General features: G+C 45.5%; 4 protein-coding genes across 10 annotated transcripts; 2 read left to right on the forward strand and 2 right to left on the reverse strand.

Annotated features, from left to right (window-relative positions):
- The first annotated feature begins 1,067 nt into the window (after positions 1-1,067).
- On the forward strand, positions 1,068-13,536 carry GNPDA1 (glucosamine-6-phosphate deaminase 1). Of its 2 annotated transcripts, none has more exons than XM_008014782.3 (7): positions 1,068-1,152; positions 2,116-2,245; positions 6,257-6,358; positions 7,812-7,994; positions 9,006-9,190; positions 10,882-11,056; positions 12,055-13,536. In XM_008014782.3, exons 2-7 carry the CDS (start codon positions 2,122-2,124, stop codon positions 12,153-12,155), a joined length of 870 nt encoding a protein of 289 aa, XP_008012973.1. In that variant the 5' UTR covers positions 1,068-1,152; positions 2,116-2,121; the 3' UTR covers positions 12,156-13,536. The 2 variants fall into 2 exon arrangements, with proteins under 2 accessions (XP_008012973.1, XP_037862594.1); XM_038006666.2 differs by lacking the exon at positions 1,068-1,152 and adding an exon at positions 1,761-1,867.
- An 11,541-nt stretch (positions 13,537-25,077) lies between these two features.
- RNF14 (ring finger protein 14) lies at positions 25,078-46,354 on the reverse strand. Of its 5 annotated transcripts, XM_073010608.1 has the most exons (10): positions 45,694-46,343; positions 45,299-45,587; positions 43,587-43,760; positions 40,877-41,046; positions 39,679-39,830; positions 35,798-36,325; positions 34,300-34,528; positions 31,118-31,290; positions 29,727-29,857; positions 26,217-26,532 (listed from the first exon to the last, which is right to left on the reverse strand). In XM_073010608.1, exons 4-10 carry the CDS (start codon positions 41,028-41,030, stop codon positions 26,475-26,477), a joined length of 1,425 nt encoding a protein of 474 aa, XP_072866709.1. In that variant the 5' UTR covers positions 41,031-41,046; positions 43,587-43,760; positions 45,299-45,587; positions 45,694-46,343; the 3' UTR covers positions 26,217-26,474. The 5 variants fall into 5 exon arrangements, with proteins under 5 accessions (XP_072866711.1, XP_072866710.1, XP_072866709.1 ...); XM_008014776.3 differs by having other exon boundaries at positions 45,299-46,342; XM_073010610.1 differs by lacking the exons at positions 39,679-39,830; positions 45,299-45,587; positions 45,694-46,343 and adding an exon at positions 44,848-45,240 and having other exon boundaries at positions 25,078-26,532.
- Positions 46,355-58,016: 11,662 nt separating this feature from the next.
- On the forward strand, positions 58,017-72,590 carry PCDH12 (protocadherin 12). Its single transcript, XM_008014774.3, has 4 exons — positions 58,017-61,251; positions 64,613-64,710; positions 66,646-66,797; positions 70,680-72,590. The coding sequence occupies exons 1-4, from the start codon at positions 58,372-58,374 to the stop codon at positions 71,102-71,104; spliced, it is 3,555 nt and encodes a 1,184-aa protein (XP_008012965.1). The 5' UTR covers positions 58,017-58,371; the 3' UTR covers positions 71,105-72,590.
- Positions 72,591-76,373: 3,783 nt separating this feature from the next.
- DELE1 (DAP3 binding cell death enhancer 1) lies at positions 76,374-93,529 on the reverse strand. 2 transcript variants are annotated; one of them, XM_008014772.3, is made up of 13 exons: positions 93,366-93,529; positions 92,646-92,760; positions 91,837-91,954; positions 89,076-89,223; positions 87,638-87,796; positions 87,305-87,390; positions 87,106-87,202; positions 83,958-84,100; positions 82,956-83,114; positions 82,768-82,860; positions 79,456-79,615; positions 77,757-77,996; positions 76,374-76,966 (listed from the first exon to the last, which is right to left on the reverse strand). In XM_008014772.3, the coding sequence occupies exons 1-12, from the start codon at positions 93,394-93,396 to the stop codon at positions 77,758-77,760; spliced, it is 1,548 nt and encodes a 515-aa protein (XP_008012963.3). In that variant the 5' UTR covers positions 93,397-93,529; the 3' UTR covers positions 76,374-76,966; position 77,757. The 2 variants fall into 2 exon arrangements, with proteins under 2 accessions (XP_008012963.3, XP_008012961.3); XM_008014770.3 differs by having other exon boundaries at positions 87,305-87,411.
- Positions 93,530-138,250: the final 44,721 nt, after the last annotated feature.

Consider the following 138,250-nt stretch of genomic DNA (forward strand, 5'->3'; position numbering starts at 1 on the left):
GGGCAGGATTCTATGAAATAATGGGCACAAAGCTCTTGCAAAACCCTATGTAATGGAAGATGTTACTGATGACCAGCACTCAAGTCCTTCCTCCAGCCTCTGCATGGAAAGTTCCCAAGTGTCCCTAGAAGCCTCCAACACTCTAATGTTGACTGGAAAGAATACGATGGATCTCTTGTTCTGATATAGAAGCGTCCCAAATTCAGTCATACCAGCTGGGAGGCAGTGCCCGCTAGCGGTAAAAAGCATGGATTTGGGATTTGGACAGATTCCCCTGAATTGAAGTCTTAGGCAAACCACTGGTGCCTCTGGCCAAGTTAACTTTTCTCTCCAAGCGTCAGTTTCTCCACTTGTTAAAAAGTAATGGCAAACCTACTACTGGAGCTTAATAAGGATTAAGTGAAATAATGCAGGTCAAATATCTGACCCTTGATAGATATAAGCCTCATGTGTATGTGTTCCCATTTATGTAAAATAACAGTGTAAGCATATTCATAGAAAGCAATTCAGAATGTACTCTAAGCAATGGTTATCTTGGTGTGGGGAGTTGGGGAAACCAGGGGCCTGCCTTTTTCTCTATTATATAATGCTGCAAAGTTTGATCTTTAAAAAAGGACATTAAAAAGTCCAATTGTATTTTAAACAACAAAAGTTTTAATACCTGGGTAAATAAATGGCATCTAAACAAATAAAGAAACTGAAGACAGGGCCAGGCCCAACCCTAGGAGACTGAGGAAGCGATTCTGCTTTGCCTGCCCCCAGCTCAACCCCTGCACTAAAAACCCCGGCTCCAGCCCCAAGTTCTAGAGGGCTGTATTCCTGGGGGCGACCCGGCACCCCTCAAGTCTCCCTCCTCTTGCACAAAAAACAAACAAACAAAAAAACCAAAAAAAAACCCCAGGCTCGAATCCCCGCCTCTCAAGGGAAAGTGTGTTTTTTACGGTCTGTTCCAGGGTCTGCCGGAGCCATGGGCCGAGGTGGGACTGTGAGTGGTCGGAATCCCTCCGCCGGGAGAGTCAGTCCCAGTAGCTGCGGCCCCGCTGAGTCAGCCCAGCGAGCGGCGCACGGTGCGCCGCGTGACCCGCAGCCACGTGACCCGCGCGGGGCCTGGCCGCCGGCGCAGTAGCTGCAGCCGCCGCGGGAGGCGTCCGCGTAAGTGGGGAGAAGGGCTGGCGGGGACCTTCCTCGCGGGCCGGAGCGCGGAGCGCTGCCTCAGCCCTACGGCACCCGGGGTCGGGACCCGGGGAGCCGCTCTCGCACATTTTCCAGCCGGGATCGGAGGGTCGATGGGGTGGTAATCGGGGTGGGGGACACGCTGTACCCCACCGACGACCGCGCGGGCCACCTTCGCCTCTTGCTTTCCCACTCCCACTAACCGCAGTGCTGGGGGAGCAAAACGTCCTCCTTCCGGAGCGATTACCTTTTACCTTTTGTGCCTTGGGGGAAACTGAGGACCCAGAGGGGTTCGCAAAGCAAGGCGGGCCAGTAGGAACACCCCTCCACTAGTCCCTCAGCAAGCCCCTCAGCACACAGCTCCCCAGGCAGAGCTCATTGCGCCACCTGCTCTAGTGGCCCAGCATGATCCTATGACCTCTCTACTTCTTGAGGAAGAGTCATGGGGTAGAGGGCGGGGAGCGTGGAGAGTATCCCGCTCCCGTGGGGGCAGGGATGAGGGAGGCGGGGCTGAGCAGGGCATCTATCCGGATGGTAACAGCCAACATAGTAAATACTAAGTGGTTTACACGCATTCTCTCATTTCATATTACCCGTCGTGAAGTCTGTGAAGTAGGTACGATTGTCCCAATTTTTACAAAGGAGGAAACGGCTCAGAGAGAACTTAGGTCCTTTGACCGAGGTCCTTTAGTTGGTAAGTGAAGGAGCTGAGATTAGAACCCAGATCTGCCCCCAGTAGCGCCTCCTAGTGGACTGTGGGTGGTGGAGGCGACTGGCCCAACCTCTTAGCTCCTCTGTGAATAGAAAGGCCTTTTTCCTGGCTCAGACAGCTTGGGAAGGGGGGATTTTTGCTGGGTAAGAGAGGCCTCTCCCACCACCTCCATCTCTTTCTCTGCCCCTTACCATTGATTCCTTTCTGTCATCCCTTCTCCCCCACTGCAGGACAAGATGAAACTCATCATCCTGGACCACTATTCTCAGGCCAGCGAGTGGGCGGCTAAATACATCAGGAACCGCATCATCCAGTTTAACCCAGGGCCAGAGAAGTACTTCACCCTGGGGCTCCCCACTGGTGCGTTCTTGTATGGAGAGGGTGCCGTGGGTAGGAGTGGAGAGAGTAGGCAACAGGGGCCAGGTACACGGGCTCACTCAGCCAAGGGACTTCCCGGGGGCTCTGGGGTACTGGTGCTGAGAGAGCACCTTCCTGCCCCTTCCACATACAAAGGACCCAGCTTCCCTTATGGGTTGGTTTAGTGCTGCCTGTTCCTGCAGAATCCTGGAGCAGAAGGGATCTTGGTTAGGCAGAAAGAACTTGATTTTTAGGCTACATCCTAAGTCAGCCTTGTCCACCAGGGTTTCTTAACAGAATTAAGTCCTGATACTCTAAGGCATTCATTTTATGTAATGAATTAATTTCTCTTCTCTGTATCTAGAGGGGTACTAGCTAAGTACCATCCTTGGGAGAATTGAGAAGATAGTCACTTAGGTAATTTTCTGTAAGGCTTAATTAAACACAGGACCTAAGTAAAAAACAGTCCTAATTTCTTTTGGAAAAAATCAAAATGTTGCTTTTTCAGAAAGATATTTTGACCCCAGCTCCTCAAGACAAATGTCCTGATTATTTCTTTCAGAGATGGGTGGGTTTGCCCTAGTGGCCGTTCCTGACCCATCCATTAGAGTGTGTATGTGTATGTGTGTGTGTGTGTGTGTGTGTGTGTGTCGGGGGGGTTCCTCAAACTTTTTCTTTTTCTTTTTTGTCTTCCTTGCAGTCCAGACTTTTTCTGTAAAAGGCCAGTAGTAAATATTTTAGACTTCACTAGCCATATAGTCTCTGTTGCAACAACCTCACCCTTCTGTTGTTTGAAAGCAGCTATTATTAGCCTGGCACGGTGGCGCTCACCTGTAGTCCCAGCTACTTGGGAGGCTGAGGTAGGTGGATCGCTTGAGCTGGTAGATTGAGGCTGCAGTGAGCCAAGATTGTGTCACTGTACTCCAGCCTGGGTGACAGAGTGAGACCCTGTCTCAAAAAAAGAGAAGACAATATGTAAGTGAATGAGTATGGTTGTAGGCCAATAAAACTTTATGGACACTGAAGTTTGAACTTATATAATTTTCACATGTCGCAAAATGTTATTATTCTTTAATTTTAAAAAACTATTTAAAAATGTAAAAACCAGTCCAGGCACAGTGGCTCACATTTGTAATTTCAGCACTTTGGGAGGCTGAGGTGGGCAGATTGCTGGAGCCCAGGAGTTTGAGATTCGTCTGGGGAACATGGCAAAACCCCATCTCTACAAAAAAATACAAAAATTAGCTAGGCATGGTGGCACATGCCTATAGTCCCAGCTGAGGCTGCGGTGTGAGGTGTGAGGATTGCTTGGGCCTGGTCGAGGCTGCAGTGAACCACGATTGTGCAATTGCACTCCAGCCTAGGCGACAGCAAGATTCTGTCTCAGAAAAGAAAAGACCATTCTTAACTCATGAGCTTTATAAAAACAGGCCGCAGTGCTGGGCGTGGTGGCTCATGCCTGTAATCCCAGCACTTTGGGAGGCTGAGGTGGGTCGATCATTTGAAGTCAGGAATTCGAGATGAGCCTGGCCAACATGGTGAAACCCCACCTCTACTAAAAATACAAAAATTAGCTGGTCATGGTGGCAGGCACCTATAATCCCAGCTACTCAGGAGGCTAAGACAGGAGAATCAGTTAAACCCAGGAGACAGAGGTTACAGGGAGCTGAGATCGTGCCACTGCACTCCAGCTTGGATGACCAAGTGAGACTCTGTCTAAAAAACTAAAAAATAAAAAATACAGGCCACAGACCAAATTTGGCCTGTGGACCAAAGTTTGCTGAGCTCTGCAGTAGAGGTTTGTGGGAGTAGTATCCACCTGTGCCTGTGAAACCACCAATGTCTCAGGCCCTCTGGAGGCTGTGCTAACATCCTGTCTCCTAACTGTGGAGAGACCCAACCTCTGTATGGGTCAGAGTCTGGTCTTCTGAAACCATTCCCTCATTCCCATCATTGCAGAGTCAGATCCAAGCTCTTCAGAGTGGCATTAAGGCCCTCCAAAACCTAGCCTCTCCCTGCCTGTCCTGCTTGAACCAACAGGACAGCATTTCCACACGGGTTCCTTGGAACATTCCTTCTGTTAGATGTAGCACCTGTCAGGGTTCTGAGTGGAAACCGCAGAAACTAACTCCAGCTAAATTAAGCAGAAAAGGAGTTTATTGGCTAGATATTGGGAAGTTCAGAGAATTCATGGGAAGGCTAGAAGTTTGGAAAATGGCAGGAGAGAGGAAGCTATGTGGCTCAGGCATAGCTAAGGCCTTGTCACATGGACCAGCTGATTATTTTGGGTGAGTTGTGGGGAGCTGCCATTCACCCAGCAGGTATTTATTGAGTGCCCTCTGTGTGCAAAGCTGTTCTAGCCTCTAAGGATACAGCAGTGAACAAAAAGGATATAAACTTCTGCCTTCTGAGGCTTAAATTATAATGGGAGAGACAGATAATAAACAATTAGCAAAATATAGAGTATGTTAGATGGTGATAAGAGGAAAGGAGAAACATGAAGCAGGAAAGGATAGGGAGTGTGTCGGCAGGGGTGGGGCTGTGCAGTGTTGGATATGGTGGCAGGGAGGGTCTCATAGCCGGGGGCCAGGTTCTGTGGAGCCTTAGAAGGACTGGTGTTGCTGAGGGTGAAATGAGAAGCTAATGGTGGGTTTTGAAAAGAATGGTGACATGATGTAATCTCGATAGTTTTTTTTTTTTTCCTTTCATTTTTTTAGTTTGCAAAATTTGAAATATTCAGAAAAGTTGAAAAAAAAAAAAAACAGGTCAATACCATTCACCTAAATTCACCAATTGTTACCATTTTGCCACATTTGCTTTAACCTTTCTCTGGCTCTTGTTCTGTATCTACACACACACACGTTTTTTTCCTGAACCATGTGAAAGTAAGTTCCAGACATCCTGACACTTCTCTCTAAATCCTTCAGCACATATCTCCTGAGAATAAGGACATTCTCCTACACAACTACGATACCATCATACCTAAGAAAATGAAAAATCACGCCATCATCTCATATGCAAACTATGTTCACAATTTTTTCTCAGTTGTCCACATTTATCTTTTATAGGTTGGTTTTTTAAAAATCCAGTGTTCAGTCAGGGTTCATGCATCTTTAGTCTTTTAATATACAGTATCCTCCTACCTTTTATTATGTGTGTGTTTTTATGACATTGACTTTTTTGGTTTTTTTCAAGATGGAGTCTGGCTCTGTTGGCCAGGCTGGAGTGCAGTGGTGTGATCTCGGCCCACTGCAACCTCTGCCTCCCAAGTTCAAGTGATTCTTGTGCCTCAACCTCCTGAGCTTACAGGCACATGCCATCGTGCCCAGCTAATTTTTGTATTTTTAGTAGAGATGGGGTTTCACCATGTTGTCCAGACTGGTCTGGAACTCCTGACCTCAAGTGATCCACCTGCCTTGGCCTTCTAAAGTGTTGGGGTTACAGGCGTGAGCCACCATGCCCGGCCATGACATTGACTTTTTAATGAGACTCAACTAGGGCTTCGCTGCTCCTCAGGGAAGTCTTCCTTGAACCCTGAGGCACTGGGTGAGCTTGTACTTTACCCCATCACAACTGATGTTCCTGCTTTGTGTTCTGCTCCTAAACAGTTGAGTTACTTTAGAGTAGCTACTGTCCCTTGCTCCCCTGTGTCCTTATCACATGGCCCTGTGCCTTGCACATAGTACTTGTTCAGGGAGTATCATGTCAATAATTAAGTCTGATGTTCACTCAGGTACTAATCAGAGTGATTTCAGTCATCAGTGTGCTGGATACTGGGGATTCAGCAGTGATCAAGGCAGACACAGTCCTGCCCTCCTGGAGCTTAAAGTCTAGTGGCAAAATAGGCATTAAACAAACAATTAATGGATGGATGGCAGTTAGGATTGGAGTACTGGCTAGGACTTCAGATCTGACAGGTTCTCCCTGTGAGCAGCCCAGACTCATTCCTGTATACCCTCTGGGCTTCCAGGCTTGGGGTGCAAGGGGTGTTCATGGCTGTGGCCATTCTTTCAGGGAGTACCCCACTTGGCTGCTACAAGAAGCTGATTGAATACTATAAGAATGGGGACCTGTCCTTTAAATATGTGAAGACCTTCAACATGGATGAGTACGTGGGTGAGTCTCTCTTTCAAGGTTCTTTCCTGATTCTAGGAGACTGATGCTCCTCCTCTCATTGGCCCAGCCCTGGAGAGGAATCAGGGAGCCAGTGACATTTGATGATAGGCTCAATTATCAATAGTTACCTCTTGGTTTTCTCAGCTCTAAAATGGGGCTAGTAAAACTGACCTCACAGGTTATAAGCATTAAATGATATCATAAAAGATGTGGAAGTTTCTTACACATAACAAATACTTAATACATATTAGAGTATCTCCTTCTCCTGCCTGCTCCCCAACTCCATGCCATTTCTTTCTGGAACAAATGATGACAAATGGGATCCGGGCTGCGGTGTTTCCCCTAGGATCTGGATCTGTGCTTTCTCTCCTGTGTGTGGCCTCCAGCTCCCCTTTCTGCCAGGTACACTTGGAGGGGACCCGAGATTGGTGTCCTTCCTGCTGCTGAAAGGCTATACCTTAGTCTTCTATCACCTCCCCTTCACCCAGTCCTTTTGTAATAGCTTCATTTTAAACATCCTTTTTAAAAGAAAAAAATTGTGGTAAAATACATGTAACATGACATTTACCATCTTAACCACCTTTCTGTGTATAGTTCAGTAGTGTTAAGTGCATTCACATTGTTGTGCAACCAATTTCTGGAACTCTTTTCATCTTGTAAGACCCAGGCTCTATACCTGTGAAACAGTAACTTCTCGTTTCCCCCTTCACCAGCCGCGGAAACCACCATTTTACTGTCTGTTTCTATGAATTTGACTACTCTAGAATCAAACTAGAGTATATACCTGGAATCATAAAGTATTTGTCTTTTTGACTGGCTTCTTTCACCTAGCATAAAGTCCACAAGGTTCATCCATTTTTGCAGCGTGTGTCAAAATTTCCTTCCTTCTTAAGGCTGATTTTACATATTCTTAATGCTTAACATTAAACATTATTATTTTTTTTTTCCTGGCTGAAAAAAAAAGTTGATTTGGGGAAGCCTTGAGATAGTTCCCTCTAACCACCTGGTGTTCAAACTGGAATGTATTCAGGCTGAGTGGGGTAGAACTGGGAGTGGATGGTGGGGTGAGAGGCACAGGGTGAGGGGTGTGCTTGCTTGCTTTCTAAGATGAGTGCAGCCCTACCCCAGGGGGCCAGAGTGTCCCCGGCCTCTAACTTATGGTCATTGCCTTATGAAAAGCAGATTAGAATGTGGGGATTTCCCAGGCCCTTGGTGTGTAGTTACTCTGGCCCAGCTCTGTGGCCACAGATGGTGGTGCTGGGTGGGTGGACACTTATGGATACTGGCTCAGTCTGTCCCGAGTGGCTAGGGGTCAGAGGGCTGGTGCCTAAGGCTCCCAGACGGGCAGACCCCTGGGAGTGTCTCTGTAGGTCAGCTTGGTGTCCTGGCATCCTTCTTAGGAGGGGGGCTTTGGCTTGGCCTAGGCATGACTGAGTGCCCCATGGCCCCACAGGCCTTCCTCGAGACCACCCAGAGAGTTACCACTCCTTCATGTGGAACAACTTCTTCAAGCACATTGACATCTACCCAGAAAACACCCACATTCTGGATGGGAATGCAGTCGACCTACAGGCAGAATGTGATGCCTTTGAAGAGAAGATCAAGGCTGCAGGTGGGATCGAGCTATTTGTTGGAGGTAAGCTTGACACTCTGCAGCACACAATCCAGGGCCAGACCCGTGGGAAGGAGGACAAGACACCATGCCTATCTCCAGACAGCTTCCTCTGGGTGTGCTAGTGACTGCAGAGACAGGCAGGAGAAATGGGCTCTGCCTGGCTCTGCTACTCAGGAACTGTGTTATCTTGGGGATCTCTTTCTGCAGTTTGATGCCTTGTCTATAAACTGAGAGGTTTGGGTTTGGACTCTGAGATTCTGTCTACTCCCCAGTCTTAAGGTTTTATGGATCAGTCCTGGAACTTATCTAAACATTTAACATCATGGACTCCTGTAGTTCCAAAAGTCTCCACACAGCCCCTATAGCCAGTTGAACCCCAGAGAAGTTAGGTGACTCACTGAAGGTCCGCAGGTGGGAGCAGGTGTCTGCTTCTTGGATTTGTGCTCGGGTCCTCTGGGCTGCCCTTTTGTGTGTCCATCTGCCGCCACCTCTGGAGTTACCCATGAGGGGTAACATTGAATTGCCTTTTATTACTCTAGAGATCACTGTTCTGTACTTAAAGGTGGGGAGGAGGTAGGAAGCTCTCATCCTCTGAGATTTTAGAACCTTGACAGCCCCTCTCCAGGTTCTCTGGGTGTTTTGTTCACTGCACCTCTATCCCAGCAGCAGGACCCTCTAACTACAGGCGGAAGAGACAGAGAAGGTCCACTTTCCTGACAATCTGGGGAGGCAGAAGCTGTTTGGAGTGCTTCTTCCTCAGTTTTTTGGGGGTGATAGCAAGTTAACAATGTGTATGCCTCAGATAGAAATGGTGTGGAGGGTCTCCTCTGAGACAGTATGTCAAAGAGAAATAAATGGTAGGGGGGGACAGAGCACATGTTTAAGGTGTACCTGCTCAGGGCTGCAAATGAGAAAGGTGACACAGCTTTCAATGATTTTTTTTCAGACCCTAGTTAGGGAAGGAGAAATTGTCCATTCTTGAAATCTTGGATCCCTGGGACTCACAAGGCTGCGTGGGCTCTCTCCCTGTAGGCATCGGCCCTGATGGACACATTGCCTTCAACGAGCCAGGCTCCAGTCTGGTGTCCAGGACCCGTGTGAAGACACTGGCCATGGACACCATCCTGGCCAATGCTAGGTTCTTCGATGGAGAACTCACCAAGGTGCCCACCATGGCCTTGACGGTGGGGGTGGGCACTGTCATGGATGCTAGAGAGGTGAGGATGCAAGGGCCCCACCAGCTTTGCGCTGGGTGGACTTGTCTTTCTCTTATTAATCTTAACTATACTTGTACCACCTACATTCTTATTAAAGATGAAGACATGATAAATAAAGCTAAAATCCCTGCTGACCCTGTTACTCACTGTTCCTCTTGCCTCTTTGGAAGACATCATTATTCCCAGTGTGAGGTGAATCCCTTGAGCATGTTTTTGGTGCCTTTGGCTGACTGCCTGGGACAGCAGGCTCTCTGGCCTCTCGCCCCTTTCATGCTTTTCACAGGCAGAGAGGAGGCCAGCATCACTAATGTTGGAATATGAATTTTGTACCTGACCAGGTATGGAGAGAGGGGCTCCCTTGTTCCTTGTAGTTGGCAGAGGTCACTGTTTGGACACCAAGGATGCTTGTGCTTCTAGCCCCGTGCTCAGAGATTAATAAATGTGGTGAAGTGTGATTAAAATATAAGTGTTTTAAACTTAATTTAGCTTTTCCCCTAAAAAATTGACTATCATTTGAATTTGAATTTTTTGTGGTTCCAATTTGCTTATTTTCATTAGAACTTTAGAAGCATTTTCTCTTCCTTTCTGATGTGCATTCAGTGGGAAGCAGCTACAGACATGTTAGATTTACATTTCTTTGCCCAAGCCAATAAACAAGCATCTAAATCAGTGCAAAATTCCCTGTTTAAAGTGAACTTTTGTGATATGAGTGACAGTGCCCAGATTTCTGTTGGGTAATCTTCAATCAGTATGTGGGGTGGGGGTGTTTACTCGCTGTTTTTAGCCTTGCAGCTTAAACCTGTTTTTATCATGAGGGCATCTTGATCTGGGAAAGGACCTGGGACTGGAAATCAGGAGATTATCTTTTCTAAAAAGAGTTCTGGGTTGCTGAGGGGTCCGGAATAAATAGTCACATTCCCTCTCTGCTTCTGTGTTCTAATCTTTTAAGAAAGGAACAGTACATCTTGTTCACAACTCTGTGGCACATGTGAATTAAAATGAAAGGAAATCTATAGAACTGAGTTATTTTTTTCTCTTTTCCTGCCCTTGAATAGAGCTGAGTTCTTTAAGATCACTTACATTCTTGATATCTTAACTGTTAAGTGGAGACTGTGCCTTTGTTTTATTATATATTAACAAAAACCATCACCCCAGGTCACATTAGTTCATAGGTTTAATGCTATGAACTGAAAGTGACCAGATAATGGAGCAGCCTTCCTGGGATTCAGCCTTAGAGGCCCCACAGATAACTCCTACCATTGCCTGCAAAGCATCCTTGCTGGTGGTGCAGGTTAGGAGCCCTCTTTCACAAACTGTGCTTGTGGAGAGTCACCAAGCTGACGGGATAGCGGGCCTGGGCATGGCATGTCTGTTTACAGGGCACTTTCATAGGCATCATCAAAGATACCTGGAGGCACTGTCACATGGTGGTCAAGAACATGAACTTTAGGGTCATAAATGACCCTGGGCAAGTTACTTAACCCCCCAGGCTCTGTTTTCTTATCATATAACATGGGGATAATGATGCCGCCTGCCTTGGGTTATTTGTGTGATAAAGCACAAGGAGCACTGAGCAAAAGTATGTTGCATGGTAACCACTTACAATGTGATATGAAAAACAATCATCCTTATAACTGTTTAGGGTGTCTGGAATGCTCCCCTCTAACACGGACTTGTTTTCTCATCCCCAGGTGATGATCCTCATCACAGGTGCTCACAAGGCATTCGCTCTGTACAAGGCCATCGAGGAGGGAGTGAACCACATGTGGACCGTGTCTGCCTTCCAGCAGCATCCCCGCACCGTGTTTGTGTGTGATGAGGATGCCACCTTGGAGCTGAAAGTGAAGACTGTCAAGTATTTCAAAGGTGAGGGAGGTGTGGGTCCAGGAAGAGGTGGTCAAGCTCAGGGTGTACCAGGAGTTAGTAGTAGATCCAGCTTTCATCCTCTATTCGTTTTACTTGACAACTGTAATCTTAAGAAATATCAAACCCAACTGCATCACACTACACTGTCATTTATTTTCCACCTGTGACTGCAAAGATCCATTTCTGGAGATACGTTTGCTCTGAGAAGGAGGAAAGAAAATGCCGAGTATGATCCAAGGACTATGTGGTGACCTCACAGTGCCACTGAGCCTCAGGTTTTCTCTTTTTGAATCTTAAACAGCCATTCCCCTCTAGGTGAGACACTGAATTATCAGGAGGATCTTCCTTTCTTTTACTTTTTTTTTTTTTTTTTTTGAGACAGTGTCTCACTCTGTCACTCAGGCTGGAGTGCAGTGGTGTGATCTCGGCTCACTGCAACCTCCACCTCCCGGGCTTGAGTGATTCTGCTTGACTCAACCTCCCAAGTAGCTGGAATTACAGGTGCCCGCTACTGTACCCAGCTAATTTTTGTATTTTTAGTAGAGACGGGGTTTCGCCATGTTGCCCAGGCTTGTTTTAACTCCTGACCTCAGGGGATCCACCCATCTCGGCCTCCCAAAGTGCTAGGATTACAGGCATGAGAGCCGCCATGCCCAGCTCTTCTTTTACTTTAAAAGGATGCACACTGCTTTAGGCAAACATGTGAAAATCCTCCTTTACTCAAGCAGGTCAATTAGGAATTTGTTCTTTGCTGAAAAGACTAACCTTTAAATAGCCAACTCCCACAGTGATTGAATTTATAAAAGTTCCATGAATATAGTACTCACTGTGAATAACTCTTCTTGTACTTAGGGTGTTTATCATTTGGGGATCATAGAGAAAAGAGAGAAGAGTCAGCTCTAAGACAAAATTTGAGAGCTCCTGGATGTTATGATTGATAATCAAGGAACTCTTGCCACTGCCTGAATTAACTACTTTTTCTTTTTAATTTTTTGTAGGTTTAATGCTTGTTCATAACAAGTTGGTGGACCCCTTGTACAGTATCAAAGAGAAAGAAACTGAGAAAAGCCAGTCTTCTAAGAAACCATACAGCGACTAGCCTGTGCTGGGACCTAGTGTCAAGTACCCATAGGGAAAGGCAGGTCTTTCTGGAAATTGTCTTTAGAAGAAAGAATTGTATTTCTTTAATCTAGTATGGGTACTCCAGATAAGTGGGTAAACTTATTGTTCTTGGCCATGAGGCTGGGAGCCTAGTCATGGAGTTTAGCTATAGGGAGAATGATTTGTTCGTAACTTAATCAGAAAAAAAATCTCTGCAAAATGTACTCCATCATTTTGATGTCTGCCAAACCCAGGTTGGGAGTTTTAAACTTTTTGTTCTGCTTCAGCCACGGTTCACATGTACAACACACTCAGATCAGGAATTTCTCTCCTTACATGCACTGATTTTCAAGTGGGAGGGAATTAGGGGCTTGTGTATATTGGATGCCACCTCTTTGAAGAGTCTTGAGAGTCCTTCTTGCACAGGCCTGCCCCTTGGTTGAGAACCATTGTCCCAGGTTAAGGCACAAACTCTCAATATCTAAAATAAGTGCAAGGAAGCAGGCTCTTTGGTCAGTAACAAGTGCAGTGGAAAGAAAACGATGCCTTCTTTCCTTCTTCCAGTTGTTTTCCAGTTTCACAGCTTTTCTCTGAACTGGGAGAACCTGGGGGTGGATTTGGGTGGGTGGGGTCAAAGAGGTGGCTTCTACTGATAAGCCCAGAGCCTCAAGGGGCCCAGCCATGTCAAACTTCTCTCCCTCAGGGACTCTGCAGCATCAAAAGGAGGAAGGTGGAAGCCGTTTTCCCCCAAGAGCCCTGTGTTTTTGTGAAAGGCCTCACTGTGGCTCCTCTGTTTTACATACTCATTAGTAAGTAGGAGGTCCACTGGGGCAACAGACACTGCCACAATTTCAGTGTTGTGTTCAGCCAAGAGGACGGTCTGGGCAGGCAGCTTAAGTGTGAGTTTAGTCACAACTCCTGAGTGTCCCGCTCTCCTGCTTCCCTAGGAGGTGAGTGCCAGGAAAACACACCAAATGTTTCTAGTATTGTTTCCCCACTTAAAATAGTCCTGCTTAGATTCACATGGTGTGGTCTGATGTTCTGAGAACATCAGGAAATACAACCCTTTTGCCCATTTATCCTTCTCCCCGGATCCCAAGGTGGTCTGTTGCTCTGGTTTCCTTTCATTGTCTTAGGCCTTCATGGAGTGGATGCTGCCTCCTCCTGGCTGTTTTTGTGCCTGTTTGAAGCTACTGCTGTCTCTATTTCTGGGAAAGACCTTTAAGAGTCTGGCTCAGGCCTAAGGGCTATGTTTGGTACCAGTGTTTTGTCTTTAGCTTTTCTATGTGATTGTGCTGTCATTCTGTTTTAAGCTCATGGATCAATGGATTTGTTTACAATGTGATATTTTCTATTAAATCCAGTATTTTCAAATAACATGTCATTTGTGGATTTGAGCCCCCAATTTTAGAAGACTGGGCTATTTATATATTTTAGAAAGAGCTGGTAAGCAAAGCGTCACACTCAGTCCTCACAAGAACTTGCAGGAAGGTCACAAGCAAAGCAACCATCTATTGATCTCTTCTTCAATCATCAGAGTGAAAAATAAGAGATTTTATGAAAATGGAGCACCTATAGGAAAAAGGGTAGGAATGAACAGATGAGCAATAATTTGTCATGTTCTGGCTGTACCTGAGATCCAAACAAGGATACAGGTGTTACAAAGATTAAGGCAGATTTGTGATGAGGGATATTATTGCAAGGTATGGAAAAATATATATATATATTTTTTAAGTTAATATAATGGAATAGCTTATTAGGTCAATATAGCCAATTAAGGAGGTAGATGTAGAAGTTAAAAGAAGGGTTTAATTTTTTTTAACAATTTTGAGGCTGGGTACAGTGGCTCATGCCTGTAATCCCAGTGCTTTGGGAGGCCAAAGCAGGAGGATCACCTGAGATCAGGAGTTCAAAACCAGCCTGGGCAACATAACAAGACCCTGTCTCTACGAAATTTTTAAAAATTAGCCAAGCATGGTGGTGCATGCCTGTGGTCCCAGCCACTCAGGAGGCTGAGACGAGAGGGTTGGTTGAGCCCAGGAGTTCAAGACTGCTGTGAACTATAATCGCATCACTGTACCCCAACTCTGGACAACAGAACAAGACCCCATCTCAAAAACAATTTCTTGAGATATAAATCCAATGATTTCTATGATTATGGAATTGTGTACTTCCTTACCACAAGTGTTTTTTTGTTTTTTTTTTTAAAGAGACAAAGTCTCACCCTGTCCCCCAGGCTGGAGTGCAGTGGTGCGATCTCAGCTCACTGCAACCTCTGCTTCCTGGGTTCAAGTGATTCTCCTGCCTCAAATCCTCCAGTAGCTGGGATTACAGACATGTACCACCACACCCACCCCACCGAAGTTTTGTATTTTTAGTAGAGATGGGGTTTCGCCATGTTGGCCAGGCTGGTCTTGAATTCCTGGCCTTAAATGATCTGCCTGCCTCAGCCTCCTAAAGTGCTGGGTTTACAGGCGTGAGCCGCCGCGCCCAGCACCACAATCCATTTCTATCATTCCCAAAAGCTCCCTACTCCTAACCCCAGCCCCAGGCAACTACTGGTCTGCTTTGTGTCTATAGATTTACCTTTTCTGGTCATTTAATATAAATGGAATCATGTGACATGACATCTTTTGTGTCTGGCTTTTTTCACTAAGTATAACATTTTTCAGGTTCATATAACACATAGCAGTAGTCCATTCCTTTTTATTACTGTATAGTATTCCGTTTTGTGGACATACATTTTGTTTATCCAGTCAAGAAGGGTTTAAATTTTAAGTATGTTATTAACTACAGTAAATTAACTACATTAACTAAATTACATTAAAATGAGACAAAAAAAGGACTAGGTGATAACAGCTAAACTGGAGACAGCTGTATGAACCTGGGACCTTAGAAAGAGCTGATGTCTTTCCCAAGTCTGTGTTTTCCTGGTGGCTCAACAGCAGTGTCCTACAACCAGCGCTTATGCGATCAAGTGGGATGTATACCCCTGGGTCATCTTGGGCCTCTAATATCAGGCTCCTTGTGCAGGAGCTAATTATGTTTGGGGGTAGGGATCAGAGTGGGCCTGGAATATCTTGTTACTGGAAATAAGGGTGCTTTCAAAAATGTCTGTGACTGGCCCAGCGCAGTGGCTCACGCCTGTAATCCTAGCACTTTGGGAGGCTGAGGCGGGTGGATCACCTGAGGTCAGGAGTTCAAGACCAGCCTAGCCAACATGGTGAAACCCCATCCCTACTAAAAATATAAAAAATTAGCCGGGTGCAGTGGCGTGTACCTGTAATCCCAGCTACTGGGGAGGCTGAGGCAGGAGAATTGCTTGAACCCAGGAGGCAGGGGTTGTGGTGAGCCAAGATCATGCCATTACACTCCAGCCTGGGCTACAGAGCAAGACTTCGTCTCCAAAAACAAAAACCAAAAAAAAAGTCTGGGGATGAAATAAAACAAAACAAAAATGTCTGAGGCAGTTCTGAGAGGACAAAACAGCCAGTTAATGGGTTCCCACTGAGCAGGTTTTCACAATTTGATCAAAAAGGAAATACTAAATACAGCTGACTGGAACACACTGAATTTGTAAAACAGCAAGTTTGATAAGAAAGGGAAAATGTAATACTAAGTGCACACAGAGTTGTATTTCAGGAAGAGTAGACAGAATGTATTTAAAGTTTTATTACATTTAGTAAAAAGTGGCAGTGTTGACATCAATGGTTGCTGCCTGCCTTCTATTAGTCTATTTATAAAGTAGAGGTGAACACAAAAGCCTGGCTCACTATTCCCCCTATGGCCTACTCTTCTAGTCTTTCTGTCCTTCAGGCCTCACCTCGAATGTCATTTATCAGATAACTCTTCCCTGACCCTCCAATATAAAGCTGCAATCCCCAAGTTCCTATCCTTGCCGTGCGCTATTTTCTCAGAACCCTTTACACTGGACATGTATTTTGTTTCCCACTAAATGTAAACTCCATGAAGGTAGATGTTAAATACTGCTTTATTCTGCCCTTATAGCAGTGCCTTGATATCTAGAAGGCACTGGTACTTGTTGAACCATAAGCCTGATAGTTGTCCCCAAGAGTAGCGATCGTACATAACAACCAGGGGAAATCATGGCGTATTATATAATGGATTAGCCAACTGGCCTACTGAGGAGATCTAACTTGGCAAATTTGATGCTTCTTTCCTGGGAACCAAAATCGTTACTGTGATGAGATGCTAGTGAAACACGTCCATTTCCAGTAAGACACAGTGTAACAGGATTTTGAGTTATGCAATAATGGGCAGGTAAAACAGAATATAGTACTTTGGACCTCAGGGGAGCCATTACCACCAGCTGGCAGTCATACTATATTAATAATCACACTAGTCCATTTAGTATCCTCAAAGACTAAATCATAAGGTCCCAAACCTCTAACCCCTCTACCCCAGCTTTCCTCTCAGCTGATGACCTTGAAAACAGAAGCAATCAGAAAAGAATGTCCACGAGTTCCCACCATCACACACCCACACGTCAGCCCTGCTCTCATACTCTGCTGTCTTCCTGTTACCTGCTCCTTGGCCGAGCCCTCTGCTTGCACACCAGATCCCATCCTCTCTTGCCTCCTTGAGGACATTGCTCTGGCAACACTCCCATCTCTCACCTACAGCATCAAATTATCCTCTCCTAGACCACTCCTATGGCATTCAAAACAAGACTTAAAAACAAAACTCTACCTCATTTGCCCCCTCAGATACATCATTTCTCTGATCTTGTTTAGAGCAAAGTTTCTAGAGTTACTCATACTCTGACTTTAATCTCTCTCTCTTCTATTCTCTCTTCTCCTTCTGGTACGGTAGTCGCCCCTTCATCCACAGGGCATATGTTCCAAGACTCCCCGTGAATGCCTGAAACTGTGGATAGTACTGAACCTGATGTATAGTTTTTTTGTTTGTTTGTTTTGTTTTTTTTGATACACATATACCTATGATAAAGCTTAATGTATAAACTAGGCACAGTAAGAGATTTATAAAAATAGAATTATAATAATACACTGTAATAAGTTATGTGAGCATTGTCTCTCTCCCTCTGTCTCAAAATCTTATTGTACTGCACTTACCTATTTTTGGACTACAGTTGACCATAGAAAGTGAAACTGTGGATATGGGAGAACTACCGTATTCCCATTATGCATAGCTACATTTTACTTTTTTTTTTTGAGACAAGTTCTCACTCTGTTGCCCAGACTGGAGTGCAGTGGCATGATCTCAGCTCACTGCAATCTCCACCTCCCAGGCTCAAGTGATCCTCCCACCTCAGCCTCCTGAGTAGCTGGGATTACAGGTGTGCACCACCATGCTTGGCTAATTTTTGTATTTTTTTTTTTTTTTTTAAGAGACTGGGTTTTGCCATGTTGCCCAGGCTGGTCTCAAACTCCTGGTCTCAAGCAATCGCCTGCCTCAGCCTCCCAAAGTGCTGGGATTACAAGTATAAGTCACTGCATCCAACCTACGCTTTTAAAAATTATCCCACAGTTCTTGGATATTCTGCTATTTAAAAAATTTTTCCATTCCTTTTTGGAATCTTTCCATTTCAATTTGGGAAGTTACTATTGATATATCTTCAAGCTCACTGATTCTTTCTGGCTGTGTTCAGTCTTATGAGCCCATCAAAGGCATTCATCTCTGCTTCAATGTTTTATTTCTAGCATTTGTGGTTTTTTTTTTTTTTTTTTTGAGACAGAGTTTTGCTCTTGTTGCCAAGGCTGGAGTGCAATGGCAGGATCTTGGCTCACAGCAACCTGCGCCTCCCGGGTTCAAGCTATTCTCCTGCCTCAGCCTCTCGAGTAGCAGGGATTACAGGCATACACCACCACGCCAGGCTAATTTTGTATTTTTAGTAAAGACAGGGTCTCTCCATGTTGGTCAGGCTGGTCTTGAACCCCCGACCTCAGGTGATCCTCCCGCTTCAGCCTCCTAAAGTGTTGGGATTACGGGCGTGAGCCACCGCGCCTGGCCTTTTTTTTTAAGCATTTCTTTTTGATTCTGAGTTTCCATCTCTTGCTTATACTACCTGACTATTCTTGCATGTTGTTCACTTAGTCTATTAGAAATCTGGCACATTAATCAGTTATCTTAAATTCCCAGTCTGATAACTCCCAAATCTCTGACATATCTGAGTCTGGCTCGATGCTTGCTTTGTCTCTTTTTTCCCTTTTAGCATACTTTGTACTTTTTTACTGAAGCCAGACATGATGTATTAGGTAACAAGAACTTAGGTAAACAGACCTTTAATGTGAGTTGTATGTTTATCTGGCTAACAGGCTGCGTCTGATGTTCACCGTAGGTGCTAGAGGCTCCAATTTTCCTCAATATCCTTGTTTGTCTCCCCTGTTGTCTTTGGGTTTCCCTAGAAATTCCTTCTTAAAATAGAGTCTGTGTCTTGCAGCTCTCTCAGTTGTAATCCACCATTATCCTGGAGCCCTACTGATGGTATCGTATTGGTGAGGAGATGCACTGCGTATTCTTATGATAAAATCTTTTTTTTTTTAGTGAAGCCTTGTTTTTTCCTCCTCTTATGTGAGACAGGAAGGCTAGAGGAGGGTTGAACCATCCAATTACCCTTCTCCTAAGCTAGAGAAGGCTCCTGCAAGTAGTTTTCCCTGAGAAAACTCTTCTCTGCCTTGGAGAACAGAAGATCTGGGTCTGCTTTCTTCCTGGATATATTTCGAAAGGATTACTTTCTCCCTTCCTGTGTCCAAAGCACAAGGGAATTTTCCTGCCATCTTTACAGGAGAACCTAGTGGGTCTCCTCGAGGTAAAACCCACCAAAGTGTGGGGTCCCCTTAGACAAGCTCCTGGTTTTGAACTCTCAAGCTAGTCCACACTTAGCCCACAGCAATTTGTTTAAATCTCAATTACTGGCTCCAACAGCTTCTGCCTTAGGTGAGCTGATCTCTATTTTCCTGCCTGTTTTTGTGGTGAAGGTTTGCCCTGTGACCTCAATTCTCTGGCAGATATAAGAAAAGCTGTTGATTATCAGTTTGCTCAGCCTTTTTCTTATTATGAGGACACCCCATTCTTTCTCAAACACACTCTAGATTTGCAACTGCCCTCCAATGAAATAGCATTTGTCAGAGTCCCCAAGGACCTCAACACTGACTGCTTCAATTGTTACAGCTCACAGTACTTGACGTTTTTGCCGCATATGACACAGTTGATTACTCCTTCCCTCAAACTTGACTTGGCTTCCAAGACACCACACACAGCTGGTTTTCTTACCTTACTGGCCACTGTCTGTCTTTGCTGGTTCTTCCTCATCTCCTTGACTTCTTAGCATCTGGAGTGACCCAAGAAGCATCTGGAGTGACCCAAGACTCAGTCCTTGAACCTTTCCCTACATATAACTCACTCCCTTGGTAATCTCATCTAGTCTCGTGGCTTTAAATGCCATTTACATGTTGACTCCCATAATTCTATCTCTACCCTGAGTTGCTCCCTTGAACTCCAGACTAGAATATCCAACTGCCTGTTTATCATTTCCCCTGGGATAACTACCAGGCATCTCAAACTTACCTGTCCACAACCAAATTCCTGACCTTCAGTCACAGACCTGTGCTACCTACAGATTTCTCATCTCAACTGCTCAGACAAAAATACCTAGAAATGAACCCCGATGCCTTACTTTCTCACATTATATAGCCAGTCTGTCAACAAATCCTATTAATTTTACCTTCGGGCAAGTACAGAATCTAACCAGTTCTCAAGATTCTAACTTCTGGCACACTGGTACAAGCCACCTGCACTTCTCACCTGAGCTACTGCAAATGGCCTCCCAACTGGTCTTTTTCCACCTCTGCTCACCATTCCCCTAAAACACATGCCAGACCCTATCACTCCTCTGCTCAATGGCCCCCACTCAGAGTGGCAGCCAAAGTTCACACAAGGCTCATATAGTCTACAGGACCACCTATTCACATCCCATCCCTCACTCTTGCTGGGTCAGCCTCAGCCCTCACTGGCTACCACACAGTTCCTGGAGCCCTCTAACATGCTCATAGCCCAAGGGCTTTGCCCTTGCTGTCTCTGCCTGGAATTCTCTTCTCCCAGGTGTCCAGAAGGTTCAATCCCACACTGCCGAGACTTTGTTCAAATATTATCTTGGTGGAGTCTTCTCTACTCTTTAAGATTACAACATTGCCCTGCCTCCCCTAATTCCCTATTTCTTCTCCCCAGCTTCTATGGTTTTTTTCTTCTTTTAGACAAATATCTTGCTTTGTCATTTAGGCTGGAATGCAGTGGTGTGATGAAGGCTCACTGCAGCCTTGACCTCAGCTCAAGAAATCCTCCTGCCTCAGCCTCCTGAATGTCAGCTGGGACTACAGGCACATACCACTGCACCCAGCTAATTTTTAGGTTTGTTTGTTTGTTTTTTTCTTTTTAAGAGAGATGGGGTTTTTCTATGTTGCCCAGACTGGTCTCAAACTCCTGGCTTCAAGTGATCCTCTCACCTCAGCCTCAAAGCACTGGGATTACAGGTGGGAGCCACTGCACACAGCCCCATGCTACATATCTTCTGATGAACCAGATACTTTATTTAGTGTCTCTTTCCTTCCACTAGAATCTAAGTTCCACATGGGCAGGGAGATTATGTCTGTTTTATTTGCTGCTACATTCTCACTACTTTGAAAAAGAGTAAGGCCCATTGCAGGGTATTCCATCAGTATTTGTTAAATAAGTGAGTTATTCTAGGAAATACTATAGGTTGCACAAAGTAGAATGGTACTGAGGGTAAGACACACAATCGCTTTTAAAATTTTCATGTATTTATGTTGTATTCGTGTGAGTTTAGTTGTTCTTCCTTTTTTGATTTGCTTTTATAATGAAGGGAAAAAAAGAGATTCAAGCAAGGAAAAAAAGTGACTATCCCAGCACTTTGGGAGGCCAAGACGGGCAGATCACGAGGTCAGGAGATCGAGACCATCCTGACTAACACGGTGAAACCCCGTCTCTACTAAAAATACAAAAATTAGCCGGGCGCGGTGGCGGGCGCCTGTAGTCCCAGCTTACACGGGAGGCTGAGGCAGGAGAATGGCGTGAACCTGGGAGGCGGAGCTTGCAGTGAGTGGAGATCGCGCCACCGCACTCCAGCCTGGGCGACAGAGCGAGACTCCGTCTCAAGTGACTGTGTTGACTTTGTACTTAGCGACTTCAGCATCAAATCTCCCTAAGTTTCCAATGTACACAATCTTCTCCAAAGCATCCACTGGCTCAGAGAAATGTGGGAGTCCTTGGAGTGGTAAATCTTCAGACAACCTGAGAAACTGTACGGTCTAAACGATGAGTGGTGAAAGTTGATAATTACCATAAGCATTTGTTAAGAATACCCCTAAAGCTCCCATAGCCAGATTTCTGACCACACTCAGTCTGGCCTGATTTTTTTTTAGTTAAGCTAAGGTTTGGGGAGCAGGCTGACTACTCTTACCAGCATCAGAGGGCACCATGGTGTTACAATTCCTTGGTCCTACTTAGGAGCTTTATATACAACTTAATTTCCCTACTTTGGTGGCTGAAGGTTAAGTGCCACTATCAGGAGTGACACTCTGCTATGTAACAATTGCATAAGATGTCAACTGTGGTTTATGTACACTTTTGAGTATTTAAAAATTTCTGGTAATACTGCTGTTCCTGCCCTTGATAGTATTGTTAAATACCATTCTGTCTACTAAAGTATAAAACAGACTATAATTAAATATAATGAGGAAAATTTAAATACCAGAAATTAAATCTACTTCTGTAACAAAACAACATACTCTATACCTGTCTTAACTAGTGACTATATTTTTATAACATGGGAACTGCTGCCACCTGCTGGTGATGCTTATGGCAAAGTTAATACTAGGTGGGAGATCCAAACTCCAGTCAAAATTCTGAAATTCCCTTTCAAAGCAGACAGCCACGTGAACAACTTTATTATTATCCCCTCTAATTAACTCTCATTACTCTTGACAGAAAAAAAAATACTAAGTATATTAAGAGATTACTAATGTAAATTAGAACTGTCTACTACTAAAAAAATGACTGGGCAAATGACTTTGGCCTGGGCACAGTGGCTCACACCTGTAATCCTAGCACTTTGGGAGGCTGAAGTGGGTGGATCACTTGACGTCAGGAGTTCAAAACCAGCCTGGCCAACATGGTGAAACCCCATCTCTACTAAAAATAAAAATATAAAAAAATTTTTAAAAATTAGCCAGGTTTGGTCGTGGGCACCTGTATTTCCAGCTGCTTGAGAGGCTGAGGCAGAAGAATCACTTGAACCCAGGAGGCGGAGGTTGCAGTGAGCCGAGATTGCACCACTGCACTCCAGCCTGGTGACAGCAAGACTCCGTCTCAAAAAAAAAAAAAAAAAAGACTGCTGACACCACAAATCTGTCTGGGAATATGGCTTCTGATTCTGAGCCTTTCTTACATTCACCAGCTCCTCCACAAGTCAACAGGAAGGGATGCATCTACTCAACAAACTTTGGGATGTAGCCAAGATGGCAGGCTAATTCTCACACCAGTGCACAGTCTAATGGGTCCAGCTGACTTCCTGACTTGATCAACCTGCCCAGTGTTTAATGATGTTTTTCAAGAAGCTGAGCAGGAAAATTACCAGAATAGGGGAACAGCCTAAAACTGCATACACAGCACTGAAGCATCCTGAGAAGTAACTGATTTAAAGCTACAAAAGACCTCAGTCAAAAAGAAATCACTGATTTGCTGAGCCTGCTAGGATTAGGTAATGTGTCTTCAAAAAGTTTTTTGGCTCCTGCCCAGTCCAGATGTACCAAGGTATAATTAATGTTTATATAACAATAAAAACAGATGAGACAACTGTGACAGCTGAGAGGGGTCTAAGGAGACATGACTACTAAATGTAATAACGTGGTGTCCTAGAAGGGATCCTGGAACAGAAAAAGGACATCAGATAAAACTAAGAAAATATGAATAAAGTATGAACTCTACTTAATAATATCAATACTTCATTATTGATATTAATATCAATATCAATTATTGCTTCATTAATATGATAAATATGCTACACTAATATATTAAGGAAAACAGAGTGAGAGGTACATAGGAACACTGTACAATCTTGGCAATTTTTTCTGTCAATCTATATTCCAAAATAAAAAGTTTCTTTTTAAAAAATGGATGGTCTGTTAATAGGGTGGCTAAAAAAATTAAAATTATAATAAAAATTTAAAAGAAAAATGGATGAAACAAGATGCATCTCAATTGACAAAGGCAGGCCCTTAAGTTAGTTTGATCACAAGCTTAAAATATCACAGAGCTTCTATTGTGATTTAAAAAAAAAAAAGTTATGGCCAGGCACGGTGGTTCACGCCTGTAACCCCAGCACTTTGGGAGGCTGAGGTGGATGGATCATTAGGTCAGGAGTTGAAGACCAGCCTGGCCAACATGGTGAAACCCCGTCTCTACTAAAAATACAAAAAAAATAGCGGGGCATGGTGGCGCATGCCTGTAGTCCCAGCTACTTGGGAGGCTGAGGCAGGAGAATCACTTGAACCTGGGAGGTGGAGGTAGAGGTGAGCTGAGATCGTGACACTGGACTCCAGCCTGGGCAACAGAATGAGACTCCATCTCAAATAAATAAATAAATAAGTTATTTGATAGCTTATTTTTGTTTATCAGCTCTAGACCCAAACCTTTTATATAAAAATGAAGAGACACTGACTATTCAAACTCCCCAAAAAACACCCAGGAGGCCAGGCACTGTGGCTCATGCCTGTAATCCCAACACTTTGGAAGGCTGAGGCAGGAGGATCACTTGAGCTCAGGAGTTCACAGCCAGGGCTATATAGCAAGACCTCATTTCTACTACAAAAAAAAAAAAAAAAAAAAAAAAAGCTGCCTATGGTAGTATGTGCCTGTAGTCCCAGCTACTCAGGAGGCTGAGGTGGGAGGATTGCTTGAGACCAGGAGATCAAGGCTGCAGTGAGCTATGATCGCACCACTGCACTCCAGCCTGGGTGACAGAGTGAGACCTTGTCTCAAAAAGAAAAAAGACCCATGAGCTTCATACTAATTTATGGCAAATCTCAACCCACTCGTAAAAAAGGCTTTCATGAAATTAAGGCACGTACAAAACTCTTTATTCTGTCATATATGTTGCTGACACTGCAAACTTCCATAAACCTATTTGTTTTACAGGGCATTTGGGGAGTTACCCAAATCTTTCATTTTACTGAGACAAAAGTACTCTACCAAAACTATACCATCTTAAAATTAGCTCATAACTCATGCTTCAAAAGTATAACTTTATAAGCCCTATTTTCTTTGTTAAAATTGAGTGATGAAGACTTTGCAACTAAGAAAGAATCACTAAGGTGACCAAACAAATTTTTAAGACTAAACACCAAATACCTGTGTTGTTTTTAATATCACAAACGGGAAAAAAAGGCTCCCATTTCTTTCATAAAACTCTATTATAAAGGCTTCTTTCCTACTTCCATGACATCATCAACAATGTACAACAGCTTAACATAAAATGATCTCTAGAAAATATCAAGTAGCTCATGAACTACAGAGCTTCTGAGTAGTTCTTTCTAAATAAATCTGAATTGAACTCCTTTTGATCACAGAAATCACTCTTCTCAGGTATATATTATAGAACAAATCATTTTAATTTCCATTTCTTATCTTTAATTTATTCTTTAAATTAACCTCAATTTTTACACAAAATGTCCTGAATCGAAGACCATGAAACTATCTGGTTTAAACAAAATATGGACCCTAAAACCTAAGCTCAGTCATAAGCCCAGGTAAAAGAGATGCTATTCTGTGACCTTTTTCTTCTTACTTTAAGAATATGTTATATGCCGAACAGTTTTAAAATGTGATTGGTTGCCTTGGTGACAGAACGAATAGCAGCAACTCTGTTCTAATTATAAGACGATTTTTAAATTTATTTTTATTTTAAGATTAAGCATCCTCTTTGACAATCCAAAAACATAGTCCTTGCTCACTCTGGACACACACACCTAAAACAGTTAAAAGTGATTCCTCAATTTTCAATGACGAAGTAGGAAAAAAAGAATATGTTCTCAAGCTGCAGTTCAATTTTTCTGTCCTCTTTTCCAAAAAAATGTTATTTTGCTACCAAGCCACCCACCAATGATAAGAAAAGACAATTTTTCAAAAAGCCAACAAAACCCGAAAAAAAGAACAGGTATCAATTCAAAATTATCACCCAGAACAATGCTGTTGCAAAAAAAAGAGTATGAAGCCAAATTCCCATAGCTTGTTAGAGAAGATCTTTAAAAACAATTCAGAAAGTTAGGACTGGAACTACCGTGGTATAGACAGGTTATACTGTCCCTATATGCATATACAGTGGTAAATGCAGATAATTCAAGAACATTCAGCTTGGGAATATATTAAGCTTTCTCCTATTCCAGCAGAGGAAATAAAAACATGTGTTCCTGGAATACTAAAATCGTCCTTACAAACAGAAGGTAGGGCAAAGGTAAAGAGAGAGAATGTGGAACAAAAGTAGTAAAGACAAGTCATTTTGAATCTAGGTTCTAACTCCTAGGAAAGTTGAATAGAACTTAAATTCTTCTGAGCCAGTATCACCAAATTCTAGATTTGGCCTGCAACCAGTGGATCATATACACCACTAATAAATATCAAGTGCCCCACAGTGTTTGTGGTATTAAAACATATATTTAAATTATTATAAATTTCCATTCTGAAAAGCAGATCAAAATGACACTGGACCATCCAGTCAGTTACAGAGTAAAGGGCTTCCTCCAAAAAGAACTGAGTTGGCAGAAATTTAGGTTGGTAGGAATGTGATTAACATGGAGTAAATGAGATCAGGTTCTCAGTATAATTTTCAAAAGGCTTCTACCCACTCCAGTTGTAAGGAATAGTAGTACTGAGGGAGCTCCAACAGAATGTCTTAGAGGGATGCTTCTCAGAGACAAAGGGTCTCTAAGTTTAACTCTTGACCCCTCTTCTCCTTACCTAAAGCTTGGGGAAGAAAATAAATATTTAATTTTTTACTATTCAGAGCTTTGGGCACATTATAATATTTAATATTCTGTAGTTTCATTTTCTGAACCTTTGGCTTATTTTTCTCAACTTACATTTAAAAATGTATGAATGCACCTTCTTCAGTAGTACCACATGAAAATATAAACTTTGTTCTTCCATATCTTCTACACAGGAAAAGTGAATGAGTAGTACCCTAAATATCCCGCAAAGTTACTTTGTGTACTTGACGAAAGATTAGGGAAAAACAATCCACTTCCATATCTTGAGCAGTAGTTAATTAGTCTTCAACCCCATCTTCCCAAATATCGTCGTCAACATCCACAGCATAAAACAGCCTGGAAGCATTAAAAAAGGTACATTTCTATACACTTGAATGAAACAATGTAAATTGCCTCTCCTTCACTGAAAAATATTTTCTGTACTCTTATGATAACATTTTTGTATATCTTTTCTTCTCCTTTAATCATTCCACTGAGGAGGGCTGAAATATGGGTCCCTTTGAACAATCTACCCTAAGTTGGTGAAGAACAGCCCGTTTGGGCTGGGCACGGTGGCTCACGCCTGTAATCCCAGCACTTTGGGAGGCCGAGACGGGCGGATCATGAGGTCAGGAGATCGAGACCATCCTGGCTAACACGGTGAAACCCTGACTCTACTAAAAATACAAAAAATTAGCCGGGTGCGGTGGCGGGTGCCTGTAGTCCCAGCTACATGGGAGGCTGAGGCAGGAGAATGGCGTGAACCCGGGAGGCGGAGCTTGCAGTAAGCCGAGATTGCGCCACTGCACTCCAGCCTGGGCAACAGAGCGAGACTCCATCTCAAAAAAATAAAAAATAAAAGAACGGCCCATTTAAGGTGGATGAGTGCCTGTCCAGCTCCATTCCCATCTGGCCTAGAAGATTTAATTGGCTGTCTTATAGCCTTAAGTCCCTTGGCCATAGGGGTCCCACTGAGGGCCTAGATGGAGGCGAGGCAGGTTAGCCACAACACTCCAGCAATGATATGGGACAAAATAAGTTTGACCATCAATGGTGCCTCTGGCAAATCTCAGTCAAAAGGGGGAAAATGAGAAATAAAAATGATACCCTAAGCCCACAACCAACTGAACAGACCCTCTCCTGGCCAAGGGAACCCCAAAGAAACCTTGAAAACAGTTCCCGGCCATGACGGGATGGGAGGCCAGACACACCTGGTCATACCCCCCCTCCTTCATTGACCACCATTAGGCTTTCTTTCCCTAAGGGTTCAAACCAACCCTCTGGGAAGACTTGCTCCACTGCTGATATCAACCAACCGCCTAACGCTGCCCCTCCCTTCTGCAGTTTTGGCACAAAAACCGACCAGCATTTCTTCCTGTCAATGGACCACTGACCATGGAGTGGTTCTAGCCAGTCTATGGAGGATGTGTACTGAGGTTTTCGTGTTCTCTGCTTCACCTTTTGATATCAGACCTCCCCCAGAGATCGTGCCATTTTTTGAACATGGGTCCCCTGAAGGGTAATGAAGCTCAACTGCACATGCAGCATATTTCTCCTTTCATAAATATTCATGACTCCTCCTATAGCTTACTGAATATGTGTATCTGTAGAGCATAAATCCCTATCTTGTAGAGCATAAATCCCTGTCTTCCTCTTCCCACCCTTAAAGTGTCTGTTTTCAGCTTCCGGCTGAAGGCTATGCTTCCCAACCTGTCAGAACAGCCACCTTGCTGGCTTCAACTCTTTATTAGAAATAAAGCTCTCCTTTCCAAATTAAAACAAACAAACAAAACAGTCCTGTTAGAATCCAGACAAACTCTCCAGGACCAAGGATAAACAATAATGGAGGATGGGTATCACAAAACTGATACTCAGCGTATACAATACATGGAATAAGCTAAGACTGGGGAAGTCAGGCAATTTAAACTGAACTCTTTGAAGACACCAGCGTATACAATACACGGAATAAGCTAAGACTGGGGAAGTCAGGCAATTTAAACTGAACTCTTTCAAGACACTATTATTACTATTACATGCTCATCACTCCATTCTATCTTCACAGTCCTTGCACCCTCCATTTATAGAATGTTTCATAGCTGTCAATTTGTCTTCCTTTCCTTATGTTATGTACAATTTATGCAATTTCCAACACTAGATTTCCAACAGTTCATGGCAGGGCTTGTTTCTTCAATTTCTCTTATAGTTTCACAATACCAATGTGTTTACTTAACAGACACCTCTTAACAAAGATCATCAACTGATGCTGAACGTGGAGAGCTCTTGGAGAACAAGATATTCACATTGTGCCAAGGAATCACCCCACAGATTACTTCCTAATAACAAAATGGAAAACTTGCCTTTACAATAATGCAAACTGTAGAACTGAGCACCACACTAATGAGGGACATCATGGACCTCTTGATGTGATCCAATACGGAATACACATCACTCCTCATGAAGTATCAGCATAAAAAATATTATTCTAAATCTAATCAAACTTCAGTCTAGACCTAACTTCCAGTTTATAGCAAATAAGATAGAGAAACTAGCTAAAGGACACCATGGACAAACAAAACTCTGGAAGGTAAGACGTTATATAAGACAACTGGCCTCGACTCTTCAAAAAGTGAATGTTCAGCAGGGTGCGGTGGCTCACGCTTATAATCCCAGCACTTTGGGAGGCCGAGACGGGCGGATCACAAGGTCAGGAGATCGAGATCATCCTAACATGGTGAAACCCCGTCTCTACTAAAAATACAAAAAACTTAGCCAGGCGTGGTAGCGGGTGCCTGTAGTCCCAGCTACTCGGGAGGCTAAGGCAGGAGAATGGCATGAACCTGGGTGGCGGAGCTTGCAGTGAGCCGAGATTGCACCACTGCACTCTAGCCTGGGCGACAGAGTGAGACTCCGTCTCAAAAAAAAAAAAAAAAAGTGAATGTTCACAAAACACACACACAAAAAGGTGGGCCAAAGCTTTTCTGCATTAAGAAACTAAAGAGATAGAACCAAATACAGTGACTGAACTTGTTTAGATTCTGGTTCAATCAAATAGCTTTAAAATGTATTTTCAGAAATAATTAGGAAGTTTCAAATGTTTGTTTACTAGATAACAGTATGCCACTATAATTAAATTTTTTTAAAGTACTGTCATGATGTAGAAGCATTTCCTTATCTTAGGAGAAACGTGGAAATATTTAGAGTTGAAGCATTATCATAACTCCAACTTCATGTAGTTCAGCAAAAATGTTAAGGGAACAAATATGGCAAAGTACTATCAATTGTTAATTTGGGTGGAAAGTATTCTACTATCCATAGTCCTATCCTTTCAAATTTTCTGTATGTTTGAAAACTTTCACTATAAAAACTTCCAGATAGTGTATATTCTCATTATAAAGCTCATTTTTGAGAAAATAATATAAAAATTCCTTTATGGGGGAAAACATGTAAGAGAATTCTCTAAATAAGTCCAAGTACTTAAACACTGGATATGTGGTCTGCAAATCAAGCACCAAAAATTGCTGGAGAGCCTAAGGAATTCTGTGTATACATACCGGTTAAAACATGGTGAAGCAGGGTCATTGAAATGTTTGTAAGGGTTTGCTCTAGAGAGAGAACCCATGCAAATCCAACAGAAATATTGCTTACAGCCAGTACATGTCATCTTGTTACATCCATCTAATTTCTGGTGGGAAGGATAGAAAGAGAAAAATATCAAGGCTGTAAAAGCAGAAGAGACATGCACATGCCAAAGTGATTCAGTACAACATTATCCTGGTCTTATCCTTTTTCTTATGCAGGGTTGAGATATCAATGTAACACACTGATGACTATGTAATTCTATTTTGCACTCTAACTAAAATACAGAAAATAGCTAGTGTTACTACAACTAGTTACTTGGCACAATCTCTTCTGATAAGCAGTAGATAAAAATCACACACATATAACTGGAACATGTAGATTAATATTAAAATGCTTGGATGTAACGTGTGGGTTTTTAATTTTTACATAAATCCAAGTAAATATTTGGTACCAAGTCCTCCACTCTGTCATAGGGCTAAGGTATGTCAAAAGTGATTATATGGCCAGGTGTGGTGGCTCATGCCTGTAATCCCAGCACTTTGGGAGGCCAAGGTGGGTGGGTCATTTGAGGTCAGGAGTTGGAGACCAGCCTGGCCAACATGGTAAAACCCCATCTCTACTAAAAATACAAACATTAGCCAGGTGTGGTGGCTGGCGCCTGTAATCCCAGCTACTCGGGAGGCTGAGGCATGAAAATTCCTTGAACCTGGGAGGCGGAGATTGCAGTTAGCCGAGATAGCACTACCACACTCCAGCCTGGGCAACAGAGAGAGACTCAGTATCAAAAAAACAAAAAAGTGATTATATATAGTGCCAGTTTCCTTAACTGGAGTATCACTACTATGTTCAGTTCAGACATAATAGATTAGAACAATAGAATCAAATGCAAAGATGTATTTTGATTGTAAAACATATTAAGATTTTTGTCAAGAAGCAATAGAGTTGTGTAATTATTTTGACTCAGATTAATTCCTGAGTGTATCTTAAACAGGTGTGCAGCATTCCAGGATAAATAGTTCTGAGAGGTCAGATTTGATTTTTTTTAATCACACAGATGAGGTAAGAAGTGACCATAGCTCTAGTATGCCCTCCTTACAACCCATTCAATTTTGAGATGGATACAATGTAAGAACAATGGTCACTGTAAGAAAGACACAAAGAAAAGACTTTGAAAAGGGAAGTCTACAAACATTTAAGGTCGATAACAAGATTTAGTAGTGAAATTTCCACCTTCCAAGTAAGGAAGGTGTAATAATACCAGCATGTGTTTTGTAAGTCATAAAATTGACTAATAAGGCTTCTCAAGGTAATCATAGCATGCTTGCAAGTCTGATGGCCTCCAAGTCTGTCCCAAATCATTTACCTCTATGGGAGTTCCACAACATGGGCAGCTCTTTGAGTTCTTCTCTAGCCACTCCTTACTTTCCATCTCTTCCAGTGCCTTCTGAATCACTCTCTTACCATACCTTTGATCCAAAAGTCTTTTATTAGCCTCATCTGCTTGCAGGTATTCATTTCGTAAGTCCATTAATTTCTCTAGAAAGTGAAATGGAAAATTAACTTTTATATAACTTTGTAATGCTAACTAAAAATCATTAAAAATGGCTATAATTTTTGACTATTCAATAATGTTATTCCTAGAACTTTATCATAAGGAAGTAATCCAAAGTCATATGCATGGAGATGCATATACCAGTGGCAAAAAAATTAAATTTTTAAGGAAATCATTATGTTTGAAAGAGCCATTTAATGTCGCAATATTCAATTATTAAAAACATAATTAGGTTCGCTACAACCCAAATAAAACACTCATCACAGAATCCAGAAAAAAAGTATATTTATGTTGCAACCCAGTAAAAATTATACATGCACAAATGATAATGAATGGAAAGGAATCCCCCAACTAGAAAAGATGTATCTGCTAAAAGTGGTAGAATAAGATAGGTTATTTTTTTCCTTTGTTTTGATTTCTTAATGTTGGTATGTTTATGCAACTAGAAGTATGCAGTTAAAGACTGACTTATCTAGAAGATACAAAGGTTGAAACAGACATTGATTTTTCCACTAAGTTGGCACCATTCACCGTTTGATAATGAAGAGGCCTACCAAATACAAAGGCACCTTTGGCTTAAGAGCAAAGACTACCTCTTCAATTCTGTGTTAAAAAAAAAAAAAAATTCAGTGAATAAAACTTACCACTCAAGTCTCACCCTGTACTATGCTTTGCTATAGGTGCTGAAAAGTTTTCCCTTGATACTCTTCAGTCTGGCTTCTACTGCTCTATCATTTAACTGAAATGGAACAGGTAACTAATCCCAAAGGCTTTACTTGCAGACAAGAGGCTTTTGTTCACAATTCTATTACTTAATTTTTCAACACAATTAAAGAGTTTTCCCAACAATGTTCTGTTTATCAGTTTACTTTCCTCACATTATTTGGAAGTCTATCTCCCTTTTAAAGCAAAAGACATCTTCTGATACAGAATCCTGTATCCTATCTCCACTCTTTGCTTTCACCTGTGAATTCTTCCTGTGTAGTGCATTCCCACGGCTCCATCACCTCTACTTCAATGTAGCAGTGAAGTAATATAAATCTCACCCCTCTAATCATTCAATGCATTTTTGTGTTCCTAGGCATCTTAAGGACAAAGGTTATACTGCTTTAGTCTTCTCAAAATAATAAAATTGTTGGTATTTCATATTTTATATAATACATACCTACAAAGAGAGGGAGAGATTCCTAATTTTACTAAATCCCTGAATGCTGTGAAACACCTGAAATGTACTGTCGACTTTTAATGAAAAGGTTACAGAAGTCTAAAGTAAAGGCTTATATTATACTTTGCTAACTTCTCCATCCCATTTGGCCTTACCTTCTACAAGATGCTGCCTGAGGCAACTGAAATTATCTACTCACTCTTTCCTCTCAGGATACTTTCTTGGAAATAATGACAGTCTGCTAACATTAGCAAGCAATAACTACAATAATAATAGCATTAATAATTACCATTTTTCTTTTTCCTTTTTTTTTCTTTTTGAGATAGGGTCCCATTCTGTCCCCCAGGCTGGAGTGCAGTTGTGCAATCTGGCTCACTGCAGCCTCTACCTCCCGGGGTCAAGCGATCCTCCAGCCTCAGCAACCTGAGTGGCTGAGACTACAGGTGTGCACCACCACATCCCATTAGTTTTTGTATTTTTTTGTAAACACGGGGTTTTGCCATGGTGTCAAACTCCTGGATTCAAGCAATCCACCTACCTTGGCCTCCCAAAGTGCTAAGATTACAGAGGTGAGCTACTATGCCCAACCCCATTCTGCATTTTACATGGATTGAGAAACATTTTACACTGTTTCTCAAACTATTTATGGTAAAGGCCTAGTTTTTTTCTCTAATATGTCAAGGATCAACACTTTTATAAGATATAATCAGGTTTGCTTGATTTAATTTTTTTAAAGGCAGAGTCTCACTATGTTGCCCAAACTAGTCTTAACCGAGGCTCAAAAGATTCTCCTGCTGTAGCCTTCTGAATAGCTACAACTACAAGTGTGCACCACCAGTCGGCTAACAATTTATTAGAAAAATGAAAAAAAGTCTAAATTTTTATTAGGTTTGACTGACATAAAATTCTGTGAAATCACTATAAAAGTTTCTAACCCTCTCAATTTCTATATCTCATTATAGACCACTGTAACAAATATAACAATTTTGAATAGCACAATATTAGTTCCCTTCATCCTTAGAATAACCCGGTGAAATTATTGTTGTCTGCTCGAGCTGCAATTTTGTGAAGTACCTGTTATCATTATCACTGTTAGTCTGAGAAAGACTAAGCCACCAAAGTCCAGTTAAATCGACATTAAGGGCCTGATTTATGATTCCTAATCTAGACTGGAAATGGCAAACATACTTCACTCCTGTGTCTACTTTATCAGAGGGTAGTTGTCCGAAGTGCCATGTTGAGGAAGTTTCTGAGGCCTCTCTGGGCTCAAGGAGAAAGCATTTGATAAATGGTCAAACACATGTGCCATGGAAACAAGAATGGCAGCTTAGATGCCCTGCATTTGCCATCCAGGATCTACATTATTCCATGTTCGTAGATAGAATTTGCCATGCCATTTCTTCTCCTGGAATGTTCCTCCCTGGTATCTGCATGGTTTTTCCTACCTCCTTCAAGTCTTTACTTAAACCATTTTGCTAGTGAGGCCTCCCCTGGTTTCCCTAACTAAAATCCCAAGTCCCCTCCCCTTCAGAACATTTCATATCCTGTCCTTGCTTTATTTCTCCTGCCTCTTCAGCACTTACCATCACCTAATATCCTTATTTTGTTTTCCTGTCTCCCCTAGTAGAATGTAAGTTCCATGAGGGCAGAGATTTTGTCTCTTCTGGTCACTACTACAGCCCCAGGGCCTGGGATAGTCACTGACACAGAAATATCGTCTAAAGGAATACTTCTAAGTTGAAGAATGAAGTCATAAGGCACTGGTAGGAAAGTGAAATGTGAGGGAGAGATTGGGGATAGAGGATTTGGGTTCACAGTTAAAACATACCTGCAGTCACCTTACATGGAGAGACCCCATGGTAGGTCAACCTGCACAAAGTACAGAAGGCAAAATTGCAGCTGGAGCAGATACCCATGGTGCAGCCAGGCTCCTGCATCACAGGCAGCTGGCAGCATGGCCGGGGGCAGTACACTACATCTGCCATCAGGTCCAAGGTGGACTGGAGGAGAAGGCGGTCATAACGGGCAAATAACTCTGCTTCCACTAGCTCTTTGACCTGGAGGGAAATACAAAACACCATAGGTTTGATGATTCCACAACCAGTTCTGAACCTGAGGAGATTCTTAGGATGCTAGTGTAAACCAGATGGGCACATAAATTAAAATCTCTCTTTCACTTTAAAATCAAACCAAGTATATTTTGACTCAGATGGCAATTATAGGGGTCTACATATTTGTTAAAACTAAGCAAAGTGTACAATTCATTTTATATTTTAGTTTTATTTCTTTAGAGATAGGGTCTTACTCTGTCGTCCAGACTGGAGTGCAGTGGTGTAATCACAGCTCACTGAAGCCTTGAACTCCTGGGCTCAAGTGATTCTCCGCCTCAGCTTCCCTAGTAGCTAGGACAACAGGCACTTGCTATCGTGCCTGACTGATTTTTTTTTTTTCAGACATAGAGTCATGCTATTTTGCACAGGCTGGTTTTAAACCCCTAGCCTCAAGTGATCCTCATATCTTGGCCTCCCAAAGTGCTGGGATTATAGGTATAAGCTACCATGCTAGCCTTGTATGCTTTAAATGTGTAGCTTATTTTAAGTAAAATTATGCTTTAATAAGAAAACAAAAAAAAGGCTGGGCGCAGTGGCTCACACTTGTAATTCCAACACTTTGGGAGACCGAAGTGGGAGGATCACTTGAGGTCAGGAGTTCAAGACCAGCCTGCCCAATATGGTGAAACCCTGTCTCTACTAAAAATACAAAAAAAATTAACCATTCCAGCTACTTGGGAGGCGGAGGCAGGAAATCACTTGAACCCAGGAGGCAGAGGCTGCCGTGAGCTGAGATCGTGCCCCTGCACTCCAGCCTGGGTGACACAGCAAGACTCCGTCTCAAACAAAACAACAACAACAACAACAACAACAACAACAACAACAACAAAACCTAAGTAGGCTGTACTTATGCTGAAGTCTGTAAAAGTTAGTTAATCATTCCAAGAGATATCCCCTTCAGATCCCAACCTCACACAAGGATAAGCTAGTGATTCCCCAAGGTTTATGGGATCCTAGCAGATATACAAAGTAAATTATCACAATTACTTAATAACTAACACTCATCCTTGCCCATTGCAAGGCCAAAGGAAGCATTCCATTTGCTTAAGCAGTAGACTAAGACCATAGCATTCTTAATGGATACAGCAAAACAACTTGTGGGCTGGCTCCAAGGCCTCAGACTGCCCCATGAGCCCTATCAAGGAAGTTCTTGAGATGATATCTTCATTTATGGAAGAGAATTAGGAGGCAACCATCAGCAGGGTAAACAGTTACCTGACCAGGAGTGGCCACCGAAGGGCACTTTGGTTCTGGACAGTTGAGGCATTGAACCTGGCCATCTCTGATCTGGATTTCAAAGTAGTCCTTCAGACAGGCTTTGCAGTACACATGCCTGCACTCCAAGAAGTACATGCATTCACTACCCAGCTTCTCACAGAAACAGATATTGCACAGGAACAATTTACTATTAAAGCATTTTATCTGCTGAGCTTGATCAAAGTCCAAGATTTCCTGGATCAGATTTGACAATGATTCCACATCCTGCACAGCTCTCTCATCCACAATTTCCTCTTGGTCTACATCAGATCCAGCAGCTCCTCCAAAATCTAGCTCTGTGTTGGGAGAGGCTTGAGCTGTCCTTCTCTGCACTTTTTTCTGAGAACCAATCTTGAGCTCAAAAGGAGAGACAATATTCAAGTATGCTAGGGTCTCTTCCTTAAGAAATTGCATCCAGGCAAACAGGACCACACTGCCACGGTGTTCTTCCCATAGGTTGTCTAAGTGCTTGCATAGAGCAGATAGCTAGGAGAAAACACATGAAGATGTTGGTGAGTTTGGAAAAATGATGCTGCTGCCAACTCCTAGTTTCCTGAGAAATCTTTTCCACTTGCAAGTTAGGGCCTTATTCTAACACTATTTTTTACTGTTGTGATACACTGTGCTACAAAACAGTATAAACATTCTTACTGGAGCACTTCTTAAACTATTCAGCAACATGAGCCAAAGTAGAACACAAAGTCAGAAGCAAGAAGTACCATGAAAACAAGAGAAATAGCAAGATTCCACAAGGTAGAGAAATAGCTGCACATTTTAGCCACTGAAATGGAAGACTTTTTTCTGTTCTTTAATCTTTTAGTACTGCCATATATCTCATGTAGGAGAAAGAGATCTAGTTCTAAAACTAAACTATTTTTCTTCCTTTAGGAGTCCTAGCCCTGTTGGTATCCTAGAATAATGGTTGGAAAAAGAATTGTTTAAAAATACTACTCAAGTTTTAAAATTAATTCTTTCAGTTTTATCAAAATGTCAACTCATCTGAAACAATCACTCACAGAATTCAACCTCAGAGTCCTTGTTCAGATTTACAAGCTGCTTTTAACTAAGCAATCTGGGCTTATATCAGATCCTGGTTAATGGAGGGAAGTTGACTGACATTGACCCTAGTCCTAATCACAAGCCCTCAGCAAGGTTTGGCAGCCATAGAGAAAGCTTACACTTCCTAAGCTAAGCAACCAAAGTTAAATTATTTGGAATTTTCCTCTTTAAAAATGGTCTGTTCAATTTGAAAGGCAAATGTAAGACGATTTTCCATTAGAAATATAAAATATTTGTAACTAGAGCACAGGAATTATAAGCAGCTTTTCTTTTTTAGGTAAACATCCAAAAATAGGCCTTCCAGATGGCAAACAAATTTTGTAAATTTAAATGACAAATGAAAAGGGATCAGATTTTCTGTTTCTTATGCTCTGTGTAGTGCCACTGACTAAACCCTGCACAGGTACTACCTTAAATACTTATTGATGAGTTAAGATTGAACAACTAATAATTTTTCACATTTACATAAATATCCTTATAAATCAACCATGCTTTTGAGAAATCTGCTAAAATCCGTAAAATGTGATAAATACTAAAAGGGAAGCTCTGAGTGCTGTGTGAGCTACCAAGTCCTATGAAGAAGCCATTCTCCAATCTCTTTTCTTCTCCAGTCCCTTCCCAAGAGAGGCAGCTGGGGCCGGGCGTGGTGGCTCATGCCTGTAATCCCAGAACTCTGGGAGGCCAAGGCGGGTGGATCACCTGAGGTCAGGGGTTCATAACCAGCTTAGCCAACGTGGTGAAACCGTCTCTACTAAAAAATACAAAAAATTAGCAGGGTGTGGTGGTGGGCGCCTGTATTCCCAGCTACTTGGGAGGCTGACGCAGGACAACCACTTGAACCCACTAGGCAGAGGTTGCAGTGAGCTGAGATTGCGCCCCTGTGTTCCAGCCTGGGCGACAGAGCAAGACTCCATCTCAGAAAAAAAAACAAAAAAAAAGAGAGAGACAGAGACAGAGAGAAAGGCAGCTGGAATGCATGTAAATGGAAGGGGGATGGGAATTCAGGGAAAAGAGCAAGAGACTGTGTAAGTATATTGGGGGAGGAATAAGGAATAAGGTTTTAGAAAACTAAAACCACTTCTGTCTATCCACCCCAATTCAGGGAATGACAGCTCTATGTGTCAAATTCAGTATTAACAGGTGAGAGTCATAATGCCAAGGAATCAGGGTACACCAACAAACAAGAACTGAACCAAGAAGGAATGTAAGAGACTAATTAAAATGTTAATTATATGCATAAACATTTATTTGATAAAGAACTCTGTAATTTTAGCTGCAACACATAACAACTCTCTTCCCCAGCACACACCCCCACCCCCAAATCCAGCATTAAGTAGACGCTGGTTAGCTGGAATCTGAAACCGCAACCACACATCCAGTTAATCTGTCCCTGTTTTGTTTTGTGCGTGTGTGCGTGTATGTGTGTGCATGCACGCACATGCATGGATGTAAAGTATGAAAAGCTCTCTGCTGAAATAGGACTATGAAGATCTAAATAATTCAGCCAACTATCAGTGGCCTAAATGCCAAACAGTCTTGATATTCCTGAACAAATCAACTGTCTTGCAACCGTTGCCTCTGGCACAGATATTAGAATGTAAAGTAATACGCCTTTTTATTCTACCTATATTATCCTTTTTAAGGTTTAATTTTGCTTTTAAGCCATAAGCTCAAGTTTGCAAAAGTACTCTCAATTAAAAGATTAGATTGGTGGATGGGGGAATGAAAACTGTATGATCCAAAGATAAAAACTAATGAGCTATTGCTTGAGGTCAGCAATTCTGACAGCTTTTGTCTTTTTTCTTTTCTGAGACAGGGTCTCTCTCTGTCACCCAGGTTGGAGTGCAGTGGGTCAATCTCAGCTCACTGCAATCTTTGCCACCCAGGCTCAAGTGATCCTCCCACCTCAGCCTCCCAAGTAGCTGGGACTACAGGGATGCACCACCACACTTGGCTAATTTTTGTATTTTTTGTAGAAATTGGGTTTCGCCATGTTGCACAGGCTGAGCTTTTGTCTTAATACGCATCAGTCTATCAATCTTCATTATGACTTCTAGAAAAGCAGCTGCTACTGATTCATTATCTATCCTATAATGCTTTCTATTATTTATATTTAGCTTCAAGTCATACTTATTTCTCAATCAAGAGTTGAGGTTGTTACTAGAAAAGTATATATAACCCAGAGAAAATGAGGCTCTTAACATAAGGCCTTAAGCTTTACTGAGGTATCTACAGGAACTATACACATTTCTACTTGTATGTATTTATGTCTGTGTGATACCAGTTGACTGTTATTTGTTATTAATACAGATTTTACAAAGAAAATCAGTTATTGTATTTACTCAGAAAATTTGCTTATTATAACTACATTAGCTCAATTTTTAGTCCTAATTACAATGGAATCTTTCATTTAAGGAATGGATAAGAAACTGAGAAAAAAGTAGTATCAATATCTAAGGAAAATGAGGAAAACCTCATAGTCTCCATTATAATACAGATTAAACAGGAAAATAGCAAAACAAGAAAAGAAATAATATACTTGCTTAAAAATTACTCCTACTACAATTCATGATTGTTTCAATTACTGCCATTCCTTTTTAAAACACCAAACATTTTCAATTTATTAACATCAGGATTCACCAAGGCAAGGGAAAAAAATTACAAAACCAAAGCCATTTGTTTTTCATGCACTGAATTCAAGATCATTAAGATAGTCTTCAATTAAAGATGATTTTTAAGTTTCTAAAAATGGATAGGAAAAATTAAGTTTCAAGTCTAACCTGAGTTGGTGACAGCCATTTGCCACTAAGTGTGAATGAAGGTGGGGAAGAGGATGGATAATCTGGTGGCAGTTCAAAGTTCAGCACAAGTGGAGGCAGAAAGCAAATGGTGTATTCAAAGCCACTATTCTGGAGACACTCATTTGAATTGCCTGAACCAAAAACAAAGATTAGAAAGGATCAGTTGGTCAACACTTGAGTGTCCATTACTGTTGAGCAGTGCTCAAGAAAGACTTAATGCTTTAGTTGAGGGAAAAACCCTCCCCCAAAGCACTTTCTATTTCCTAATTTTAACTTGGTAGCCACCACCTTAAAAAAAATCTTGTAAGCCCTTGAAAAATCTACTCAGCACCATGAAATGTATAATGAAAATACTACAACTTATTCTTGTATACAATTCTGGGTACAATTCCTAACACTAATGACCAAGGAACACACAATGTTTGATTTGTTGTGGTTTGGTTTACAGTAGATGATTAAAGGCATGATCTAGAGAAAGGATGTTCATTTCCATTAAACAACATGACCTACTTAGACCAGCATGTCCCAACTATCCATGAATCAGTTGGGAAAATTTGTGCCAACACAATGATCTCAGGTTTGAGGATATGATATAGCATACAACACTCTCACAACCAAAGCTGCATTTAAATTACCACACTTACGTTCCTTACTCAATCCCTTTATAGTAGAAACATTTTGAGAAAGTGTGCATCAAGGTCTTCTGTAAATGTCTGTATCAAAACAAGCAGTTTTGTTTTTTCTGAAGCAAAAGGTCACAGTAACAGCATGTGTCATATGTTTATAGCAGTTGAAATGATTCTGGAAACCAAATAGTATTAGCAACCACCACTGTACTTGAAAATTTCTATGTGTTTTCACATACATTAATTTTCTCTTTGATTATCACTATGTAAGAGCCAATGACTCATGGCTGATAAACTGCTAGTCAGCAGACTAGGATATATGAAATACGCAGGATAATATCCCTCTTCAGTGATCAAAAAGGTAGAATCAAATTGAAAACTGTTTGCCCCTCATTGCAATTTTCATTTAAAACAGAAACATGCATTAAATCTGTAATACTACCACCTATCACTAATGCCTATAAACACGAAATGACAAATAGTTTAAGGTACACTAAGAAATAAAGAATAATATTTAGAAAAATCTGTTTAAGAAAATATTATTAACTAACCGCTCACAAATATCTTGAAATTCTGTGGCAAATCCAAATAGATCCTGGTTTCTCCACCTTGGACAGACTCTGCTTTTCTAAATTCATCTCCATCGTAAATACTTGCCAGGGCCAGCAACTCATCCTCCTGAGCTTCTCGGTCTTCTGACGACATTTAATTTTCTGAGGACCTGAAAACATTAAAATCAGTTAAGAACAGAAAATGCACAGAGGGTGGCCAGGTACAGTGGCTCACGCCTGTAATCCCAACACTTTGGGAGGCCAAGGCGGGCAGATCACCTGAGGTCAGGAGTTCGAGACTAGCCTGGCCAATGGGGCGACCCCCCACCTCTACTAAAAATACAAAACTTAGCCGGGCATGGTGGCAGTTGCCTGTAATCCCAGCTGCTTGGGAGGCTGAGGCAGGAGAATGGCTTGAACTGGGAGGTGGAGACTGCAGTGAGCCAACATAGCACCACTGTATTCCAGCCTGGGTGACAAGAGTGAAACTCCGTCTCAAAAAAAGAAAAGAAAATGCACAGAGGTGGGAAAAGTTTAATGGCACTTTAAAAAAAGTTCCTCACCAATAACTGCAAAGAATTACTCGATATTCTCACTTTTCTCCCAATGACAGCCATATCTGGCATTCCATTCGTTTTGTAATATTAACAGTCTTTTTCAAAAAGGATGGTTGTGGTACTTCTAATTTCTGACCTTACCAGTTAGATATTTTATGATTGAATTAGAGGGAAGAAAGCAGAATTTGAAAATTTTCTTTGAAAAGGACAAATCACAAATTTACTTTGACTTGTCCACTGAATCTAGCAAAGTGCCTGGCTCGCAAAAGTAGTCAAAGTGTATTACACTGCTTTCTTAAAATAAGTTAATTTGCCAGCTGCAGTGGCTCACGCCTGTAATCCCAACACTTTGGTAGGCCGAGGCAGGCAAATCACCCCTGGGAGGTCAAGGCTGCAGTGAGCCATGATAGCACCACTATACTCCAGCCTGGGTGACAAAGTGAGACCCTGTCTCAAAAAAAAAAAAAAAAAAAAAATCTCCAAGTAGCACCAAAAGTCCTGGGACAGGAGGGGGGTTGGAGGCAAAATTGCTTCCAGTTGAGAAAACTGTGTTTGAGGATGTTACAGGCATAGATACTATACAAGAAAATTAGATAACTGAGCAAGCAGCAAAACAATATTAAATTTTTGAAATAATAGATTTTGTCAAATCCAAGCAGTCATCAATTTTAAGATTTACCATTATGACTTAAGAATATTTAAAAGATAATAATTTTAAGAAAGATTTACCATTATTTTAGGTAATACTAAGAATTTAGCTACAAGGCCCAGGCACAGTGGCTCAAGCGTTTAATCCCAGCACTTTGGGAGAGCAAGGCAGGCAGATCACTTGAGGCCAGAAGTTCAAGACTAGCCTGGCCAACACAGCAAAACTCCATCTCTACTAAAAATATAAAAATTAGCTGGGCGTGGTGGTGCACGCATTCCCAGCCACTTGGTAGCTGAGGCACGAGAACTGAGAATCACTAGAACTCAGCAGGCGGAGGCTGCAGTGAGCTGAGACTGCGCCACTGCATTCCAGCCTGGGTGACAGAGACAGGAAGGAAGAAAGGAAGGAAGGAAGGAAGGAAGGGAGAGAGGGAGGGAGGGAGGGAGGGAGGGAGGGAGGGAGGGAAGAAAGAAAAAGAAAGAGAAAGAAAGAAAGAAATTAGCTACTATTAAAGTATGAACTGGCTGGGTGTGGAGGTTCATGCCTGTAATCCCAGCACTTTGGGAGGCCAAGGCAGGAGGATCGCTTGAGGCCAGCAGTTTGAGATCAGCCATGGCAACATACAAGATCCTGTCTCTATAAAAAATTACCCAGGTATGGTGGTATGGGCTTGTAGTCCCAGCTACTTAGGAGACTGTGGCAGGAGGATCGCTTGAGCCTTGGATGCTGAGGCTGCAGTGAGCCATGTCTGCATCACTGCACTCCAACCTGGGTGACAGAGCAAGACCTTGTCTCAAAAAATAAAGTATGGGGGCCGGGCGCGGTGGCTCAAGCCTATAATCCCACCACTTTGGGAGGCCAAGACGGGTGGATCACGAGGTCAGGAGATCGAGACCATCCTGGTTAACATGGTGAAACCCCGTTTCTACTAAAAACACAAAAAAAACTAGCCGGGCGAGGTGGCGGGCGCCTGTAGTCCCAGCTACTCGGGAGGCTGAGGCAGGAGAATGGCGTGAACCTGGGAGGCGGAGCTTGTAGTGAGCTGAGATCCGGCCACTGCACTCCAGCCTGGGCTACAGAGTGAGACTCTGTCTCAAAAAATAAATAAATAAATAAATAAAAATAAATAAAGTATGAATCAATGTTTTTTTAAAATAGCGTCAACTGAAAGATACAGCAAGTTCAGATAATTTAAATGTGGAAAAAATAAGCAATGAGAATTTACAAAAATCATTTTAATAAAACAAAACTACCATTCTGTCAATTAAAATACTGAACAACAATTGCATTTGCAAATATCCTCCCTCACAACTAAAATATTTTTAATTAAAATGTACATAATTAAAAAGTTAGGATTTTTTTACATTCTAAAAGGTCATATTGTGAAATTTAAAATGATTTCATTTCAAAAAACACTTTTTCTAGGAGACGTTAGTTCATGGCTCTGCTTAAGTTGCCTCCCTAAAAGACACAATTACATGTTCTACTTGAGGTCAGTTAGTACCTGTTAATAACAATCAGAAGAAAAGGATATTAACACCACAGCCTGTATTTCAGCTCAGAGTGGAGTTCGTGCAAATCCCATTTATTCTCCAACTGGTGGAGCTGAGACTGCTGAAGCTGGATAAGAGGCCAAGATGTGGAACTCATACTACATATACTATGAAAATCCTGCCATCTGCAGAAAAGAAATACAAAAGATGGTGTTAGGACCCTCTCCAAATTAAAATTCTGAATTTCCATGATCACCACTTAAGTCAAACATATCCTAACATACAGCCAATCCTAATCTACAGGTGCATGTTACTCTCCTAGGGCAGACTGACTGAGCCATGTGGTTAAAGGAGTATTTGCATGTGCCCAGCAATGACTGAGGACTTTTTATCTGTCTGCCCTCAGCCATGGGAGGAGGTAAGGAGGAACACCAAGGTCATATGAGAGGACAGGACACCATGCCCCATAACAAACAGCCTCTTCAGTTTGTTTCTTGTTTTGTTTTTTCTCCTTTCCTCTTCTGCTTTTTGTATTCCTTCATTTGCCATCCCCCTCCAGTTTTTCCTCTCTTGTTCATGAATTAATACCACCAGTGGCACTCATGGTTAATTTTGATAACAGAAAAATACTTAAACAAAACAAGAATACACAAACAGAAACTTTTAAGTTTTATTCTAAATGCTTTAGAGCTAGGCTTCTTCACTGGGGTGAGGGGAAAAGGGAGTATGGTCTCAGATGGGTTATGGAGAATCCTATCAACACCCTAAAATTATATGCAAAAATACCATATACAAAACCATAATTAAAAAGTTACAGATTCTCGGATGTGTAACTCCCAAATGAGATTCAGAATCAATTTACATTTATTGAGCACCTACTACGTACAGTATTAGGTCCTTTCACATTGTCTTATTTAATCTTAAACAATTTTACTAGGTGGGAATATATGCTGCTAATTAAGCTTTTTGTTTCTTCCTGTTAAAACATTTGCAAATGGGATGAGATATTCATTTATGCAGTTTATGGTTTTAGGTTAGTGTTCTCCATCTGACTGCACATTAGAATCTTCTAAGGAGCTGTTTTTTAAAATCTCAATACCCAGGCCACACCCAGAACAATTAATTCAGGACTCAGTAGTTGTCCAAGTTCTCCAGGTGATTCCAATATGCAGTCAGGGCTAGCAACTTCTACTACAAGCAGTGTTTCAACAGTTCCTCATGACCTACCCTACTAGATTTCAGCTTGTGAAGCTGTCACTTGGAATCCAGTACCTCAATTCTGGTTGCTACCCCCATTTCCTTCTCATTCTATCCATTTGGTCTTCGGGTGTCCTGTCTGGGTTCAGCTCGCCACCCGGCGTGCGGAGTCGTTTGGGCGACTACCCCAAAACGGGGGCAAGTCCAAGGCTAGCTATCCGCCCCAGCGCTGGGATCAGAGGGCGCTATGCGGGCGTGTGAGCTGCTGGCCAGCCTGGGGCCTCCCAAAGAAGCAGGGCCCACACCTTCCTCTTCCTCCTCAGGAGCGTCCGGAAGGGAGTCCCGGCCAGCTGGGCTGCGGACGCCCAGTCCCGGGTTTGAGCGACTGAGGCCCACTGTACAGTCCTGGCCCGGTCCCCTTTTCTGCCTCGCGCGCCCAGAGAGCTGTCCCCACCGTACCTTCCGGCCACCCGGCAGTGCCAAGCTCCAAAGTTCCGCCCTCCGCCCTTGCCCGGGGCCCACTCACCGCCGCCAGCCGACCAGGCCTAGAAATTCCCTGCTCAACCGGCGCACCGCCTCTTCCGTTCTCGGGAGCTGTCAGCTGAGCCAGGCGGATCCCGCTGGTGGGGCAGCCGGCGTAGAGAGGACTCTGCGCAGCCGCCGTGGTCGCCCGTGTCTCTCGGGCGCCTCCCGCAGGCCCAAGGCGGCGCTGCCAGCGCGACCACCGTCACTCCCACCACTGCGAGCCCAGTGCTCACAGGAGGCTGTTTTCAGTAGTTCTGATGGGGCCCGAGAATTCCAATTTTTACCAATCCCTAGAGGTGATCATGAGGCAGTGGTCTACCTGGGGCAGAGACTCTCACAACAATCCCAGACCTGCTTCTCTAAGTGGACTAAGCAAGCCTGCTTCCTCCCGTTTACCTTCTCAGAAATGCTGCCCCTCTTTCTGGAACTCCACTGCAGAAGCACGCATTCATCGCTCATGTTATAACTGGAACACTGACCGCGTTTATCGAGCAGTTAGGATGCTTCAAGCACTGTGATAAATGCTCTACGTAAATTTTCTATCTTCACTGTAACCTTATGATTTAGCTACCATTTGTTATTCTCACTTTACAAATAAGGAAATTGAGACTTAGGTGCAAGAACTTACAAAGGGTCACATGATTATCGTCAGGCTAAGCAGAAATTAAAATTATATGCTTCCTACCTCACACCATATGCAAAAATTAACTAAATATGGATTAACGACCTAAATGTAAGAACTAAAACTATAAAATCTTTAGAAGGCCGGGCGCAGTGGCTCACGCCTGTAACCCCAGCACTTTGGGAGGCCGAGGAGGGTGGATCACGAGGTCAGGTGATAGAGACCAGCCTGACCAACATGGTGAAGCCCCGTCTCTACCAAAAATACAAAAGATTAGCAGGGCGTGGTGGTGGGTGCCTGTAGTCCCAGCTACTCGGGAGGCTGAGGCATGAACCCGGGAGGCGGAGCTTGCAGTGAACCGAGATTGCGCCACTGCACTCCAGCCTGGGCAACAGAGCGAGACTCCCTCTCAAAAAAAAAAAAAAAAACCAAAAAACCCTTAGAAGAAAATGTAGGAGTAAATCTTTGTGAACTTGAATTAGGTAATAGTTTCTTAGATATGAAACTAAAGGCACAAGCAACAAAGGAAAAAAACACATAAATTGCATTCACCAAAGCTAAAAACTTTTGTACTTCAAAATGTCAGAGGCGTTCGAACCAGAGCAACTTCATCTTGAGTAGGGGCTGGGTAAAATAAGGCTGAGCAACCTACTGGGCTACATTCCCAGACAGTTAGGCATTCCAAGTCACAGGATGAGATAGGAGATTGGCACAAGATACAGGTTATAAAGATCTTACTGATAAAACAGCTTGCAGTAAAGAAGTGGGCTAAAACCCACCAAAACCAAGATGGCCACGAGAGTGAACTCTGGTTGTCCTCACTGCTACACTCCCACCAGCACCATGACAGTTTACGAATGCCATGGCAATGTCAGTAAGTTACCCTATATCGTCTAAAAAGTGGAGGCATGAATAATCCACCACTTGTTTAGCATATCATGAAGAAGTAACCATAAAAATGGGCAACCAGCAGCCCTTGGCGCTGCTCTGTCTATGGGGTAGCCATTCTTTCATTCCTTTACTTTCTTCATAAATTTGCTTTCACTTTACGGACTCGCCCTGAATTCTTTCTTGTGTGAGATCTAAGAACCCTCTCTTGGGGTCTGGATTGGGACCTCTTTCCTGTAACAAAAGGACACTATCAAGAAAATGAAAAGACAACCCACATAATAGAATAAAATATTTGCAAATCGTATATATCTGACAAAGGTCTACTTATCCAAAATATATAAATAACTCCTGCAACTCAATAACAAAAAGACAATTTTTCAAATAGGCAAAGGATCTGAATAGATTATTCTCCAGAGAAAATATGCAAATAATCAGTAAGCACATAAGAAGATGGTCAACATCATTAGTCATCAGGAAAATGCAAATGAAAACCACTATGAGAAACAACTTTACACCAACTAGGATGGCTATTTTAAAAAGACAGATAATAGCAAGTATTGATGAAGATGTGGAGAAATTGGAACCTTCATTTACTGCTGATGGGACCGTAAAATGGTGCAGCCATTTTGGAAAACAGTTTTTCAGGTTCTCAAAAAGTTAAACATAGTTACAATAAGACTCAGCAATTTCACTCTTGAAAACATAAGTTTGCACACAAACTTGTAGACAAATATTCATAGAAGCAATATTCACAATAGCCAAAAAGTTGAAACAACCCAAATGTCCATCAATAGATGAATTAACAAAATGTTATATTCATACAATGGAATACTGTTCAGCTATAAAAAGGAATGAAGTGAGCCGAGATTGTGCACTGCACTCCAGCCTGGGTGACAGAGTGAGACCCTGTCTCAAAAAAAAAAAAAAAAAAGTAATGAAGTACTAATACATGCTACAACATGGATGAACCTTGAAAACATTATGCCAAGTGAAAGAAGTCAAACATGGCTGAGTGTGGTGGCTCACACCTGTAATCCTAGCACTCCGGGAGGCCAAGGCAGGTGGATCACCTGAAGTCAGGAGTTCGAGACCAGCCTGGGCAACACAGTGAAACCCCGTCTGTACTAAAAATACAAAAATTAGCCAGGCATGGTGGCACATGTCTGTAGTCCTAGCTACTCAGGAGGCTGAGGCAGGAGAATCATTTGAACCCAGGATATGGAGGTTGCAGTGAGTCACTGCACTGCAGCCTGGGTAACAGCGAGACTCTGTCTCAACAACAACAACAACAAAAATAGTCAAACACACAAAAAGCCACATACTGTTTTTAATTTACATGAAGTGCCCAGAATAGGCAAATCCACAGAGACAAAAAGTAGTTTACTGGTTGCAAGGAACTGAGGCAGGAGGGAATGGGAAGTGACTGCTAATAGATACGGTGTTTCTTTGGGTGATGAAAATATTGTGGAATTACAGAGCAGTGATAGTGTACTAGAAACCACTGGATTGTATACTTTTGAAGAGTTAATTTTATTGCATGTGAATTATGTCTTAATTAAAAATTTTTTTAGGTACAAAGCACTGTTCTTAGCACTTAAGTGGGATACAGAAATGTTGCCTCCTTCTCCTGGGACCCATCAAACTAATGTGCTCCTTACAATCTAATAAGCTCTGTATCCGCTTTTTCATAGATTTCTTCCTCCAAAAGAGTAACTTACAGAGCTAGGACTCTAACCCAAACCTACAGGATTCTAAAACTCTTACCACCATTGCCTCCCAGGCAGGATTAGATTCATGGGCCAGCAACCCGTGCAGTCATATAGGGCCCCGCACTTAGAAGGGCCCCAAATTTAGAAGTGCCTTGCTCTTAAGAATGATACAATGGACTTTGGGGACTTAGCGGGAAGGATGAGAGGGGGACGAAGGATAAAAGACTACAATTAAGGTGCAGTGTATCCTACTCAAGTGATGAGTCCACCGAAATCTTACAAATCACCATTAAAGAACTTACTCATGTAACCAAATACCACCTGTAGCCCAATAACTTATGGAAAAATTAAAATAAAAAAGAAGTGCCCTGCTCTTGATTTGATGATGTGCTGTCACCCTCTTGAAATTCTTCATAATTTTTGAATGGGAGGCTGCATACCGGACCAAACTGGACCAACCTGGACCACACAGGACCAACCCGGACCACACCGGACCAAACCGGACGAAACCAGACCACACCGGATCAGACCGAACCAAACCGGACCGAACCGGACCGAACCGGACCGAACCGGATCAGACCGGATCAGACTGGTCCGAACCAGATCAGACCACACTGGATCAGACCGGACCAAACTGGACCAAACCGGACCAGACCAGACCAAACCGGACCAAACCGGATCAGACTGGTCCGAACCGGACCAAACCGGACCACACCGGATCAGACCGGACCAAACCGGACCTGAACGGACCGAACCGGATCTGACTGGACCAAACCGGATCAGACCGGAACAAACCGGACCAGACCGGACTGAACCAGACCAGACCGCACCAAACCGGATCAGACCGCACCAAACCGGATCGCACCAAACCGGATCAGACGGGACCAAACCGAACCAAACCGGACCAGACCGGACCAAACTGGACCAAACCAGACCAAACCGGACCGAACCGGATCAGACTGCTCCGAACCTGACCAAACCGGATCAGACAGGACCAAACCGGACCAGACTGGACCGGACCGGATCAGACCGGACCAAACCGCACCAAACCGGATCAGACCGGACCACACCGGATCAGACCGGACCAGACCAGACGAGACCAGATCAGACCAGACGAGACCAGATCAGACCGGACAAAACTGGACCAGACTGGACCAAACTGGATGAGATCAGACGAGACCAGATCAGACTAGACCAAATGAGACCCGACCAGATCAGACTAGACTAGACGAGACCAGAGCAGACCAAACCAAACCAGAGGAGAGCAGATCAGAGTAGACCAGACGAGACCAGAACACACCAAACCAGACCAGACGAGACCAGACCAGACCAGACCAGACAAGACCAGATCAGACCAGACGAGACCAGATCAGACCAGACGAGACCAGATCAGACCAGACCAGACTAGACGAGACCAGACCAGACAAGACCAGATCAGACCAGACCAGACTAGACGAGACCAGATCAGACCAGACCAGACCAGACGACACCAGACGAGACCAGATCAGACCAGACCAGACCAGACGACACCAGACCAGACTAGACGAGACCAGATCAGACCAGACCAGACCAGACCAGACAACACCAGACGAGACCAGATCAGACCGGACAAAACCGGATCAGACCGGATCAGTCCGGACATAAACCGGATCAGACCGGGCAAAACTGGATCAGACCGGATCAACCGGATTAAACCGGACAAAACCGGATCAAACCGGATGAGACCAGATCAAACCGGATTAAACCGGACAAAATCGGATTAAACCGGATCAGACTGGATCAAACCGGACTAAACCGGACAAAACCGGATCAGATCGGATGAAACCGGATTAAACCGGACAAAACCGGAGACCGGATTAAACTGGACAAAACTGGATCAGACCGGATCAAACCGGATTAAACAGGACAAAACCGGATCAAACCGGACCAGACCGGATCAAACCAGATCAGACTGGATTAAACCGGATTGAACCGGACAAAACCGGATCAGACCGGATCAAACCGGATTAAACCGGACAAAACCGGATCGAACCGGACCGAACCGGATCAGACCAGATCAGACTGGATTAAACCGGATCAAATCAGATCAAACCGGACAAAACCGGATCAGACCGGATTGACTGGATTAAACCAGACAAAACCAGATCGAACCGGATTGAACCAGACAAAACCGGATCAGACCGGATCAAACCGGATCAAACCGGATCAGACCGGATTGACCAGATTAAACCAGACAAAACCAGATCGAACTGGATTGAACCGGACAAAACCGGATCAGATCGGATCAAACCGGATTAAACCGGACAAAACCGGATCGAACCGGACCGAACCGGATCAGACCGGATTAAACCGGATCAAACCGGATCAAACTGGACAAAACCGGATCAGACCGGATTGACCGGATTAAACCAGACAAAACCAGATCGAACCGGATTGAACCGGACAAAACCGGATCAGACCGGATCAAACCGGATTAAACCGGACAAAACCGGATCGAACTGGACCGAACCGGATCAGACCGGATCAAACCGGATCAAACCAGACAAAACCGGATCAAACCAGGAACCAGAGAAAACCGGATCGAACCAGACAAAACCGGACAAAACCGGATCAAACCAGATCAAACCGGACAAAGCAGACAAAACCGGATTGAACCGGACAAAACCGGACAAAAACAGGAACCAGACAAAACCGGATCAAACTGGATAAGACCGGATCGAACCAGACAAAACCGGACAAAACCAGATCAAACCGGATAAGACCGGATCAAACCAGACAAAACCGGATCAAACCAGACAAAACCGGATCGAACCGGATCAGACCAGATCAGACCGGATCACACCAGATCAGACCGGATCAAACCAGACAAAACCGGATCAAACCAGATAAAACCGGAAAAAAACGGAAAAAAACGGAAAACCGGATCAAACCGGATAAAACCGGACAAAACCGGATCAAACCCAAACCAGATCAAACCGGATCAAACTGGACAAAATCGGATTAAGCCGGATAAAACCAGATCAAACCGGATCAAACCGGACAAAACCGGATCAGATCAAACCAGATCAAACCAGATCGAACTGGATCAAACCGGACAAAACCGGATCAGACCAAACCAGATCAGACCGGATCAAACCAGATCTAACAGGACAACACCGGATTAAACCGGATCAGACCGGATCAAACCGGATCTAACCGGACAAAACCGGATCAAACCGGATAAGACCAGATCAAACCGGATCTAACTGGGCAAAACCGGATCAAACCGGATAAGACCGGATCAAACTGGATCTAACCGGACAAAACCGGATAAAACCAGATCAAACCGGATCAAACCGGATCAAACCGGACCAAACCAGACCGAACCGGATCAGACCAGACTGGACCGACCCGGACGAGACCAGATCAGACTAGATAGACCAAACGAGACCAGATCAGACTAGACCAAACGAGACCAGATGAGACCAGATCAGACTGGACCAAAGGAGACCAGACGAGACCAGATCAAACGAGAGCAGACGAGACCAGATCAGACTGGACCAAATGAGACCAGACGAGACCAGATCAGACTAGACCAGACGAGACCAGATCAGACTGGACCAAAGGAGACCAGACGAGACCAGATCAAACGAGAGCAGACGAGACCAGATCAGACTGGACCAAATGAGACCAGACGAGACCAGATCAGACTAGACTAGACGAGACCAGACCAGACCAAACCAGACCAGACGAGACCAGATCAGACTAGACCAGACGAGACCAGACCAGACCAAACCAGACCAGACGAGACCAGATCGGACTAGACCAGACGAGACCAGACCAGACCAAACCAGACCAGACCAAACCAGACAAAACGAGACCAGATCAGACTAGACCAAACCAGACTAGACGAGACCAGATCAGACTAGACCAAACGAGACCAGACCAGACCAAACCAGACCAAACGACACCAGATCACACCTTGTAAATAGAGAGGAACATGCTGAATTCCTCCAAATAAATGAGTGACTGATGACCAAATGATTTAATAAATGAGTGTAATCTAGGATTCCTCCAGGGTGGTTCTTTCTGTGTAAAACAGTTCGATCTTGGAGTCACCCAGAAATGCTGAATACATAACAAGGCCAATCAACAGAGTTTGCTTCTGAATATTCATGCACAGATGATGCTCACAGTCAATATGTTTGATTTTTTTTCTGTTTACTAATAGATTTTCAAATTCACTGTGTAAACCAAAATTCTTAAAAAAAAAAAAAAAAAAGGAACTTGTGTTGAAAGCATATATTATTTCTGGGCAGAGTTGTCAGATTAAAATCTTTATACTAAAAATCATTCATTGTTTATCTGAAATTCTAATTTAAGCAGGCACTCTGTATTTTTATTTACTAAATCTGGCAACCCCTTTCTGGACCAATAACCCTACGCAGAGAAGAGAACAGATGATAGCTTCTAGGGGACATGCCTGAAGAGAACAGATGATAGCTTCTAGGGGACATGCCTGCATCTGGGAGTTAGAAGGAAGGAAAACGAAAGAAGGAGCCAGAGAGGTAGAGAGAGGAGTCTGCAGAACTATGGAGAGAGAACCAGGTGAGCATGGAGCTCTATTGAATAGTGACACACATGTCGGGGAGAGGTGGGGACCATGAGGATGCTGGGTTAAGAAAGGCCTGATCGCTATAGAGTTTGGCCTTTGCAAGGGGGGGATGGTGCTTCTGAGAAGTTCTAATGAGTGGTTCTTGATGAAGTTGGGGTGGAGATAAGGATGCATGTTGGAATCAGTCAGAATATATCAAAATTGAAATCTATGTACCATAGGTAGTGCCCTTCCTCTCGAGGGGTGGGGAGAAAGACATGTGTGTGTAACTTTTATCAACCCAGAACTCAAGTGGTCAAGTTTTGGGTCCATGTTATGGTTACTAACGCACAAAATAAATTTGGAAAAGAGCATATAAATCTTTTCTTGTATTTTTCTTGAAAATCACGAAGGAGGTCTATAATTTGCAATAATGAATTCAAAAGTCCTTCTCATCTTCATTTTACCTCCTTCACAGCCTCTGCTGTTGTCTGCTGTATTGCTCTCCATAATTTTCTCAGATTGCAGAAATCCCCCTCCTCCCGTCTATTTATTTTTATCACATAAATCAACTTAGCCTCTCTTTCCAGCAAAAAGGTCCAATCAACTTCCCCAACCCTGTCCCAAATGAAGGGTGCGGAACTGAGCTGGCAATTACAGACTATTCTTTGGCAGTATTCTGGGAAAGGGAAAAGTACGAATTTTCTTGCCCTGTCCCTGGTATTTTGTAAAGCTTTCCAAGTGACTTTGATATCTGGACCCCTTTGAGAACTGCTGCTCTTAACCAAGACATAAATCTTTTTCATTTCTTGAAAGGTCCTATTTCTTGACAAATTTCTCCCTGCAAAGTGCATTCTTTTTTCTGCACTGACCCTAGAAAGAGGTGCCATTGTGTGGGAGAAAATACCTGTCATCTGTCTCAACAAAGTCCACAAATTGCCCTGCTAGGAGCAGATAACCCAAAACATCTACCTGAGTCTCCCAGTCAAGATTCCTGGTCTGACTAGGAATCTAACTTCAATAAGATCTTCCTGAAAAAAGATGCTGAGCTTGGATGGTCCAACCACCTTTCTATCTGGGATGAGCTGGAAGATACTTCTTGGCTTCCCCAAAGCTGCCTTGGTGGTGATGCCGTGGCAGCCACAGGGAGATTCAGGAGGAGCCAGCCTGGAAGACCTGAGCCCTGGAAGTGGGCAGCCAGCCCAGCAGGACATTCGTTGGGGTGAAGTGTGATCTCAGCCTTCATTCAGCTGACCTGGGAGTCCTCCAAGGGCCAGAGTCATACCCAACTCGTCTGACCCCTCAAGGTTCCTTAGGACTCCGGGTGTTTTAAGAAAATTCTCTGACTCCCCACCCTTCCCACTTCACCCCTCAGCCCTCCTTGTGGTTAAGAACTCAAGTGTGAACAACCCCAAAGTTGGTGGTTAGTGAGGCATTCAAGCACAAACTCTAATCCTGCCCTTTTTAAAAAAATATTTTGGACTTGAGAGAGGCTGTCCTCAATTGTTTCAAACCTATTTCAGAGTACCTCCACTCCTTCAAACCTATTTTCAAAACGCAGGAAAACGTCGCCTTTCCAGACGAACTCTAGTGACAGCTCCATTCACCCCTTGGCATTTGACTGCTAAAGATCAGCTGACCCCTGTAGCCAGAAGGAGCAGAGAAACTTACTAAACAGGGACCTCGTTCCCAGAGGTGATCACCTTAAAAAAGTCTGGGGCCTTGTTTGCCAGCTTTGAAATTTCAAATTCATCTTAGCTTCATGCCCCCAGTGTGAAAAAACAAATAAAAACCACCTATGAAATCTACATTCAAACTTTCTTGTGACCTATGCATCATTTTTTGGCATTCACATTCCCAGTCAACACACACACACACACACACACACACACACACACACACACACCAGATATATAACTGCATGTAAGATATATATACATAAAACAATGTCCTCCGAAGAATATAAATGCTAACACAAGTAAAATTATCATGAATTCTGTGGCCTTGGTCCGCGTTAGGTTTTCCATTAAGAGACACTATTGTCACCCGTGAGTAGCTTCTCCTGTTGTGTTCTTCTGTGCAGCACGGGGCTGGAGCTGTGGATATTCATGAACCCCAGGAATCATGAACCCCAGGCACCCACTTCCTGTCTTCGTGGCTGTCCCTGTGGCTGTCCCTGGTCCCTGCCTCTGTGCGGTTTTCTCTACCTTTGGCCACCAGATGGCGCTCTGGAAACGAGTTTTCTGCATCAAAGCTCCCTTGCATTACTCTCAACTAGGCTCCCTCCCTCTTCTCTGTTCCCTTCCAAGTCATTTTCCAGGGTGCAGCCAAAAGGCCTTTCTGGAGGGTACATCTGTGTGATCTTGGGCAAGTTACCTAACGCTCTGTGCTCAGCATCTTCAATGTGCTGGCATGGCTGTGTGTCATGAGAGGATGTAAGCAAAACACTCAGGACAAAGCCTGGCATGTGGTCGCTGTTCTCATTATCCTGTGTTGAGCTTTTCAAAAGCGCCCCACGACCTTCAGGACAAGGTCTAAATTCTTAGCCATGGGAACCCAGGCCACTGCATCATTTGAGGACCCCTGCTTATGTCCTCCGCCCCACCTTCCTCCCTACGCTACTGCACCAACCCTCTTGCAGCACAGCCGGGAGCCAGCCTACCCACCTCGAGGCCTTTGCCCATTTTGCTGCCACCACCAGCTTTGCCTCTCCCCTGCCCATTCAACTTCCTCGGGCTCATTCCTCCAGGTCCGTCAGGATTCAGTATGTGCCCTCCATGAGGAGCCTCCCAGACCCCCAGGCCTGATTCCGGAGCCACTCCACTGGCCTCTCGCCTTTCATTGTCCCTGCCCCCACCTGCGACTGTCAGCCCCCTGCCTTGTTCACTGTCAGGCACACAGGGGGACGAATGTGGGGTGCAGTGAGGCTGTCACATGGGCTAACTGCCAGCAGGGGGCAATGGGCACCCTTGTGTCCCTGAGCTCCCAGGGGCTCCTAGTAGCTTCGGCAGCACCTTGCTCACACCAAGCTGAGGGAGACCTGAGAAATGGGATTCCTGCCAAAGAGGCAAAAAAAAAAAAAAAAAAAGTGAAGGGACAAACGCAAGGCCATCTTTGCCATTTGCATATGAGGCATAAAACCTGGAAGATAACAAAAGGCAAAATCATAGTCCCGATGTGCTGAGTGCTTTCTCTGAGCCAGGCCCTGTGCTGAGTCCTTACCCCATCGTGTGAGATGGATGACAGCCCTCAGAGAAGGAAACAGAGGCTGGGAGAGGTTAAGGCCCTGTGCAGTGTCTCAGAGCTTGTGAGTGGCCTGTCTGTCTCCAGGACCATGATATAGGAGGTGGCCCTGGATTCAGGCCACTTGCTATGGTTTAATGGGTTTCAGTGAAATAGTTGGGAAACCTCAGGAGTGGGATATGGAGTTAAAGGAAAGAAAAGCCAGAGAGAAAGAGAAGGAGTGCAGGTGACTGCCCCTTAGCCACCTCAGTCCTGATGGCCACAGGCTTCCATGCCAATAAGCCCTGACTAGTGCCACTTAGGTCCAAACATGGTACCTCTGGCCCCAAGGGCTTAGTAGCAAACACCCATCTAGGGAAGTTGGTCTTCATTCTCATCACCTCAAATGCTTCACAAGCCTCAGGGATCAACCGTGAAGTGGGTATAAGGCTGGGAGAATGTTGGGGGCAGCAAATTGAAGGGCATAATGAGAAGCAGTAAGGCCACCTCAAAGCCCACCCAAGCAAACTGCACATTCACCTCCTTCCTTACTGAATTTTACCTTATGAGGAGGTGAGTGGGAGGGAGGGCATCCCTTAAAACATCTAAAATGAGAGTTGGGTTCAGCAAAGGAGTTGTGCTTCACGGGACTCTTATAAACAGAACTGGGGAGAGAAGAATTGGAGGAAGGGGGAAAGACATAGATGAAAGGGAGGGGAAGGTGTGGGAGAGGGAAATGTATAAAAGCTTCCAAGAGGAGTGGGAGGCTGGGGGTTCCCCAGACAGAGACTCAGGCTGGACCAGATGCAGAGAACAATAGACTTCAAGGCTGGAGGGGGGGCGGGGGCTGAAGGGAAGCAGGAGGAGAGCCACACAGTCAAGTCACACGGGTTCTTGCAGCTTTTGGAATCAAGACCATGGGCACCCTCATAGATCAGTGTGGGCAAGGACTGGCCCAGGGCCAATACAAGATCCAGAGGTAGCCATAGGGTGTGACAAGTTGTGCAGATTACAACACTCACCCCTTGCAATAACGTCACTGCCTGTGACAGGGGGCCAGGCCCAGGCCAAAGCCCTTCATGTATCATTTCGTTTAATCCTCACAGTTTCCCGCTGAAAGGGCTACTATTCTTACTCCCATCCCCACTCTACAGATGAGGTAATGGAGGCCCAGAGAGGTTAAATGACTTGTCCCAGATGACACAGCTGGTAAGTTGCAAAATCAGAATTTGAACTCAGGCAGTTTAGCTCTCATGGCTGCTCTGTTAATCACAGCTGCAGTGAGACAAAAACAGGTGATCAGGGCAGAGTCAAGACAGAGAGGTAAACAAGAGTGGGAAAAAGACAGGCGTGAGAGGGGAACAATGGGGGAAAAGATAGGAACAAAGAGAGTTGGGGAAGGGGAGAGAAACAGGAAACATGACTTGCCCGGGAGGGGCATCAGTCCGCTTGCAAGCAGGTGGAGGTTCAAGTTTTCTGCTCACTTGGTGATGCAGAGGCTCCCTTTCCCTCAGCAGCAGCCTTGCTGCATGGACAGCAGCTTCCCATCTGGCCTGTCCCCGGAGCCCCAGCCTCATCCTCCTCAGCGGCAGGCCACTTAGCTTCACAGGAAATGCTCTTTCTCTAATTGGCATTGAAACTCACAGCCCTCCCTTTTCCTGTAGGTGGGGTTTCCATAGGAAAAAGCTGCTTCTCTGTTTCCCCAGCCTAGCAACTGTTTGGAAGTCAGAGTCCCACATCCTGCTCAACTGGGTCAGGTCCCTCTTAGACCAGCTCTTGTCCATCATTTGCTGAAGTGGACCAGCTAGTTCCCCTGTAGGGGTCTATCCTGGCAATTCTTGATCGGCGTTTGGATATCTCAGATCGCTTCCGATGAAGATGGCCTTGCCTGGGGGTCCTGCTTGTTCCATCATCATCTAACTATGGGACAAGGTTGTGCCAGCAGGTCCGGGGGAAGGAGCACGGGGCTGATCAAGCCATCCAGGAAACACTGGAGGACTTGTCCAGCCTTGAAAGAACTCTAGCAGTTTCTGAATGTGGCCCACTTGGTGGTAAGCATGATGCAACTTCTACAACTTCTGCTGGGGCTTTTGGGGCCAGGTGGCTACTTATTTCTTTTAGGGGATGGTCAGGAGGTAACCACTCTCACGGTGAAATACCAAGTGTCAGAGGAAGTGCCATCTGGCACAGTGATCGGGAAGCTGTCCCAGGAGCTGGGCCGGGAGGAGAGGCAGAGGCAAGCTGGGGCTGCCTTCCAGGTGTTGCAGCTGCCTCAGGCGCTCCCCATTCAGGTGGACTCTGAGGAAGGCTTGCTCAGCACAGGTAGGCGGCTGGATCGAGAGCAGCTATGCCGACAGTGGGATCCCTGCCTGGTTTCCTTTGATGTGCTTGCCACAGGGGATTTGGCTCTGATCCACGTGGAGATCCAAGTGCTGGACATCAATGACCACCAGCCACGGTTTCCCAAAGGCGAGCAGGAGCTGGAAATCTCTGAGAGTGCCTCTCTGCGCACCCGGATCCCCCTGGACAGAGCTCTTGACCCAGACACAGGCCCTAACACCCTGCACACCTACACTCTGTCTCCCAGTGAGCACTTTGCCTTGGATGTCATTGTGGGCCCTGATGAGACCAAACACGCAGAACTCGTAGTGGTGAAGGAGCTGGACAGGGAAATCCATTCATTTTTTGATCTGGTGTTAACTGCCTATGACAATGGGAACCCCCCCAAGTCAGGTACCAGCTTGGTCAAGGTCAACGTCTTGGACTCCAATGATAATAGCCCTGTGTTTGCTGAGAGTTCACTGGCACTAGAAATCCAAGAAGATGCTGCCCCTGGTACTCTTCTCATAAAACTGACTGCCACGGACCCTGACCAAGGCCCCAATGGGGAGGTGGAGTTCTTCCTCAGTAAGCACATGCCTCCAGAGGTGCTGGACACCTTCAGTATTGATGCCAAGACAGGCCAGGTCATTCTGCGTCGACCTCTAGACTATGAAAAGAACCCTGCCTACGAGGTGGATGTCCAGGCAAGGGATCTGGGTCCCAATCCCATCCCAGCCCATTGCAAAGTTCTCATCAAGGTTCTGGATGTCAATGACAACATCCCAAGCATCCATGTCACATGGGCCTCCCAGCCATCACTGGTGTCAGAAGCTCTTCCCAAGGACAGTTTTATTGCTCTTGTCATGGCAGATGACTTGGATTCAGGAAACAATGGTTTGGTCCACTGTTGGCTGAGCCAAGAGCTGGGCCACTTCAGGCTGAAAAGAACTAATGGCAACACATACATGTTGCTAACCAATGCCACACTGGACAGAGAGCAGTGGCCCAAATATACACTCACTCTGTTAGCCCAAGACCAAGGACTGCAGCCCTTATCAGCCAAGAAACAGCTCAGCATTCAAATCAGTGACATCAACGACAACGCACCTGTGTTTGAGAAAAGCAGGTACGAAGTCTCCACACGGGAAAACAACGTACCCTCTCTTCACCTCATTACCATCAAGGCTCATGATGCAGACTTGGGTATTAATGGAAAAGTCTCATACCGCATCCATGATTCCCCAGTTGCTCACTTAGTAGCTATTGACTCCAACACAGGAGAGGTCACTGCTCAGAGGTCACTGAACTATGAAGAAATGGCAGGCTTTGAGTTCCAGGTGATCGCAGAGGACAGCGGGCAACCCATGCTTGCATCCAGTGTCTCTGTGAGGGTCAGCCTCTTGGATGCCAATGATAATGCCCCAGAGGTGGTCCAGCCTGTGCTCAGCGATGGAAAAGCCAGCCTCTCTGTGCTTGTGAATGCCTCCACAGGCCACCTGCTAGTGCCTATCGAGACTCCCAATGGCTTGGGTCCAGCAGGCACTGACACACCTCCGCTGGCCACTCACAGCTCCCGGCCATTCCTTTTGACAACCATTGTGGCAAGAGATGCAGACTCGGGGGCAAATGGAGAGCCCCTCTACAGCATCCGCAGTGGAAATGAAGCCCACCTCTTCATCCTCAGCCCCCATGCAGGGCAGCTGTTTGTCAACGTTACCAATGCCAGCAGCCTCATTGGGAGTGAGTGGGAGCTGGAGATAGTGGTAGAGGACCAGGGAAGCCCCCCTTTACAGACCCGAGCCCTGTTGAGGATCTTATTTGTCACCAGTGCTGACCACCTGAGGGACTCAGCCCGCAAGCCTGGGGCCTTGAGCATGTCGATGCTGACAGTGATCTGCCTGACTGTACTGCTGGGCATCTTCGGGTTGATCCTGGCTTTGTTCATGTCCATCTGCCGGACAGAGAAGAAGGACAACAGGGCCTACAACTGTCGGGAGGCCGAGTCCACCTACCGCCAGCAGCCCAAGAGGCCCCAGAAACACATTCAGAAGGCGGACATCCACCTCGTGCCTATGCTCAGGGGTCAGGCAGGTGAGCCTTGTGAAGTTGGGCAGTGCCACAAAGACGTGGACAAGGAGGCGATGATGGAAGCAGGCTGGGACCCCTGCCTTCAGGCCCCCTTCCACCTCACCCCGACCCTGTACAGGACGCTACGTAATCAAGGCAACCAGGGAGCACCGGCGGAGAGCCGAGAGGTGCTGCAAGACACCGTCAATCTCCTTTTCAACCATCCCAGGCAGAGGAACGCTTCCCGGGAGAACCTGAACCTTCCCGAGCCCCAGCCTGCCACAGGCCAGCCACGTTCCAGACCTCTGAAAGTTGCAGGCAGTCCCACAGGGAGGCTGGCTGGAGACCAGGGCAGTGAGGAGGCCCCACAGAGCCCACCAGCCTCCTCTGCAACCCTGAGACGGCAGCGACATCTCAATGGCAAAGAGTCCCCTGAGAAAGAATTAGGGCCCCGTCAGATCCTGCGGAGTCTGGTCCGGCTGTCTGTGGCTGCCTTCGCCGAGCGGAACCCCGTGGAGGAGCTCACTGTGGATTCTCCTCCTGTTCAGGTACCTGGGGCATGGGCAGCTCTTTCTCTGGTCACTCCTGACCACCAGAAACAGCATCAGACACCCCCATAATCTGCACAGTCCTCATGTTTCTTCCTTAGGCTCACCTGGTGCTTTTTGATGCTTTGGATAGCAGTGGTTCAGGGCACAGCTTTGTGACTGGCTGAACTTAGGCAAATTCCTTACTGTCTCTGGGCCTTAGTTGTCTTATCTGTAAATTAGAAATGATACTAAGAGTATCTACCTCGTAGAGTTGTCCAAAGGATTTGATCAATTAGTTCCTACAAGGCATTTATGGTGCCTCACAAGTAGACACACAGCAAAGGTAGTGACTAAGAGTATAAGCTTTGGGCAAGGTTGCCTGAGTTCAAATCCTAGCTCCACTTCTTCCTAGCTCTGAACCACAGGAGAAGTTAACTTCTCTGTTGAAAGATGTCTGTGTTAACAGCACCCATCTTCTAAGTTTGCTTGAAGATAAAATGAGTGAATGCTCTTAATGTCTGTAGAACAGCGTCCATCTGACATGCAGTCAGTACTCAGCAAATTATTGCTATTCCTTCCTCAAAGCACTTCTCCATCTCCACTCTCTGCCTGCCCTCATCTCATCTGGGCAACCTCCCTATGAAGAAGGCCAGCATAGGCATCATTGCACCCAAACCCAGGTGTAGCAAATAATTTGTCTGAGACCCCAGAGCTTTCTGGCTGGGCCTGCAGGATGCGGCAGAGGAAATAACCTTAGAACTTTGCAGTTAGGCAGATTGGGGTTCAAATTTCAACAGTCACTTAGGAGCTGGGCAACCTTGTACACATCCTTCAACATCTGAGCCTCATTTTCCTCATCTATAAAATGGGGATTATGAGACCAAACTTACTCTGTATCTGCCTCCTTAGAGTGTGAGGTCTAAATGGGATGATGAGTGACAAAATGTCTAAGGACCTGGGATTTTCTAGACACAAGTGTGGAAACCTTTTCAGGAATGATGCCTGATCTCACACCCATATCTGCTTCTGTGAACCTCAGATATTTTCACTGTGCCAGGCTGCCTGCCCAAGGCACACCTCTGTTTGGCCAGGCCATCAGTTCATGTTTCCTGTGAAGCAAAACACGGTTTCCTTCCCTTACTCCCTCCTCAGGAAGCCACCTGGAGATGGCCCAGCTGTTCTCTTAGGAATCTTGCCCTGGAATCGGTGCAGACCCAGAGGTTGCCAGAGCCAACCACTAATTTATCTTTCCATTCATCCATCCATTTATCAGGTGCTTTTTGGATAAACTCTGTGCTGAGCACTGTGCTGGCTGCTGGTAGACAGGACAACAGAGAATAAGCACCGTGGGTGGCCCTGCTGAGGTGATAGAAAGAAAGGTGCCCATTTGGGATCAACTTGAGGCTGCTTGCCCAACGCTCATATCTTTCCAGCAGCACACAGAGTAGATCTGAGTTTAAATTCCAGCCCTCCCACTAATTTCTATGTAGCCCCTGTGAGCCTCCAATTCCACCTCTGCAAAGTGGCTATAATGGTATCTCTTCCCTTAGGCTGTTGTAAGAATTAAGGGAGATTATATGACACTGGACAATCATTGTTTATCATGGGATCTATTAATAAGCTCATTTAAACCTCATAACCCACCATATGATCTGGGTCTCATTAATATTCACTTTTTTTACTGTTGAGGAAACTGAGGCTCAGAATGCTTAAGTAATTCCTCAAGGCCACATTGATGGGAACTGGGGCAGGGGCATATTTAGGATTTGAACCTGAGTCTGACTGATTTGAATCTGGGCTGTAACTGTGAAGTGACCCTGAATGACAGTGCTCAGCATAGGGATTGGCATGTAGGGAGTCATGTCATGAAATGCCAGCTGTCACTTGAGCAAAGGGTGGCAGGTAACTTAGGAGGGCTTCTGGGCCTGGGCTGGGAGGTGGGATCTTCCCTGAGGCAGGCAATGAGACCCTGAGTCTCCCAAGTCACAGTGAAACCCCAGTCCTGGCCATCTCCTCTTCCAACTCTCCTCTGAGGTTGACACTTCCTACCTCAAGCTGCACCGAGGGGCACGGTGGACCTCCTAAGGGAGGAATGGGGGTGGACCCAGGAGGTTGAAGTAGTGTTTCTAGGAATAACAGTCCAAACTCCTTGCTTTTGCAGAGGATTTTTAACTTTTTCAAACCATTTAATCTTGACAACACTGAGAAGAAGGCTGTATGGGTATTTCTAGCCCCCCATTAGAGATGAGGAAACTGAGGTCTGAGGAGGTCTAAAAGCCTGTCTAACACTATACAATAAGCTACAAATGGCCTTGAACTAGAACTCTGCCTCCCAGGACTTGATCTATTGCCTTTCCCTCCCAGTGGCCTATAGGGTCTGGCCCTGATAGCTCACCCATCCCCTACTCCATTCTCCAATCTTTCTGAAACTCTGCCTTCTCTTCCAGGCTTTCAGTGTGCAGTGCTTCTGCCTGAAACCACCCGCCTCTCACCATCACCCCTTGCCCAGACCCTCATTCTCTTTCCACTTGCCAAACTCCTATGGAGCCTTTGGGTCTCAGCAGAGGTGCCTGGCATGTAGTATGAACTCAGTAACATCTGTTGAAATGAATGAATGAACTTAATCCAGTACCACCCCCCTGCTTCCTCCCTGCTCCAAGTTAGGTTAGGGGCCTTCCTCCACTCCCACAGAGCCCCCACTCTTTCCCTACGCCCAGAGGCAACCCCTGTGGTAACCACTCTTCGCTGCTCCCCCACTCCCTGTGGGGCTGCCTGCAACCTTCACCTCCTGACAGATATGACCATGCTGAGGGCAGCGGCTGGGTCTCCTTCTCCTTCTTACTCCCATTGCAACCACCCTGCCTGGCACTTATTAAGTACTTGTTGAATGAATGAATGAAAAGATGAATAAATGAATAATTTAATGACACCATTTTGCCTTCTCTACAACATAGTCTTACATCTGGTCCACAAAAATCAACCCAATGTCCAAATACTGCTAAAGGGGACATAACTCTTTAAGATAATCTTCATCAAAGTAACAACAAATTGATGGTCAGGAAATGCCTTTTTCACCCCTATCTCTCAGAGTCCACCAGGCGCAGGACACTCGGAGGAATGAGTGTGAGGGGATGGGCCCAGAGGGTCCTCTTGCTCTCCTTCAGACACTCAGGTCCTGTGGTGACATGACAGAGCAGGGGACCTGCCTGCCCAGGTCCCTGTCTCTGCCACTGGGCACCATCCCCCATCTGATCACACAAACATCTGAAGCCAGAGGAAAGACTATAAAAAGAAAGCACCGGCATTGAGGGAAACATCCGGCGAGGAAGTGTGCTGAGTCGGAATTGTGTGGAGTCAACAGATTTTTCCTGTCTTGTAGCAAATCTCCCAGCTGCTGTCCTTGCTGCATCAGGGCCAATTCCAGCCGAAACCAAACCACCGAGGAAATAAGTACTTGGCCAAGCCAGGAGGCAGCAGGTAAGCAGCACGTAGCCCCTACAGGCATCTCATGGCCCCTACTGGCTGCCCCTCATCTCTGCAGCCTCTGTGAGTGAGGAAGGGTGAGCCCATCCCAGACACCGGTCTCCTGGGAGGGTGCAGCAGACAGCATCCATCCTCCCACCCTGGGAGGCTTGGTCATGGGGTGACTGTATTGATAGTATTTACACGACCTAGAAGTCCTATAGGACTATCAAGCTGTATTAATAAATACTATCAATACAGTAGTCACCAAGGAAATGACTTCATCCCTGAGGCTCGATTCGTCCCCTGATTACAGAGGTGCTGTAAATTGCCTTTATATCTGTAACTGTCACCTCTCTTTCTCTTGGCCCATAAATGTAATATGAAGGCTCCCCACTAAAGACATGGATATGTGGGCGTGTCCCTTTGGGCAATCCTAGAATTGAAGAGCCCTTAAGAGAACATCAAATCCAACTTCTTGTTATGGATGGATAAACTGAGGCTCTGAATAGTTTGATTCAAACCAGCTATGTAAACTTGAGCAAGTGAGATAATCTCTCAGGACCTTGGTTTCCCCATCTGTAAAATAGAAGCCATCCCATTTCCCTTGTAGTAATGGGGTGAGAATTTCATGATCAATTGTATTCTAAGCCCATAGCCCAGGACTGACGCATAGTAGGTGCACACACAATGCTAACTCCTTTCCCCTTGAAGCAATTTTGCTAAAGGTCATGTAACAAGTGAGTGGCAAAGCTGGGACCAGCTCTCAGAGTTCCTGACTCCTGCATCAGTGCTCTTGCCCTGACAACTTATAGCTTCTTTTTACAAGGATGGCAAGAGGTAGTGTACGGCAGGGGTGAGTCCACACACTCCAGAGTCACACTGGCCTGGATTTGAATTCTTGCTTTATCTCTTAATCTACGGGGACCTTGGGAACCTGCAAAATCTTCACAAGTCTTGGTTTTCTCATTTGTACAATGGGGTGATTAAAGAGAACCCTTTACAGGTGTGGAAGGTTTGAATGAGACGGTGCATGGACCTTGCATCACATGAGGCCTGACTCAGACTCACTGCTCAATAAACATTAGTTGTCATTATCACCCACACACTTGCCACCTCCCTGCTCATTTCTTCACAGCAGCAGAAATGGCTACAGGGGGAAAAAATCCCAAACAAACAGAAAGGACTCCTACGCCTTAAAACCCCTCAGAAGCCTTTCCACCTGCTGGGATGAGGGTCCAGGCCTGTCCCCAAGTGTCCATGGGAGAGAGGGGCCAGGATGGAGACAGCAGGAGACTGGGATGCAGGTAGCAGATTCTGAGCAGCTTTAGGCTGCTTCACTCCAGCTGCACCCTCCATAGGTCTGTTCTTCTGGCCTAGGTTTTGGCCTAAAGTAGGAAGGAAGGAATGTTCAGTCACTCATTAAGTGTTGATTCAGCACCCGCTGTGTGCCACGCCCTGTTCTGAGCATCAGTGAGGGAGCGGGGAATGAGACAGGCAAAAATCCCAGCCTTGCTAGAGCTCTTCTTCTATGGATGGATGGACTGCTGCACTGGCTCCACTGAAGTTTACTAAACTCCTCCTGTGTGCCAGGAAATACCTAGGCATGGGAGGAGCAACGAGAATGATATCAATGAACTCATCTTCACTTCTGTCTGCTGAGTGCTTACAATGTGCCAGGCTTTGTGGTAGGCCCCTTTACCTACAACGTCTGATTTTACCCTCACAATACCCTGTGAGGTGGGTGTTATTTATTACTCCCATTTTACAGATGAGGAAACAGAGTAAGAGGAGGGCTGGAATCACATGATCCAGGTTGGTCTGACTGCAGAGGCCAGGCTGTGAATCCAGTTCCCTATACGGGTAAATGAATGCAAACATAAATGGGCGTGAATGAATGGGTCTATATAGGAATGTCCTTACCCGTGGACTGGTTGGTTTCTTTTGTAGGAGTGCAATCACAGACACAGATGGCCCAAGTGCGAGGGCTGGAGGCCAGACAGACCCAGAACAGGAGGAAGGGCCTTTGGATCCTGAAGAGGACCTCTCTGTGAAGCAATTGCTAGAAGAAGAGCTGTCAAGTCTGCTGGACCCCTGCACAGGTAGGGACACCCTAGAGTCACCTTGCGCCATGGTGTCCAGGCTTCAGAGTTCTACTCCAATCCACTGCAGGGAAAAGCCATTCTGTTTCTGTGGAGGAACATCAGCAACATTTAACTTCCCTTTCACCCTTGCAGCCTCAGAAAGTATTTTAAAGACTGGGTTCTACTTTGATTTTTTTTTTAGACAGGGTCTTGCTTTGTCACCCAGGCTGGAGTAGAGTGGCGTGATCACAGGGTGATCACAGCTCACTGCAGCATTGACCTCCTGGGCTCAGGTGATCCTCCCACCTTGGCCTCCCAAGTAGCTGGGACTACAGGTGAGCACCACCACATCTCGCTGTTTTGATTGTTTTTTTTTTGGTAGAGACAGGGATTCACATGTTGCCCAGGCTGGTCTCCAACTCCTGGGCTCAAGCAATCCGCCCACCTCAGCCTCCCAAAGTGCTGGCGTTAGAGGCATGAGCCACCTGTAATCAAAGCCAAAGTAGGCACCCGGCCTACTTTGATTATTCATTTTAAAAATCACTGTAAGAATAGTGAACATGCCAGGCACAGGGGAAGCATCTTATGTACATGATCTCTTTTTTTTTTTTTTTTTTTTTTTTTGCGATGGAGTCTCGCTCTGAGGCCCAGGCTGGAGTGCAGTGGCCAGATCTCAGCTCACTGCAAGCTCCGCCAACCGGGTTCACGCCATTCTCCTGCCTCAGCCTCCCGAGTAGCTGGGACTACAGGCGCCCGCCACCTCGCCAGGCTAGTTTTTTTTTTGTATTTTTTAGTAGAGACGGGGTTTCACCGTGTCAGCCAGGATGGTCTCGATCTCCTGACCTCGTGATCCACCCGTCTCGGCCTCCCAAAGTGCATGATCTCATTTAAGCCTCCAGCCAAACTCCTCAAGTAGATAATTATTACCTCGAATTTACAGATGAGCGAACCAAGGCTCAAAAAATCGAGTAGCCATCCCAGAGTCACCCGGCTCACCAGTGATCGAAGGGGAGCCAAACCCTGAGCCAGCCTCTCCTCTATGGACTTCTTACCACTCATTTGCGTCTGGTGTGTTTTAATACCCTTTCGCCCTGGGAACCAGGTCAACTCTTTAACATGCTAACAATTGCAATTAAAACAAAAAGAATTTTGCAGAGAAACAATTAGCTTTGACAATAAATACATAATGTGAATTTGAATTCAAGAATCTGCTAGCACCCCCCTGCGCCTGCTACGGACATTGGTCAGCCTTCTTTGGTAACACACTCCACGGCGGACCATCCCTGTGCTGTGGTTTTCTATCTATGTAGTTAATACTGTTTCTCATGTGCTCCATCTGGCTGCAGACACACTGAAGGCACGGCAGGGACTTTTCTCCCTGGTTAAAAAAATATTGCTAATGCTTATTGGGCACTTTCTATGTGCTAGGCCCTGTTCTAAGTACCTCATGAGAAAATCTTATGAGATAGGGACTATTCATTATCCACACTTCATAAAGGAAAAATGTGAGGGTCAGGGGTGTTTAATAATTTGCCCAAGGTTGCGCAGCTCATGGATAGTTATAAACACAGGCAGTGTGGCTCTAAATTTTAGAGCTGTGTTGTTCAATGCGGTAGTCACTAGCCACATGTGGCTATTTAACTTTAAATGAATTAAAATTAAATAAAATGAAATATTCAGTTCTTCTACCATATCAGCCACATTTCAAGTGCTCAATAGCTACTTATGGCTGGCGGATATAGCTTTGGATTCTATCTCTATTCATCAGCTCTGGCTGGAACCTGTGGGGTCAGTCCCCACACGGTCCTGCTTGCCCATAGCACAAAGGGTACTGAACACAGGACCACTGCAAGGAGTGGGGGGTAAGGAAAGAGGAGGGGCAGAAAAGCCTTTGCCGCTCACAGGCTGGACTGCCTTGGGGAGACTGGGATCTTGCTGCTTCAGATTGCTTCAGATTTGCTGCTTCAGATTCAGATTGCCCTACTTGAGAATGTGACCATGATAATGTTTTACTGGTTGCATGAACTCATTGAACCTCACAACAACTCCACAAGATAAGTACTACTGTCTCACCACTTCCTAAGAGGAAACGGGAGCTTAGAGAGGTTAAGCCATCTTCCCAAGGTCACACACACTGCCCCTAAGCGGCAAAGTTGGGAAATCAAACCCGGGTTGGCCCAGAGCCCACCTGCAGCTAGAACTGGTGGGTAATGCTGGGTGAATTCAGCATCACTTTTCAGCTGTTCTCATACGCCCCAGCGATTTTCTCATTCCAAGCTTCACTCCTTCTGAAGCTCTCTGATCCATGTACAAGGAAAGGCCTGATTCTACAACACCAAGAGTTCCATCCAACCTTATAGCCTCGGAGTCTCAAGGAACTAAGGTTTGCATTTCCCAGATGTTGAAGGTTAATATTTATGTTCATTCAATCATTCAACAAACATTCACTAAGTCCCAGGCATGGGGCTAAACCCAAGGATCCTGTAGGGCAGGAGCCCAACACTGTCTCACAACCTGCACAGTCCAGAATGCAAGACACAGATTCATTTATCAGTACAAAAAATGACTACCCATACTTCAGAATAACTTTTTCAAATTACATAAGTAGTATTTGGTTAATACAGAAAAACACAGATAAACAAAAAGAGAATGGATTGCTTTTGCCCAGAGGTAATTTCAGTTAACATTTTGACATATCTCCTTCCAGTCTTTTATTCTGTGCACAGATTTTAAAGTAACTCACCTTAGGCAAACATTTGATAAATGTTAAGTAGATGTTGTGCTTTTTTTTTTTTTTAAATTTTTTTTAAGACACTGTTTCTTAACTATAAGACTTATAGTTTCTTTCCTCTGGCTTGGTCTCTACCACCAGGCCTGGGACTGGTTTCTTGAAACAGGATTTTCTTTTGAAGGGATGGGAAAAGAAGTGTGACTGTGGCATTGCAAATGTAGGGGCCAGTTTTTTGAATTCCCAGCCACCAGGCTGGCTTGCCACCACCACTACCCCAGTCCCTCTCCTGGGACAGCCCTTGGACAGGCAGCCCCTCCCCAGCCTGACTCTTGGCCAGGGTTTCCGGCAGCTTGAGAGATGATGTTGAGGAGGATTTGAGGATCGGGGGCCAGGTGATAACAGTGCAGACCTTAGGTAGCCTGGGAATTCCAGAGGCCCCAGCTGGGCACCTGGAGTATCCAGAGGGATAAAGGGCCAGCTCTTCAGAGAGAGGGTAGGGTGGTGCCATCATAGGGAGGCTTCAAAGTCATCAGACCTGGCATCAAATTGAGGTTTGTTGCCTAGCAGATGTGTGACTTAACTTCTTTCAGCTTCAGTTTCCTCATCCACCAAATGGGGATAATACTCTTGACCTCAAAGGTTTGTGTGGAAGTTAAATAATTGTGTAAATTGTTCATCACGTAAGTACCTAATATGTGGTCCCTATTATTATGGATGGGAACAAAAGGCAGCACCAAGTCAGGAACTCCAGCCTCGGCTAAGAAAAGGGATTTTCCCTCCATCCTCAGCTAGTGGAGCCCTGAGGGGAGAAGGCGCCCTGAGGGGTAAAAATCCTGGATGAAATATAGAAGACACTGAGACTGGAAACACACCACAGCCCAGATTGGGAAATTCTTTAGAAAAAGGCTAATTCCTGCTCCTAGGCCTTCTCCTCCTCCTGCTGCTTCCCCACTCGGTTCGCCCGGGTGTGTCAGTCGACTGCCTTCCTACCCAGGGAGCTTCCCTGTCAGGGCCTCTTCCTTCCTGTCCCCGTCTGGCCACTCTGTCTGTCCCCTGCCATTTCCCTTCCCTCCTTTGTCCACTGCCCTTGCCCTGCCCATTGCCCCACCCTCACCCGCCTGGTCCTTCCCGGAGCCTGGCCCTCACTGTGTCCCCTCCTCCCCACACAGGTCTGGCACTGGACCGGCTGAGCGCCCCTGACCCGGCCTGGATGGCGAGACTCTCTTTGCCCCTCACCACCAACTACCGTGACAATGTGATCTCCCCGGATGCTGCAGCCACGGAGGAGCCGAGGACCTTCCAGACATTCGGCAAGGCAGAGGCACCAGAGCTGAGCCCAACAGGCACGAGGCTGGCCAGCACCTTTGTCTCGGAGATGAGCTCACTGTTGGAGATGCTGCTGGAACAGCGCTCCGGCATGCCCGTGGAGGCCGCCTCTGAGGCACTGCGGCGGCTCTCGGTCTGCGGGAGGACCCTCAGTCTAGACTTGGCTACCAGTGTGGCCTCAGGCATGAAAGTGCAGGGAGACCCAGGTGGAAAGACGGGGACCGAGGGCAGGAGCAGAGGCAGCAGCAGCAGCGGTAGGTGCCTGTGAACATACCTCGGACGGCTCTGGATCCAAGAATCAGGGGCCTGAGGATCTGGGGACATGAGCTGGTTTCTAAAATCTTGTAACTCACTAGCTAGTGGTGGCCTGAGAACTTTATAGGGTGACTGATGCTACCCCCACAGAGGAGGCAGGAGCCCCAAGACTAACACCTGACTGACCAAAGCAGCCCCTTGTAAGTGGCTCTGCATCTTTTGGAGGACAGGGACAGTTTGTGGCTGAGATAAGTGTTTGCTGGCAAAACATATGTAGAGCACAAAGGGTCAGTCCTCTGGCAGAACAGATGCCACGGAGTACCACAAGCAGGAAAGGATGGCCTTCTTGGGTAGCAGGAGTCAGGGGGCTGTACCCTGGGGGTGCCAGGAAATGCTCTCTGATCTACCAATAAAGGAAAAGCAGTGATTCATTCTCCTGTTTGCACCTGTCAAGAGGGAGAAGGGAAGAGTAATAGAGTGAGGGTTCTTTGTCATCCAATCCCTGGCAAGACTGTCACACCGGGCCTGGACAGGCGTGGGGCACCTTGGTACACAGTGACAGGTACACAAATAGCAGACATGTGTGCTCTTAACCCCGTTCCCCTACCACTACGTTACCAACTAATCTGCTTCTCAGCTGCGAAATTAGAGCTAAGAAAGCACAACTATTTATAAAGCATTTCCATGAGCCAGGCACCAGGCTTTACAATAGGATTTAATTTGATTTTCCAACAGTCCTGGGAGGGAGGCATGATTAACCCCATTTCACAGACATTGATATGGGGCTTGGAGAGGTCAAGTGGCTTTCCCAAGATCAAGCAGGGAGTACAGCCAGAGCCGGGATTTGGACCTGGGCTGGCCCAACACCAAAACCCAGGCCTTCAACCTTGACACCAGCCTGCCAACGAAGGAGAGGAGAAGGAAAGGCCCTGGAGGTGAGCTGTTGGCAGCAGTGAACTTGCCCGACAGAGCTCTCTTGGGAAACACTGTTGAAAGGAACATTTCCAAAGTCATGCAGGCCTGCACCTCTCTACATTTCCAAGCACAAGGCGAAAGGAACTTGCATCTGAACTGATGCAGGCCCCTGTTCTTTCCGAGCAAGTAGCTCTTCAAGTGCAGATGTCATCTTTCTGGACCCCATTTGCGGGTAAACCTTCCTCTGTTATTGCAGGTTTAGGCTTGTGAATCCCAGAGGACACTGTGTGAACTGGGTCTGTGAAATCCGCACTGACAGCAGCCAGCCTTCCAGGGGATGAAGGAGGGAAGAAATAGCAGATATTTTCCCAAGGTTCAGCTTTATAATTTTCTTGGAAATTTCCGAGCAGCCAATCAGCTAGCTTCTAAATAGCGTGGGTCTCTCCTGGACACTGCAGGCAAAAGTTCCTCTATCTGCTCCTCTTTTTGTCCTTTCTTGGAGCTCAGTGCTCATGTTCACTGTTCACAGAAATGGGCCAATTATGCTCCCAACTAGGGATAATAGGCATCATACATACTTGGAACACAGTGTGGTGTCATTATTCCATTATTCCAGTTTACAGATGAAGAAAATGAGGCTCCCCAAAGTTATGAGTTTCCGGGGCAGAGTCTCTGGGTTTCTCCTCACCTCACTCTAGGCCAGAGTGATCTCCTTACAGAATCTGTGATTTTCAGGCTGGATCCCAGAACTGTTGGGTTCTGTGGGCCAGTGAGAGAAGCTGGGGGAAACCAAGCAGGCAGGCAGGGTCTCCAGCCTGACCAGCCAGGTGCCTGCCACAAAGCAACACTTGATAAATACCTGTTGAATGGATGTATGAATGAATAAATGTGTCAGTAAATGCTTCAGAGGCCCCTTTTATCCATATTGGAGCTCCAGGTAGGACTTCATTAGAAAAAATGATTCTGTTATGCAAAAGCAAAGTCTGAGAACCACAGTACTAGAGTAGACCATGGTGACCTCCCAGTTACCAGCAGATTTTCAGTGCTGAGCAGATGTTGGGATGGTAGAGAGAAGACAGTGGGCATGGGGAGATGACCTGAGGAAGCTGGAATTATAGGTGGCGACTGGATCACTAGACACATGGGACCATTGCATCATTCTAGTTCAAAAGCTATAAATCTGTACTCCTTGGGCTCCCTGAATACTAGGTAAAACTTTGTGTCTAGGCTTTTTTTTTTTTTTTTTTAGGCAGAAGATACAAAATTCTCATCAGATTCTCTACAGGAAACTTTGACCTTTAAAAGATTACGCAGCGTTGCTTTAAGATACTATCTAAACATCCACAGACACGGGCAAGTGTCATAAGGAGTCTGAACTTTATCTATTTCAACTCTTCATTTTATAGCCAAGAATATAGAAAGAAACGGCAGATGACTTGCCTAAGGCCACCTGGCAGGTTTGTGGGGGAGAGCTTTCCAAATTAAGATGACATTTAACTGAGTGGTCGCTCAAATCAGGATTTGGATCTGGGATTTAGTATGGTGGTCTTTTTAATACATCAAAGATTCTTAACCTGACGCCCTTGGTTGGACTTCAGGATCTATGAACCTGCTGAATTGCATGCAAAATTGGAAGGATATGCATTTTTTCTATGGAAAGAAGTAGGTGCTTAGATCAGATTCTCAAAGAGATTTAGGGTCCAATTAAGATTAGGAAGCACTACAATCCTCTAGGTCAGCCCTCAGCCCTGCCTTCCCTGCAGAACCTGGAGAACTCATGGGTAGAGCTGCTCCTGTTCTGAACTTTGATCAGAATGGGGGTGTATGTACGTGAGGGACGGTGTTCTCTCCTGCACCACGTATCCCCTCTTGATGAGCTGATACCGGCACTTTGCCCGATAACAGGCTCAGAGTGAGACCATGTCTATGGTGACAGAACCGGGTGTGCTAAACAGGAAGGTTACAGAAACTTCTTGACATCAGCCAAGATGTCAAAGCTGAGACTTTGGACATGCTCAAAACAGTTTCCACTGAGATGGGCTCTGTCCCCCGGGAGACTGAGGGAGCAGGCGAGCCAGCAAGCACTCAGTTAAACGTTGTCTTAATTTGGAAAGCATAGAGGCATAGAGGGACTTTTTTTTTTTTTAAATCAATAGTCAGCCGTTCTCCAGCACCAGGAGTGCAATGCAGTACTCACTCAGAGCCTGGGGGCAGCTCAGAGATTGACAGGCAGCTGCCTTGTCTGTCACCCAACTTCAGTTTGGCAGCTCACTGACCCTGCCTCTTCTCTGGCTGAAATAAGAGTGATGTGGCAACCACTACCCTTGAAACTCTGGAGAGAACCAAATCCCGCAAAAGAGAGGACAGGAGGAGGGAGAGGCTTGGCCTGGTACATAGTGTGTATCTAGAGAATAGATAAGCATTTTCTAGTTCCTACTAAATTTTGGGTACGATGGCGGAGAAGTAGTAGGACATGATCAGAAACACTCATGCAACAAACATTTTGTATTTATTGAACAATTACTAAGTGCCAGAAGTAGCACAGGGAACCGTGTGTGTTTGTGTGTGTGTGTGTGTGTGTGTGTGTGTAGGTGGCAAGTGGGGGGCAATACAGAATTATTCATTCAAGTTATTTAAAATTATTCATTCAAATTACTTGAAGTGCCTACTATGTGCTGGGTAGGCTTGGTGCTGGGCACTGGGTGGGGTGGGGGGTTGCTGAATGTATATTTACTGAACATCTGAGTGTCCCACACTATAATAGCACTAAAGATATAGTGAACCAAATAGCCTTGTTCTCATCATAGTGTCAGGATTCCCTGCAAACAGCATCTCCGGATAGGGAAACTGAGGCAGTAGAGCTTCCCACAGAGGTCTCATTGGTGAGGGTGCCAGGCTTTAACCCAGCATCCTGACCCAGGCTGGCCCTGCTGATGGGAGCCACCTCCCTCTCGTCCTCTCACACTTCCTCTGGGGCACTGATGATGAGTCATTAATAACAGAATTTTAATGGCAAAAGCACAGCAGTCCCCAGCTCTGCCAATGAAGCCCATCCCCCTGGTGCTGGATCAAGACCGCAGTGACTAACAGCCAAGGATTTTTGGTCCCTTGACAACACCTTTCTCACAACTTTGCCATCCTTCTCTTTCCACAGGAGAGGCCCTTCCTTTTTAAATTGGAGAGCTTAAAAATATCCTACCCCCAACCTTTGGTGCCCCAAATTGAATCAGTATTTAGCTCAGTAGTGACTGAGTGGGAGGGAAAGCCATTCAGGGAGGGCTGCATCTGGCCTTCACCACAGGACCCCGAGTGTCCAGACTGTGAACCAGCCCTTGGCCCCAGCTATGGCTACAAGGCAGTAGTCAGAAAATCCAAAATGACCACAGAGGGGAGGAGGCTGGGGAGTGGCTCCACAGGGAGGGCACACAGTGACACTTCATGCAGAGGGTGCCCCAGGAAGGCTCAAAAGCAATCTGTAGGGAAACAGGCTCTGGGCTCAACTCAGTGAGGGAAAACATTGGGTTAACCAACTTCTTTGCTGGAGGACTTCTTGGAACCTCAAATATGCTGATGTATATTGTGAATCTATAAAAAGGGGACGTCTGGTGCAGCGTTTCCCAAACTTATTTAACCACAGAAACCTTTTTTTATTTGTTTTTTGGCAGAGAGCTTAGTGCACTGCACAGCTTAAAAATCTGAGTTTGAAACCTCAGGTTTCCTACCCTGCACGGGGGGCCTTGCGCTCAGTGCTGGGGACACTGGAATACAAAGATAAGATCCCTGCTCCCAAGGAGTGCCATCTGTGGAAAGTGGCCATGTGCAGGGTCCAATAGCGGTGAACCAGTGTGCAGGGAAGCCCAGAAAAGGAGGCAGGGAGCAGGTGAGGAGCTGGAGCTAGAGGACACTTGGGCTCCCCAGGTGAAAGGGAGGTGCTAGCAAAGTGTGGCAGGACCACTTAGAAGTTGGGAGAGGTGGGGCGGGAAGCAGAGAGGGAAACGTGAACAACTTTCCCCCCTCAAATCTTCTTGCCTTTGAATTGGCCAAGCTGGTTGGTCTCCACTCAGTCACGGGATTGTGAGGAGTGGGCCCTCTATCCCTCCCAGCCCCCAGCCTCAACCACATCTATGCTATTCAACTTGGGTGAACATCCAGAAGCCAGGGAATAGCTATTCACAAACTCAGTAATTGGACTCATTAGCGTTGACTCAGAAATCTTTTTTTTTCCTAAGTCTCTCTCTTGGAGAAGCTTTTAAGATCCTTTAAATTGGTTAATGGAGAGTTTAGAGATGAGGACGGAGCCTCAGCTTTCAGCTCCCCCTGCCCGTCTCCCTGGCTCTTCCCAACATACTCAAGGGCAAGAGTGATGATATAATCCAATATCTGTTTTATTAAACATCTAGACATTTCTGGCACACGTTTCCCAAACGGGGACCTCAAAATCACACTCTCCAGCTCTAGGACTCCTAGCATTCAATCTACATTTACTCTCCCATGACTAGGACAGTCATAATGCTTTCACATAAAATTGCAGTCTGAACTGATGGACAAGAACCCTGGGCCAGGAGTCAGGAGGCCCAGGTCCTCATCCTGGCCCAGCGACACATAAAGTCATGCAACCATAAGCATCACTGCCTCCCGGGCCAAAGTGAGCACAAAGGTCCTCTCTGTGGTGAAATGCCCTTGCATTTGTCTTGTAAGGTAGGAGGGCAGACACCATTGCCTTTGGTATACAACTGAGGAAGCAATATAGAGTCAGGTCACTGCTTCAAGGTGACACGGCCAGGCAAGTGGCAGAGCCAGACCTGCGTCTTCACATACTTTCCTCTTCTTGATTGTACTGGCACAGGTGCTTAGCGTTTGGGGGAAGGTGGGTGGGGAACCGGCCTCTTCTTCGGGACTCAAGTTGTGATATCTCTCTGAGAACCCACAGGCTCCATCTTTAGGGCTGAAGTGAGAAGTTCTGAAAGTCAAGCAGACACATCCAGGCATTTGGGCAAGAAACGTCTTCCTTCCAAATCAAAGGGGAAATGAAAATGATTATGAGCCCATGGGGGATGAATAGAGGTGAATGGTGGAGCTAGTCTTGAGGATGGCCTAATTCAGTATTTTTAAGTGCCAGCCATTCACGGAACCGCCCCTATGATTTTTGCTCCCTCTCTGGACCTGTGCCCCCTTTTACATTGTTTTTCTTTAAACTGATTCACTTTTTTACAGTTAGCTTTATCCTAGACAGAACATCTGCCAAACTACAGCTCAATATGCTAGTCATATTTTTATATTATACATTAAATATGTAATTACTGAAATAGAAAATATTAATTTGAATACCACCTAAAATCTTCTTGTGAACCAGGGATACACACATCAGACATTGGCAAACAGCAGTACAGGATTAAGTGTGAGAAAACCAAGGCATAGGAAGGGAGAAGGTAAGTTATTTGCTCAAAGACAAAGGCTAAGGTGAGCACAAGGGTCTCTGGACCCTTCAGTAGGGCTTTTCATAGGTCACTGAATGCATCCTTTGGTGCACAGACCAGAAATGACTGTGGATGCATCCAAGGCTCATCTGTGAGGCTACCAAGTGCGGGGGAAGATCAGTCACTTACTAGCCATGTATGTGAAATTGCTTGGGAACCTAAACTCCTGCTGTAATTTCTACCTGGAAAGGGTTACTGATGCTTTATTTTTGTTATCCAACCTCCTGCTCCCTCTGGTCCCTAAGAGGCACCACGGACTATGTTTTATCTCACCTTAGCCAAAACCTAGTCTTACAACACTCCCTTCCAGTGGGTAGGGGGGTGGGAGAATAGCCCTGCTGGAGGATTCCAGGCTGGCTCCAAGATGCCCACTTCTGCAGAGGCGGCCAAGGTTCCCTGTGCTCGAGGCATGTGGTAGGCGTGAGGTTCCTGCTAGCAGGGTGTTCAAGCTGCAGAGGGAGGGGCTGGAGAAAGACTTCAGTCCTGTAACTGTCAGGTCGCTGGGCCCTGGGGCTACAAGAAGAGGTGAGAGCAACTCTTACTCATGCTGTACATTCTTGGACTCCGACTTTGGAGCCAGCACTTCTTCAAGGACTTGGTTCCCCAGGCATTGTTAACTCCCAACCCCAGTGACTCATGAGTGAGCAGGGCTCTCAGAGCCCTAGAAGGGTAATTCATGCAATCTTGGGATATTGTCTCTCCTACAAAATCATCAGAGCAGCTACCACTTGTTCAATACCTACTGTGCTGTCAGGCTGTGCTAAGTCCCTTGGAGTCATCTCATTTAACCCTATGACAATCTAATGAGTTAGGTGCTACCATTACCTTCATTTTTAGAGGTGAAGAAACTGAGGCACAAAGCCATGGAGTCCACGTTCAGTGACAGTGGGGGTTAAAACTCAGGTTTGACTGGGCGCAGTGGCTCACACCTGTAATTCCAGCACTTTACGCGTGGATCGCCTGAGGTCAGGAGTTTGAAACCAGCCTGGCCAACATGGTGAAATCCCGTCTCTACTAAAAATACAAAAAATTAGCTGGGTATTGTGGTGGGTGCCTGTAATCCCAGCTACTCGGGACACTGAGGCAGGAGAATCGCTTGAACCTGGGAGGCAGAGGTTGCAGTGAGCTGAGATCGCGCCATTGCACTCCAGCCTGGGCAACAAGAGTGAAACACCATCTCGAATAAAAATTAAAAAAAAAAAACAAACAACTCAGGTTTGTCTGACTCCAAAAGCCGCATTCTTTTTTTTTTTTTTTTTTTGAAATGGAGTCTCACTCTGTCGCCCAGGCTGGAGTGCAGTGGCACGACCTCGGCTCACTGCAAGCTCCGCCTCCCGGGTTTACGCCATTCTCCTGCCTCAGCCTCCTAAGTAGCTGGGACTACAGGCGCCCACCACCTCGCCCGGCTAGTTTTTTGTATTTTTTTAGTAGAGACGGGGTTTCACCGTGTTAGCCAGGATGGTCTCGATCTCTTGACCTCGTGATCCTCCCGTCTCGGCCTCCCAGAGTGCTGGGATTACAGGCTTGAGCCACCGTGCCCGGCCTGGTTTGTTTTTTTTTGAGACGGGGTCTCACTCTGTTGCCCAGGCCGGAGTGCAGTGGCGCGACCTCAGCTCACTGCAAGGTCCACCTCCCGGGTTCACGCCATTCTCCTGCCTCAGCCTCCTGAGTAGCCGGGACCACAGGCACCGCTAACCACGCCTAATTTTTTTTTGTATTTTTAATAGAGACGGGGTTTCACTGTGTTAGCCAGGAGGGTCTCGATCTCCTGACCTCGTGATCCGCCAGTCTTGGCCTCGCAAAGTGCTGGGATTACAGGCGTGAGCCACCGTGCCCGTCCCCAAAAGCTGCGTTCTTAGCCACCACTGGGGTTGGAAATGATTAGGAGACCAGAGACTACTGCTACCTACTACTCTGTCACAGAGTACTGAGCTCAGGGAATGAACCTGTTGGCTTGGACTTGGGTCTGTACCTGCAGCCTCCATGGAAAAGAGGGCTTGCAGCCTCTCCTGGGCGGCCTCATTTCCCAGAGCTGCTGACTGCCGGTAACATCTCAAGGCCTCTCCCAGATTCCTCTGCACACCAAGGCCTTTCTCATAGCAAATTCCAAGGTGGTACCTGCTCTGTGAGTCCTAAGGAGAAAATGGACAAACAGATACACACACGCAAGAATGAGGAACTGAAACGCTAAGGCAGGAGGAAAGTGAAGTCAGGCATGCTGGGACTTCATCCATGCAGGAACAAGACCCAGCCTTGGCCCGTCCCATAACAAGGGATCTCAACTATGAAATGCCAGAGGCTCAGAGCTCACCCAACACAAAGGAGAGGGGGATCCCTCCACCCAGGGAGATTCCAGCCAGGGCAGTGTGGAGGCTTCTCTTGCACAGGGTGGCTGAAAGCATGCACAAGGAAGACCATAGGAAACAGCCCAGTTACAGGAAACCTGGGGGTCGGGCTCCTACGTTGCCCTGAAACAGCAAGGAGGCGACGGTGGAAGGTTGTCTTCCCAAAGGCCCTGTGCCTTCCTGAATCTCTGCCTGGGAGGGCTGACAGAAAAAGCAATTCTTCTCTAAAAAGCTATGCTCGGCCTGGGCGCAGTGGCTCACACCTGTAATCCCAGCACTTTGGGAGGCCAAGGTGGTCAGATCACAAGGTCAGGAGTTGGAGACCAGGCTGCCCAACATAGTGAAACCCCATCTCTACTAAAAATACAAAAAAAATTAGGCAGGTGTGGTGGTATGCACCTGTAATCCTAACTACTCAGGAGGCTGAGGCAGGAGAATCGTGTGAACCCAGGAGGCGGAGGTTGCAGTGCGCCAAGATCACGCCACTGCACTCCAGCCAGGGCAACAGTGCAAGACTCCATGTCAAAAAAAAAAAAAAAAAAAAAAAAAAAAAAGCTATGCTCTTTGCCCCAGCTCTGGATCCTTGATTCTCTCCTCTCACTGAGAACTATGCTCCTGGTAGGAATAGGCTCAGGTAGGTAGAGGTAGAGGCTGGGTGTCCAGCTGCACAGCCAGACTGTGCTCCCATCACGGCTCTACCATTTACCAGCTGTGTTAACTCAGGCATGTGACTCTAACTCATGGTACCTCAGTTTCCTCACCTATAAAGTGGGATACTAGTAGCACCTACTTTATTACGTTGTTGCAAGGATTAAATACACTATATGAAAAGTGCTTACATTCACTATACGAATCATATTCACTCTCCCAATTAAAAAAACAAAACAGGCCAGGTGTGGTGGCTCATGCCTGTAATCCCAGCACTTTGGGAGGCCAAGGAGGGCGGATCACGAGGTCAGGAGATCGAGAACATCCTGGCTAACACGGTGAAACCTCGTCTCTACTAAAAATACAAAAAAATTAGCCAGGCATGGTGGCGGGCACCTGTAGTCCCAGCTACTTGGGAGGCTGAGACAGGAGAATGGCCTGAACCCAGGAGGCAGAGCTTGCAGTGAGCCGAGCCCGCACCACTACACTCCAGCCTGGGCGACAGAGCGAGACTCTGTCTCAAAAAAAAAAAAAAAAAAAAAAAAAAAAAAAAGAAAAAAGAAAAAAAAACGAAACAAAACAAAACATTATTGATTCCCAACCATGGTCCCATTTCTCTTCAACCCTCCGCAGTCAAATTTCTGGGAAGAGTTGTCTACACATTCTCCCCCTACTTCTATAACACACGGCAGACTCATGCCTACAGACCAGGTTACAACATAGCAGTGGACACACGTGAGGCCAAACCACCACCCCTGCATCGCTGCTCAGTACAAACCCAGAAAGACACAATTCCCTGTGGGGTGGAAGAGTGTCAGATCTGAGTCCCAATACAGTGTCACATAGCAGGTGACAGACATCCTTTTGTGCATTTCTCCTGCTAGCATGCTGGTCTGATTATCTGGTGGATACTTGGTGGCATTGGTCCCCTTTGGACAGCTACTACAGATACTTTGGGCAACTAAGAGTAGACAAGGAAAAGCATTCTGATGCCCAGGAGTTCAATGAAGCTATCAGTGTGTTGGCCAGAAAACAAAGGAAGCAGCAGTCCCCTATGTAGGGAGATTACAGTTCACACATATATTGCTTGATTTAATCTAAGACTCCTGGTCCTTCAAGATGCAACTCAAAAGATACACTGGTCAAATACACTTGAGGAATACAGCAAATTACAGATGGCCTTTTCAGTGATCTACAGTGACATAAAGCTTTGAGACTTCCTGCATGAACTGTTTAACTCAGTACTTCCCAAACCCATCTAACCATTTTTTTCCTCTTACGACTTATAAACATCCCAGAGAACTAAGGCTTCATGGAACACATCTGAATTGTCTGAATGCCAATAACCCCAGTTCGCAAACAACCAGACATCCCCACCCACCCCAAACTGAGCAGTGTTCCCTGTTTACTGTCTCCACCTGATGCGTCTTCTGATTTCCCTGGGTTACCATCACTTGTAATGATGCGTTTTTCATGTGTACAGGTCACACAGCACTGTCACACCTGTTAGTTATCTCGGTTAGATTTTGATCCTCACAACCACCCTGTGAAGTAGTGGACACGTAAGGCAAGCATTATTATGCTGATTTTACAGAGGAGGAAACAGGTTTGAATCAAGAAGTGAGCAGGCCCAGTAGTGTGCTGGTAAATGTTGAACAACTGGCTCTCAGGGAGGGAAAAAGCTCTGCTTTGTGGCGTTTAGCAATTCCTGTGGTGAAAATATTCCCACCATAGCAGATTTTTTTTTTTTTTTTTTTTTTTTTTTTTTTTTTTTTGAGACGGAGTCTCGCTCTGTCGCCCAGGCTGGAGTGCAGTGGCCGGATCTCAGCTCACTGCAAGCTCCGCCTCCCGGGTTTACGCCATTCTCCTGCCTCAGCCTCCCGAGTAGCTGGGACTCCAGGCGCCGCCACGCCGCCCGGCTAGTTTTTTGTATTTTTTAGTAGAGACGGGGTTTCACCGTGTTAGCCAAGATGGTCTCGATCTCCTGACCTCATGATCCGCCCGTCTCGGCCTCCCAAAGTGCTGGGATTACAGGCTTGAGCCACCGCGCCCGGCCCCATAGCAGATTTTAAGCCGCCAACAGCTCTCACAGCCTGGTGCAAGCCAGCTTCGGCGTTCTACTGCAACTGCCCAAGGGTCACACAGTAAGTCAGTGACAGCTAAGGCTTGAAGCCAGGCCAAGGCTCCTATCAAACAATCTCCTCAGCACAGAAGAACTCAGTACCAGTTCCAAAATCCCTTCTCTCATCAGGCTTCATCCCCAACATGCTTGCCCACTAGAGAGCTCATACCCCATTGTTGGCTGCAAGCCAAAGATATTTCACAGCTCTTTTCTCATCCAGGTAGGGCTCCTTGGTGAAAAGCACCCCGAGGAAAGCTTGGGCCTGTGGTCAAGGAGGAAGGAAAAAAAGGCACCTTGGTCACTTTCGGGCTCCACAAGCCCCAGAGACCTTGGACAGACCCTGCCAATGGCACTCACCTCTCTCAAGCCTGAGTCTGCAGCCTGCTTCACCATGGACACTGCCCTCTGCTGCTCAGGGTTCCACAAAGAGGCTGGGTCTCGTAGTAGGCACCTGGCATAGCGGTACTGAGCCAGGCTGTGGCCCTGGCTGGCAGCCAATTGATAATAAAGGACTGCCTGGGGCAAAGGGAGAAACACCCAGTCAGCTGGTAACTCTGTACATCTTTTTCTTTCAGTGAAATTTTAAAAAATTATTTTAATTAAATAATACATAATAATTATAGACTAGTCAGAAAATTCAGATAAGCCAAAATTTTAAAATATAAACCAAAAATAGAAACATAAAATCCCAAGAAATTCAGCCTCCTAAAGATCATTCTTGCTTAAAATTTTAGTGTACAGCCTTGTAAATATCTTCTCACATGTATGTGTTAGACATACACACATACATTTTAGACATCTATGCATTTGCACGCACATATGTGTGTGTGCGGGGGGGCAAAGAGAGAGAGACTTAGATCATACTATACATACTATACTACTTTATAACCTATTTTTTTTAACTTTAATGGTACACCATGAATGTCTTTCCCTGACATACATATCTAGCACATCATTTTGAGGCCCAAATAGATGTAATTAACCAGTTTTCTATTGAAGAAACTTTCAGGGTTTTTTGGGTTTTTCTGCCTTCACATACAACTCTAAGAAATACATTCTTATATATAACCTCTTTGTGCTCTTATCCCACTTTTTAAAAATTCATTAATCCATTCATCAAGATGCTATTCTAGGCTGAGGATATAGTTGCAAAGAAAAAAGGCAAAATCCCCGCCCTCCGTGAATTTTGAGTCTAAATTTCTGGAAGTTAGGAGCTTCTTTCTTATTTTTCCTTCGCAGCTTGGCTAGAACCAAGTGGAGAAAAGAAGCCAAACTTTCCCCCATCCCTGCCCACTGCTCATTTCTAGACATCAATCTCAGCAGCCCAGCACGGGGGGGGGCTTGGGGGAAGGGGAATACCTTGCTAATGTCTCTGGGGGTGCCTCTGCCATGCTCATGACACAAGCCCGCATTGTACTGCGCTTTGCTGTAGCCGCGGGCTGCAGCTTTCTGGAAGTAAGAAAAGGCTGCCATGTAGTCGCCACTCTTCATGTTCTCCGTCCCTGTAAGAAGGCACAGGGCACAAACACTCACAGCTTCCTCAGTGAACCTCCCCACACCCTCAGCCAGGTACCTACAGACTCCACATCTGATTCTCCTCCCTTTCTTTTTTTGTGCCAGACACTTTACATATATATATATATGTTTTTGTTTTTTTTTTTGAGATGGAGTCTTGCTCTGTTGCCCAGGCTGGAATGCAGTGACACAATCTCGACTCACTACAACCTCCACCTTCTAGGTTCAAACGATTCTCCTGCCTCAGCCTCCCAAGTAGCTGGAATTACAGATGCCTGCCCCCATGCCTGGCTAACTTTTGTATTTCTAGTAGAGATTGGATTTCACCATGTTGGCAAGGCTCGTCTCAAACTCTTGACCTCAGGCGATCCACCTGCCTTGGCTTCCCAAAGCATTGGGATTACAGGCGTGAGCCACTGTGTCCAGCTCTTTGCATATATTTCTATCCTCTGAATATTTCACTGGTTTGCCATAGACAGCAGTGGGTTCTGCCCTGCTATAAACCACTCCTCCTTCTCTTGGTAATAGCATTTAGATTTCCCGAACAACCTGTCCCCTAGTGCAGTCAATCAATGTGCTTGTGTTCTTCCTAACCACGGAGGTTCTTTCTCAGGCATCTGAACCTTGATCTGGTTGGGACAAGGAGAGAAAACAGCCCTTGTAGGTTTATTCTGACAGCAGCACTCTGAAGATACTGTCTATCAGCTGCTGCCTCTTGGGTCTCTGGAGCTTCCCTGATTCCTGTCCTTTCTGAGGCTTGGCAGGTCAATAGATCCCAAAAGATTCCTTTTGTGCTTAAGTTAGCCAGCGTGGGTTTAGGTTGCTCATAACCAACAAACCCTAACTGATACAAGTGATACCGTTAATCTTGTTTTATGAAGAAATTGGGAGCGGTAATACAGCAGTGTCAAGACCTGAATGCAGGCACGTCCAACTCTAAAGCCCATGCTCTTTTCATTGCCCAAACAAAGAGGAAACAGGAAAGGATCAGGGCACGGCCAATTCTCAACTCAAAGCCTTGGCTCCAACTGTCTCTCCTGCCTGGGATCTTTCTTTCCACCTCCACCATCAAAGCTCCCATCCTGTGTCTGCTCTAGAATCTTCAGACCACACTCAGGCTTTAAACACTTTTTTGGCACTTACTTAATATACCAAGCCTTTTCTACAAACTAAACTGTTTCAAAAGAACAAGTCCTGTCTCCTCAATTAGACTGTAAAATCCTGGAGGCAGAAGCAGAAAAAGAATGTAGAAGAAATAACTTCGCCGAGAGTGAAGGCACCATACAAATGCAAAACATGATTATGGCTTATGCTCCTTTTGTGTTCTGCCACCGTTCCAAGTGCTTGCTGAATACATGAATATATGAATGAAGGGATGGGCAAGAAAATTCTGAGAAGAGACTCTTTGCCCATCAAAATCACATAAAGCTAATGAGGGAGAAACCAGGTTCCATTCAGCCAGCAGTGAATTAAATAAAGTTGCCTCCCTGCTGCCTGCAAACTCACTGTCCAGGGTTCACAGAGCCATCTGCCACTGGGGAAAAGACTCAAGAGCGCAAAGGATCCCACCATCCTCCTGTTTCCCACCTGGCTCATTAATATACCCAGATCCATCTACTCTTCTTGCTCTCTCCTTTCTCTCTTCTAGACCATGCCATCGACAGGTTTTGTTTAGCTGTCACCAACAGCGCCTACCTGGTCTCCTTTTTTCCCTCTGGCAATCCTACAATCCATGTCTGTCTACATGGCAGCCAGAGAGATCTTTGGAAAAGTACATCAGATCATGTGACTGCCCCCTTTCCAGCTCAAAGCCCTCCAAAGACTTCCTGTCTCACTTAGAAAATCCACACTCTTTACTGTAGCTCAGAAGACCTCACCTGATCTGACCCCTGCCTGCTTTTCTGGCGTTATCTCCTTCAGCCCTTCTCAAGATCTCTAAGCTCCAGCCACACTCACCTTTCTTTTGTTCCCTTAGCAATCAAAATCCAATCCTGCCTCAGGATTTTTGCGCTTACTTTTCCCATCACTTGGAAAGCTTTCTCTAGATTGAAACAAAAGTGGCTATTCTTGTGACAGGTCTTAGATCAAAGGTCTTCTGCTCAGTGAGGACTTCTAAATCAAAACTGCTCCTTGTTCAAGTCACTAACACATTCCTTTGTTTTATTTTCTTCATAACATCTATCAATATCTGAAATTCTCTTTTTATTTGTTTTTCAATTATTGTTTTTCTGCTCCCTGAGAATAAGGACTTTGTCTTGTAAATCACTGTATCCCCACTACCTAAAATAGGAACTGGCAAAGGGTAAATACTCAATAAATTTGTTGTGAGTGAATCGCAGCCTCTTGCCTATCTGCCCACTAGACCCCAGCAGATGCTGTGGGGAGTCTGAGTCTCCACATTAGAAGGCCTAAAAGGAGCCTAGCTATTGCAGAGACCAGGACAAACGGTGGAAGGGTGTTTGGAGTCCCCACATGAGGGTAAGAGGTTCCTGTTCACATATTGAGGGTCTGCTCCAAACCCCAGGAGCCTGTTCTTTCCTAAGTGTGGCAGAGAATGCTGTGTGCCCTCCAAGACGTATTTTCTCCTTCATACACAGTAACTAGTCTCCTCGGTGGCGAGGTGTGGCCACGTGCCTACATTCTGGATAAGGATTTGTGCAACGTCTAGATTAAAGGGAAGGAGTGATCCTTTAGCGTCCCTACCTTGCCCCTTCCAGCTGGCTAGAATATGGACAGGAGGACAGGAGCTGGAACTGCCAAACTGTGCCTCAAGTTGGGAGCCAGTTTTAAAATGGCAGGACACATTTGCGTAAGAATGGGTCCCTGCCACGCCAGATTTGGTCTACCTACCTGGGACCAAATAAAATCTCCCTACCTGGGAGAAAATAAAATCTCTCGTTTAAGCCACTCCCTATCCTGACTATATCTGACCTACCCCATACCCTTTCCATTTTCCCACCCTCCTGCCTTGAGGCAGGGTCCATTTGGTTACCCAGGAAGTTGAAAGCGATAGAAACACTGAGCTGGAAGATCTGCTGAATGGAAGTCACAGCCTCCTCAAGGGAAAGAGTTTTTGATTTATCTTGTTCCTGGAAAAGAAATATAAAGACTTACCAAGGGATGGTTTACTGGGATTGCCACCTGCCCAAGAGAATGTTATGAGGAGCCAGGTGGCCAAATCTGGATAATACCTTTTCACCAGTGGGCTGAGGCTGGGCTGGTTTTGCCTTGGACTCGATGCTGCCACTGGCATGCAGGAAGCCAAAATCAATGGGACCTGCAAGGGAAAGGCCGACACCTGGCCAGGGCAAAGGAGAAAGTTGTACTTCTTTTCTCCGACTCTTCCAATCTACACAGGCTTTCCATCCAGCACCCTCACCAGGAACCGAAATAACCCTGAATCACCTCACAAGGCATGGGACCTCACAGGAATGCCAATTCCCTTCACAGCAACCAACATCCCTCTGCCCAGTTTGCCACCACCACCCCCTGCCTTCTGCTGATTCCATGAGGCAGGGACATACCTTCCTCAGAGGGGTCCTGAGGACGAGCTGCTCTCAAGGAGTTATGTGAGAAGTTCTGGGGCTGAGCTGAGGCTTCTTCCTGGCCAAGCCTGGGCTCCCTGAGGCCAGTGTGCCTGGGAGCTGGGCAATCAGGGCTGGGGAGGACGTGTTGTCGCAGTGCTGGAAAGAGACAGCAAGAGTAGTCAGGTCTGGGCCAGGCACAGTGGCTCACACCTATAATCCCAGCACCTTGGGAGGCCTAGGCGGGTGGATCACCTGAGGTCAGCAGCTCAAGACCAGCCTAGTCAACATGGTGAAACCCCATCTGTACTAAAAATACAAAAATTAGCGGGTTGCAGTAGCACACACCTGTAATCCCAGCTACTCGGGAGGCTGAGGCAGGAAAATTGCTTGAACTCAGGAGGCGGAGGGTGCAGTGAGCCAAGATCACGCCACTACTCCAGCCTGAGTGAGAGCAAAACTCTGTCTCAAAAGAAAAAAAAAGAGTGATCAGGTCAGAAGAGGATCAGTGCAGGCTGCTCGGGCTTGACTAAGTCCTCCCTGAGGTTTTAGAGGCCATAGGAAAAATTTTGAAACTCCTGTGATACTTCCTTCACATTCCTCCTCCTCTGTTTCCTTGGCTTCCCCTCCAGAGGAGTCTAGAGGGGCCTGTATTTGTGCTGATCTCCCACCCTAAGCATCAATCAATCCTCTGCCTAAATTCTTCAGTGGCAGGGAGGCACCTACCTTACTCACTGTTGTAGCCCCAGTACCTAGCACTTTCTTTGATATCAATATTGCCAATGATTATCATCATAATAAGGATAAGAACTAATGCTTAAACTAATAATTACTACACACTTACTATGTGCCAGGCACTGCCCTAAGTCCTTGACATGTATTAACTCATTTAGTCCTCCCAAGAAACCTATGGGGTGGGTTTTAGTATTACCCCAATTTATAGATGAAGAAACTGAGGCAGAAGGAAGTTAAAAGTGACTTGTTTAGGGACATAAGACTAGTATGCAGCAGTTTTGGGATTTGAACTTCTAGAATCTGACTCTAGAGCCTCAACTACTAGGCTATGTTGCCTCTGCACCATGGCACATAATAGGTGCTCAATAAAGATTCATTTATTGATGAATGACTGAGTGACTGACCAGAGAATAATTTAACTGGTTGAATGTGGGCCAGGAAGCCACACCCAGAATCTAAAGTAGTCTGGACCCTGCGGGGCTCCCTTGGTTGGAGGTGATGGGAGGAAATGGAAAGATACTGAGGGGTAGGTGTGGCCCACACCCTGGGTGGATAGAACTTCCCCACATTCCTCTTCCTCTGACTTCAGATAGGAAAGGCAAGGAGCTGCTGATGGCTCTTTTCCTGAGGTGTGTCCAGAGACGCTTCCTGGCCCAGAGAAACTCCCAGCCCAGCCCTCCTGTCCCCAGGACTGAGAACTCACAGGAGCAGGGGTGCCACAAGGGAGATGAGAGGAAACGGTCCAGGGGACTGTGCCAGGAGCAGTGTTCTACCCGCGGAGGTCCTGCTGGCAGGGATGCCCGGAAGTGGATCTGCCTTGCCAGCTGCAGGGCCAGCACGGCCAAAGTGCCCTGGGAAAGACAGCACATTAAGGACACGGTCCTTCACCAGTCAACTCCATCAGACCCGGCCTTACACACAAACATCACTTCCTCAGGAAATCCAGGTGGCACAGCTCCCCGACTACAAACTTTCCCAACACCCTAACTTCTCTGGAGCCCTGACCACACCGGCATTTAAACAATCATCTCCACAGTTATTTATCTAAGGTCTGTCTCTCCTGTTAGTCTATAAGCACAACATGGGCAGGGACCATGTATGTTTCACTCACCAATGTATCTCTGGTGCAAAAGTATAGCACAGTGCTAAAATATAGTAGGGATCTAATAAGTACAAACTGAATAAATGCTTGATCAAGTGACTAAATAAGCAAAGACTAGGCAGGCAAAAAGATAACGGGGTAGGTTGGCACCCAGTTGCAAATATAGCAACAGGTCAGAGTTCCTCATTAGGTTCTCTTTCCAGTCTTGTACAACCCCTCCCTCCACCAACTCCCATTCCCCTAATCAAGTCATCCCAGCACACACACATCTCCAGGTGTAAGCTTTGTAAAGGTGTTTCTTCTCTGACAGGTCTGCAGAAGACCTGAGCTAGCTCTTATCCCAGAGACTGCTTGGTTTTCCCTGTCTCCGGTCTCCTTGTGTTATGCTTAAGAAGGTTGCCTCAGGGTCGGGCGCAGTGGCTCATGCCAGTAATCCCAACACTTGGGAAGCTGATGCAGGCGGATCACTTAAGGCCAGGAATTCAAGACTGGCCAACATGGAGAAACTCCATTCTACTAAAAAATACAAGAATTAGCTGGGTGTGGTGGCACACACCTGTAATCCCAGCCACTCAGGAGGCTGAGGCATGAAAATTGCTTGAACCTGGGAAGCAGGGGTTGCAGTAAGCCAGGATCGCACCACTGCAGTCCAGACTAAAAAAACACTGAGGTTGATCCAGATACTTACTTGTCGCTACAGGCACTGCATACAATAGCAAGTAAGACAAACATAGTTTCTACCCTCATGAAGTTTATACCTTGTATTTAAAAAGACAACACACAAGTACAGAGAGAAATGAATACAATAACTACTAATGATGCTAAATGCCAAGAAGGAAACCAATCAGGGAGCTACACAGAGCATAAGAGGGGTCCTGACAAGACAAGGAGTCAGGGAAAGCTTCTCTGTGGGGGTGACATGTGAGATAAGGCCAGAAGAAAAGGCACCAGCATTGTGAAGAACAGAGACAAGTATCTATGGTACTGAGGACAGCTTGCAGACCCTTTCATATGAGCAGTAGTGACAGAGCACAGGGATGGCATTGGGACTTCTGGAATCCAGGCCCACTTCCTACTTCTCACTATGGGACAGCCCTAGGGCTCAGATCTTCTCTGGCAACATGGGAAAATGCTCCTCTCTTCAGGGTGTGATATGGCCTTAGTACACAGCTCCTCAGAGAGAGGTAACCCTGTCATGGAGACATCCCAGGCTCAGCTCTGCTGATGTCACCAATTTGCAGATTGAGAAAGCCAGGGGTCACAGAGGTCAAGTCATTTGTCCAAAGTACACAGCATGAAAGCAGCAGGGATGAGCTGTGACAAACATAAGAGTGATGTGTGTGTCAACTTCATTCAGAAGACCTCATAAGCAGAACTTTTACCTGGAGCGTTGCCTGAAAAGCAAAGACTCTGCCCTATGAGACCTAGTATTCACTACTAAGAATCTGACCTTATAGATCAGTTTCAACAAATATCTATTGAGTAACTATTATGGGCTAGGCTCTAATACAGCAACCAAGCAGTAGAACATGAACTCCAGAGTTAAATCTGGCTCCTCCACTTAACAGGTATGAGACCCTATGCATGTTACCTAATATTGCAGAGCCTGAGATTCCTCATCTGTAAAACAAAGGTGATATTTCCCTTGTAAAAATTTTGTAATGATCACACAAGATAATGCATGTATAATACTTTACATTAATAAATAATGCTATGAGGGCGCAGTGGCTCACGCCTATAATCCCAGCACTTTGGGAGGTCGGGGTGGGTGAATCACTAGGTCAGGAATTCGAGACCAGCCTGGCCAAAATGGTGAAACCCCATCTCTACTAACAACACAAAAATTAGCCAGGCGTGGTAGCACGTGCCTGTAATCCCAGCTACTTGGGAGGCTGAGGCAGGAGAATTGCTTGAACCAGGGAGACAGAGGTTGCAGTGAGCCGAGATCATGCCACTGCACTTCAGCCTGGGTGACAGAGCAAGACTCTGTCTCAGAAAAAAAAAATAAAACTAATTAAAAAATAAATAATTTTAAAAATGATGCAATGTATTATTATTTATTGTAAGATCCATGAAGGCAAGAATGTATCTATCTTGTTCTCTGCTATGTCTGTAGTGCCTAGCAAAAATGCCTGGCCCAGAGAAGGTGTTAAATAAACGTTTACTGAATGAAATGAGGAAAACATACATGGCAGGGGTGGGGAAAGTGGCAATATCCACTTGAATATGCTCCAATACCATGGGTTACTTGTTAAATGGACACAGTGGTTCCCTAGCCCTTGTTTCCAGGGTAGGCTGTATATCCATGCAGGATCATTCTCATCTACACTGAAGGTCAAGGACAAGGCTGGGGAAGCCTTACCCAAGATATGGCATCCCACAGGGTGTTCGGGGAGACACGGGCAGACATCCATTGGAAGGCATCCTTCCATCCATGGGACCTTGGACCCCCACTCGTGCCTGGGCCATGTGGACCCGACCTAGATGATGAAATAAGAGGCTGTCAAGTAGGGGCAAAGGGAGACCAGGGACTGGGCGCGGTGGCTCAAGCCTGTAATCCCAGCAATTTGGGAGGCTGAGGTGTGTGGATCACGAGGTCAGGAGTTCAAGACCAGCCTGGTCAAGATGGTGAAACCCCGTCTCTACTAAAAATATAAAAATTGGCTGGGCGCAGTGGCTCACACCTGTAATCCCAGCACTATGGGAGGCTGAGGCAGGCGGATCACAAGATCAGGAGATCAATACCATCCTTGCTAACATGGTGAAACCCCATGTCTATTAAAAATACAAAAAAAAATTAGCCGGGCGTGATGGTACACGCCTGAAATCCCAGCTACTTGGGAGAATCGCTTGAACCCAGGAGGCGGAGTTTGCAGTGCGCCGAGATAGCGCCACTGCACTCCAGCCTGGGCGACAGAGCAAGACTCCGTCTCAAAAAAATAAAATAAAATAAAATAAAAATTAGTAGGGCGTGGGGACTGGTGCCTGTAATCCCAGCTACTCGGGAGGCTGAGGCAGCAAATTGCTTGAATCCGGGAGGCGGAGACTGCAGTGAGCCGAGATTGCGCCACTGCACTCCAGCCTTGGTGACAGAATGTGACTCTGTCTCAAAAAAAAAAAAAAAAGGGGAGACCAGGGGAGGAAATGAGTGGCAAAATGGCGGTATCTTACCTGTCAAGGTTAGGCACAGGAACCAGCAAAGTGGAGGAGGTAGTCTGAGGCCCATCTGGGCTGGTGGACTTAGGAGTCACCCTCCAGAGGCTAGGTCCCAGCGTACGGGGAAGAGCTGAAGAGAACCAAAACTCAGGCACCTCAACAAGAACCCAGGAATCACTGTCATCTGCCTCAGCAGAGGTTCTTAAACATGGATACACATGGGAATCTTTTATCTACTACAGATTCTAGGGTAGTACCCCAGAACCAACAAACTAAGATTTCTCAGGGTGGAGCATCCACATTTTTTTAAAACACCCATGTGATTCTGCTGCTCTCCTACAGATGCCAACCACTTTTCTAAGATAACCAACCGTTCATACACATACTCTCACTAATGTTTGCGTCTCTTTGTCTCTAAACCCCTCCTCTCTTCACTGGCTATGCCTACTCCATTGGCCCCTAATCGTCTTTCATTCATTCAGTCCACCATCTCCTGCCATTGGACTCCACCCCCTCCCAACAGTCCCACCATCTCCTTGGACTCCACCCTCTTCTCGCTAGGCCCACCCACATCTCAAATTCCAACAACCCCTGACTTCCCCGCCCTCTTTCAGGCCCCACCTTCCTTAGTTCTAACCCCGCCCGCAATCGCTTCGGCTGTTTCCTCGGGCCCGCCCCCACTCCAGTTCGATCTTTGCGGCCTAGAGTGATGCTGGCCGCTGGGACGTCCCTTACCTCGGCCCAGGAGTCCCGGGAGGCGCCACATGTCGCTGCCGGCACCATAGAGAGCTCGCAGCCGAAAGGGCGAGGCCAAACCTCGGGACAGCGGCTACAGACGCCGCTGCAGTGCCCCGAGCAGCCGAGTCCCCGAGGAAGCTTTGAGCCGGCCAATTAGAAGGGAGCCCGACCGGAAAGACGGCGCTACAGGGAGGAAGTGCAGGGCGGAGGCGTATTCTGGGCCAGCGGGGAGGTGACGTGCCGCAAGGGCATGGGGATGTGAGCCCAGGCTTCCGTGGGGGTTGTCCTTGGCGTACCCAAGCAGAGGCTGGGGACTGCAGGTGGCGAAGCGAGCCGCTCGGAAGCAGGAACCTTGAGAAGCGGTGCTAGAGCGACTTCGGGGGAGCAAGAGGACCTTGCAGACCGTGAGGCCGCGAACGAGGAAAGGATTCCCCAGGCCCTAGGCTTGAGGAAGTGGGAGTAACCAGGCTCCGTGGGCGGAGGAGAGGACCCCCAGGGTCCCACAAGTGAAGCCAATAGGCCGAGTTTCCGTCCAAGGCCACCTGCCTGGAGATGCTAGGCCAGGGCCCGACTGCGACGAGAAACCGCACGGAGCAAGACTTTGATTCTGGCTTCTAGCTCGGGCCCAGCTTTGTCTCACTGTGCAGCTTCATGTCAGCCCCTTACCTTGTCAGGGCCCCAATCCGCGCCAGATAGGGTCAAATGGAATAACTGGCCTGACAGGCTGAGATTCTTGGGTAGCTCCTTTAAAAATACCTGACACACCACCCGCGCCCTATTAGAACCCTCGTCTTCAGACGTGGCAAAAGTTATGTATGTGTTTGTTCTTTTGTGGAAAAGAATAATTCCGGCCAGGCGCGGTGGCCCAGGCCTGTAATCCCAGCACTTTGGGAGGCCGAAGCGGGCGGATCACCTGAGGTCAGGAGTTCGAGACCAGCCTGGCCAATATGGTGAAACCCCGTCTCTACTAAAAATACAAAAATTAGCTGCGCGTGATGGTGGGCGCCTGTAATCCCAGCTGCTCCGGAGGCTGAGGCAGGAGAATTGCTTGAACCCGGGAGGCGGAGGTTGCAGTGAGCTGAGATCACACCTGGGTGAGATTGAGACTCCATCTCGGGGAGGAAAAAAAAAAAAAAATAGTTCCTTTCGCCACACTTGAATTCGTGAAATAACGGAGCTCACATTCAAGTGTAACATGTTTAGATTTTCTCCCTATCCCCTTTCTCCAGGTATGTGACTTTAAGGTGGGTGGAAGTCTCTACCTGGGATAAAAGTGTACTGGGGGCACCTACTTTTAGACCCAGGCATGTGGCTTGAAAGTTGTGTTAATTTGTTAAACAACTTTTTTTTTTCTTTTGAGACGGATTCTCTGTCGCCCAGGCTGGAGTGCAATGGTGTGATCTCGGCTCACTGCAACCTCCGCCTCCCAGGTTCAAGCGATTCCCTTGCCTCAGCCTCCCAAGTAGCTGAGATTACAGGCGCCCGCTACCACATCCTGCTAGTTGTTGTATTTTTAACAGAGACAGGGTTTCACCATGTTGGCCAGGCTGGTCTTAAACTCCTGGACCTCAGGTGATCCTTCCGCCTCGACCTCCCAAAGTGCTTGGATTACAGGCTTGAGCCACCGCGCCTGGCCGTTAAACAACTTTTGAACCATGTATCAGCCCGTCCTAGGATGTGAGAAGACAGATGAGGAAAGAGCATTTGTGGCCTCCAGGAACTCGGTCCAGTGGATTAGTAGTGGGCTTTGGAGTCCCACAAATCTAGGTTGGAATCACAACTTGCTTACTTCATAGCTATGTTATCTTATGCATGTTCCTTAACCACACTAAGTCTCAAGAGCTTCATCCATAAAATAGGGAAAATAATACCTCATGCAATTGTTGTGAGGTATAAATAAAATAATACGTTAAAAAATGTTTAGCTTGATGTTTCAGGAATACCCTTCAAAAAATAAAAAATAAACAAAAATGTTTAGCATAGTTCCTGGCATACAGTAAAAGCCCAGTAAGTGTAAGTTGCTATTAATTATAGTAGTAGGGGAGGTAATAGACAAGTATGATAGATTATGTTCCCATAGAAGCATAAGCAGTGGGTTGTGGGATCCCTTGGAAGGCTTCAGAAAAGTAGTTACATTTGAGCGGGGCCTTTAAATATTGATAAGAGCTTGCCAGGTGGAGAAGGAAGAAAGGCATTGCAAGCAGAGGAAACAATAAAGGCCCAGAAGTTTGAATGTTGGGCGACTATTCAGAAATAGCCTTGCTTCAGGATTTGGAACGGCTACCTTTCACATTCCTTGTGTTACTGTCTTCAAAATAAAGTAACAAGTATGCTGGTTCAGCTGTGTTCTTCCTTCTGAGTCTTTTGTACCCTTCTTCCTTTCAGACTATGCATAGTTTGTGTCATTTCTCAAGGCTCAGCCCAATCCCAGCTCTTCAGTGTAGACTCCTCAACTGTTTGAGCCCTCCCTGCTCCCTACTTTTCGCATTTCCTAAATAGCACTTAATTTCTTTATTTTTTTTAATTTATTTTTTATTTTTTTATTTTATTTATTTTTTTTTTGAGACGGAGTCTCGCTCTGTCGCCCAGGCTGGAGTGCAGTGGCCGGATCTCAGCTCACTGCAAGCTCCGCCTCCCGGGTTCGCGCCATTCTCCCGCCTCAGCCTCCCGAGTAGCTGGGACTACAGGCGTCCGCCACATCGCCCGGCTAGTTTTTTGTATTTTTTTTAGTAGAGACGGGGTTTCATCGTGTTAGCCAGGATGGTCTCGATCTCCTGACCTCGTGATCCACCCGTCTCGGCCTCCCAAAGTGCTGGGATTACAGGCTTGAGCCACCGCGCCCGGCCAGCACTTAATTTCTTACTACATAGTTTAGAAATAATTATATGCTGTCTTGGTATTATCTCATTTGTGTAACTCTAGCCTTCCCAATTCTCTCAGGGCAGGAATGGCATTTTCCTCTTCCGTGTCCCACATAGGGCTTGATGTAAATTGTCAGCCCAAAGAATATGTCCAAACAATGCCTGTTGACAGAACACCTTGTACTAATGATTATTACAGCCAAGGGTACCAGACCCCAGCCAGGGGATTTACTGATACAAGTAGAAATGTATTCATTGCACATAAAAACATTAGTTGAGGGCCCTCCCTGTTTGAAGCTAGTAGAAAAGTTTTGAAGGAGAGACTAGGACATCTGTCCCCATGTATAGAATGGCATTATGGCATCTCTTGTCCCCGTAAACGGGAACATCAGCAGACCACTTGAGTGAGGGTAGATGGCGAGGGTGGCTGGAGCCCACAGCAGACCACCTGTTCAGTACAGCCCATAGGACTGTCTGACATTGGGAACCTATTGCCTGCTGTCCAGTTAATTACCTTTCATGATTACTACACATGCCATTGTGTACTTTGTGTACTGTCACTACAGTAAGTATTCTAGATACTTGCTGTCTTCATTTTTGTAGGCATTCTTAATTTGCATTAATCAAATATATGATAGCTTATTTAGTGCTAAAGGATATGCTAAGTATGTAACCATTTTAAAACATGGATGTGGGCTAGGCGCAGTGCCTCACACCTGTAATCCCAGCACTTTGGGAGGCTGAGGTGGGTGGTTCACAAGGCCAGGAGTTCAAGACCAGCCTGGCCAACATGGTGAAACCCCATCTCTACTAAAAAAAGTACAAAAAATTAGCCAGTGTGGTGGCACGCATCTGTAATCCCAGCTACTTGGGAGGCTGAGGCAGGAGAATCACTTGAACCCAGGAGGCGGAGGTTGCAGTGAGCCAAGATCGCGCCATTGCACTCCAGCCTGGGTGACAGAACAAGCCTCTGTCTTGAGGGAAAAAACAAAAACAAAAAATTGAATGTGGTCCCTGCCCTCACAGAAAATAGCCTAGGAGTGCAAACAAAGTCAGTAGGCAATTAAAATACAGAGTGGTGTTTTAGTTACTTATTGCAGCATAACGAACACCCCAAAATTTAGTGGCTTAAAACAATCATTATCTCTCACAGTTCTGCAAATTGACTGGGCTCAGCTGGGCAGTTCTGCTGGTCTCACTTGGGGTCTCTCATGAGGCTGTAGTCAGATGGCAGTCATGTGAAGACTCAAGTAGGGCATTGGAAAGGCTGGGCCTCTTTCTCCATGTAGTCTCAGGTCCCCTCTGCTCCACATAACCTCTCCATATGGGTCACTGAACTTCCTACATAGTGGCTCAGAGCTTCCAAAAGTACACAAGTGGAAGCTGGCAGTAACTGGCATAGCATCACTTCTGCACTCTGTTGGTTAAAGCAACTCATAGGGTCAGCCCATAATCAGTGTGGGAGGAGAAAACGCAAGGTTACGAATACTGGGAAGTAGACTTGGAGCAAGTGCTGTGGTAAAGAAAGTACAGAGTGCAATGGGAACACCTGGGGAGGCCCATAACCTAGGCATGGAAGTCAGGAAGACTTCCTGGAAGCAGTAATGCTAAATTAACCTGAATGATGAGGCCTGGAAACTAACTAGGTGAAGAAGAAGAAAAGAAAGCCCAATTCAGCCAGGGGACACAGCTGATACAAAGTTCAGGGAGGCAAAGAAAGCACAATTTAAGATCACTGTAGCTGGAGCTGGGCAGGGAGGCAGGGAGTCATGGCGATAGGGTGGTGATACGCCTTTAGTCTGGAGAGGTAAATGGCACAGGGTCATAACGCCTTGTAAGCCTGTAAGACATTTGGACTCTGTCCTGAAGGCATGGGACATCTAGGAAGGGTTTTGGCAGGGGAGTGACCAGGCCAGAGGGATCCAAGAAAGGCTATTGGCTGCTGTATTAGGGTCAAGCCCTCATTTTCACCCTGTCCCTTCTAGGCTGGTGACCTCACCTTCAGCACTGAGAAAGCTGAGTCATCACCTCAGCATTAATACTAGTACTAGCTCTTTTTGCTTTTGCTTTTTATTAGTGGGGATTTTGTTTTTATTTATTTTTTATTTTTTGAGATGGAGTCTCGCTCTGTTGCCTAGGCTGGAGTATAGTGGTGCAATCTCGGCTTACGGCAACCTCCGCTTCCTGGGTTCAAGCAATTCTCCTGCCTTAGCCTCCTGAATAGTTGGGATCACACACCCAGCTAATTTTTGTATTTTTAGTAAAGACAGAGTTTTGTCATGTTGGCCAGGCTGTTCTCGAACTCCTGACCTCAGGAGAGGAGGTCTGACCAAAGTGCTGAGATTATGGGTGTGAGCCACTGCACCTGGCTGGGGTTTTTATTATAAAAGAGTGCAAATGCCTTTATACAAATATTTTTGTTTTAATTGCTTTTTAAAGAACATATCATAGAAAACCTACCTGATAGGAATCTGGACATGGGGTTGGTCAGGGGTCAATTTATTTTATTTTATTTATTTATTTATTTATTTTTGAGATGGAGTTTTGCTCTTGTTGCCCAGGCTGGAGTGTAATGGCACGATCTCGGCTCACTGCAACCTCTGCCTCCAGGGTTCTAGCGATTCTCCTGCCTCAGCCTCCCAAGTAGCTGGGATTACAGGCATGCACCACCACACCCAGCTAATTTTTGTGTTTTTAGTAGAGATGGGGTTTCACCATGTTGGTCAGGCTGGTCTCGAACTCCCAACCTTAGATGATCCACCCACCTTGACCTCCCAAAGGGCTGGGATTACAGGTATGAGCCACCACACCCGGCCAGGGGTGAATTTATACTTAAGTGTGATATATATTAAGCAAGAGCCCACTGGCAGGGAGCATAGAGCAAGCCAAGCTCAGTGGATTTGACCCTTCAGATAAATAATAGTCGTTGAAAAGCTCCTACTCTAGTAAAAAGTCACATAATACTAAAGGCTTATATCAAAAGACAGCAGACCTCTGCCACACGCTCTCTACCCTCTAATCCTACTCTCTAGAGGCAATTATTTTCAACTCTGTGAAGTGTCAGAAAGCAGCACAGGAGAGCAGGGGTTCTAGAATTGAATTGTCTAGCATCCAACACTGCTGTCTCCCTTAGCAGCTGTGTTATCTTGGTCAAGTTCATTATAATATCTTTTCCCTCAGTTTCTTCATCTGTATGACGGGAATGATAATTGTACTCTTCTTACGAGATGACAGAGTTAAACTGCTGGGCACATGATCTATAAATAGTAGCTGTATTTGATGATGACTAAGAAGAATCTAACTTAAGAGCAGCTGTGAGTACACCTAGATGCTAGCTGCACACTAAACAAATAAATGTAAGGCGTGTTTATGATTTGGCGGAAATGACAAGAACACCGTCTCAGTTGGAGAGGTCTGTCTCTTCCCTTTGTTCTAAGGCTAAACTCTGTTTGTTCTCAGTCCGATTCCCTTCCTGTCCCTTTTAGAACCTTGTCTCTATAATTATCCTGACCCTCATGCCAAAGCATACATCTTTCTCCTACCTTTTTTCTTTCTGCCTGTGAAATATACACAGGACTTTCCAATCTTGGGGGGAAAATCCTTTACTTGATCCTCCTGCCCTTTTCAGCTACCATTCTGTTTCTTTCTCCCACTGCCCGATTTCTTAATTAAGTAACACACCTGCTGCCTTCCATTTCTGCATGACTCCTTCACTTTTCAGCCTTGTCTCCCAGCTTCCATCCCTGTTCTTCTGACACAGGGGTCACTAGGGTCATCAAAGACCACCTCATTAACCACCAGTGGACCTTTGCTCAATCAGACACCTTGACCCAGAGCACTTGACTCAGTTGACCATCCACTCCTTAAATCTTACACACAAAACCTCATCATCCGCTTCCATTTTTCTGCTATTGTGTAGTTTCCCCAAGCCACTCAGGAAAGGAATCTTGAACTCACTGTTGGCTCAACTCTTCCTTCTCTGCCCTCCCCAATACTAGTTTTCTGTTTTCTTTTTTTCCTCTGGTTCAGGTCCTCTCATAACCCCACACCAGTTTTGACTCTTACTGCAAGTATTAGAAACTCACTGAAGCTAGCTTTTGAAAAAGTTTTATCAGGGTATGGAAGAGTGAACAGGACATTTAATGAACCCCAAGGGTAAGAGACAGCTGGGACCCAGGAAAGACCAGAATTATGGACTCAGGAGGCAACAAAGTGAGCCCTTTCTCTCTGGCTTTCTTTCTGGATTTCTCATGATCTGCCCAGATACCCCAAAGGTGTCAGACACTCCCATACTCAGCAAGTCACTGGGTTCCGTCAAAATCACCTTCTTTTGGATCAGACCCTTAAATCTGTCTCCTCTTCAGCTTCCCTGGTCTCTACATCTCTCTAGCAGTGCTTCTTCCTCCTTCTGACCCCTAGTACCAGCATCGTCCAGATGTCCATTCTTTCCCTATTGCTCTCAAACTCCCTCTGTCCTGTCGACTCTTAAATGAAAATACAGTGGTTAAGAGCTTGGGTTCTGGAGTCCTAATAATCAGGGTTTGAATCCTCCACCACTTTCTCAGTTGTGGGAACTTTGGGAAGTTATTTGAATTTTTTGAGCTTCACTTCCTCATCTGTGAAATGGAGCATATGTAAAGTGCTTAGTTAGCACAGTGACTGGCACACAGAAAGAACTCAAAATGGTGACTATCATTAGCCTTACCTTTGTCCTCTTTGCTGAGTTCCAGTTCAGTCCTCCACCACCTGCTAGATTTATCCATTAGATGTCATGCTGTGACCTCAGATCCACCTGTCAGAATTCCCCAGATGCTAGTGGAAGATGCAGCTTTCTGGTTTTTTTTTTTTTTTTTTTTTTTTTTTTTTGAGACGGAGTCTCGCTCTGTCGCCCAGGCTGGAGTGCAGTGGCCAGATCTCAGCTCACTGCAAGCTCTGACTCCCAGGTTTACGCCATTCTCCTGCCTCAGCCTCCCAAGTAGCTGGGACTACAGGCGCCTGCCACCTCGTCCGGCTAGTTTTTTGTATTTTTTAGTAGAGACGGGGTTTCACCATATTAGCCAGGATGGTCTCGATCTCCTGACCTCGTGATCCACCCGTCTCGGCCTCCCAAAGTGCTGGGATTACAGGCTTGAGCCACCGCGCCTGGCCGGAAGATGCAGCTTTCTGACAGCTGGAGGGTGGGGACACTCGAAAAAGGCAGGTTGTCCTATCGAATCCTCAAAGGAACCCTGTACCTGACCTCAGCCAAGGCGGCCCTGAAGAACAGCTACCCCAGAAGCCTCCAAACCCTGTGCTGGCTGACTCTTGGGTTCTAGGAGGGCAGGCAGAGCTGCCATTACGAGAGCAAATGGAGGAGGATGTGAATTCAACCTTTAAAAAAAAGCCTCAGGTGGTGAAAGGAGGTGTAGCAGGATCAGTGAAGTTTGGAAGTGAGTGAGAAAGGTGAGAGCAACACCTTCAGGGCATTGAGCTGGGTTTAGGCTGGGGCCTCCCTCAAGCACTGGGGATTTGGCAGCACAGAAGTCAGAGATGCTCCTGTTTTTAGCTGAGCTATTGCAGGTCCCCTTTGCCACCCTTGTGAACGTTCCTCATTAAGTGCCATGTGTGGAACAGGGTGGATGCATTCCCTGCCCGTCAGCCCTGCTTTCCCTACCTCCTCTCTGCTCTTGGGTGGTGGCAGTCCTATTGGCAGGAACCCAGGAGGGGCAGGGCCGCACTCTACCCAGCACAGAACTGGAGTCATGAGGGTGGGAGGCAGGTAATCTCACAGCTGTTTTCTTGAGGCAGTGTGACCAAGTAGTTCGGAGGTCTGACTCTGAATCAGAATGTGTATGTGCCTGTTCGAATCTCGCTTCTGCTTTTACTCTTTTTGTGACACTAGGCAAGTTGTTTAAATTCTTTGTCTCATCTGTATAATGGGGATGATAATAGGCCTCTCTAATAGTTGTGAGTTTTAGTTAGATAATGCAGGTAAAGCACTTAGCTTAGTCCATCTATGCCACGTGGAGCCAAGGGCCCTGTCCTTGTAAGAACGACCACCCGCATTGCTGTCTTCACCCCATCTGTGCTGTCCTCTGTTCCCATATCCATCTCTGCCTTTGAACTACAAGCTCCATTAAGTCAGAGATTGAATTGTATGAGTCTGTGTCTCTGGTGCCCAACACAGGACATAGCATATAGAAGATCTTAATAAATGAATGTTTACTGTTGGAAGGAACTGGTGAAACAACGTAGAAGACCCAGGATTCCCTCTGGCCTGAGTCCTGCCATCCACTCTGGGTCATTTACCACAAATGGAGAGCCTAGGCCAGTCACTGTCCTGGGGACTGAGGATACAGCAGCGAATGAGATAGGCTGGGCTCCTGGCCTCATGGAGTGAATTGTCCAGTAGGTGACGGATAGGAAACATAACAAAACTGATGATACATTTCAATTAGGAAGGTTGCTAGGAAGGAGAAGCTGGGCTGCTATGAGAGCATAGGCAGAGGAACTATATTTTGGGCAGAAATGAATCAGGAAGGGTTTCCTGGACAATGTGACAAGTAACTAGAGGCCCAAAGAAAGGGCAGGCTGGGTTGAAGCAGAAGGTGGAAAAGAGCCATCCAGGCAGAGGGAACAGCAGATGCAAAGGTCCTGAGGCAGATAGGAACTAGGCTGCTCGGTGTAAGTCAAGGTTAATGCGGCTGGAACCCAGTGATGGAAGAGGTCAGTGACCTCTCCAAGGCTGCAAGAGCTTACAACACGGGTTGTAAAAGCCTTGTCACCTATGATGAGAATTTGAGTCTTTATCCCTGATTATAATTGCTAACATTTATTAAATTTTATGTATATGTGCACCGTGTTAAGTATTTCACATGGTTTCCCATTTACTTTTCACAGCCTCCCTGGGAGACTGGTGCTTTTATTCCCATTTTACAGATGATGAAATTGCTGGCTCAGGGAGGTAAATATCTTCAAGGTCACATAGTTGACGGTGGCAGAGTTGATTTGAATCCATATATCAGAATCCAACGCCTGTCCCTTTAGGGCCCTTGTGGCCCAGCTTAAGAGCTAAGTGCGGACTTGTATCCGCACTACACATTACTCAAGGCCTAGGTTCCTCTTTCGCCTTCTCCCTTCCCCCGGATTGGGGAAGGCAGGTGCACGTTCGTCGTGGCCAGAGGAGCGCCCCGGCGGCAGGCTTGACTGCCTGCGGAGACTGCCCCAGAATCTCCCGGGGCCGGGCCGCACACACGTGACGACCCGGCGGCTGAGCTGCGGAGCACCGCCGCTGAGCTGCCGAGCGTCGCCGCTGAGCAGCCAAGCACCGCCGCTGAGCTGCCGAGCATCGCCGCAGTGCAGTGGGCGCGGCCGTGTGCGCGCTCCTGCTGCTGCCGGGGCTGTGAAATCTGGAGGGAACCGACCCTAGACAGCGGCGCTGGGCCCGGGAGGGAGGGCGCCCCTCCGCGCCCGGCAGGGGGCTCTCTCTCCCCGCGATCCAGGGGCCGAGCCCGCAGCTCCACTGCCTGCATCACGTTCCCTCCAGCCTTGAGGGGGAAAGCAGCGTTCATTTCTTATTAAAAATGACTATTTTTAATGGGCTTCATTCTTTATTTCTTGCTGTCCTCTCCCAGGGCTAGAAAGAGGCGGAAAGCGACACTGAGAATCCATTCCAAACGAGCAGCCAAGAGGAGACGCGGCAGCTCCCAGATGTTGATGTTTTGTTTTTTGACATAAATCTTTGCACTCATATGGGAGTTTTCATTGATTCATGTTCCCATCTGCTGAATTTCCTTTTATTTATTTAATATGGCTTTGGGGGGAAATCTTGCTCCGAGGCTGTGGAGGAACAATAACTGTGGCAACCGTTGCACCCCACCCCCCAACCCCAAAAATCTTGGTTGCCGGGGGAGGGAAATTCAGTGACATCCTGCGCTCATGCCCTCATCTTGGAGGCAAGCGCTCTAGGCATGCGTTTACGTGGCTGTTCTACTTGGGGCCTGCCCAAGGCTGTAAACCCGCGAAAGAAACAGCAGAGAGAGCCGGGGATCATTGAGTCTCTGTTCCTCATCCTTCCTGCCCACCCACAGTATCGTGTTTCCTTCATGCTAAAACACACTTACTCTCTTTTTAACAACTTGGAAATCAGAAAACATCTAACAGTGGATGCATTAAGTGTGTTAAAAGTATATCCTCCTCCCCCAACTCATTCTGCACACCCCCATCCCACTAGTGATTCTTAGCAATGAAGAACTCCATCTCTGGAGTCAGACTGCCTGGGCTTGAATCCTGACTCCACTTTCTCTAATGAATTCTTGGGCAAGCTAACTTCTCTGAGCCTGGGATTCCTCATCTGTAAAATGAGGATAATTACTATCTCTTTCTCAGATGTAGGTACATTTTACCGATGAGGAAACTGAGGCTGAGAGTAATTAAGAGATTTGCCCAACTAGGGCAGAGCTAGGAAACACTTCCTAGGTCTTTCTGATCCTCACCCTATCCCACCACCTCTCCTACGCCCGCAACCCCCTATGTATATCACATCCAGTCCACCTTTCTCTGCATGTACTACATGGGACTGTCCTTGCAGGACAGGATATGGCTGGACATCTAAGACTCTACGGTCTTTCTAATCATCACCCTGTCCCACCACCTCTCCTATGCCCACAACCCCTTATGTATATCACATCCAGTCCACCCTTCTCTGCATGTACTACATGGGACTGTCCTTGCAGGACAGGATATGGCTGGACATCTAAGACTCTATAAATTGGTTCTAAGACTTACCCTGTGGGTGCACATACCCTTAACCCTTTAACTATGCACGCCCTTTTATTGGAATTTCCATACATGGTAAGCAGTCAGGATGCCTTTGCATGTGCTTAGTATCTTACGGTAAATAAGCCCTCAAAATATATTTATTTAAGAAAATTTGAGGCCGGGCGTGGTGGCTCACACCTGTAATCCCAGCACTTTTGGAGGTCGAGGTGGGTGGATCACTTGAGCTCAGGAGTTTGAGGCCAGCCTGGCCAACATGGTAAAACCGCGCCTCTACTAAAAATTAAAAAAAATAAAATAAAAAAAAAATTAGCCCAATGTAGTGACGCATGCTTGTAATCCCAGCTACTTGGGAGGCTGAGGCAGGAGAATTGCTTGAACCCGGGAGATGGAGGTTGCAGTGCACCAACATCGTGCCACTGCACTGCAGCCTGGGCGACAGAGTAAGACACCATCTCAAAAAAAAAAAAGAGGAAAAGAAAAATTTAATGGTGTGGGAGGGCATTTCTGCTCACATTGCCCAAAACCACCTAGAATGAAATTATTGCCTTCTTGAACTAAAGCCTACTCATTGGTTCCATGATTTATCATTGAGGTTGCCATGAGATAGAAAAGAAGGGGAAATTATTAATCAAAGTGAGCAGGAAAGAAATAACTCCAGAAATAATGGGAGGTGGGTGAATAATACATTGTAGCAAAATGGCTAATTATCCACCAACATCCATTCTCTCCTTCTTCCACCGTGTTAGAATTCAGCTGGGATGTGGTTGTCCAGTCAGGGTCTACATTTTCTAGTCTTTCACAAAGATAAAAGTAAGTTAAAAAAAAAAAAAAAAGCTCAAAAGAATATGTACAATATGATTCCATTCACTTATATTTCAAAAATAGGCAAGACTAAATTATATTATTTAGAAATGCATATGTGGGTAACAAAACTATAAGGAAAGAAAGAGAATGTTGCTACAGATACATATGTAATAGATATATATTAATATATTATAGATTCATATACATGTTTTAGACAGCTTCTGTATATCTGTTATATTTCACAATTACCTTTTTAAGATGTTACTTACCTGGCTAGGTGCGGTGGCTCATGCCTGTAATCCCAGCACTTTGGGAGGCCAAGGTGGGTGGATCACCTGAGGTCAGGAGTTCGAGACCGGCCTGGCCAATGTGGCGAAACCCCATCTCTACTAAAAATACAAAAATTTCCTGGGCATGGTGGTGCATGTCTATAATCCCAGCTACTTGGGAGGCTGCGGCAGGAGAATAACTTGAACCCAGGAGGCGGAGTTTGCAGTGAGCCAAGATCCACCATTGCTCTCCATCCTGGGCAACAAAAGTGAAACCCTGTCTCAAAAACAAAAAAAAAGAAAGAAAGAAAGAAAGAAAATGTTACTTATCTGATAGGGTTGTGTGGGAACTGAATGAGGTGATGCATTTGTAAGGCTCTAAGCTCAACTGCCTGGTGCGTTGCAGGTACTCAACGGAAGCAACGTTTTTCATTTACTATTTTTTATTTTTTAAATTATTTAATTATTTTACAGATGGGGGTCTCAGTTTGTTGCCCAGGCTGGAGTGCAGGGACATGATGATAGCTCACTGCAGACTTGAACTCCTGGGCTCAAGAGATTCTCCCTCCTCAGCCTTTGTAGTAGCTGGGACTATAGGCACACGCCTCTGCCCTGGCTGGCAGTAACTTTTCATGTTGAGGGAAGGATTTGAGGCCTTGAGGAAGGCCACATAATTAGCCAATGATAAGATTTTTAAAAGGTCCTACTTTTTTCTATGAAAGACATTGACTATGTATATGTAGTTTTTTTGAGAAGGAGTCTTGCTCTTTCGCCCAGGCTGGAGTACAGTGGTGTGATCTCGGCTTCCTGCAACCTCTGCCTCCCAGCTTCAAATGATTATCCTCCCTCAGCCTCCCGAGCAGCTGGGATTACAGGCATGTGCCACCACGCCCAGCTAATTTTTTTTCACTTTTAGTAGAGACAGATTTCACCATGTTGGCCAGGCTGGTCTCGAACTCCTGACCTCAGGTGATCCACTTGCCTCAGCCTTCCAAAGTGCTGGGATTATAGGTGTGAGCCACTGTGCCTGGCTGACTGCCTATATTTGTGTATATAAGTGTGTGTGTATAGGGGTGGTGATTATTGATTGATTTAGGGTTAATTGATGGTCACAAACTTAGTGAAGACTTGAAAAATTTCACACTTCCCTTCAGAGAAGACAGAGGAGAAAAGGAAAATTGCTTGACTCGAGGAAGCCTGCCCGTGGATGAGAAGAGGTAAGAGCAGTCAGGATGCAATTATTTGTGCTGGCTCCATATGAGATGCCCAGGCAGGAGGCTCCATCCCCTGGATGTCCCACCTACATCCTTTTGGGTGCGTCATGCTTCCTGCAGTGTTGATGAGGCCTCAGAAGTCAGCACAGGCAACAGTGGGATGGCCCAGACCCATCTCAGCAATGCTGAGGGAAGCTATTCTGCTGACTGTGTGCTCTAAGGCACCGTGGAAGCAGCCAAGAGTGAGAGCAGTCACCAAGCCAAAAGGCACTGGGATCAGCCAGGGAGACCAGGTAAACCTGGCCAGAGTCTTCCATGCCAACAGAGCTGTGCACCTATGGATGCCACGCCCCAGGGTCTCAGAGCCAAGACTACTCTGCTCAGTCTTGGCCATGAGCTCCTAGAGGTGCCTCCCCAAGGGGAGCCCAGTTTGGGGCCATGGGCAAGGCCTCCTTTCCCTACCATAGTTTTCTGATTTCCACACAGTGGGCTGATACAGTTTGTTGTGCAATGGAAGCCATGGGGATAAGGGGGGTTAAACGCTGGTCCCACTACTTACACTGTGGATTCTTGGGCTAGAGGCTCCTTAAGATTTTTCCCTTCTACTCTGATCCCTTCTAGTTAATCCAATTCAGTCATTCAGTTCACTCTATATCAGGCCAGGCACGGTGGCTCACGCATGTAATCCCAGCACTTTGGGAGGCCGAGGTTGGTGCATCACCTGAGGTCAGGAGTTCAAGACCAGCCTGGCCAACATGGTGAAATCCTGCCTCTACCAAAAAATACAAGAAATTAGACAGACGTGGTGACGTGTGCCTGTAATCCCAGCTGCTCGGGAGGCTGAGGCAGGAGAATCGCTTAAACCTGGAGGCGAGGTTGTAGTGAGTTGAGATCACACACCACTGCACTCCAGCCTGGGTAACAGAGCGAGACTCTGTCTCAAAAAAAAAAAAAAAAATTTCACCCTGTATCTACTGGGCATATGTAACGTCAAGGTGCTTTTCCTTTCCTTTTCTTTTTTTCTTTTTTTTTTTTTTGAGACAGAGTCTCGCTCTCATCCAGGCTGGAGTGCAGTGGCACAATTTCAGCTCACTGTAGCCTCAACCTCCCAGACTCAATCGATCCTCCTGCATCAGCCTCCCAGGTAGCTGGGACTACAGGCACGTGCGCCACCACACCCAGCTAACTTTTTAATTTTTTGTAGAGATGGGGTTTTGCCATGTTGCCCAGGCCTCAGCCTCCCAAAGTGCTGGGATTACAGGCATGAGCCACCATGCCCAGCCTCAAGGTGCTTTTTCCAAATGTTAGCATTATGATGATGAAAGAAGACATAGGTACTGCCCTCATGGAGTTTACAGTCTATGGGAAAAGAGGTGCAGGATAAGCCATTACAATTACGATATATGTTACAAAAAGTAAAAGGCTCAGAGATCTATGGAAGAGAATCAATAGGAAGCTTTACATTGTTTAGCAATATTTCTCAAAATATGGTCCCTGGACCACCTGCATCAGTGGTATCTGAAGTACTTGTTGAAAATTCAGGTCCTGGGCATCAAGCCAGACATACTGAATCCAAAACTCTGAATGTGGGGCCTAAAGGAACTTGCCTTTTTAAAAAATTGAGGTAAAATCTACATAACAAAAAATTAGCTATATAAAAGTATACACTTCGGTGGCATTTAGTACATTCACAATGTTGTACAATCATCATCTCTATCTAATTCCAAAATATTTTATCATCTTCCAAAGAAACTCCTGACTCATTAAGCAGTCACTCCCATTCTCCCTTCCCCCCATCCCCTGGTAACCACTAACCTTCTTTCTAGCTGTATGAATTGACCTATTCCTGATATTTCATAGAAATGAAATCATACACTACATGATCTTTTGTGTCTAGCTTCCTTTGCTTAACAGTGTTTTCAAGGTTCATCCATGTTGTAGCATATATCAGTACTTCATTTGTTTTTATTGCTAAATAATATTCTATTGTGTGGATATACCACATTTTGTTTATCCATTCATCCATTGATGGATATTTGGGTTGTTTCCATCTTTTGGCTATTGTGAATATTGCTACTGTGAATATTTATATACAAGTATTTGTTTGAGTACCTACTTTCAAGTCTCTTGGGTATACCCCTACGAATGAAATTGCTGGGTCATACGGCAATCCTATATTTAACATTTTAAGGAACCACCAACTGTTTTCTACAGTGGCTGCACCATTTTATGTTCCCATCATGAAGGCCCAAGAGTTTCAGCATCCCCACATTCTTGCCAACACTTGTTCTTTTCCTTAATTATACCCATCACAGTGGGTATAAAGTGGTATCTCATTGTGGTTTTGATTCGCATTTCCCTAATGACTAATGATGTTGGGCATCTTTTTTTCATGTACTTTTTGGCCATTTGTATGTCTTCTTTAGGGAAATGTCTATTCAAGTCCTTTGCTCATTTAAAAAATTGAGTTATCTAGGCCAGGCATGGTGCTCACAGCTGCAATCCCAGCACTCTGGGAGGTCGAGGAGGGTGGATCAATTGAGCCCAATAGTTTGAGACCAGCTGGGGCAACATGGCAAAATCCCATCTCTATGAAAAAATACAAAAAACTAGCTTGGCATGGTGGCACCTGTAGTCCCAGCTACTCAGGAGGCTGAGGTGGGAGGATCACTTGAGCCCCAGGAAGGTTTAGGCTGCAATGAGCTGTGATCTTGCCACTGTACTGTAGCCTGGATGACAGAGTGAGACCTTGTCTCAAAAAAAAAAAAAGAATTGTCTTTTTGTTATCAAATTATAAGAGTTATTTATACATTCTGGATACTAGAAGCTTAGTGGATATGTGATTTGCAAATTGACAAATGAAATGAAAAGTGTGTTTATACTTTCTTGAAGATGTTCTCTGATGCATGAAAGTTTTTAATTTTGCTGAAGTCCAGTGTATCCATACTTACTTTTTGTTGCATGTGATTTTGATATCATGTTTAAGAAACCATGGCCAGGCCGGGCGTGATGGCTCATGCCTGTAATCCCAGCACTTTGAGAGGTTGAGGCGGGCAGGTCACCTGAGGTCAGGAGTTCAAGACCAGCCTGGCCAACTGGTGAAACCTCATCTCTACTAAAAAATACAAAAATTAGCCAGGCGTGGTGGCCAGTGCCTTAATCCCAGCTACTTGGGAGGCAGAGGCAGGAGAATTGTTTGAACCCTGGAGGTGGAGGTTGCAGTGAGCCAAGATTGAGCCATTGCACTCAAGCCTGGGGAATGAAAGCAAGACTTCTCTCAAAAAAAAAAAAAAAAAAAAAAAGAAACCATTGCCAAATCCAAGGTCATGAATATTTACCCTTATGTTTTCTCCTAAAGGTTTTATAGTTTTTGCTCTTATATTTAGGTATTTGATACATAATGAATTCAAAATTTTTGTTTGTTTTTTGTTTTTGTTTTAGGCCACTAAGTTTGTGGTAATTTGTTACATAGCAATAGAAAGTTAATACAGGACCAGAGCAAGAAAAGTTTCTGAAGCTATTGCAGGTATGATATAAGCTGCTTTCCTGCTTGGACCTTATGACCCAGCAGATTCAACAGTGCTCCAAATGTCTATTGCAGATAGGAATGCTGGCGAACCATCTGAGAATCCCTGATAGAGGAATCATGATGTAGACTCCTAGAGTTTTTTATTGCAGCTATGCCTTTTTACATAAATAACTCATTCACACTTTGAAAAAAAAAAATACAGCTCCTGGACTTGTTCCTGGGCTCTGGTGGAGACCAAATGCCTGACCTAGGATGCCAAGTGAACATGTAGCATTTACCCATTTATCGTAAGGGATATTTTAAAGATGAACAGCCAGATGGAAGAGACAGATAGGGCAAGCCATGTGGGAAAGGGCATAGAGCTTTCATACATCTCTAGGCATGCCACCTTCCCTCCAAGTATCTTCATGTGTTCAGCTATCCAGAAGCTCCTTAGTGAGTTAATATTTGTATATGGTATGAGGTAAGGAGTCCAACTTCCTTCTTTGTTCTTGTTTCTTCCTCCTGCTGCTTCCTCCTTCCTCCTCCTCCTCCTCCTCCTCCTCCTCCTCCTCCTCCTCCTCCTCCTCCTCCTCCTTCTTCTTCTTCTTCTTCTTCTTCTTCTTCTTCTTCTTCTTCTTCCTTTGTTGCATGTGGATATCCATTTGTTGAAGACACTACTCTTTTCCCATTTAATGCTCTTGGTACCCTTGTCAAAAATCAATTGACCCCATAGCTATATAAGTATATTTTTGGACTCTCAATTCTATTCCCTTGATATATATCTCTATCCTTTATGCTACTATCACACTAGTTTGATTACTGTAGCTTTGTAATAACTTTTGAAATCAGGACGTGTAAGTCTTCCAGCTTTGTTCTTCTTTTTCAAGATAGCTTTGGCTATTTGGGGTCCCCTGCAATTCCTTATGAATTTGAGGATCAGCTTTTCCATTTCTGCATTGAGTCAAAAGCTCTGAAGGTAAAGCCAAGGAATCTGCTTTAAAAAAAAGTTTTGATTGTGAGTAAAATACACATAAATTTTACCATTTTAACCATTTTTAAATGTACAATTAAGTACATTCACATTTATGCAGTCAACACCCAGAACTTTTTCATCTTGCAAAACTGAAACTATACCCATTAAACAACTCCCCTTTTCCTCCTACCCCTGGAACCTGATAACCACCATTCTACTTTCTGTCTCTATGAGTCAGACTACTCTAGGTACTTCATATAAGTGGAATCATATAGTAGTTGTCTTTTTGCAACTGGCTTATTTCACTAATGTCCTAAAGTTTCATCCATGTTTTAGCATATGTTTGAATTTCCTTTCTTTTTAGGGTTGAATAATATTCCATTGTATGGATATATCACATTTTCTTTACCTATTCAGCTATCAATGAACATTTGAGTCTCTTCCGCTTTTGGCTATTGTTGAATAATGCTGTTATGAACATGGGGGTACAAATATCTCCTCAAGGCCCTGCTTTCAATTATTTTGGATATATATCCAGAAGTAAAATTACTGGATCATATGGTAACTCAATTTTTAACTTTTTGAGGAACTACCATACTATTTTCCATAGCAGCTGTACCATTTTATCCTCCCACAAAAGCTCCAGTTTTCCACATCCTCACTTTTTTTCTTCCTTCCTTCCTTCTTCTTCTTCTTTTTTTTTTTTTTTTTTTTTTTTTTTTTTTTTTTTTTTTTTTGAGATGGAGTCTCACTCAGCCTCCCAGGCTGGAGTACAGTGGCCCATTCTTGGCTCACTACAACCACTGTCTCCCGGGTTCAAATGATTCTCCCATCTCAGCCTCCCGAGTAGCTGGCACCCGCCATCATGCCTGACTAATTTTTGTGTTTTGGTAGAGACGGGGTTTCACCATGTTGGCTAGGCTGGTCTTGAACTCCTGACTTCAGGTGATCCACCTGCCTCGGCCTCCCAAAGTGCTAGGATTGCAAGTGTGAGCCACAGTGCCCAGCCTCTTTATTTCTCTCTATTTTTAGTGGGGTATAGTGTGTGGTGATATTGCACTGTGGTTTTGATCTGCACAGGAATCTGCCTTTTTAAGTGAACTTTTTATTTTGGAAAAATTTTAGATTTACAGAAAAGTTACAAAGATAGTACAGAGAGTTCCTGCACATCTTTCATTTGGTTTCCATTTCCCCTAATGTTATCATCTTACATTACAATGGCACTTTGACAAAACTTGGAATCTGCTTTGTACTAAGCACGTGCGTGCGCACACACACACATGTGCACATCACTTATACTTATTATTTATTTATTTGAGACAGGCTTTTATTCTGTCTCCCGGGCTGGAGTGCAGTGGTGTGATCTCAACTCACTGCAACCTCCACCTGCCAGGCTCAAGTGATCCTCCTGCCTCAGCCTCCTGAGTAGTTGGGACTACATGCGCATGCTACCACACCCAGCTAGTTTTTTGTATTTTTCTGTAGAGACGGAGTTTTGCCATGTTGCCCAGGCTGGTCTTGAACTCCTGGGCTCAAGGGATCCACCCACCTTGGCCTCCCAAAGTGCTGGGATTACCGGCATGAGCCACTGCACCTGGCCGTGATTCTTACTTGCACTACAGTGTGAGAGTCACTAATCTAGGGGTCAGGAAAGTCCCTCCAGGGAAATACATTTCAGCTGTTACTTGAAAGATGAGCATGAGTGAGTAAAAGGAACAGTGTGTGAGCCAGGCAAAGGAAACAAACTGTGCCAAAGCCTGGGGGTAATAAAGAACTTGGAACATTTAAGGATAATCATAATAGCAGTAATAGTAATTTATTGACACTTACCATATGCCAAGCACTGGTAAGCACTTTAGAACATTATTTTACTTAATTTTTCACAACAATCCTATAAAGTGGAAAATATGATCATTTCTATTTTATAGATGAGGCAACAGAATTGAAAGAAGTAACTTGCCCAAGGCCACACAACTGTAATGTGGCAAAAGCAAATTTGAACTTGGGTCTTTCTTTCCTGATTCCTTTTCTCCCACTAGGCGCCAGTAAATTTTATTCACCTGCTTGCAGCAAGAAGCAAACCCTTAAATATGTGGCTTTTCCTCCTTCTGGTCTGCTCTTCCCACTCTCTTTTCCAGACTTCTCATCCTTCAGAGTTCAGAGAGGCCTTCCCATTCCAAAGCTGTTCCTTAATGTTATTCTTTCTCATTGCATTGAAGGCAAATTAATGAATAAATATAAATAAACAGCCTTAGCAACAATTTGCAATTATATACTCATTCATGCATTTATTTATTTAATGCCTATCTTTCCTGTTGTACTGTAAACTTCATGAAGGCAAGGATCCAATCTGTCTGGTTCACTTAGTACCAGGAGATGCTTACTAAGTATTTGGTCGTTTTTTTTTTTTTTTTTTTTTTGAGATGGAATCTCACTCTGTCGCCCAGGCTGGAGTGCAGTGGCACCATCTGGGCTTACAGCAACTTCTGCCTCCTGGGTTCAAGCAATTCTCCCTGCTTCAGGCTCCCAAGCAGCTGGGATTACAGGTACCCGCCACCATGCCCGGCTAATTTTTGTATTTTTTAGTAGAGATGGGGTTTCGCCATGTTGGCCAGGCTGGTCTTGAACTCCTGACCTCAGGTGATCCACCCACCTCTGCCTCCCAAAGTGCTGGGATTACAGGCGTGAGCCACCGTGCCTGGCCTAAGTATTTGTTGAATAAATGAAGAAAGATAGGAACTCAAACATGTTTTGGATGTTGAATGAGTGACTTTTATTTTTGAGAAAGAAGAAAATCAAATGGGTTGTTGAATGTCATTTAAGATACGAACCATAGGTTCCCTTTTCCTCTAGCAAAAACCTCAACATTGCTGTGCACGGTGGCTTATGCCAGTAATCCCAGCACTTTGGGAGGCCAAGGCAAGCAATTGGTTGAGCTCAGGAGTCTGAGAAAGCCTGGGCAATGCGGCAAAACTCCATCTTTAGAAAACAAAACAAAACAAAAACAATTAGTGGGGTGTGATGGCACAGGCCTGTAGTCCCAGCTACTCTGGAGGCTGAGGTGGCAGGATCACTTGAGCCAGGGAGGTGGAGGCTACAGTTAGTTGAGATCATGCCACTGCACTCCAGCCTGAGTGACAGAGGGAGACCTTGTCTCAAAACAAACAAAAATCCTCAACCTCGTTTATCCAACTGTCATACCCCATAGAAAGTGACAGTGGTTTTGATTCCCTGAAGAGACTGACCTGAGTCTGACTGACCTGAGCAACATCTCTTTGTTGAGAAGTTCAGATCTGAAGACAGGGGTGGGAAGTCTCTATTCCTGATGCAAAAGGACAAGAGTATCATCAAGAAGAAAATACCATCCTAACAACTTCAGAAAGTCAACTGGCTGCAAGGAGGGAAGGGGGCAAGTGACCTCCCCAGGTCTTTTTCTGCTCTGGGGTTCTGCTTTCCAGCATAGCACCAGAGCGCTAGCAGAGTGACCGTGCTGTAAGTGAAGGCTAACTGCTCCCTACTTCCCCTGGCTCCCCCAGTGTTAAATTAGCTTTATGTCAATACCACATCAGCAGCTGGGATGAATTATTGAAGCTCATTCATTGCAGTGAGTCCAGGTTCCACTTGCTTTATGAAATGGAGGTGAATGTGACCATATTATTTCTATTTGTCTTGTTACAGTCAGTATATCTTCAGTCTGTTGTTAATATGAAGGGACTCAGCCCTGGCAGGCAGATAATCCCAGCCTCTGCTTCTCATGAGAGCTACAGAGATAAGCACAGTGGGAGTGTCAGGGCACATGAAGTGGGAGGGGAGGAGTGCAGGAACATATCTGCTGGCTCCAAACTCACAGGGGTCTTAGTTATCACAATTTACATGGTAGTCCCCAACACCTGTTCATATACACAAAAGTACAAACAGTCAACACACACGTACACACATATATGCATATAAACATTCAGTCTTAAAGGCACACTCACCAGGGGCCCAGGAACAAAAAATGTGGAGGGTGCCAACATTTTAAAGAATTATTTTCTCAAAGATTGTGCATATTTTAAAACCTTCTCCTCCCCCCACCTTCAGCACCAGTCCTTCTCTAGAAGTGCTGGCTAGCTTGCCCCTGACTCTTGGCAGAGATAGCTGACCTGGAATGTCTAAGTTTATGAACAGGGAATCCACTTGTAGGAGGCTCCTGTGTCCATGTGAGAGAGCAGTCTTTCTACTCTGCTCCCCTCCAACTCCCTCCTGAACTGATGTATGCCTGACTTTCAAGATATATTTCTGTTGCTTGGCCCAGATGCCAAAATTATCAGCTGTAGCTCTGCATCTATCCATATACACCTGCATTGACATTCACAGTCACAAACACACAGTCACACTCCTACACGCTCATGCTCACATACACTGCATACCCAGAGCCACGCCTCCTAGCCATATGGCTTGGTTTGAAGGCCAATAAGAAGGCCTCCTGACCCTATCTGCTGGTCACATGCCTCTCAAAGATTCCACTATTAAATATTTATCATTTTGGGAGTACTCAGTTAAGAATTAAGACGTCCAATCAAGGCAACACACCATAAAGTTATCATTGAACATTTTGGCAGGAGTTCACTTCTATCTAGGAAGCTTCTTTCTCCTTGACTAGCTGACTCTTACTCATTCTTCAGGTCTGATCCAGCCTCCCCTGCTCACCCCCAACCCCTTACTATTGAGGGATGGTAAGTTCCCCCATTATCCATGCTCATTACTGTCTGTCATTTTCCTTCCATGCACTGATTAAACCTGTAATTAAATGATTATTTGTGTGATCACATTTATACAGTTTGTGGCCCCAGTGGAAAGAGAGCTCCAGTTGGTTAGGAGTTGCCTTTTTCTCTGTTCTTCACTATATCCCCAGTACTAGCACAATGCCTGGCACATAATTTATGTTAAATAAAACTTAAATGGCTAGGTGCGGTGGTTCACGCTTGTAATCCCAGCACTTTGGGAGGCCAAGGCGGGTGGATCACCTGAGGTTGGGAGTTCGAGACCAGCCTGACCAACATGGAGAAACCCTATCTCTACTAAAAATACAGAATTAGCCAGGCGTGGTGGCACATGCCTGTAATCCCAGCTACTAGGGAGGCTGAGGCAGGAGAATTGCTTGAACCTGAGAGGCCTAGGTTGTGGTGAGGCGAGATTGCACCATTGCACTCCAGCCTGGGCAACAAGAGAGAAACTCCATCTAAAAAAAAAAAAAAAAAATTAATTAATTTTAAAAAATGAAGTTGGATGGTTTTGGGAAAGGACCTTAGAGAAGAAGGAAAACAGACAGAAAATGTCAGAACAGATGGTTCCAAATCCTTCTGATCTTGGGCCTCTGAATATCACCAGTATCTCCCTTTCTCACCTGCCAGGGTGACACCATGTAACTCTCCTGGGACATGTTAAGATGCCCAGCAGAGGCCAGGTGCGGTGGCTCACGCCTGTAATCTCAGCACTTTGGGAGGCCGAGGCGGGCGGATCACTTGAGGTCAGGAGTTCAAGACCAGCCTGGTCAACATGGTGAAACCGCCTCTACTAAAAATACAAAAATTAGCCAGGATTGGTGGCATGCACCTGTAGTCCCAGCTACTTGGGAGGCTGAGGCACAAGAATCGGTTGAACCCAGGAGGTGGAGGTTGAAGTGAGCCAACATCACACCACTGCACTCCAGTCTGGGTGACACAATGAGACTCTGTCTCAAAAAAAAAAGATGCCCCCCAAAAAAAGATGCCCAGTAGAACTACACAGGGACAGCACTAGGACTGAAGCAGACAGAAACTCCTCAGCTGGAGGAAACAGGCTCAAGGGGCATCCTGGCCTGGCCTGGCTCTGCACTTTTCCAGAATGTGACTAAGAGCTCATAGTTCTAGACCAAGCTTTGTGTGAGGAACCTTCTATTCCAGATGTTTTCTGGTAATTAAGATGGGAGATGTTTGTTGCCGAGAACACATGGTATTGATAACAATAACAAAAATACTATCAGTTACCATTTATAGAATGCTTACTATATGCCAGGCACTGGGCTAAGCACTTTATATATAGTTACACATAATTAATTAATCCTCACAACCATCTTGAGAGAAAAATGTACTACTATTTCCATTTTGAGAATAAATAATTTGCCCAACATCACACAACTAGGAAGCAACTGAACCAGGACAGGACTCTGAGGCCAAGCTTTTAACCAGCAGGATAGGTTGCCTTCTATTTAAGCCCCGAGATGCCAGACCACTTAATACTCACTCAACAGATATAAAGTGGTGCCCTTTATTTATTTATTTATTTATTTAATTTTTTTTGAGACGGAGTCTCGCTCTGTTGCTCAGGCTAAAGTGCACTGGCACAATCTAGGCTCACTGCAAGCTCCGCCTCCTGGGTTCACGCCATTCTCCTGCCTCAGCCTCCTGAGTACCTGGACTACAGGCACCCGCCACCACGCCCAGCTCATTTTTTGTATTTTTAGTAGAGACGGGGTTTCACCGTGTTAGCCAGGATGGTCTCGATCTCCTGACCTCATGATCTGCCCGCCTCGGCCTCCTAAAGTGCTGGGATTACAGGCGTGAGCCACCGCGCCCAGCCAACTGGTGCCCTTTAATGGACTTGGGATTTATTTGCCATCTTAGAAGCTACCACTATTTCCTTGTCTTAGAACCACCAGGACACGGCTCCTGATTCCTGGAGTCACAGAAAAGAGGGGCCAAAACATCTGGATTTACAGGAGGAAGCAAATACAGGCAGCTGGAAGGCACCTGATCCTTGGCCTTCTACAGCAAAATACTCCTGGGTCCCTGGCCCTCCTGCTTGGAAGATGGGACCACTTTGAATCTTTTCCCTCTGTATTTCTCTTCTCCCAGTGGTGATCCTGTGGGCTCATTTCTGAATGACGATGGTCTTGAGGCAGCTGACAAGTAAGCCACAAAGGGCCACATAAACCATAACCAGCCAGTGTGAGAGAGAAGCTGCCACTGAAGGTGGGCCCTATTTACTTGGGGCTGCACTCGTGGCCTTGTGTACAGCCACTTGCAGGAAGTGAGAACTTCAAGCTTTTGACATCGGGTCCTGGTGTCTTCTGTTCCCCTCTCTTCCCTGTGTACTGACTTCAGCTTTGTCCCTTTAATGATCCTGAGTCTGACTTCCATGGCTTCAAATTAGGTCTGGAATCATTTTAAGACTACTATGGGGTGGGAGTGGTGGCTCCAACCTGTAATCCCAGCACTTTGGGAGACCAAGGCCAGCAGATCACCTGAGGTTGGAAGTTCGAGACCAGGCTGACCAACATGGAGAAACCCCACTTTTTTTTTTTTTTTTTTTTTTGAGACGGATTCTTGCTCTGTCGCCCAGGCTGGAGTGCAGTGGCCGGATCTCAGCTCACTGCAAGCTCCGCCTCCTCAGCTCACTGCAAGCTCCACCTCCCGGGTTTACGCCATTCTCCTGCCTCAGCCTCCCCAGTAGCTGGGACTACAGGCGCCCACAACCTCGCCTGGCTAGTTTTTTGTATTTTTTAGTAGACGGGGTTTCACCGTGTTAGCCAAGATGGTCTCGATCTCCTGACCTCGTGATCCGCCCATCTTGGCCTCCCAAAGTGCTGGGATTACAGGCTTGAGCCACTGCGCCCGGCCCCTAGAGAAACCCCATTTCTACTAAAAATATAAAATTAGCCAGCGTGGTGGCGCATGCCTGTAATCCCAGCTACTCAAGAGGCTGAGGCAGGAGAATTGCTTGAACCCAGGAGGCAGAGGTTGCAGTGAGCCGAGATCGTGCCATTGCACTCCAGCCTGGGCAACAGGAGCAAAACTCTATCTCAAAAAAAAAAAAAAGAAAAAAAACGGTCCCAGACTCATGCCACTTAAACTTGGTCTGATAACTTCCTGGCTCATTCTTTCAGCCTGCATTTATTGTGGTGTTCTCTCTCCAGTCTGTGGACTCCTAAAGGGCAGGTTTGTATTGAATATAGTCAATTGGCACGCATCCTCTATTCTTATTTTCTTCTAGTGTGTTACAGGGACTGGGGAGCTGGAAAACATTTCCATGACTCCCTTACAATTAGGCACACTTGTATGACTGGAAGACAGAAAGGAGGAAGATGCCTTCTTTCTGCTATTTTGGACTTTCTGTTGGCAAGCAGGATCCTGGAGACATGGGGTTCTCCTGCAACAGCCATTCAGCTTCCTGATCTCTGCTTTCTAATTCCTGGATGGCAGATCTCCGACAATGTGTTCTTTAACTCAACAGTTACAGTGGTGGCCTTTCGATTCCCCATCTTACTAATCATGGCAAACATTCGCCCTCCTGTTGCAGTTTTGGGAAGTCCATTCCACAACTCCTTTCAATGACTGTGTAAGTACTAATTCTCTACATTAAGTTCTCCTCAGTTCAAAATACCTAGAGTAGTTTCTGTTTTCCTGCACTGAACCAGGCCGTCAAATAGTTGTGAAATGACTCCTTGGAGAAACGAAGAAAAAAAAGTCAGTGTTGTGTTGGAGAGAAAAGATTTCTTTTCTCATCCACTTCTAGGTTCATTGCCAAGATTCCAAAAATGTAAAACAGATTAAGAAGATAAAAGCATGCAAATGTATTTAATATAAGATTTACATGACACAGGAGCCTTCATAAGGAAATGAAGACTCCCCCAAAACAGGAAAACTTGTGTATTTATTTAGGCTTGGGTTTGAGGAAGAGTAGAAGTGGTCACTCATGCAGAAGCATGATAGGACAAAAGGGGTGTGATCTAATGGTAATAAACTGGGGGTGGGGGACTTAGCAAGTCCTGTTCAGATTCTTCTGTCTTCAAGAACAAGGAAGTCCCTTTTCTTCAGTATAGGGAGGGTATCTCTGGAATGAGGATTTCATGACCTACCTCAGGAAAGAAAGTAGGAAGAAGGTCAGAGAGTGACCTTCCCAAATTTTTTTCCTTTATTTTTTTTGAGATGGAGTTGCACTCTGTCACCCAGGCTGGAGTGCAGTGGCGTGATCTCAGCTCACTGCAACCTCTGCCTCCTGGGTTCAAGTAATTCTCCTGCCTGAGCCTCCCAAGTAGCTGGGATTACAGGTGCCTGCCACCACGCCCAGCTAATTTGTGTGTGTGTGTGCGTATTTTTAGTAGAGACGGGGTTTAACCATGTTGGCCAAGCTGGTCTTGAACTGACCTCAGGTGATCCACCAGCCTCAGCCTCCCAAAGTGCTGGGATTACAGGCATGAGCCACTGTGCCCGGCCAAACTTCCCAGGTTTTATGGCCTGCTTCAGGAAAGAAGGGAGAGGGAAAGGTGAGAGTGGCTCTCCTGCCTCTGCTGTTTTTTCAGATGCCAAGTTGCCATATTTTGGAGTACTGTGTCCTGAACCCCATCATTCTCCTGTCTGAAACTTTCCCAAGAAGTTTCACAACCCCAAAATTGAGTTGAAAGATTATTGCATAACCCATTGAACCATCTCTCAGTTCCAGGAATAACTCAGTCCAGTCAAATAGTTAATAGTTGTCTCTTATTCCAGTTGTTAGGTGGTATTGCAGGTGGGCTTCTACCAAAGTTAGACCTCTATGTAGTGTAATCAATCAGGCATTTCATAAGAGGCATTTCTAGACAAGCAATAGAAAAACAAACATTAACAATTAGAGCAATTCATAAACTCGGTTTTTGAGTCTGGAAGACAGCCAGTCAAAAAAATTTCTAGATTTGAGCTCAAAGCATCTTGAGATGTTGGAATGAGGACAGGCAGTGACAAGTTGATAGATTTTCCTGGTTTGCAGTTGGCATGAGGTGTTCTGATGAACTTTCTGAGTAGCCCATACAGCAACAGGTACAAAAATTATTCATATATGGCTGTTGTGATTTCTCTAAAGTCTATATGAAGTTGTCCAACTTTAGCTTGTAGGGCTTTGGGAAAAGGGCAGTTTTAATTTTTAGTGATTCTCAGTCACAAGGTGGGAGAAAAATTGGAAATTGTTTGGAGAGTGATAACCAGATATTGGAGGAAACTAGAAGAATTTAAGATTCAGTCCAGATTATAGGTAGATAACAGAACCTCAGGGCCAGGCACGGTGGCTCACGCCTGTAATCCCAGCACTTTGGGAAGCCGAGGTGGCTGGATCATGAGGTCGGGAGACGGAGACCATCCTGGTTAACACGGTGAAACCCTGTCTCTACTAAAAAATACAAAAAATTAGCCAGTCATGGTGGCAGGCGCCTGTAGTCCCAGCTACTCGGGAGGCTGAGGCAGAAGAATGGCCTGAACCCAGGAGGTGGAGCTTGCAGTGAGCCGAGATTGCACCACTGCACTCCAGCCCGGGCAACAGAGCGAGACTGTCTCAAAAAACAACGTCTGGGCGCGGTGGCTCATACCTGTAATCTCAGCACTTTGGGAGGCCAAGGTGGGTGGATCACCTGAGGTCAGGAGATCGAGACCAGCCTGGCCAACATCGTGAAACCCCATCTCTACTAAAAATACAAAAAACAGCTGGGCATGGTGGAGGGTGCCTGTAGTCCCAGCTATTCAGGAGCCTGAGGCAGGAGAATTGCCTGAACCCATGAGGCGGAGGTTGCAGTGAGCCGAGATTGCCCCACTGCACTCCAGTCTGGGCGACAGAGCAAGACTCCCTCTTAAAACAACAACAACACAAAACAAAACCTCAAAAACGTGAACAGGACTAGAATTCAGTAACAGATACACTTTAGTTTTCTTCTGAAATGTAATTTTTAAACCTACAGTCACCTCTGTTTCTACCAAAGATGATCAAAATAAGATGAACTTGTTTGCAAAATAGGCCCAATCTCATTAAACTTAACCTTATTATTTGCATAAGTGCAGCAAAACACTGATTGCCATATAGGCTCATTTAAGTTTGCTTTGCTGGAATTTTTCATAAGGAATCTCAAATTGGACTTTTAAAACCCCACTCAAGTCTAGGAAGCCAAACCAAGGACTTATCATCATACTTTACCTATAATACCTACAGATTTGGGTGAATTCCTCTCTCTCTCTCTCTCTTTTTTTTTTTTTTTTTTTTTTTGAGAAGGAGTCTCGCTTTTGTTGTCCAGGCTGAAGTGCAATGGCACAATGGCATGATGGCACAATCTCGGCTCACTGCAACCTCCGCCTCCCAGGTTTAAGCAATTATCCTTCCTCAGCCTCCCTAGTAGCTGGGATTACAGGCGACTGCCACCACGCCTGGCTAATTTTTGTATTTTTAGTAGAGATGGGGTTTCACCATGTTTGCCAGGCTGGTCTCAAACTCCTGACCTCAGGCGATCTGCCCGCCTCAGCCTCCCAAAGTGCCAGGATTTCAGGTGTGTGCGCCTGACCGAATTCCTGTCTTCTTGAAGACCCCAAAATACCCCGAGTTTCCAGGGCCTCTCAAAAAGTGGCATTACTTACTTACCTGTAAGGCATCCATATAGGGGAACTATGTAAGGGAACCATGTATGCAGACTACCAAGCCAGGTTTTTCTAAGAGGCTTTACTAGATCAATAAAGTCAGCCTTAGTTCCTTAAAGTATTTGGGTTATATCCGAAAATAGGCATTCCAGTCAAAGCCTTGGTAACATAGCCAATATTTCCAATGTGTTCTGCTACAAGGGGAACAGATTCTTTTTAAACTTATGCAAATAACTATATTGCCATAAAAATAAGGATATTCACTAATAGTTTCTGAATTCTGGAGGAATCAGGAAAGGATACTAATAGTTTCCGAATTCTGGAGGAATCAGGTAAGGAGAAAAAGTAATGATTTTAATTCTGTTTATGAAAGTATACTTTACCAAGTGGCTGTAAGCTATAGATAGCTTAAAAGTGAAAAAAAAAAAAAAAAAGTTTTCTTAAATATGGAAAACAAAACATTAAAGAACCAGCAATGTTTCAGACAAAAAGTCATCCCCCAAATCATCCTCATTAGTTTATACAGTCCTGTGTAATCAAATCTTGTTGTCTTTGATCTTGCTTAGCAGTTTCATGAATTTATCAGTTTCTTCATTAGAGTTTTGGAAATTCTTACCCAGTGCAATGGTATGATTTTTAAGTTATCAGAAACTTGAACCTGCATTCTATTCCAGAGTACTTGTCAAGATCTTTTTCATGAATGTCCTTGAAGAAGAAGCAATTTTGGACAATAGTTGATTGCAAATACTTTCAGACAAGAATAAAAGTAAAACAACTGTTTGTGAACAACAACAACAAAAAAAACTGGCCATGGTTAAAAATATGAGAGTTCATTATAATAATAACAAACTTGATGAAGAAATTTTTTTTTTTTTTTTTTTTTTTTGAGACAGAGTCTCGCTCTGTCACCCAGGCTGGAGTGCAGTGGCACGATCTCTGCTCACTGCAAGCTCTGCCTCCCGGGTTCACGCCATTCTCCTGCCTCAGCCTCCCGAGTAGCTGGGACTATAGGCGCCCGCCACCACACCCAGCTAATTTTTTGTATTTTTAATAGAGACAGGGTTTCACCGTGTTAGCCAGGATGGTCTCCATCTCCTGACCTCGTGATCTGCCAGCCTCAGCCTCCCAAAGTGCTGGGATTACAGGCGTTAGCCACCGCGCCTGGCCTGATGAAGAAATTTGATTATTCCTGTGGGATAAAACATTTTAACATAACTAAAATTATGACTGAAAACATTATATGAGAACATATTAAATGTTTAAGAATTTTATACAGTTTCTGGAACACACATTAATAATATACCCATACAGATAAAATTCAAAGAACGTTAAACATCATTTCTTAGTTGACAGTGTTTCCCATGCAAATTTAACATGTCAAATAAGCCAAATTATGGCTCACATCTGTAATTCTAGCACTTTGGGAGGCCGAGGCAGGGGGATCACGAGGTCAGGAGATGGAGACCTTCCTGGCAAGCAAGGTGAAACCCCATCTCTACTAAAAATACAAAAAATTAGCTGGACGAGGTGGCGGGCGCTTCTAGTCCCAGCTATTAGGGAGGCTGAGGCAGAAGAATGGTGTGAACCTGGGAAGCACAGCTTGCAATGACCCAAGATTGTGCCACTGCTCTCTAGCCTGGGTGACACAGCGAGACTCCGTCTCAAAAAACAAAACAAAACAAAAACAAACAAACAAACAAAACACAAATAAACCAAATTAGTGTAATATCTCTCTTTTTATAAGGAGAGAAAATAAATTATTTTGAGATATTCCAGAGGCCCTCTAGAAGCTCCCAAATTTAGATTGAGGTCAAAAAGATTTAATTTAGAATTTGATTTGGGAAAGTTTGCCAACAATATCAAAAGGTGTAAAACTATTGATTAAATCAGGTTATTTGGGCCGGGCGCGGTGGTTCAAGCCTGTAATCCCAGCACTTTGGGAGGCCGAGACGGGCGGATCACGAGGTCAGTAGATCGAGACCATCCTGGCTAACACGGTGAAACCCCGTCTCTACTAAAACAATACAAAAAACTAGCCGGGCGAGGTGGCGAGCGCCTATAGTCCCAGCTACTCGGGAGGCTGAGGCAGGAGAATGGCGTAAACCCGGGAGGCGGAGCTTGCAGTGAGCAGAGATACGGCCACCGCACTTCAGCCTGGGCGACAGAGAGAGACTCCGTCTCAAAAAAAAATAAATAAAAAATAAATAAATAAATAAATAAATAAATAAATAAATCAGGTTATTTGTTATCTATTTAATGAAAGTGGCAATAAAATATTTTAAAGGCAAGTACAGAAGGTTACATAGTTTTAAAAACAAATCCTTAGTTCTTTTAATAGAGAGAACTCCATTTTCTTAAGTAATCAAAGACCTAGTAGAGCCCATGTGAAGCACCAAAAATTATTTTGATAGCTCACAAAACCTTTGTTTTACATACCAATTACTTAAAAGGTAGAGAAAAAAACTTTTCATAATCTCTTATCAAAAGCAAACCAATATACCCCGCATCAAAAAACTTTGTCTTTAACAGAGGAGACCAAATTCTGGTTTTGCATCAGTGTACTATTAATGCTAAGGCTAATTTTAAAAATTTCTTCTGAATACATCTATCCAGCCTCGGATAGCTTTGATCACACCAGATAAGACTCCTTTCCTAAGATTTCCTTTCTCAAACCCATTACAATCTTTTAAAAATATCCATCAAGCCAGCCGTGGTGGCTCATGCCTGTAATCCCAGCACTTTGGGAGGCTGAGGTGGGTAGATCATAAGGTCAGGAGTTTGAGACCAACCTGGCCAACATGGTGAAACCCCATCTGTACTAAAAAAACACAAAATGAGCCGGGTGTGGTGGCACACACCTGTAGTCCCAGCTACTCGGGAGGCTGAGGGAGGAGAATCGCTTGTACCTGGGAGGTGGAGGTTGCAGTGAACTGAGATCATGCCACTGCACTCCAGCCTGGATGACAGAGTGAGACTCCATCTCAAAAATATATATATACATATATAAGATATATATATGTAAATATCCATCGACATTTCTTTCCTTACATTTTTCTCTTTCTCATTCTGGGAAGATCAGTTATTCTACTTTAGGACAGAATTAATTACTCGTTTTTCCCCTAACAGAAAAACACATTCTCATGCCTTATAATTTTCCTTACCAAAAATGTATCTTATTTTCCTTGCATTATTTGCATAGAGTTGTTATGCTTTTAATTTCTAATAGTTTTAATTCCATATATTAATTTGAATTTTAAATTTTAGTATCCTCAATTTCTAGTGAAAACTAAGAAGTAAGCAATTGTGAACTGTCACATACCAACATTGTGTAGATTAACACCATTTCATAATTTCTAGAAATATATGAATCTCCATAATACAATTTTTTAATGTGGCACAGGACATTTTTACTGAGACCCAAATATATTTAGTTCTTTTGAAATAAGAAGCAAAAGTAGATAAACTCATGTTCAGTGATTAATGTTTCAGCATTATATCTTACATAGAAATGACCCGTTTGATAAATGTTTGTTACTCAATTTAATTTAGTATAACTTTAAGCTTTGAAGTTGCCAAAAAAATTTTGGAACTATTTTTAACTGGAAATGTTTTATAAAACATAATTGTTGTTGGAAAAGATTATTTATAAGCTTTTATCCCACTTATATCTCATTTAATTCACTTGTTCTTAACAATTATGCTTGAATTAAATTGCTCATGAAAATTTCATGAGACATTAAACAAAGCTAGCCACCATCTTAAGTTATTTTTCTTGTTGACAAATTAGGCAAGTATCAAAAATACCACAGAAGCAAAGAAACTAAAAGTTAAATATATAAGTGGAGACAACATAAGCTTGTTTGACTAGTAAACCCAAGTGGAAAAAAATGTATGTCTGCATTATATTTAATGCTAACAGTTCTGAAGACATTTCTGATTTTCTTTTTTTTTTTTTTGAGACAGAGTCTCGCTCTGTAGCCCAGGCTGCTGGAATGCAGTGGCGCAATTCTCGGCTCGCTACAAGCTCCACCTCCCAGGTTCACACCATTCTCCTGCCTCAGCCTCCAGAGTAGCTGGGACTACAGGCGCCCGCCACCACACCCGGATAATTTTTTGTATTTTTAGTAGAGACGGGGTTTCACCGTGTTAGCCGGGATGGTCTCGATCTGCTGACTGTCGTGATCCACCCGCCTCAGCCTCCCAAAGTGCTGGGATTACAGGCGTGAGCCACCCTGCCCAGTCGACATTTCTGATTGTCTTTTACCAACAATTTAAAAACGAATCTTATTTCTTGAAAATTTACCCAAGTCGGCCGGGCGTGGTGGCTCACGCCTGTAATCCCAGCACTTTGGGAGGCTGAGACAGGTGGATCACGAGGTCAGGAGTTCAAGACCAGCCTGGCCAATATAGTGAAACCCTGTCTCTACTAAAAACACAAAAAATTAGCTGGGCTTGGTGGCAGGCACCTGTAATTCCAGCTACTTGGGAGGCTGAGGCAGAAGAATCGCTTGAACCTGGGAGGCAGAGGTTGCAGTGAGCTGAGATAGTACCATTGCACTCCAGCTCGGGCAGTAAGAGTGAAACTCTGTCAAGAAAAAAAAGGGAAGGGAAGGGAAGGGAGGGGAAGGGAGGGGAGGGGAGGGGAGGGGAGGGAAGGGAAGGGGAGAAAGAAAGAAAGGGAGAGAGAGAGAAAGAGAAAGAAAGAAAGAAGAGAGAGAGAGGAAGGAAGGAAGGAAGAAAGAGAAAGAGAGAAAGAAAGAAAGAAAGAAAAAAGGGAAAGTAAGGAGGGAAAGGAAGGAAAGAAGGAAGGAAGGAAGGAAGGAAGGAAGGAAGGAAGGAAGGAAGGAAGGAAGGAAGGAAGGAAGGAAGGGAAGGAAGAAAATTTACCCAAGTCACGTAAACTCAAAAAAGCTTGGGGTTAGTTTCTGTTTCTTTCTTTTTTTTTCCACAGAGAGAGAGAGAGGGATGAGGTCACTTTGTTGCCCAGGCTAGTCTTGAACTATTGAACTCAAGGAATTCTCCAAGAGATTCTCCTGCCTCAGCTTCTGAAGTAGCTGAGACTGCAGGATCATGCCACTACACTTGACTTAGACTCTACATTTCTGAGAGTTTTAGGAATACTTCATATAAGCACTTATTTATTTCCAAACCAATTTGAATAGAATTCCTTTAAGGAATTTTATAAATAAATTTGATAATACTATCCAGAGGTAGGAAAAATACCAGCTATGCGTAACATACAAATACACATACATATGTAAACATAACAGACAGACAGCAAAGATCTTACAGCTTTCAACATGTTAGCCATGTGCCAGGTACAACAATTCAAAACACACTAATTTATAAAATAAATGGCTAGATCTAAATTGCATTTTTGGCAGGTATAACAAGTTAAGATTACCTTCTTAGTTGTCTAAAGTTTTTTTTGTTTTTTTTGTTTTTGTTTTTTTTGAGACAGCGTCTCGCTCTGTCGCCCAGGCTGGAGTGCAGTGGCCAGATCTCGGCTCACTGCAAGCTCCGTCTCCCGGGTTTACGCCATTCTCCTGCCTCAGCCTCCTGAGTAGCTGCGACTACAGGCGCCCGCCACCTCGCCTGGCTAGTTTTTTTGTATTTTTTAGTAGAGACAGGGTTTCACCATGTTAGCCAGGATGGTCTCGATCTCCTGACCTCGTGATCCGCCCGTCTCGGCCTCCCAAAGTGCTGGGATTACAGGCTTGAGCCACCGCACTCAGCCTAAACTTTTTTACTAATATTTGTGGAAAAGACTTTTAAGATTTTTTACTCAACTGGTTTCCAAGAGCTTTTTTTTTTCTGATGACAATTCCCTCCCTGAAGTTTGTATTTCCAAAAGGTAACTATTAGGTTCTAAAGAAGACAGGGTAGAAAATTTGCAACTCAGTGGCACAGAAGAAGAATGCAAGTTTTGGAGGCATATTTGTCTATTATCAGAGGTCAATCTTATGGAGGCTGTGGACTAATTTTAGGTGAGTGACTGAGGAGACATCTAGTGGCTATCGGCCTCCCAAGCCCATCTAAGTAGACAAACATCCATTTTTGTTTCCAAATAGTATTTTTCTTTCTCTCTTTTAGCCTCAAGTGGTTACTTTCAGGAGTCTTTGAGTCCCTTGAGAGCCAGAGACCCAAAGTTCAAGTAATCGAGGTTCTGGAGAGGGAAGGGAGAAAGGTGTCATATCAAGAATTCAAGGGAACTGAAAGGAAGACCAAAGTAAAAGGAGGAAGGAAAAGCAGAAGTAAATGGAAAGAAGAGGTCTTAGAGGAGCTCGTCTGAGGGGATTTCAACTTCCCAAAGAGGCAATGAAGCTCAAGAAAGTGGGAGACAGAGAGAGTTGGCAGAAAATATAGTCAGAAGGAGTTTGGGAAGGGGGTGAAGGGTCAGTTAACTGAGATGTTCCCATGAGAAAAGCACAGTTCAATAGAACAGAAATGCCTGTTCAGAATATATATATTCTGAGCCAGGCGCAGTGGCTCATGCCTGTAATTCCAACACTTTGGGAGGCTGAGGCAGGCGGATCACGAGGTCAGGAGATAGAGACTATCCTGGCTAACACAAACCCCATCTCTACTAAAAATACAAAAAAAAAAATTAGCCGGGCGTGGTGGTGGGCACTTGTAGTCCCAGCTACTTGGGAGGCCGAGGCAGGAGAATGGCATGAACCCGGAAGGTGGAGCTTGTAGTGAGCCGAGATTGCCCCACTGCACTTCAGCCTGGGCGACAGAGTGAGACTCCATCACAAACAACAACAACAAAACATATATATATATATATATATATATATATATATATATATATATATATATATATATATATATATATTCTGGGTCGGGCATGGTGGCTCACACCTGTAATCCCAGCATTTTGGGAGACCAAAGCGGGCGAATCACTTGAGGTCAGGAGTTCAAGACCAGCCCGGCCAACATGGTGAAACCCCGTCTCTACTAAAAATACAAAAATTAGCAAGTTGTGGTGGTGCACACCTGTAGTCCTAGCTACTCAGAAGGCTGAGGTATGAGAATCACTTGAACCCGGGAAGTGGAGGTTGCAGTGAGCCAAGATCACACCACTGCACTGCAACCTGAGCGGCAGAGCAAGAACTTTTCTCAAAAAAAAGAATATATATATATATTCTGAATATCAACTTTCTTTTTTTTTTTTTTTTTGTGAGACAGTCTCACTCTGTTGCCCAGGCTGGAGTGCAGTGGCGCAATCTCAGCTCACTGCAAGCTCTGCCTCCCAGGTTCATGTCATTCTCCTGCCTCAGCCTCCAGAGTAGCTGGGACTACAGGGGCCCGCCACCACCATGCTTGGCTAATTTTTTTTTGTATTTTTTGTAGACACGGGGTTTCACCATGTTAGCCAGGATGGTCTCGATCTCCTGACCTCGTTATCTGCCCGCATCAGCCTCCCAAAGTACTGGGATTACAGGCCTGAGCCACCACGCCAGCCTATCAACTTTCTTTTTTTTTTTTTTTTTTTTTTTTTGAGACGGAGTCTTGCTCTGTCGCCCAGGCTAGAGTGCAGTGGCCGGATCTTAGCTCACTGCAAGCTCCGCCTCCTGGGTTCACGCCATTCTCCTGCCTCAGCCTCCTGAGTAGCTGGAACTACAGGCGCCCGCCACCTCGCCCGGCTAGTTTTTTTGTATTTTTTAGTAGAGACGGGGTTTCACCGTGTTAGCCAGGATGGTCTCGATCTCCTGACCTCGTGATCCGCCCGTCTCGGCCTCCCAAAGTGCTGGGATTACAGGCTTGAGCCTCCGTGCCCGGCCTCAGCCTATCAACTTTCAATGAAACCAATTTCCTATCATAGAGCTCTTCAAAAAACAAATTAAAAGCTTTCAAATATCCTTTTTCTTATTTTAATCAAAGCTAGCAATCAAGTGACTCAGAACCAAAACCAATAAGTCTTTCTTTTTTCTTTCTTTCTTTTTTTTTTTTTTTTTCTGAGACAGAGTCTTGCTGTGTTGCCCAGGCTGGAGTGCAGTGGCACCATCTTGGCTCACTGCAAACTCTGCCTCCTGGGTTCAAGCAATTCTCGTGCTGCTGCCTCCTAAGTAGCTGGTACGACAGACATGCGCCTCCATGCCTGGCTAATTTTTGTATTTTTAGTAGAGATGAGCTTTCACCATGTTGGCCAGGATGGTCTCGATCTCCTGACCGCAAGTGATCCACCTGTCTTGGCCCCCCAAAGTGCTGAGATTACAGGTGTGAGCCACCGTGCCTGGCCCAAAACCAGTAAGTATTTTATGACTTAACCATGGATGAAAGAGATGTCCTCAAAAGAGGATACAAAAAGATTCAGTCCTCACAAGATCCAGAACCACTCCCAAAGATAGCCTAAAGAAAACAAAGGCCTTCAGTGCCACATGTGGTAAAGGATGGTGTTTGTGAAAAATGGTTTCTCCAATTTCCCATGAAATGTAGAAATGTAGGACACTTCCAGTCACATACCCACTAATCTGTGACACCAAAATAGTGCTGCTGGGATGGAACTCTCCCAGCAGTAACCAAACAATGAAGATTAAAATGAGGAAAGCTGGGCCAGGTGCAGTGGCTCACATATCTATAATCCCAGCACTTTGGGAGGCTGAGGCAGGTGGATCACCTAAGGTCAAGAGTTCAAAACCAGCCTGGCCAACATGGTGAAACTCTGCCTCTATCAAAAAAATACAAAAAATTAGCTAGGTGTGGTGATGCGTGCCTGTAATCCCAGCTACTTGGGATGTTGAGGCAGGAGAATGACTTGAATCCAGGAGGTGGAGGTTGCAGTGAGCCAAGATCGTGCCACTGTACTCCAGCCTGGGTGACAGAGCGAGACTCCATCTCAAAAAAAAAAAAAAAAATTAGTTTTTTTTTTTTTGGATTTAGGAAACCCTGGAATTAGGGTTTTATGGTGTACCTCAGGAGAAAAGGAGGAAGATGGTCAGAGGTTTTATGGCCCACTTCCCGTAAGAAGGGAGAGGGACAGGTGAGAATGACCTTCCTGCTTCTGCTGTTTTCTCAAATGTCAAGTTGCCACATTTTGGTGTAGTGTATCCTGAACCCATTACCAGTATGGTGATAGGTAGGAGGCCAGTTAAGCAAACACAAAAATACATTATCATAAATCAGCTTCTCATACTAACAACCAGTAAGCATTCCCATTCAGAATATAACAAAGACATCCAAATTCATCAAATCATACATATTAAATACATGTAGTTCTTTGTATATCAGTTATATCTCAATAAAGCTGTTTAAAACAACAAATTCCAAAGAGAGAGAGGCAGGGACAGAGCAGATAAGTAGGCAGGCAAAGAAATAGACTTGTATTTCAAGAGCTTAAATAGAGGGGATAGAGAGGCAAACAAGCACACAGTTCAAACGTAGGAGTTTGGAAGTCAGCTATAGGGTTACCGTTGAATGTGAATTAATGTGTGTGTTCCTCAGACACACAGACACACACACACACACATACACACATACACAGCATGACAGAATTCTCTTTCCTAGTTTGAAAATTCAGCTCTTTTTTTCACTGTGATGGCCCCAAATGGGATGAAGAATAATGTAGAAGGTAAAAAAATATATGTGTATTAGGAGGATAAGAATCAAAGTGAAGCAATAAGACATTAGTGAAAGAAGGAAAAATGGAGTGGGAACAATGCAGGAAGAGCCAGAAGCCGGTGGGAGGGTAAAATGAGAGTGAACTTAAGTTGGAAGGAAGGAAGGAGGTAAATGAAGGGTGTTTGAGGAACAAATAGGCAAGAAAGTCAACTTCCTCACTCCTGGATAGCTTACTGTCTATTGTACAGTACCTGTGAAATAGTAGGCATTAGATAAACATTGAACAGAAGAACAAAGTCAAGGAGCCTGGGGGAGGCAGGATCACACAGGGTAAGGTATGTGTGTAGTAATAACTACTAACATTTACTGAGTTTTACCATAAGCTGTACACCCTGCTAACCACTTTACATGATTTATCACTTTAAATCCTCACCAACGCTCTATGAGGTAATTCATAGTACCCCCATTTAATAGATGAAGAAACGGAGACTCAGTTCAAGTAACTCATCCAAGGTCACCTGAGTAGTAAGTGGCAGAGTCGGGATTTAAATGTTGACTTGCCCAACGTCCAAACTAGTGTTTCTCACCACTATATTAAATGTATTCCCAACCAGGCACAGTGGCTCATGCCTGTAATCCCAGCACTTTGGGATGCTTCTGAAGCGAGTGGATTATTTGAGGTCAGGAGTTCGAGACCAGCCTGGCCAAGATGGTGAAACCTGTCTCTAGTGAAATACAAAAAATTAGCCGGGCGTGGAGGTGTGCAGTTGTAATCCTAGCTACTCAGGAGGCTAAGGCAGGAGAATCACTTCAACCCAAGAGGCAGAGGTTGCAGTGAGCTGAGATGGCGCCACTGCACTCCAATCTGGGCTACCGAGTGAGACTCTGTCTCAAAAAAAAGAAAGAAAGAAAGAAAGAAAAAATCCACTTTGAGTAAAGGGTAGGTCTATGCCCCTCTCCCTTACCACCCCATACACATAAAAGTTTGGCGAGCACCACAAAAGACATGGTCCCAAACCTAGCCTATTAGTGAGAAGAGTACTAGGAAAGGAGGAATGGGGGCAGGCTCCCGGGCTGAGGAAGAACCATATTAAAGCCTCATCTTCAAAAACACAAAGAAAAACAATTTGAAACTTAATCATCTCCCAGAATTATGATCCCTCCTCGCAGCGGGGAGCACATTAGCAGAGCTGAGAAATGATAATTCAGCAGCCCCCAACCCAGCAGGGAGGGAAAGAGGAGGAGGGAGGAGAGCCGGAGGAAAACAGAAACAGAGGCATAGAGAAAGATGGGGAAAGCGGGCAGAGGCAAGGCCTGACCTCTCATGACTCTTCTTCCTGCCCAAGTCTGAGACAGGGTTCCAGGAGAGTGGTCTGGTGGCACTTGGCCCTTCAATTATGCCCTATCTAGGGCAGGGGTCAAGGTGCTCCCTAGGTCACTTCTCAGCACCGACAGATCCCCACGTCCGGAGCTGCATTCAAGCTCATCCGGGCCAGGCGTGGTTTAGTGGTCTTAGCCTGGATGGGGGAAAGCTCCCGAGCCACCAGGGCTGGCTCTGAGCGTCCGCTTGTCCGATGGCACCTAGGCGAATCAGCGGTCCGTCAGGACCCGAGGTGCTGGACAGCTCCCGGTCCCAGAAATGGTTCTCCGGAGTCCACCGGAGAGGTGGGGCGAGGCTGCCCCCGCGCCGCGGCAGTCCCCACCCTCCGGAGAAGCGCGAAGGCTGCTGGGAGCTCCTGGGGAAAGGGCTCGGGGTCGTGAAAGGGTCCCGATGGAGATCTGGTGGGGGCCTTGAGACTGGGGCCCCGGGGCAACTTCTCCAGACGCATTCCTTCCTTCTGAGTCGAGACCCCTTCACTTACTCCCCACACCACTCCCCGCTGGGGACAATGGCGCCTTCAGCCCCCAGAGATGAATGGGGCCTTTGAGAGCCGCACGCCACGGGGTCAGCGGCGGCCACCGGGTCCCCGGGGGCTGCCCAGTCTCCCGATCAAGGAGACTCTGGCCGGAGAGAGTGGGGAGCTCTTCGGGGAAGAAAAGAATCCCATGGTCCCTTTCTTAGAGACTAGTAGACCCCGGAGAAGAGATTCATCTGGCTCAGGCAGTTCCTGGTAAAGAAGGATTTTAAGGGGGTGGGGAGGGAGGAACCCCCACTACCTGTGGCAGGGAAGGGGAGATTCTGTGCCCCTTCCTCAGGAGGCAGCAAAGCCAGCTACCAAGTTTTGCTACCTCTTCTCCCCAATCCACCCTCCATCCCACCCGGTTCCCCAAATCGGGGTCCCACCCTCAGTTTGCATGGGGCCCCTCCCCGCTTCTCTTGGTGCCCTTGTCCCTTCATCTGGGGCTGTCCCTAAGGCTTGGTCCCTCCTTCCTGCTCCTGTCTCCCCTCCCCTTCTTGCACTGCACAGCCTACCCAGTTTCTATGGAAACAGGCTGGGAAGGCACTGCCAGGAGGCCAAGGCCACTACTGCTCTTGGGGGGAGGGGAAGATAGAAATGGAAAGAAAGACACAGGAGGCAAGTTCTGGCCATTCCTGGAAGCGGGTGGAGATCTGTGGGGAGTGAGACTTCACTGCCGGAGGGTTGGAGCAGAAAGAGAGGTGTGATTAAGTGATGTGACTGAGACAGAGTCGAGGGGCTCTTCCTCATTCCCCCAATTCCCAGTGCTCCAGACATCTAGACAAGCCTCCTCAGAGGGGAATGTGGTGGATGAAGAAGGAAAAGAGACAGGTAGTACCAAAAGCTCTCCCCATTCCTACCTTATGTGAGGCTCTATCCTTTTACCCTTCCTGGGGACATGCCCACTTGAGAGGAGGTCTCCAGGGAACTAGAAGGCTCCCAAGAAATGAGAAGGAAAATTGGAGTGAGTGGTCAGGGATGTTCAGGAATCTCCCCTAGGAAGGTGAGCTAGAGGTGGGCAGAGGCCTCGGAATGTCAGCTACTTTTATGGTACCCCTCTCCAGCACCCCCACTGAGGAGTTGGTAGGGGCTAGAGACTGTCAGCTTCCTCCCGACTCTGTCCTTCCCATCAGTATGTTGGGCTATGAGAAAACAAAAGTGGCCTAGTGGGGGTTGGGTGCAGAGAAAGGGAGATAAGCCTAAGGCAAGAAGGGCCAGAAGAGGGGTGGGTGAGTGAGTGAGTGCAGATGCTTGTGGCTAGGGCAGGGAGGGAGCTTCTTAGAAGCTTCATCTGCCAGCTCCTGGGAAGTAATCCTCAGCCCTCACCCTCTCCTGATGTTCCCACCTCAGGCAAAGCTGCCCCTTGGACAGGGACTATTGGAAATCTCAGAGTCCTGGGATATTGTGCTGTGGGGGATTCCTTGGAAAGGGGCCCTCTAGGTTATCAGAACCTTCAAGCAAAGCTTCTCTGGGGGAGAAGGGTAGTGAAATAGGTACCCTCAAGCCTAGGGTTTCCTGAATCTGAGCCATCAACTCTCCCTCAACCATAGTCCCCAGAACAGTCGTCTTGGTGTTTGCTTATTTTGGTTATTTTTTGATCAGATATTTTGGCACTGAGCACACTGCCTCCTGTTGCCATAGCAGCCGTGACAGGGGCTGAGGCACCGTGAGAAAAATACCAAAATTAATGAGTGAGCTAAAGTGCAGTCGAGAGAAAAACAAGGTTAAAAAAAGAGTTAAAACAGTAATGAAAACAGGCTTTCCAGCTTCACAGCAGAGCAGCTGCTGAGGCCTCCCCAGAGCAGCAGCCACCACCCAGCCTAGGGCTCCTGGCATCTCCCAGACCTCAAGGCAGGACTCACTTGGCTTCCCCCACCCAGCTCTCACTGACCCAGCAACATCCACTTGGGGACCACCCTAGGCACAACAGTAGATCAGCTCCAACAGTACATCAGCTTCCATCTCAGGTAGTATCTTGCCTTCCAGAACAGTTTGTCATCTCCTAGACAATAGAGTCTCAGCCACAGCCCCCACACAACAATGGTCCAGCAAAATTACCAGGAAATGGCCTCCTAGCTACACCCAAGCTTTAAAGTTATAGCTGCAGGCATCCCAGCTAGAGTCCTGCATACAGCAACAGCCCATCCACAATCCTGAGCAACAGCATCTTAGCTATAGCCAATCCCCAGTATGCTGTCATCACAGCTACAGCTCCAGGACCAATAGCAGCTCAGCTACAGTCCTATACACAACAGTAGCTCTGCTCCTATCCCAGGTAACAGCCTGTCTCCCAGGTACAGGCTCCTAGCAACAGCCTCTCATCTCCTAGGACCTAGGCAATGGATCCAGCTACAGTCCCATCTACATCATATTAACAGGGAACAGCTTCTCAGCTACAGCTAGTCTCAGGTGTGCCAGCCTCATATCTATAGCTTCAGGCCCAACAGCATATCAGTTACAGCCCTCCCTCAACATGCACACACACGCCCATATACACACAGCTTGGTGATAGCTTCTCAGGTAATCTTATTGGCTATAGCCTAGGCACCCCAGCATCAGAGCATTGCAAGTGTCCCAACTACAATCAGAGGCAGCAGACTTGGTGTTACAGTTCCAGGTCCTACAGCATCCTAGTTCACTTAGCCACAGCCCATCCCAGGTACACAGATATCACAGCAAGCACCCCAACCATTCCCATACCCAGCATCACCTGGTTCCAATCCCTGACCACAGTCTCAGCTGGAACTCAGGCACCATCAGTTTCAGGAGCTTCCCCCAATGCTTCACTTGCCAAGCAGATCCTCCTCCCACTTTGGTACAGGGCCAAAAGTCTGACTTCTCTCCTCTTCAAATGCCACCTCCCTTGCTCCCCAACCATCCTCCCAGTTCCTGCTTGCTCACCTGCCCTCCTTCCTGGGGAAAAAAGGCCCCAATTCTCATATCTACATTGCCCCTGACTCAGGGGCACAGAGTCCAGCCTGGCAGCTGGGGTAGGAGGGGCTGGGGAGCAGGGAGAAGAGTAGGCACACCCTGGTGCTGCTGCTCTGGCCCAGTTCTGCTCCTACCACTTGGTGCAGAATTTGAGTTTGATGGTGGTGGAGCAGGAAGGATGGAGGAGAACATCTGGGAGATTAGCATTTCCTGCCCAGCTCTGCGGCTGCTGAGCCTGCTCAGCCCTGAGCAAGGGAGGAGAACAGAGGAGCCTTTGAATGGCTCCCAGCAAGCAGACTGGGGAGGGTTTGCTGCATTGGGCAGCGGGCACACGCTGGGGGCAGGGAGACTGGGGCAGCTCTTCTGTGGAAGATTTCTTCTCTCTGGGCCACTGATTCCCTCCTCGGAGCTGTGCTCAATGATGTGGAGAGTATGAGCTTTCGTGAGACAGAAAGAAGCTACTTACAGGACAGACCCTCCCCCCTCTTTCAGCAGATTATCCCATCTCCCATCTAGAGCCCCGCCCCTGGGCTCCTGGGGCTGAGGGATAGAGCAGGGCCCAGGCCAGAAAAGGAGTCCAGTTAAGGGGGGCTGCTCTGGGAGAGATCTTGCACAGACTTTGCTTGCCCCCCTTAGCTAGCCAGAGATTCCACTCTTACCCTGAAGAGCATCCCACCGAGAGAGGCCAGAGCTGAGAAGAGAAGGAA

The sequence above is a fragment of the Chlorocebus sabaeus genome, chromosome 23 (assembly GCF_047675955.1).
Source record: "Chlorocebus sabaeus isolate Y175 chromosome 23, mChlSab1.0.hap1, whole genome shotgun sequence".
Taxonomy (NCBI): Eukaryota; Metazoa; Chordata; class Mammalia; order Primates; family Cercopithecidae; genus Chlorocebus; species Chlorocebus sabaeus.

Bases quoted from the DNA above. Each gene is read 5' to 3' on its own strand.
- GNPDA1 (XM_008014782.3), top strand. From the start codon at position 2,122: ATGAAACTCATCATCCTGGACCACTATTCTCAGGCCAGCGAGTGGGCG. The intron at 6,359-7,811 runs GTGAGTCTCTCT...ATGGCCCCACAG, and splicing joins CAACATGGATGAGTACGTGG to GCCTTCCTCGAGACCACCCA. The intron at 7,995-9,005 runs GTAAGCTTGACA...CTCTCCCTGTAG, and splicing joins GATCGAGCTATTTGTTGGAG to GCATCGGCCCTGATGGACAC.
- RNF14 (XM_073010609.1), bottom strand. From the start codon at position 41,030: ATGTCGTCAGAAGACCGAGAAGCTCAGGAGGATGAGTTGCTGGCCCTG. The intron at 36,326-39,678 runs GTTAGACTTGAA...GTTTTCTCCTAG, and splicing joins AATGGCTGTCACCAACTCAG to CTATCTGCTCTATGCAAGCA. The intron at 29,858-31,117 runs GTAAATGATTTG...CCTTCCCACCAG, and splicing joins GTTGTGGAACTCCCATAGAG to AAATTAGATGGATGTAACAA.
- PCDH12 (XM_008014774.3), top strand. From the start codon at position 58,372: ATGATGCAACTTCTACAACTTCTGCTGGGGCTTTTGGGGCCAGGTGGC. The intron at 64,711-66,645 runs GTAAGCAGCACG...TTTCTTTTGTAG, and splicing joins GCCAAGCCAGGAGGCAGCAG to GAGTGCAATCACAGACACAG. The intron at 66,798-70,679 runs GTAGGGACACCC...CTCCCCACACAG, and splicing joins TCTGCTGGACCCCTGCACAG to GTCTGGCACTGGACCGGCTG.
- DELE1 (XM_008014770.3), bottom strand. From the start codon at position 93,396: ATGTGGCGCCTCCCGGGACTCCTGGGCCGAG. The intron at 89,224-91,836 runs GTAAGGCTTCCC...TGTCTTTCCCAG, and splicing joins TGTGGGATGCCATATCTTGG to GGCACTTTGGCCGTGCTGGC. The intron at 87,412-87,637 runs GTATGTCCCTGC...TGCCCTGGCCAG, and splicing joins TCAGGACCCCTCTGAGGAAG to GTGTCGGCCTTTCCCTTGCA.